Here is a 144,179-nt window from a genome sequence, read left to right on the forward strand (position 1 = left end):
AAATTAGAGCAAACTAAAGCCAAACTGAACAGGATAAAGGGAAGAACAAAGATTAGAGTGGAGATAAATGGAACAAAAAATAAAACAAAAAAAAATAGAATAAACACAACCAAAAGTTGTTTCTTGGCCAGGTTCAATAAAATTGACAAACTTTTAGCTCTATTAACAAACAAAAAAAGAGAAGACACAAATAACTAAAATCAGAAATGAAAAGGGACATTACTACAGACCCTGTGGAAATAAAAAGGAATATAAGAGGACACTATGAACAATTGTATGCCAATAAATTAGGTAACCTAGATGAAATGGACACATTTTTAGAAACACACAAACTACCTACACTGACTCAAGAAAAAATAGATCTCAAAAACCAATTACTAGTAAAGAGATTGAATCAGTAGTCAAATACCTACCAATAAAGAAAACCCAGGTCCAGATGGCTTCACAGCAGAGTTCTACTGAACATTCCCAAAAGACTTAACTCCAATTCTGCTCAAACTCTTCCTAAAAATTGAAGAGGAGGAAGCAATTCATGCTTCATTTTATGAGGCCAGCATCACTCTCATAACAAAGCCAGATAAAGATACCACAAGAAAAGAAAACTACACTAATATCTCTTATGAACATAGATGCAAACTCCTCAACAAAACAATAGCAAACAAAATCCAACAGCATATTAAAAGAATTATACAGCATGATAAGTGGGATTTATCCCTGTTATGCAAAGTTGATTTTGCATTAGAAGATCAATTAATGTAATACACCACATTAACTGAATGAAGGGGAAAAAAACCACATGATCATCTCAACTGATGCAGAAAAGGCATTGATAAAATACAACACTCTTTCTTGATAAAAAACATGTAGAACACTGAGAATGGAAGGAAACTTTCTCAACATGATAAAGCTCATATATGAAAAGCCCGCAGCTAACATCTGACTTAATGGTGAAGGACTGAAAGCTTCCCTCTGAGATCAGAATTAAGACCAGGTTGACCACTGTCACTCTGTTATTCAGCATGGAACTGGAACTTCTTGCCACAGCAATTAAGCAAGAAAAAGAAATAAAAGGCACCCAAACTGGAAAAGAAGAAGTAAAACTTTCCCTTTTTTGCATATACAGAAAATCCTGAAAAATATACAACAAAGCTCCTGGAGCTAATAAATGAATTCAACAAAGTGGTGGGATACAAGATCAACACCCAAAAACAATAATATTTCTATACACAAGAATTGAACAATTGGAAAAAGCAATTAAGAAAAACATTCTATTCATTATAGCAACTAAAAAATTCAATATCTAGGAATAAATCTAAAATGGATATAAGGGACTTGTACATGGAAAACTACAAAACACTTTTAAAGAAATTAAAAGTCCTAATAAATGGAAGGATATTCCAGTTTAATGAATTGGAAAATTAAATCTCTTTAAGATGTCAATCATCATCTAAGCAACTTATAAATTCAATGCAACCCCAAAAATTCCAAGAAACTTCTCTGCAGAAATAGAAAAGTTGATCATAAAATTTATATAGAAGGGTAAGGGGCCCAGCATATCTAAAGCCTTCTTGAAAAAGATTAAAGTTTGGATAACTCATGCTTCCCAATCTTAAAACTTATTACAAAGCCACAGTAATCAAATTAACATGCTACCAGCACAAACACAGACATAGAGACCAATGGAATTGAGAGAAATCAACCCTCACACTTATGGCCAACTGATTTTTGACAAGAAGGCAAAGACCACTCAATTGGAAAAGAAGAGCCTCTTCAAAAATTGTTACAGGGAAACCTGGACTTACATTTGCAGAAAAAAAAAGGGAAGACCCCCCTACCTCACATCATATATAAACTCAAAATGGATCAAAGATAAGAGCCAGAACTATCACACTCCTAGAAGAAAATGTAGGGATGCATCTTCAGAAACTTGTGTTAGGCAATGGTTCCTTAGGCTTTACACCCAATGCACAAGCAACAAAACAGAAAACAGATAAATGGGACTTCATCAAAATTGAAAACTTTTGTACATCAAAGGACTTTATCATAAGGAAAATGACAATCTATCTAATGGGAGAAAATATTTGGAAACTGCATAACTGATAAAGGTTTACTATCCAGCATGTATAAATAAATACTTCAACTTAACAATAAAAAGATAAACATCCCAATTTAAAAAATGGGCAAAAGACTTGAACAGACATCTCTCCAAAAAAGATACAAATGGCCAGAAAGCATATGAACAGATACCCAACATCATTAGCTATCAGGGAAATTCAGATCAAAACCAAAATGAGATTTCATTTCACATTCATTAGAACGGCTACTAATTAAAAAATAATAAAATAAAATAACAAGTGTTGGAGAGTATGTGAGGTTTCTCCCTTGGCTGGAAGGGCACACGGCAAACACAGCGTCATCTGCTAGCTTTCTTTCCTGGCTTCCTGTTTCATGAAGCTCCTGGGGAGGTGTTTACCTTCTCCATCTCCAAAGCGCTGGCTGATGGACTCTCTGCTTCATGGTGCTGCAGCATTCTCTGCTCTCTCTGAATCTCCTTCATTCTCCAAAATGTTTCTTCTTTTATAGGACTCCAGAAACTTCTCAAGACCCACCCACATGGGTGGAGACATGTCGTCACCTAATCCAGTTTAACAACCACTCTTGACTAAATCACATCATCCAGGGAGATGATCTGATTACAGTTTCAAACATACAGTACTGAATAGGGATTAGAAGAAATGGCTGCATTTACAAAATGGGATTAGGATTAAAACATGGCTTTTCTAGGGGACATACATCCTTTCAAACCAGCACAACAGACAACAGAATATTATTCAGCCATTAAAAGAAATGACATTCTGGGTCATGCAACATACAGATGAACCTTGAAGATATTATATTGAGTGAAAAAAATCAGACACAAAGGACAAATATTGTATGACCGCACCAATTTTAAACAATTATAAGCAAACTTAGAGAGTCAGAATCTAAAATATAGGTTACCAGGGGACAGTGTGGGGATAAGGAATGAGAAGTTAAGTCTAAAAATATACAAAGCTTCTACTTGAAATGATGGAAATGTTTTGGTAAAGGGTGGTGGTGATGGGAGCCCAACATTAAGAATGCAATCAACAACACTGAAATATACATCTGAATGTGATTACAAAAGGAAATGTTAGGTTGTATATAATGTAACAGAAAAACTTTTTTAAAAAAATTCATAGGCCCACCATCCACAGTGAACCCTAAGTTACACATGGACCTCAGTTGACAGTACAATTATACAAATGGGCTATCATCAGCAGTAACAAATGTTCCACACCAACGCAAGGTGATGGTGACGGGCAGTGTCTGGGAGTCCTGTATTTTATGCATGATTGTTCTGTAAACCCACAACTTCCCTAATAAAGGACATTTCTTTTTTTAAAAAAAGAAGGACTCATGCACTGGAGGGAAGGTTGAACTAGATCACCTTTAGGTCCTTCTACCCCTCAGATCCTTATAGAGGCATCACACTCCTTTTATTGTTTCCCTCTCCTGCTCCAAAGCTGAACATATCCTCTCTATCATCCCCTTGCCCACTAAATGAGAGTCTACCCCTTTTTGCCTGCGTGTACAACCCTCCAAACATAGTCTAACCCTCCTCTTCTGCCTCTTCTGCTCTCTTGACAAGAAACCCTGCCCACTTCTGAATCATGCCCATCTTCTGACATTCAGCTCAAAGTACCTCTTTATTGAATTTCTCTAGCCCATAATAAAATGTCAGTCATCTGAAGTCCCACAGAATGTCTGGTTTGTGGAGAATGTCATGTGACTCGCAACTTTCCATGCTGATATAGGGTTAGAAGGCCTAACTCAAAGGTCCCTTGGTCATTTAATGGTCTGTGGTCTTCCACAAGTGATTTACTAACAAAGCAGAAAGAAATGGGTATACCACTTGGTGAGACATGCCAGACATCTGGGATGGGAGATTGCTCTAATCATATCTTCAACAATTTTATGTTTGGGAACATAAATTATTTTTATAACAAAAGCTATAGAACATGATATTTGACCAAATCGTGGATGAGGATGCCTGCAGAAATTGACTCTGTGTTTTAAGTAATAATGATATTTAATTGGAGATGAGATGATTATCCCCACTAAGGGGAATGGGTCGATAAGAATTTCTGGGATATTGAGATTCCTGTGGTTATGAAATGTATGTTAAAGGATGAAGAAAACTGGCAACACCCTAAATCTGTGCATTATTTACATAATATGGAGAAAATATAAATTGACCATGGAATTCTTGTGAAAAATTAAATGAGACAATGTCTATGAAAGTGTTTGTAAACAGTAAAGTACTATTTAAATGAATCATGAGTATATATAAGGGGTTCCCATTTTCCGAAGTTAATTAGTACCAAAGAAAGACAGCTTAAATGAAATCCACTTAAAACAGGAACCAACATGGACATAGTAAATGGTCTGGAAATAAAAAGTTTGATTTGAGCTTGGCTTTGAAAATTAAAACTAAAAATTATGAAGATAATTTATCTACTTTATGTAAAATCCTTTAGATTATTATTGCAGCTATGTGTTAAATCTTAGGTCAATGAATTAATAAAATGTTGGGGAGTTTCAGTATAATTTTTGCAATAAAATTGTATGATAACACAAACTTCAGTGCATGTTTGGGTTTCTCAATATGCTTATAAAGAAGGTTATTTTTGCAAAAGAATTTTCCAAGGACCTGTCTCTTCTGAAGCTCCAACATGTCTTTGCATTTGTCAATTTTCTCTTCTTCAGTATAGACTGATAAAACTCTTCCAGACTTTCATTTGTCAAGAGCTATATGTCTGAATGAATTTATCTCCAATACCAATTTCTTTGACTTGATGAGATCTTGAATACCTCATAAACTTGTAATTTTACTTGTTTTCTTTTAATTTTTCCCATTGTATTTCCAGTTGTTTACCATGCTGGACAGTAAACAATAGCTATTAGACAAAGACATTGATATTATGAGTGGAGACAGATATTAGAGTTAAGTAAAGAGGAATGTAAGATCAGATCAATTCATTTCATAAATGGCCAACTTAGGGTTTTTGTGTTGTGCTGACTTGCTTGTGTCCGAGAGGCCTTTGATGATGTCTTCTCAAATCATCAGGACCCAAAATCCTAATTTGTATTTCTGATGAGGTCCATCATGATGCCTTTCTAAAATGGTGTTTAGTTATGTTTCACTGTTAAGTAAATGATCGAATGAGTGAGTGAATGAATGAAGGAACTGGAGAAAAAGGGGAACAGCCAACGGCTCTAGGCTCCCACTGTGGAACTCACATTTTAGTAAGAAAGCCACATGCAAGAATAGCTAATCTCAATGAAATAGGATAAGCATAATAGCAGAAATGTAAAGGGATTGAAACTTAGACCCATTTTTTCTATTTATAAAACAGAACCAATTTGCCCACGGATTCATGATGAAAATGTGCAGCTGCTTGCTAGGTCTTAAGTAGAGCTGTAAAGATGCAATGTTTATAAAAATAATATAATTGCAATAATAATGGCACCTATCCTCTACTGAGAAATTATTTTTTGCTGGAGCTGTGTACACATTATATCCACTCTTTTCAGACGAAGAAATCCCAAAGGAACGACAGAGCTGCAGGATAAAGAATGGTTAATAATCTTGGGGCAAAATTTTATTTAAAGGAGGGAAGAATTTTTATTCTTAAAAATCATGGTTAAGATTTTCAACAGTTTTTAGATTTTATATAATTTTTATCTTAAAAATCATATTTTTCAGTAGAACACAAACTAAACATACTTTTAGATAAAACTTGAGTTTTCTATGAAATTTTACTTTTGTAGTAGGTCTTAAGGCCACATTTGCTGGAAATAGCCTCCCCCAACCGCCATCCAACCTTTAGATCCCCAAGGGTACATGTCAATTCTTCTCAGCTGTTAGACGCACTTCAGTTCACTTCGTCTCAAGAAATCTATGACACGTATCATTGTCCTTGTTTTGCATATGAAGAAGCTGAAACTCAGAGAAGTTATGAACAAAAGCTTAAACACTGCTAAGTGACAGGATCCTGTTTTATTCTGAACAGTGTGACCTGTAGGTGAGATGATCCTTTCTATCCCTGTCACTTTCTCCTTTCTGTGCATGTCCATCCCTGTGATTGCACCTGCACTCCAGATACCCCATCTCTGCAATGTCTCATTACCTGGATTTCAAGAGGATATCAATCTAATTATTTGTCTTTCCACATCAGTATTCTATTCTAAAGGAATATGCAATTCAGAGTATTTCCCTTTGAAATGAGGGTTGCTGGGAAAGTGCAATGCTTACCCACAGAACTAAATTTCTCTTCATGGAATTTCAGATTTCAGTTTCAGACCAATTGGGGCAATCCGCTGGGTATTGGTGTGCTTTCTTTCTCTCCTCCAGTGATGCTGAATGAGCCATTTCAGACAGATCGGGTCAGTTCTTTTTCTTTGGAATGTCCAGCAAAGACATCCATGAGGTATTGTCAGGCTTCACCTTCCAAAATTTTTCAGGTGTGGTGGGGAGAGGCTGCCAGGGACCGCGGGGAAGTTTGCCTACTGCCTCGATCAATCAACAAATCTTGAGGCCCATTTGACATTAGGCTGTCTTCAACCTCCTAAGTAAAAAATGATAACTACTCAAAAGATTGAAGTAGATGAATGATATCCTTAAATAGCTCGGGAGAAGGTCTTTGCCCTGTGCAGGGATCTGAGATCATTTAACTTGTGGAAGTATGTCTTCACAGTGTCCTACAAAACTGAAAAATTCTGTCTGCCCCAACATCTCTGCTGCACAGAAAGTAGAGCCATTACCTTAGGAAGTTGACCTATCTGAAATTTGGCTCTTTTGTAACACAAGAATTTATGGGTGGAAAACAGCCTTAGAATCTCCAGGATTGGCTCTGCTCTCCAACTTTGTGGATAAACCACAACAGGACTTAATATTCTTTCCTGCTAAGCTACTATGTAATTCTGGTTTGAATATGTCCATACTGTGGTTTCTATTTCTGCCCTAGTTTTGCTTCTTCAAACTTCAGAAAGTCTGGCTCTCAATCCCTCTTTCAAATACACACACACACACACACACACACACACATTCACATGCAACTTCTATCTTTCATTAGGGTTTCTTTTCATGTGACAATTAGAGGATTGCACAAACTAGAGGCTAGGTACCTTATCTGACCAGTTAACCAGTACCTTAAAAATACGCTGTCTTGGAGTTAATCCTTAATGTAGTTAAACATGTGGCTATGAGATGAAGAACAACTCATAATCCTCAAAAAGAATTGTGAGGTTAGAGCAAAGATAAATAGGTGATAAATATATCACGTGCTTTTATATGCCAGGTACCTCGCATGTGTTTTAAATAATCTTCCCATCAAGATCATCATACATTAGGAAGTATTATTAACCCCATTTTAAAGATGAGAAATTTGAGGCACAGAGATGTTAAATAATTTGTTTGAGGCTGCACAGCTAATTGGTGGTAGAGTCAGAATTTGAACCCAGCATTATTACACGATGCTGCCAAGTTTATATGCTCAACTGTGCTACAGGGCTGTCTTTCTAGTAAATGCCAAGATTATAATTGCTTATCTGTTTCTGAGACCATCCACTAAAACAAAATTATTACTAAAAGTATTAAATATTCTGAATCCTCTCATCTCAGCCTTGTCTGGTATCTCACATGTATTCCTTCTAGATAACTGTTCATTTCCTCTCTTTCTCTCTCCTTTCTCTTCTCTTCTTACTGTTTCCTTCCTTCCCCCTTATTCTTTGCATCTTTTTTCTTTCTCTTTTTCTCTATCCCATTATTTGTCACAGCATGAAACTAGTGTCTTCGAGTAGAGAATTTACCTTTTCTTTTTACAATTGATGAAGTAATATTATTATAATTAGACTATTAACTTTAGTCTATAGTTTACATTAGGGTTCACGGCTTGAATTGTGAAAGCCTGTGTTTTTTAAAAATAATTTCATTTTAACAACACACATACAACTTAAAATTTCCCCTTTTAACCAAATTCAAACATTTAATTCAAATATTTAATTCAATTCGTACACAATATTGTAATACCATCACCACCATCCATTACCAAAACGGAATGATGCTAGATATTAATAAAAGAGGGGGAACTGAAAATTTCACCAATATATAGAAATTAAACCGTACACTTTTAAACAACCAGTGGGTCAAAGAAGAAATCACAAGGGAAATTAGAAAACATCTTGAGGCAAATTAAAATGAAAACACAACATGCAAAACTTATGGGATGCAGCAAAGACAGTTCTGAGAGGGAATTTTATACCTCTGTTTACATTAAAACAGGAGAAAGATCTCAAATCAGAGACCTAGCCTCACAGCTAGAAAATCTCGAAAAAAATGAGCAAACTAAACCCAAATTGAGCAGAAGGAAGGAAGTAGAAACTTAATAGGTAGATACTTACATATTTTTAAACTTATTGAGACTTATTTTGTGGCCTAACGTAAAATTTATCCTTGTAAGTGATCCATGAATGCTAGAAGAGAACCTGTATTCGGCTGCTGTTGGGTGAACAGTTGGCTATGTGTCTGTTGATTCTAGTTGGTTTATGGTAAGTCTGAGTCCTCTATTTTCTTATTGATATGCCCTAGATTTTCTCCCCAATATTAAAAAAAGTGGTATACTAAAGTCTCCTACAATTGATGTAGAAATATTTATTTCTCCCTTCATATCTGTCAATATTTGTCAGATTTTTTGGGACTCTACTGTTAGCTGAATATGTATTTAAAATTGTTATGTTCTCTTGTTGAATTGACTCCTCTCTGTTCCTCATAATAGTGTTAGACTTACAGTCTATCGTATCTGATATTAGTATGACAACCCTAGCTCTCTTTTTGTTGCTGTTTGCATGGTATATATTTTTCCATTCTTTCACTTTAAAACTACTTATTTCTTTTAATTTAAAGTAAGTCTCTTGTTAACAGCATATAATTGGGCCATGCTTTTTTATCCATTCTGTCAATCTCTGCCTTCTGACTGGAGAGTTTAATCCATTTACATTTAAAGTAACTACTGATAATGCAGGACTTACTTCTGGCATTTGCTATTTCATCATTGTAAGTCTCATACCTGTTTTGACCCTCAATTCTTCTGTTAATGCCTACTTTCATATTTATTTGAGGTTTTTCTTTTTTTTTTTTTTTTTTGAGCTGTATTACTTTGGGTCCCCTCTCATTCCTTCCCTGTATGTATTTTCCATATATTTTCTTTGTGGTTATCACTGGATTAAATTTAATATCCTAAATCTATAATACCAACTTAACATCAATAGCATACATGTATATTGTTTCTGTATCCCTCTGTCCCCTCATCTTTTTGTTATACTTGTTACACACTATATCTTTATACATTTATGTCCAAAACCATGGTTTTATCATTAGTTTTTAGGCACTTGAAGTTTAGAACTTGTAAGGAGCTAAAAATGGAGCCACACAGCAATAATACAATAATACTGGCCTTTGCAATTACCCATATGGTTACTTTTACCAGAGTTCTTTACTTCTTTATGCCACTTCCATTCACTGTCTAGTGTCCTTTCCTTTTATTCTGAAGCAATTCTTTCAGCGTTGCTTGAAAGACAAATGATGAACTCCGTCAATTTTGTTTACCTGGGAATGTGTTCATCTCTCCCTCGTTTTTGAAAGACAGTCTTGTCAAATATAAAATTCTCTGTTAATGATTATCTTCTCCTAGCACTTTAAATATCTCATCCCACTACCTGATTGTCTCCATGGTTTTTGATGAGAAATCAGTACTGAATTTTATTGGAGCTCTCTTGTACATAAGACATTGTTTTTCTCGTGTACTCTTCAAAATGCTCTCTTTGTTCTTTGCATTTGACGGTTGGACTAATATGTGTCTAAAAGCAGCTTCCTTCCAGCTTATCCTGCTGGGGTCTGGTGGGCTTCTTTGTGCATATCCCAGTCTTTGATTAAATTTGGGAACTTTTTTGCTATTATTACTTTAAATATTCCTTCTGCCTCTTTCTCTCTTACTTCTCCTTCAGGGACTCCCATAATGCGTATGTTGGTACGCTTGCTTGTGTCATACAGATCTTTTAAGTACTGTTCACTTTTCTTCATTTCTTTTTCTTTCTTCTCCTGACCCTGAATCATTTCAATTGCCTTCTCTTTGAGTTCACTAATTCTTTTTTTCTGCCACCTCCAATTTACTGTTTAAACCATCCAAGGGTTGTTTCATTTCAATTATTGTAGTATTCAACTCCAATATTTCTCTTTGATTCCATTTAAGATTTCTATCTCTTTATTGAGATGCTCATACTGTTCATTCATTGGTTTCCAGAATGTTATTTTGCTATTTCTATGTGTTTTCCTTTATCTCCATGAGCATATTGAGGACCTCTTTTTTTTAACGTCTTTTTCCTGTATGTACAAAGTCTGGTTTTCTCCACTAATTGCTCCTGATTTTTAATCTTGTTCCTTTGAATGGTCAACATTTCACTTTTATATATCTTGTGATTTTCTGTTGCACACTTTACATTTTAATATTTTGAAGTATTAAATATGGAATTTAGTCACTGAACTGCTCCTTAAGATTGAATTCAGCTAGTGATATGATAGAGATTTCTGTGAGTTTCAGAAGTTTATCAAAATAAATCAAGGTGAAAAATACCTTTCACAGTCTTTGCAAATTGACTGGTACTGTCCCTCAGAGTTTAACCCTGCTATATAAAGATCAACCCAAGGGAAATGTGAAGTGCAGTGTCCTGTCTGTCTGTTCCAAGCCTGTGTCTTGTCCCTGGCTTATCTTTATGAGTGGCTTTAGGAACTCCCCCTTTTACAGGAATTTGAATGCCCCCTCCATTCCCTATGAAATAGACTTTCTTTCCCTTCCAGTGCCTTACTGTATGACTTAAAGCAGGTAATTATTTGCTCTAGACCACATTGACTTAATTTCTTCTTAGACTGTATTTGCTATTCACAAGCTTTTTCTGCCTTCAGGGCTAGTTCTAGGAGGGTGAGCTAGAGATGAGTTTACTGATGCAGTGTTTTTAGGCTGCCGCCTTTTAGACTGGCACCAAATACAGTTACTGTAGTATGCGCATAGCAGTTACTCTGCTCCCTCTGGAACAGGGCCAGGATGGAGCACAGGCTGCTCCACACCACGTCAGGAGGGGGTGGGAAGAGGCCATCAAGGATACCATGAGCTTTTCCTACCATTTTTGGAAGTGCATTTTCTTGATTCATCACTCACCTAGTAACTGTAACTGTTTAACTGTTTTTCTGGAATTTGGAGGAAGATGGCTTTGCCGATTGTGTTGTTCAAAGATTCTGTGGGGTAAAGGCAACCATGGATCATTTTATACCACCATCTTGGTAGACTGAAATCTCGATCAAACTAGTCCTCTTTAGAAGTATCGGTTGTTAATATAGCATTGTAAATTTGTCCTCATTCATTCAGAAAATAGAAGACACTTCCTTTGGAGAACTCTTGAAGATAGAAATAGAATTTTCTTACTTAAAACACATACAGCAAATAAACACTGCCTTTTATTCATGTTTGTAAGATACGTTTTTATTCTGAGGGTTAGAAGAAGCCTCCCTACTTTGCTCTCTCTCTCTCTCTCTCTCTCTCTCTGGTTTACAGCAATGCCTGTGAGAGTTTGTTTTTATCAGTCTCCTTAAATATTTGAAGGGCTTGGGTTCCATCCACGTATGTTGATATTGGGCTGGGCTCAATTTAACAGAAATTCTTAACTCATATACCATTCACTGAGTTAGAGCCACTGCTTGTTCTTTAGTTTATCCAATGTACTATAGTCATTTCCTTGGTAATTTGCTTATTACCTGTGGAATGGACTTCTGAAATTCTGTCTTTGAGACTGCCATAAGACCAGAAACAGATTCATCTTTTTCACTCTGCTTTTTTCTGTTCTTTGAAGGTGGAGGTCAGCCATGGAGCAGGGCTAGTTTCCACCCCACACTAGGCTGTCAGCTCTTGATGGCTGTGAACCCATATGGGCATCTTTGTCTCCTGATACTTAACAATACCTGACAGGTATAGGAGCTCAGTTATTTGTTGGCTAAATGAATGAAGCAATGAATGTATGAATGTTTCCCCTATTTTGGCCATTTTCCTATCTAAAGCCATCTCCTTCTCCAATGTACTCATGAATACCTTTCCCAGTTTATGATTCCATTTTTCCATTAGTAGAACTCTGGACCAAGAATGGATAGATGATAAAAGCCACACAATGTCCTTATACTTTAGGATATCCTTTACCAAATCATTCAATCATAACCTGTCCCAAAATTTGCTAATTGCTGAAGTTTAATAATGGATGCATATAGGCTTATACAATCTTCTCTACTTTTGGGTCTGTTGAAAATTTTCATAATAACTTTTTTAACCTGGCTGCATGGATTATTATAGTCGGATTAGGATAACAGTGACTTTAAAGGAAGTGGTGAGTACTAATCTTCTGGGTATAATTGCAAAAGAAGCTATTTATATCACTTCCATCCATATCAGGGTACCAACTTACAAGCAATTTAGTTAAAAAGAGCTTATGAGAGCATTTTGATTAAAAACTGGATAGTTTCTTTGGAAATAATATTTGTTCCTTATCTTTTTCATGAAATGTGGTGTCTGGGAAACTCATACCACAAAGTGACCTATCAGTTCGAATATACTGAAGGAACCTAAATTGTAATGCTGACATTTTCTGAGACCTTAAATATAAAATGGTACCAATGAAACTTTAAACATATATGATGATTCTGCATGTCAGTGCATGTTTGTGGATACATATGTTAGGCAAATATTTATAGCAAGAGATATGTCCACTTAAGGAAACTGGAAAAATGTTGGCTGTAGTGATTAAAATCCCAAATACTGATCACTCAGATGTTGAAACAGTAGGTTCTGGCTCCAACCTTGAAAATGGACTTTTCTAGTATAAAATTATATTAATTGAATAAAGACATTAGGATACACTTATCTAAAGTAAAATATCTTCTCTGAACAAATAGGACAATGATTTTTACTGTCTATCCATTCTCAGTTTATTGGAATTTAATAAATTTTAAATAATTTACATAAGGAAAGGAAGTAAATTTGAACTAGAATTAGTTGATATTTGTGGTTTTTAGAGGAAAGTGGAATCCATGTTCGAACACACTATGATTAGGACACTTTTCACTATGACCGGTAAGTTTAATGTGCAGACCCTATTCAATTTCAAATTAAAATCCAGCAATTCTAAATTGATTCCATCAATTTAGAATTGCAAAGATTATTCATAACACTTCCATTTGGGATTTGCTTTAAATATGGTATATCTGAAGAAATTGATCCAAATTCCTTGCGCAAAACCACAACAACGATCTCCACTTATTCCTACTTGAAATTAAGTTTCTTCTTATTTTTTCATAAAGGCTAGACTATATCTGACAGCTTTCTTTTATCATATGTGTTTGTTTAGTATTGTGAAGGCTTGAGAAACTTCTGAAATTCAGTATTAGCCAGAGTACATGTAAATCTATAGAGACAGTGGTATTAAAGGAGCTGTGAATATGTCTGTACATTAAATGGCAGAATCTCAATAAGGTAATTGCTATCAACTGGTAATCATGCTGGTGAGATAGACTGACACTGCATCTAGGGTCCAGAGCCCTAATGAAGCGCGCGCGTACGTCAGCCACAGTCAGCTTTGAAGGGCAAAGAATTTCAATTCTCTCCAGAATCAGAGATTGGCAGAATTTTGAACCAGGCATCTAGCAAAATAAATAGTTCATTTTCAGACACTGCACACATCTTGTCTGGTTTGAATGGACTCAGTATGGTTTCTCCAGAAGAGTTTAAAAAACAGAATAAATATTAAGCTTGAACTTGCTGAGTGAGCCAACTCCAACTAATTTTCATCAGTATAATGCTAACAAATTAAGATGCTGTAAATTCTGAGTTCTGCTGACCCACTGCAAATGAAAGTCTATGCAGGCGAAGCCAATGCATGACTAGCTAGCCATCATCAGAATTATTTGTTTTGACAGTACTTTAGTGCATGTCTCCATGCAAAGTGTATGCCCAACTGCCTTTGGTCAGCCAGTTTGAGGCTGTGATGCACTAGAGTATGTCATCCAACCATTAGTCCTCGGGGAAGTTCAACCTTTGATCACAAATTCTTTTGACCATCCACTGTGTTACTAGATCAAAAATAGGGGTATTTATTTCATTTCACATGGATTGTACAATTAAATCAACACATCACCAAACATAAGCTCTATAAGATGTGGCTCAGACAAGATCTCAGTGCAGTCCCAAAGAAACAATGTTTATGGCATATAAAATTTTTATTACGCATAAACTCTAAATTTATTTTTAATTTTTTTCAAGACTGTCAGTGGGAGAATTTCTGGCTTATAGCAAATTGTAAAAATCTTTCCACAATGAGGCAACATCGTTTTCTTCAGTGGCTTTGGTTTGGGTTCTCACAGCAACAAACCACACTGGGTTTTGGTTCAGGTTCTCACAGCAATAAACCACACATGGCCAGGTACTAAGGTTAGACAAATACAGCGGGAGAAGGATAGCCAAAATGATAATTGTGTCACCACGTCCTTTCCCATCTCCCTCCCTGACACCAAACCGTTTGCTTCCTTGCCACTGGGCCAGTACACAGCCTTTCCTCCTGCCCCACTTTCCTGCACAATGGCCAGCATTCTACATTGCTTTTGGCCCACAGTTTGGCCTGTGCTTCCAGGGCTTTGGAATTCATTTGCTGGTGAGCCACTCATAACCCAAACTTCCTGTGCAGACTTCAAACACACACACAAACACCAGGACCAGCTCTCATGGAGTGAAAAAACAACACAAAATACACAAACCTCTTCCTCAATCCTGCCAGCAACATCCTAATAAATTCTCCCTTGTTGTCCTGGGTGGAAGAAACACTTCTGGGGTCAGTTTTCCTCTCTTTGAGAGATGAAGCACCCTCCAAACCCTAAAAATGTAGCCTAGATTCTTTGCAGGCCATCTCTTTCCTGAGCTCCAGATAGTTTCTGAAATAAAAGATTGTTTTCTGAAGTGATGAGTGAAATTCTCTCTCTTTTTCTAAGCATTCACTTTCAGTTTTCCCCGAACCCATTTGCCCTCTGTAGAAACTAATGATCTGATAAAGGAAAGATGCACAAATAATCAAAATATAAGCTTCTAAATATAAGAAAATTAAACCTTCAATTTCTGTTCAAAGGTTGGAAACACATCCTCACAGAAGTGAGCTTTGACTTCAATCCTAAAAGAACAAATTCAGCCATGATGGCCCCAGGAAAATCTCCTTCCTTCCCCTATCAAGCCTTATGAAGAGTAAGTATGAACTTCACAGAAGTTTTAGGGATCTGTAACTGAACATCAGCCATTTGGAGGAGGAGAAACTGTGATCCAATTAGTCCACACTGTGGAAAACCGGCTCTTGAATGGTCAAAGCTTGACTATGCCAACTGCCCTCTCTTTTTACACATTTAAATACATATTTTATTATGGTAAAAAATATATATCCATGCAATTTTCCATTATAACCATTTTTAAGGGTATAATTGGGTGGCAATAATAGCTGCTGTGCTACTGTTACTACCGTTCATCACCAAAACTTTTCCATCACTTCAAATAGAAACTCTGCACCTCTTAGCAATAACTGCCCATCTTCTCCACCCTCTAGCCTCTGGAAATCACTGATCATTCAGTCTTTATGAATTTTCTTATCCTAGATATTTCATATAAGTGGAACTATGCAATATTTATCCTTTTGTTTCTGGCTTATTGCACTTAGCACGTTTTCAAGATCCACTCATATTTTAATATGCATCAGAACTTCATTCCTTTTGATGGTGAATAATATTCCATTGCATGTCCATCCCACATTTTGTTTATCCATTCATCTCTTGATGGACCCTTGGGCTTTTCACCTGTTAGGAATAATGCTGCTATGAACACTGGCATATAAGCATCTGACTGAGTCCCGGTTTTTAGTTCTTTAGGACACATACCTAGGAGTGAATTTGCTGGATCATATGGTAATTCTATGTTTAACTTTTTGAAGAACCATGAAACTGTTTGCCACAGCAGTTGCACCATTTTACATTTCCATCACAATAAATGAGGGTTGCAGTTTCTCCACATCGTCACCAACAGCTGTTATTTTCCTTTTAAAAAAATAAAATAAAATAAGTCATCACAGTGGATGTGAAGTGCTATCTTACCCCCATATTTTTTAGCCACAGCTCTGAGCTCCTTGGACATTCTGTTGAGTAGATCTAGTCCAGGCTTTAGGCAAAAGAGGCTTAAGTAGCAGTCTTCATTTTAATTTGTCTTTTTTCATGGCTCAAGGTCGGTCAAGGTGACCTGAATGGAAAGTGAATGGCAACGTTATGACTTCTTTTGCTCCCCCCCCCCCCCCCCCAGGGCAAAGGCTCTTTAGGACTCCTTCCTTTCATTCTGAAGGGAAGCACTATTCAAGGCCACTTAAGGATTCTTCCAATTCTGGACCTATCTGGCCATCACAGAATTCTTCCTCTTTCTGTAGAATTGAAAATCATCATGATAATAATAAAAGATATATATATATCTGGCAAAAGTAAAACACTTTATTGATGGCCCTAGAGCAGCAGAAGCTATTAGAAGTCAAGCACTCCTAGGACAATGAAGGCCCTCAGGCAGCAGGGCCTCAAAACAGCGCAGCATGCAGCAATCCACCGTGACTCACGCTTTTCGTCGGTAAAAAGTTCCTAAAACTCATGTGTAAGATAACTGGACAAAGATCACACAGCTCCAGACAATTAGAGGAGCGTTGGCTCCCAGACACTAAGGATAACTGTAATAAAATGAATACGTTCAAGCAAGTTTCTTAGACATGTTCTGAACCAAGCTCAGTTTGCAACTGGGTGGTGCCTTTAGGGCAAAGTAGAGCAAAAGGTAGTGTGCCTTGCTCGGGCTGGAGACCCATCTCATGAGTCTTCTTAGGTAGACTCTTGATTGACAAGTCCTGACAAAAAGTGTTTTGGGGCACCTACGAGGCTAGATGAAAATCCATGCCATCAAAGATTTATTATCTGGAGTTAGAATTTTGACTCTCTAGTCTTCTTTTGTAAAATGCAAACAGTCTGGGAAGCAGCACTACATGAACACATTAGCAACCGGTTGAGATTGCAAATGACTAACTTCTCTAGACTATGAGAATGAGGACAGGAAACACGTAGATTTTGATGAAAAGATTATTATGTCTGTGTCAGTAAGGGGCTTGGCCAAGTTGAAATTCAGAGTATGTAGCATCATCAGTTTAAGAGGAATCCTGGATAACCAAAATTTAAATGCAAAGTAATACATCTCTAATAGTATGATTTTATCTATCCCTCAAGTTAAACTGCTTAAGACTCTTGCCTCTTCCAGAAAAAAAACTTTATACAATTGCAGTTAGATTACACACGTAAATACACAAGCATATATACATAATATGCATTTATACAGACTATAAATCATTTTCATTTCCCCTTTAATAAGGCTGCTCCTGACCTGCCTCCCACTCCCAACCAGAAGATGAGAAAAACAGGCTAGAGGAACCTGAGGCTTTCCATGCCTGTCCTAGCAATTGCCCAAATCTCCTTCACCCCAAGCCTTGCTCCTGCTTCTTGTCTGTGCAATCTTCCAGTTCTCTTCAGCCCCTACCCTCTTGCTGTGTGTCTGTCCTGGGTTGCTGGATTTTGCAAATAACTTTTAATTTTCTGGTTACGTTTTCCTAAATTTTTTTAGAAGTCAGCTTAAGCTCACCATCTGACAATTGTGCTTCCTGAGCACCGGTTGAAATCCCCTCCGTGGTGGTTCCAGGCTGTATCTGCCCCAGAAAAACATGTTCTTAACTCTCATCCATTCCTGCGGGTAGAACCCACTGTAAGTAGGGCCTTTGGATGAGGCGACTTCAGTTCAGGTGTAACCCACCTCAATAGGATGGGTCTTAATATGATTACCGGATCATGCACCACCACCACCATCCCAAAATACTGTCGCTGGAATCCTTTATAAGCAGGATGAAATTCAGACAGAGAGAAAACCTCAAGGAGCAAGAAGGTGCATCAACGGGACCTGAAAGAGAAGGGAGGGAGACCAGGAGACCACTGCACTACCATGGGACGGAGGCACCAAGGAGCTCTGGAATCCAACCCCGGCACATCAGTCTTGAGGGAGAAAGCACCGCCTCGATGAGGTCTTGAGTTAGCCTTAGAACCTTAACCTAATAGATCCCTATTGTTTAAGCTCAGCACCCCTGGAAACTAAAACACCCCCTAAACACAGTTGGCACCAATGGTGCCCCAAGGGTGTGGGAGCCGGGGTGTGCAGGGTCCTGGAGACATGCCTCTGCTGCGTGGTAACTAAGTGCCTCACATCATGCGTTTAGTCGGTGTCTCCAGGCAGACAACAAATGACGGAAGTGTTGGCTCCCAGCTAACGTGAGGGTAGGAAGCTCAGAGAACTTTGTATCAAAAAAGACTACTGTAACAGTTATTGACATTTATTGTGCTTTTCTTTACCATGATGACAAAAGTAATTCATTTATAATTTGGAAAATAAAACACGTAAACACAATAATTCAAACTCATCCATAATCCTATAACCCAGCAATCTCTGTTGCTATCTACATTTATTTTCTTCCAATATTATTTCTTCTAAATAGCAACATGTTGTTTTATAGCATAAGTACAATTGCCTGAGTCATGCTATTTTGTTACTTCTTTTTCACTTAATGTATATCTTGGGTATCTCCTATGTTCTTAACTGGCTACATTAAATTTGACAATTCTTTTTATTAAAGACATAACTCCATGAATTCAACATAATGGGAAGCTATGAGTGGGTATGACAGACAAAATTAAATAAGTAGATCTACCGGAGATATTTATAAAGCATGATCTCAACATTATTTAGTGATCTAGGGTGGGTTTTTGTTTTTGTTTTTGTTTTTGTTTTTAAGGCAGCATCACTCAGGGATAATGATCCTCAATGGGCAATTAATGACCACAAAACAAAGATGAACTTCACTCAGGAGCACTGGACTTGCAGTCACAGACACTGGTTTAAGTTGAAACCAGTGGTTCATTCTTCACCAAATCCCTTGACCTTTTCTAGACAGTTTCCCAATCTATAAAGTGCAACACATAATCATTATTACCTAGGGTTGTTATAAGAATAAATGAGATGACGGCAGGGCTTTGTGAACAGGGAAACATTTAGCAAATGCAAGGATTCATGATTTCTGAAGTGTAAGGTTGGTTAAGAGCCTGCAATTTAGATTCCATTAAGTTTGCTCACTGCCTTAAAGGGACAGATAAAGTCTCCAAAAAAGTCTCCAGGGTTTTGAATTTTTTCCCTCCTACCATCAGCAGGCTGGACATCTCCTAGCCTTGCTTTCCTTCTTCAGAGGTTATTAATCTAAACAAAAGGAAAAACAAAGACCCCACTAATTGAAAGATCATATAGGTGTCCACTGACTTAAATCAGGGCATTGAATATACAACTCTACCTGAAAGATTAAATACATTTTATTGCCAGGCAGATTTTCAAAAAGGAGATAAAGTCAGTATTCCCTCTCCAATAACATCAACTACTCCTCTCTTGTTTTCCAGTTTATGTGTGAGGTAACATTGAAAACCTTAGAATATGCAAAACTGAGAGTTCTGTAACACTCCATTCTACTTAAAAGACTACAAAACTGATCGAAAGTGGGATTTAGTACTGTATCTCACCAATTAAATTAATTGGTTTGTAGGGACCAACCCCTGTGGTCTTGCTGCTGTCTGTTCCATGGGTTTTAATTTTGGTCCTGATTCGCAACTAGATGATGAATTCCATTAGGGTAGGGTCCACTTAGTACAGTCTGGGGCCCAGGAGCTTTGTCACAGGGGAAGTCCCAGAGAAGGGCTCCTGAGGACGCAGTCATTGGTTGGTTTCCTTCATCAGTGAGAAACAGAGCACCTTTGAGGCTCTAACCACTCTCTCCTGAGAGGAAATGCTACTGACAATTCTTTAATAAATATTCAAATGGTGAGAAATCTTCCCACTAAAGACCACATGCAGAAACAACACAGAATATGGATTTATGGGGCTGTCTACCCATTGAACCTTTCTTCTTCAAAACGTTGATCTCTTCTAAGACAAAATCTGCTGGAAATTTCACAGGCTATGGAAGCAAAACGGCTACTCCTCAAAATCCCATGAGGGAAGTGACCCTGTGGCTCTCAGCATGAACACAGATAGAGACAGGCAGATTAAATGGATCACTTGCTCTTCTCCTGGGAGTCCTGAGTTGCACAGACTCAGGAGTAACTTTCCAGCCAGCTAAAAAAGCCTCTCTACTAAGCCAAAGATATTTTCATGTATTTGCCTTATTAATCTTTGACATTAAATGGGTTGCGCATTAAGTGGACCTGAGATGTGGGAGTCAAGGAGAGAATATTCTGGGCTTTTCAGCCCCACCCCCCACCCCCCCCCCCAAATTAAATGAGGTAGAGGGAGAGAGAAAGAAAGAGAATATCTTTATCAAAATCTTAAAGCATCTGTTTGAATACCCACTGTGACTTCAACTCTGAGTTTATGTGTAGAAGGATAAAGTCAAATGTATATTTGGGGACAAGATAGCTTCTTGGGGAGAACTAATCACAATCCCTTTGTTTTCGCACTCACTCTATTTCTGTTCCTTTCCCCACCCCTTTACCCCAAGCTTATATTTCCACCAGCTTTTCGAGAGCAGCAAGGGCCAGGGAAGTACAGGCAGGAGCACTTCGTGCTCATCTTGAATCAGATGTTCAAGATGGAACATTCAGCCCTGCATTGAGCATTTCCCTTGGATGCAAGACATAAAAAATAAAAATTACATAATTTCCATGACTGACTCATTTGGCAATGATTCCCAGAGAGAGTTCAGATAGACTATTCATTCCCTTAATGTCCTTGCACTTAGCATTATGTCCTCTTGACTTCTTTTCATTTTAAATATTCGGTAATCTTTTTTCATGTCCATTCTGTTCCATTACATAAAAGATCATAAGCACTTTGTCAGTTGGTACTCTCTGTATTTTCCTTTCCCTCCCTTTACCAGAATTAATTCACAACTCAGCCAATCTAGATTTGTGTTGACACTGACCCAGAGTACTGGGTCAATTCAAAAGAATAAGCTCTCATGGGGTATTGGAGAGGCTGGAGGGAAGTGCCTGAAACTGTAGAGCTGTGTTCCAGTAGCCATATTTCTTGAAGATGACAGTATAATGATACAGCTTTCACAGTGTGACTGTGTGATTGTGAAAACCTGTGTCTGATGCTCCTTTTATCTACAGTATGAACAGAGAATAAAAAATACGAATAAAAAAATGAACAAATAATAGCGGGAACAAAGGTTAAAATAAATTGAGTAGATTGAAATACTAGTGGTCAATGAGAGGGAGGGGTAAGTGGTATGGCATGTATGAGTTTTTTCTTTTTATTTCTTTTGCTGGAGAGTGGCAAATTTTTAAAAAAATGATCATGGTGATGAATACACAGCTATGTGATGATATTGTTAGCCATTGATTATTTATCATGTATAGAATGTTTGTATATCAAGAATGCTTGTTTGTTTGTTTGTTGTTTACAATAAAAATAATTTAAAAAAAAAAGAAAGAAAAATAACAGCTCTCTTCTGGGCTAGAGTTGGCTAGTTCCAAAGACTTTTGAACTCACAAAGAACCTTGGGTTTCTACTATTTAACTTTGCTTACTTTATGCTAGGCACTATGCTAAATACTTTATGTGGATTATCACTTAATCCTTCAACAACTCTATGAGATAGGCATATAATTAGCTCCATTTATGGAGAAGGAAATTAAGCTTAGAGTGGTAAAAACTGCCAAGGCCAAAAAACTAATAAATAGGGGGGTTGGGGGAGGCAACCAAAGGTTGAATATATCTTGACAGTCAACAGGATTCACAATCTTAAACCACCATGCCAGAGTAATTTTTTTTTTCTAAAATAAAAGTCTGATTGATCTTGTTACGCTCTTGCTCTAAACCCTTCAATGTCTTTTCTTGTCTATAAGACTTGACTCAAACCCTACTTTCTATAGGACGGCGTTTAAAAGCCCCTGCTCCACTCTCTGTCCTACCTTGTGGTTCTCTGCCCATTCTCCTACTGGCTTGCTCTCCACACTCCCAGCTGCTTGCGTCCCAGTATGATGGGGTGTTTCCCTTCTCCTGCTCTGCTCACACGGCTCTCTCTTCTTAGACAGCCCCTCCTCCCAGTTAGCCCGGGAAAGTCCTACATATTAGCCTTGGGTTCATGGTCATTTCCTCTCGAAGACTTTGATGTACTTTCCCCCAATTCCCTTCTTTCAGCCTGCGGTCTACCCTGTGCAGACTTCTGCAATGGGCAGGAGACATCATTATTATTATTGGTCTACAAATCTTTCCAAATGCCTCCGAAAGCCAGCCTCCATGCTCTACTTATCTTTAGTGCCCATTGCGAGCACATGGTAAGTGCTTAATATTAGCAACAGTCATCATTTATTGAGCATCTATTATTTGCCAGGTTTGCATATGTTCTTTAACCATACAATAAATATGATTTCTCCCCTGTTGGTAGGGAAACTACTGTAATTTGGTTATAAATTGGAAAGATTATGTAAGTTGTCTACAGGCAAAAAGCAAGAAAGTGACAGAGTTAGAGCTTGAACCCAGATTTGATTGACTTTAAAGTGGAAAGAAGGGAAGGAAGAAAAGGGGGAGGAAAAGGTATATAATTTCAAATGGATGAGATGAGCCAAAGGAAAAATTCTATATTAGAGTGGCTAAATTGTCCCCCTCAAAAGATGAACAGGTATTTCACAAATGAGCATAGCAGGATTGGGGAATCTTTCGTGAAGGCTCAAACAGTGACTTTTTTGAGAGAAAATTCAACATAAACATAGCTGCTACCCCAGAACAATCTGCACAGTGCACTGCCAGAAGTAAAGAGAAAGGAGAAGAGAGGAAACCTTTGAAATCATAGTCCTTGCTCTGGAACTGTCACCCATTCTAAACAAAAGGGGATGTGGTCAGCCCCAGGTCCCACTTGGCATTTGGCTTTGCCCTCAAAATCAATTTTGGCCTGAAGCCTTATGGATCTGTTTCTGTACACCACAGGCCTCTGAGTGTACTGCCCCCCCCCCTTTTTTCCTTTTCTTAGGCTTTTCTAAAACTGATACGCCTGGAGATAATAAATAATAAAAAAAAGCATACCCATGTGCCTCACCAATAGGCAGACACTTGAATATATACTTCGTAAAGAAAGAGAACAGAAATGGCCAAAAACTACATGAAAAAGAACTAAGCATCTTTAGTTACATGGGAAATGCAAACTAAAACCACAGTGAGACATACCATTATGCACCCACCAGAATTATAAAGAAGACTGAAAATGGAAAATATTGGTGAGAGAGGGAGCACAAGTACTCTCAAACATTATTGAGAGTTGTATGCATAACTGAGAAAATGTCTTGTGGTTTCATATAAAATTAAACATACATCTACTGTAAGACCCAGCAATCCCACTCCTAGCATTTTCCTAAGAGAAATGTATCCATATATATGTTCAAAAAAAGAGTTTAAACATGAATGTTCATATCAGCTTTATATATCATAGCCCAGAAGGTGGAAGCAACCCGGATGCCCATTATATTTGTTTTCTATTGCTGCTATACAAGTAAAAATCAAACAGCAGTTTAAAATAGCACACATTTTTTATCTTGCAGTTTGCTAGAAGTCCAACATAAGTCTCACTAGGATTAAATCAAGATGTTGGCAGGTCTCTGTTCCTTTCTGGAGCTCTAGGGGAAGCCCCATCTCCTTGCCTTTTCCAGCTTCCAGAGGCTGTTGTCATTCTGTAGCTTGAGTTCCCCATCCTCCATCTTGAAAGCCAAAAAGCACTATCTCTCTGCCCATTCGTCAGTAGTTATATCTTCCTCGGACCATCCGTCTGCATCTCTCTTCCACTTTTAAGAACGCTCATGATTACATTGAGCCCACCTGGAAAATTCACAGTCACATCCCTTCTTAAGGTCAGCTGATTGCCAGCCTAATTCCACCTGCAACCTTAATCCCCCCATGCCATGGAATGCACCTATGCACAGGTTTGGAGGATGAGGGCACGAGCGTCTCTGTGAAAGCATCATTCTGCCTGCTGTACCTATCAACAGGAAGGCAGGCAAACCATTGTGTGTTCATACAAGGAAAAGGAAAGAACTATTGATATATGAAACAACATGAATGATTCTTAACAGCATTATTCTGAGGAAAGAAGCCAGACACAAAAGACTACATACTATGTGATTCCATTGACATTAATTCAAGAATAGGCTAAATTAAGCTGTGGTGATAGAAATCAAAACAGTGCTTACTTTTGGGGGTAAAGGTGGGGACCAAGTGCAAAGTGGAATGAAGAAACTTTCTGAGTTGATTAAAATTCCATATATCATGACAGGGATATGGGCTACACAGTAGAATCTATTTCTCAAAACTCAGAAACCATATACTTAATATCTCGGCATTTCACTATATAAAAAATATATACCTTGATAAAAGAATAATTTGATCCACTAATTCTACTTTTAATAATGATTATACAGATTAATATATAAAATAAATCTAGAAGGAAGTCTGAGAAATCACATTTATAAGAGTGTTGTAGCTCCTTAACATGATGAAAAACCCACAGCTAACATCTTACTCAATGTGTAGGACTGAGAGCTTTTTCTTTCTAAGATCTGGAACAAGACAGGGATGCCCAACGTCACTGTAGTTATTCAACATTATGCTGGAAGTTCTAGCCAGAGAAGTTGGGCATGAAAAAAGAAATAAAGGGCATACAAATTGGAAAGAATAAAGAAAAACATTCTCTATCCGCAGATGACATGATCCTATATACAGAAAGTCCTGAAAAATTTATAACAAAACTACTTTAACTAATAAACGAAGGCAGCAAAATGGAAGGATTCAAGATCAACAGGAAAACCCCAGCAGTGTTTCTACACACTAGTAATGAGCAATGTGTGGCGGAGATCCAGAAAAAACAATTCTATTTACAAAAGCAACTAAGAGAATCAAACATCTAGGAATAAATTTAACCAAGGATGTAAAGGACATAGGAAACTACAAAACATTGCTAAAAGAAATCAAAGGTCTAAATAAATGGAAGGAATTTCTATGTTCATGAATTGGAAGACTACATACTGTTAAAACATCAATTCTACCCAAATTAATTTACAGATTCAACACAATCCCAATCAGCATTCCAGCAGCCTACTTTGAAGAAATAGAAAAGTCAATTATCAAATTTATTTGGAAGGATAAGGAACCCCAGATAGCCAAAAACATCTTGAAAAAGGACAAAGCTGGAGGACTCACACGTCCTGATTTTAAAGCATGTTTCAAAGCTAGAGTGGTCAAAACAGCATGGTACTGGCAAAAAGATAGATGTACTGATCAATGGAATCAAATTGAGAGTTCAGAAATAGACTCTTTCTTCTATGGACAATTGATATTTAACTAGGCTGCCAAGTCCACTCAACTGGGAAAGAGTAATCTCTTCAACAACTGTTGCTGGGTAACCTTCATATCCATATGCAAAAGAATGAAATAGTCCCCCTATCTCATACCATCAGGAAAATTAAATCTAAATGATCAAGGACATAAATAAAGAACAAGGATCACAGAACTCCTACAAGAAAATGTAGGGAAGCATCTTCAAAATTTTGTGGTAGGCAATGGTTTCTTAGACGTTACACCCAAAGCACAAGCAATGAGAGAATAAAGAGATAAATGGGACTTCAACAAAATTAAAAATTTTTTGCTTCAAAGGACTTGGTCAAGAAAGTGAAAAAGCAACCTACTAAATTGGAGAAAATATTTGGAAACCATATATCCAATAAGGGTTTAATATCCAGAATATATAAAGCAATCCTACAACTCAACAATAAAAAAATAAATTGCCCCCTGTATTTAGTTAGGGTACTCTAGAAAAACAGAATCAACAGGGAACATTCACAAATATAAAATTTATAAAAGTGTCTCACATGACCATGGGACCGCAGAATCCAAAATCCTCACGGCAGGCTGTGAAGCTGACAATTCCGATGGAGGGTCTGGATGAACTCCACAGGAGAGGCTTGCCAGCCATAGCAGGAAGAGAAACTGTCTCTTCTGAATCCTCCTTAGAAGGCTTCCAGTGATTAGACTGAGCATCACTCATTGCAGAAGACACTCCCCTTGGCTGACTACAAATGGAATCATCTGTGGATGCAGCTGACATAATCATGATTTAATTCTATGAAATGTTCTCATTGCAACACACAGGCCAGCACTTGCCCAACCAGACAAACAAGTACCACCACTTAGCCAAGTTGACACATGAACCTGACCATGACACCACCTCCCAAAAAAATAAATCACCCAATTTGAAAATGGGGAAAAGACTTGGCTAGATATTTCCTCAAAGAAGAACTACAAATGAAAAGATGCTTAACATCACTAATGATTAGGGAAATGCTAATCAAAACCACAATGAAATAGATATCATTTCACACCTACTAGAATGGCCACTGTTATAAAAACAATAGAAGTAGAAGTGTCAGAGAGGATGTGGAAAGATAGGAACACTTATTCACTGCTGGTGGGAATGTAAAATGGTTCAGCCACGGTGGGAAAGAGCCTGGTGATTCCTCAGGTGGCTAAGTATAGAATTGTCATATGATTCAGCAATCTCAGTGTGAGGTATATATACAAAAGAACTAAAAACCAGGACTCAAACAGGTATCTGCACACCAGTGTTCATAGCAGCATTATTCACAATTGCCAAAAGATGGAAACAACCCATCCACTGATGGTGGATAAACAAAATGTGGAATATACATACGATGGAATATCATTCAGCTGAAATGAAGTCCAGATGCAAGCAGCAACACAGATGAACCCAGAAGACATTATGTTGAATGAAATAAACCAGACACCAAAGGACAAATATTGCATAATCTCACTGATAGAAATTATAATACGCAAACTCATAGAATCAGAGTGTAGAATATGGGTTACCAGGGGATTGAATGGGGACAGGTAGTGGTGCTGATGCTTGATTTGTGTAGAATTTCTATTTAGGTTGATGGTGAATGTTTGGAAATGATAGTGCTGATAACAGCACATCACTGTGAGTGTAATTAACAGTGCTGAATTATGTTGGTGAATGTGGGTGAAAGGGGAAGCCCCGGGGTCAAGCATATGACTGGAATGAAGGGTAGAAAATAAAGCGTGGGACTGTGTAACACCGTGAGCCCCGCGTGCACGGTGAACTGGAGCTAATAGTACAAATATAAGAATGTTCTTTCATGAATTATAACAAACATATGACACTATTTACAATATGTTAATATGAGGGTGGAATATGGGGAAAATATATTGAATGTAAATATGGAATATAGTTTAAGAATAATATTTTAATACTATTCATCAATTATAACAAAGGTGTGACAGTAATGCAAAATAGCAACAATACGGCTGTAGAGGAACATTGAATTTTTACATGACTTTCTGTTAACCCTACAACCTCTTTAATTAAAAAAATAAATAAATAATAATTTTAAAAAATTATTCTAAGTGAAAGAAACCAGATACAAAGTACAACATATTGTATGATTCCGTTTATATAAAATACAAATATAAATCAATTTATAAAGATAGAGTTAGATTACTGGTTATATAGGGTAGGGAAGGATAGAAGGGTTACGAGGTGGCTGTTAAGAGGTATGGGATTATTTTTTTGTAGTACTTAAAGTGTTCTAAAATTGATTGTAGCGATGAATACACCATTGTGTGATTATATTAAAAGCCATAGATTGTACACTTCAGATTGATTGCCTGGATTGTGAAAACACATCTCAATAAAATTGATGAAAAAAGAGTATTGTAGCACTTTTAGAATAGCAAAAGCCTGCAAATGATCTCAATATCCATTAATAAAGGATTAAGTAAATAAATGGTTATTACACACAGTGGCATTCTTTACAGCTATTAAGAATAGGGGAAAAAAAAAGAATAGGGAAATTCTACATGACTTGATATGTCGTCATGATGTTTTGTTAAGTGAAATAAGCCAATTACTGAACATTGTGCACACTTCCATCTGTGTGCGAAACAGAGAGTAGATACCTTAATGTCCATATTACACGGAATGTCTCTGGAAGGATGCAGAGGAGACCCATTACAGGAAGGCTGAATGGCTAGGGAAAAGAAAGGAGAGTTTACTTTTCGTATTTTTTTAATCTTGCACATATACATGTATTCCTTATTCATAAATAAATAAAAAAATTATTCCAAAAAAGAAACCAGTGAAGGTAGTGACCTCTGTAGATGTGCATGGAGATTCCCGAGGTGCGGCCACCAAAGTGGTCACAGGCAAGGCCCCTTCTCCCTTGTCTACTCCCCCAGGGAATCTTCCCAACTTCTCTCCTCCTGTCTTGCCACTTCGAAAGAAAACTAACTTGACCTCATTCTCTCATAATTTCCTTATTCTGTCTGATAAAAAAAAAAATTTTGATGATTTTACTTTTTGAAAATAATACTATTTTCAAAAATCTGGACAATACAGAACAGAGGAGATAAAAATAAGAGCCCCTGAAATCCATCACCCAAAAGAGAAACTATTAACATTTAGTATTTGTTCCAATATGTCTTTTTGTATATCTCTCTTGAGTTGATGCTTACACAGTTTAATAGTATTTTTGTAATTATTAAATGTATCATGCATTCAAAAGACTATATATAACAACTATCTTAGAGTTAAATAGTAATAACATGAGGGAGGCCCGGGTTCGATTCCTGGACCATGCACCCCCCCAAAAAAATAGTAATAACAGCAATAATAATAAAGTGAAGACGTTGGTATCTGCTACCAGGCTTCAAAAACAAAACATTATTAGTAGCTTTGAAGTTCTATGTTCATCTTACTTATTTTCACTTAATATTATGTTGTTAGCATTTTTTCATATTTTAATATATGAAATATATTTATTACATTTAATAAAATTATTATATATTATATATGTTATAATAATAATTTATTATATAATTAAATATAATTAATATATTTAATACTCTTTGAACTTGCAACTTTAGTAATGTATTTATGACTCAGTTTACTTTTTTTATTACAAATTATACCTTGAGGAAATCCTTGGATAAAAATTTCATTGCATATTGCAGTTACGAGTATGGGCTTTGGCTGGGAATGAGGGGTGCGAGGGTAGTTCAGTGGTAAAATTCTCACCTGCCATGTGAGAGACCCGGGTTTGATTCCCAGCCCCTGCACTTCTCAAACAAACAAGCAAACCAATGAAAAACAAAACAAAGGCAAAAATTCAACAAATGGTGCTGCAATAAAGGGATACTCACATGGCAAAAGAATGAATTGTGAGCCCCGCCTTACAGCATACGAAGAAAAAAAAAGGAGTATGGGCTTTGGAATCATACATATTTGTGCCCAGTTCTGCCACTGACTAGCTGTGTGACCTTAGGTAAGTTACTTAACCTCTCTATGCCTCAACATCATCTTCTGTAAAAGATGTGAATATGTGAATGGGGTAATAATACCTATTTTATAGTTTAGTTGTGAGTCTTAAACAAGATAATGAATGAAAAGTGCTGTACCACAGTGTCTGGTACACAGGAAAAATCAACTTATATCACTGTTACTTTTCCTTAGAATGAATTTTACCTTTCCTTCTTATCTACCTAATTTTCATTGCAGAACTTTGGGTGGAAAAATTACATAATCATCTTAAGGGCAAATAAGAGAAATACTGTCCGTGACTTGTTTAATGAGTCACACAAATAGAATACATCTAAATTATCAATAATGAAAGCTGTATAAAATGTTTTCAATGTCTGAATGCACTTCAGTAAGAAAATAATATAAACCCAAAAAGAAGAAGTAGAATTCAAGAAAAAACAGTGACCCAGGAAATAGGTAGACATGCTGGCGGGTCTAAATAATAATAGTAAAAATAATTTGTATGAATTGAAACTAAAAACAAGGTGGGATGGTTACATTAGATGACAGTGATATGAACAATAGGAGCTCTGGAGACATCAATAAACTTTAGTATTTGCTAATATGCATGTTAATAAATATAAGGGTGGTCTGACTCTTGCTTTTGGCCAAGATGGAGTAAGAAGAAACAAGTTTGCTTTCCCATATGAACATCCAGACAAAATGCATGAAACAACAGCTTTCAATCATTGCAATCAGGAGATGATGATAGTGATTCCTGAGAGATGGGAAACAAACCAGGTAAGCCCTTCTCTTTTCCCAGACACAAAGACAAACCAGCTAAAGAATACAGGGGTCTGGAGAGCTGCAGAGGCTTCCCCTCAGTATTAAGTGATGTGTGGATCAGGACACAAACATAAGGAAACCACCCAAGAGCTAACAAAAGAATTATAGGGAACAGTGACCAGAGTTTATAGAGGAATGGAAATAGGGGCTATTCCCAATCGCCAGGCTTAGCAACCTCACAGCTCCTATCAGTTAGGCACATAACATCAGTTGGAGTACTCAGAGTGTTTTCTAAATAGTGGGGAAACATTAACCAAGACTAAACACGGTTCTGGACCCTCCGAGCAAAGCCTCAAAGTAAAACCCAAAAGGATCAAATTATTTCTAAGTAACTAAACCATAGCTCAGAACAAAGCCCAAGAATATTTTTAGGCATTCAAAAATATCCAGCACTCAACAAGGTAGGAACATGTAATTTCCAGGAGAAGAAACCTAAACTAATTTTTAAAAATGTGAATATGTAAATACACATCAAAACCACAATGGGATACTATTTCATCCCACGCAAATTGGGAGTAATTTCAAAATGTGATAGTACCCAGTTCAACAGGATTTGGAAAGATGAGAATTCAGCTCTCTTGTTGGTACTCTTTGGTGCATCTGCTTTGAAGAACAATTTAACAACACATTGTAAAGTGGAAGATGTTCCTCTACTATATTCTAGAAATTCCACCTCTAGTTATGCACTTTAGAAAAATTCTTGCATGGGCGCACAGGGAGACGTGCACAAAAGTGTTCATAGCAGCATCATTTGTTATACTCAAAAAATGAAAATAAACTAAATGTCCACCAAGCAGATGAACGACAGTATAAATAGTCCTATAAACACGTTATAGGATATTTTATATGACAATTAAACTACTAAATTAGCAGTACAACATGGACTTTGTGGTATCAACTGGAATAAACCTCAGAATTATAAATTAAAGTGGAAAAAGGAAATTACAGAATGAAATAATAGTAAATTTTTAAACCATAGGAAGCCGCACTTGGCTAGTGGATACATTTACAGCTAGTTAGCACATTACATAACGTGGACAAAGTTGATACTCATTGACTAATAATTACCTCTGGATGGACCATCCAAGGGTAAGAAGGGGTCTTCAATGAAAATCATTGATTTTGATTTCTTGTTCTCTCTGGATTTTCTTTTCCATTCTTTCTTCTGTCTTCTTTTTTCTGATATCAAGTTGTGACTAAATTTGGGCTTTTGATATTTTTCCAAGAGTAATTCAGGATTACTTTCCTCCTTTTTTTCTACATTTCATCATAACTACTATCATACTCCTACACGGTGGCATCTTTTACCAGGGCCTTCTGGATTTCCAGTTTGGACTGTTTCATCACTCGTTTCTTAGCAGCTTCCCTCTGTAGGCTTTCACACGCGAAAGTGAAGAAGAATCAGATTGGTTTCACCTGTTTCCAGTTGGCAACACTCATCACCACTATCATAATCATTCCCAAACACTGATGGTTTTTGCAAAACAGGGGGCAACTGCTATGTTTCCTTTGGCAAAATAAGCCCATAGTGTCTGCCCAGAATTTCCAACTTGCAGCCATCTCCATTGAATGTGGCCGACTCTGGCCTGGACACTCTGCAGTCTTATCTCACCTTTTGTACCATACGATATGGGTATAAAAGGACAAAATGGGTAAGGTCTAAAAAGGAACCCCTAACCCTAGATCTCTATAAACCTGGAAAAACTCTCCCTTCTTGCCAGGACTAAGCTCCTGTCTTCATCAGTGAAGGGGAATTAAAGACATCCCCAGATCTGAACCACCAAGACGTGAAATGGATTGTGATTAAACTAGAACAGAGTTCTTGATCTGCATTCTCAGTATCTAGACAGAAAATCCAGATTTCTAAGATTAGCAACAACTTCCTTTTCCCTAGAGACTCTTCTTCCCTCTACCGCTCCTGGTTTATTGCTCTCCCTTAGCCACATGGAGCTTGGAATAATACATCAGTCCCAATCCTTCATTTTACCTTTACTTTTGTCTTTCCAGGAAGTAGACTTCTCCATCAGAACCCATTCCTGCATTCATGTGATGAATATTTATTGAATACTTTGAGTGATTATTGCATGCCAGGCACTATAGTAAGCTCTGAGGATAATACAATACTTAAAAGAGACAAAATCTCTGCTCCTACAGAGTTTATCATCTCAGTATGAATTCCTATTTCTGCTGTATGACTTCTCCCATCTCTGAACTCATAGCAAAATCACCCATATCTCTCTTTTTTTTTTTTGCCATTAATGCTCTGCTGTACTTTCTTTATTTTTCTATTGTATTATTATTTAACATTTTACAGGTATATCTATGGTCTCATTAAATAAACTCAATAAGGTCACAAGGGCAAAGATCTTGCTTTAATTTTCTTTGTGTTTTAAGCATATTTTGAGGAACATGGTGAAAATGAAAATATGTAGCAAGATAACAAAGAAAAATGGAGATCGTATTCCTCCTTATTTTACTATCCGAGCCTAACCTGAGGCTTCTCAACCTCAGCACTACTGGTGCTTCGGGCTTGGTGGTTCTTTCTGTGGAGGGCTGGCCCATGCGTTCTCGGATGCCAGCAGCATCCTGGTCTCTACTACTAGACTCCAGTAGCACCACTACCCCACCTATAACAGCCCAAAGTGTCTCCAGATATTGCCAGACAACCCCTGGAGCATGCTGGAGGGGACAGAATTATCTCTGGTTGAGAACCACTGGATAACCAAGTCTCTGAAATGTCTTGGGCTTGCTTTCTTGCTTCTCTATCATTAAATTTATTATTATCTACAATTAAACAACTACAGATTTAATTTTATAGGTACTTATTTTCTCAAGTCATTGAAAAGCAATTAAGAAGCTCACTGCACTAAAAGCTAGTCCACAGGGCCTAAGAGTGAGGAAGGCAAACCCCAAAGGGCAGAATTTACTCCCAAAGCCCATTTTGTAACTTTAGAGAGTTTCTCCAATATTCCAACAGCTATGTAGAGGCTAATTTCCTGTGCCAACCTGGCTGAGTAAGCTGTTTCTTTAAGCAACCACTGGTCTCATGCTACTGTGAGAGTATCTCAAAAATGGGTATGCATCTATAATCATTAGGTTGCATCTACAACCAACAAAGGAGATTGCCCTCAGCTATCTTCTCATCCAGTCTTTTTTTCAAAACTATTTTTATTAAGATCTCTTCACACACATACATTCCATCCAAAGTACACAATCACTGGCTCACAATATCATCACATAGTTTGTATTCATCACCATGATAATTTTTAGAATATTTGCATCACTCCAGAAAAAATAATAAAAAGAAAAACTCATACACCCCCTATCTCTCACCCTTCCCTCTCATTGACCACTAGTATTTCAATCTGCCCAATTTTTCTACCCCTTATCCTCCCCTATTATTTATTTATCTTTTGACTTTATTTTTTTGTTCATCTGTCCGTACCCTTGCTAAAGGGAGCATCAGACACAAAGTTTTCAAAGTCACATGGTCTCATTCTAAAACCTATATAGCTATGCAATCATCTTCAAGAATCAGGACTACTGGAATACAGTTCAACAGTTTCAGGTACTTCCCTCCAGCCACTCCAATATACGACAAACTGAAAAGGGATATCTATATAATGCATAACAATAAACCTCCAAGATAACCTCTAAACTGTGTTTGAAATCTCTCAGCCACTGAAACTTTATTTTGTTTCATTTCTCTCTTCCCCCTTTTGGTCAAGAAGGCTTTCTCAATCCCATGAGGCCAGGTCCAGCTCAACCCAGGAGCTCTGTCTGACATCGTCAGGGAGATTTGCACTCCTGGGAGTCATGTCCCATGTAGGGGAGAGGGCAGTGAGTTCACCAGTTGGTTTAGAGAGAGAGAGGCCACATCTGAGCAACAAAAGAGCTTCTCTGGGGGTGACTCTTAGGCATAGTTATACGTAGGCTTACCTTTTCCTTTGCTAGAATAAGTTTCATAGGCGTGAACCCCAAGATTGAAGGCTCAGCTTGTTCAATTGGTTGTCCCCACTGTTTTCCAGAATATCAGGAATTCCCCAGGGGAAGGTTGAATATTTCCTCCTTTCTCCTCAGTCCCCCAAGGGGACTTTGCAAGTACTTTTTTATTCTCTGTGCATATTACTCTTGAACCAACAAGACCTCATGCTGTATTCAAGATTTTATGTAATTATGGTGTACGAATAAATTGACCATACAAGTTAAATTTTGTTTATGTGTTTGATTATGTGTTACCCAAAATGTAAATTTTGCACCAAATAGGCATCTCTTCCTTTGATCTCAGGCAGAAGTTGAAGTTTTAGAATATGGACCATATCATCCTTTACCCTGTATTCTCATCTTCCTTATTCCTGTCCAGATCAGCTTCATTCATATCTCTACTTAAAGTCTGATCACTTTTTTTACTTAACAGTTGCTGTTCCTCTGGAACCTCCACACTGCCCTCCCAGGGCTGCACCTCTCAGCTTCCCTACCAACAGTGAATAGGAACATCTCTTTCTCCACATTTTCTGCAGCGCTTGTTTCTCTCTGTTCATTTTTAAATAGTTGGATTTGTACATCATACAATCCAATTTAAGTAAAAAAAAAAAAATCAGTGGTTCCTGGTATAATCACATAGCCACAACTTCACCACTGCACTGTATATGTAGAGATTTCCTTTTCTTTCACAAAGAATTCCATCCCCCTCCCCACATGCCCCACTTGATATTTAAGCTTTGGCATAATGCCTGTTATAGTCAGTGGAATCATATTACAGTGTTACTATTGACTATAAACCCTAGCTTGTATTAATTGTATTTTTTCCTGTATACCATCCCATTTTCAACACTTTGAAATATTGGCATTCATTTGTTCTCCCTCATGCAAAAACATTCTTATATTTGTACATTTAATCACCATCATTGTCCACTCTAGGCATTCCTAAGTATGCCAGCTCAGTCTTTATTCTCTGGCTTTCCTTCTGGTGTCATACGTGCCTCCAGCCCTTCTCCCTCAGTCATACTCACACTAGCTTCTTTCAAGGTACTTATATTACTGTGCTATCATCAGATAGTATTGTGCTATCCATTTGTGAATTTTTACAATCAGTCCTGTTGCACATTCTGTACTCCTTCAACACTAAATGCCCAATCTCTACCCTCTTTCTATCTCTTTTGTACCCTTAGGCCCCCTCCATCCACTGGGAATCATGAACCTGGGTCCTTAACTTTTACTCTCAAAGTTCACTCATTAATGTTAGTTCATGTTAGTGGAACCATACAATATCTGTTCTTTTGTTTCTGGCTAATTTCACTCAGTGCGATATCCTCCAATCAGTCTTAAAAAATCAGAACTGAGGATTTCAGGAATCAGAAAGAAGAATTTCTGCCTCAACTGCAGTTAGCCAACTTCCCCCGGAAAGCACAGACTTCTCAGATTTCAGAGTCACTTTATTAGAGCTTCCAGCTTGCAGCCCGTCCTATGGAATAAGGACTTGCCAGGCCCCATGCTCTTGTAAGCCAATTCCTCATAATAAATCTCTTGATGTGAAACATAAATCTCTCTATATATACATGCATGCACACAGTTATGTATCTTGCTAGTTTTTCACCAGAAAATCCTAGTGCAGGCTGTAAACCCTCTAGAAAATCTCCTGGGCTGGTCGATGTCTGCTTATCTAACTGGGTGTAGTGGAATCCATGACCAGTTTCCTATCACCCGCCTTCTCCATGCAGCTCAGCCCCATACCTTGTGAGCAGAGCGCTGAAACCTCCTCCTCACATGGCATCTGAGACTAGAACCAAGACGTTGAAAGGAATTTCACTCTCTCTTCCGTGGGCCTGGCAGACAGGCAAAGCTCAGGGTCATGCTGAAGCTGAAAAAATGGGCCTCCAAATGCCGGCACATGGAATGCGCCTTAAGAATCAATTCAAAATAAATCTAAAATTATGAATACATCTATCACTGGCATATCCCATTTAATAAAATCCTGGCTTCCTTCAGCGTTTTACAGAATTAGAGTGGGAGTAACAACTAACTGAATCTAGGCACAGGAAAGACCACTTATAGTTTACTTGGAAACAACCAGTTTTCATGAGGACACAGGAGTACAGAGCCCTGTGCCTGCAATACCCTTTTAACTGTAAGTCCCTGAAGGCAAGGAAAGACAAAACCCTATTCCTCTTGGGATTGTTAGCACTCATTGCAGTGGTTAATGTAGACCTAAGTGCTCATTAAATGTCTGTTAACTAAATAACTTCAATAAATCATTTTTCCTTCATTTTTTGGTTCTATCTTGAAGTGTGATCCAATACAAGGGGAAAAGAGCATGTGCATTACTATGGGCCAAGCACTCTGCTGAATTCTTCCACATATTTTATTTCATTTGTTTAGATTTCTGTATGTAATTGTCTTAGTTCATCAGGACTGCTATGACAAATACCACAAAATGGGCTGACAATGCCAGGAATCTTATTGACTCCCATTCTGGAAGACTAGAAATCCAAAATCACAGTATTGACAAGACTATGTTTTCCTCCTGAAGCCTGTAGCATTCTGGTGCTGCCCTGCTGGAATCCTTGAGGTTCCTTGCTTGCATCTCTGCCTCCCATGACGGGATGATCTCTCGCTTCTTGATTGCACTTCTGCTTTCAGCTGGCTTCTGGCATCTCCCTATGGCTTGTTCTGACTTCGTGTAACATGATCTGCAGCCCTCATTCAGTTGGTCACACCTAAATAGGATCTTAGAAGATACTATTCACAAATAAGTCCAGAACTTAATTGATAATATATCTTCAAAGGATCCTATTTACAAATGGGTTCACAATCTTAGGAACATGGATTAAGATTAAAAGCATGCAACACTATTTGATTTAACCTGTCTAATCAGTTTAGCAAACAACCTAATTACACGGAAGCTAGAATAGGGAATGAGATCTTGTTATTTTGTACAGGTTAAGATGACATTCTAGAGTATTTGGGGGCAGAAAATAAAGTATTTGTAAAGCCCCTTTGAGGGGCTGAGGAAAAATGTGGAACTATTAACCTTCCCCCTCTGAGGAATTCCTGATTGTTCTAGTTTGCTAGCTGCTGGAATGCAAAAACCAGAAATGGAATGGCTTTTAAAAAGGGAATTTAATAAGTTTCTAGTTTACAGTTCTAAGACCAAGAAAATGTCCCTATTAAAACAAGTTTATAGAAATGTCCAATCAAAGGCATACAAGGAGAGATACCTTGTTCAAGAAGGCTGATGAAGTTCAGGGTTTCTTTCTCAGCTGGAAAGGTACATGGCAGACATGGCATCATCTCCTAGCTTCTTCTCTCCTGGCTTCTGGTTTCATGAAGCTCCCCGGGAAGCGTTTTCCTTCTTCATCTCCAAAGGTCGCTGGCTCGTGGACTCTGCTTCTCGTGGCTGTGTTGTTCTGTTCTACTCTCTCCGAATCTCCTCATTCTCCAAAATGTTTCCTCTTTTATAAGACTTCAGAAACTAATCAAGACCCACCCAAATGGGTGGAGACATACCTCTACCTAATCCAGCTTAACAAGCACTCTTAATTAAATCACATTTCCAGGGAAATGATCTAATTACAGTTTCAAGCATACAGTGTTGAATAGGGATTAGAAGAAATGGTTGCCTTAACAAAATGGGATTAGGATTAAAACGTGGCTTTTCTAGAGGACATACATCTTTTCAAACCAGCACATTCTACCCTCTGGACCCTAAAAAAGACATGTTTTTCCCATATACAAAATATATTAATTTCATAACAATATCAGAAATCCTTTAACCACTTCAGAAGCAGTACAAATGAAATGAAAAGTTAGAAGCCGTACAAACTTCTATCAAAGTTAGTTATGGGCATGGTCTTTCTAAATCAAAATTATCTTCTGGTTCTGGACCTGTAAAAACTCATAACAAGTTACTTACTGCCAACATACAAAGGAGGGACAATCATGGAATACATATACACATTTCCATAGGGAAGAAAGAACACAGGGGTCACTGAACCCATACAGTTTCAAAAACCTGCAGGGCAAACTGTTAGATTTCAAAGTTTGAAAGCCATTTATTTTGGGGGCTTTAGAAAGATGCAGTCCCTCCCTTTCCAAGGGCCTATGCAGAGGTCTGCCTCTTTCCTAACGCAACCTTGGTGGACATTGGGGAGATCACCTTTTCTTCGGCTCCACCCTCTCTAAGCATCAGGGCTGCACCCAGGCTCTCTGCCATCTCTGGGGCACATGCTCAACACCTCCAGGCTCTCCCCAAACCCAAAGGAATGTGCTTCACCCTCTCCTAGGCCTGAAGTGGCATGACTCTCCCACTGCAACGAGGTGGAAGGCCCATCCTCTGCCTTTGGGGCAAACTCACTCTCTCCACTGGCTTGCGTGGATATACTCTCCTGGCCTGAGGTTTCTTGACTTCAGACTTCAGCCTCCATGGTTTTGCCTCTGAAGTTACTTTTCCTCCAGTGTCCCTTCTCTGAACCCCCCATTCCAGACCAGCAGCAACTCTATTTATACAGGTCCCACAACACTTTTATTGACTTTCTATGCAGTAACGTTGGATCATGCCCAACAGACATAAGGAGTTTCCACAAATCCTTCCTGGATAACTCCATGCCTGATCCTGGCTTTCTCTGAAATGGCTGACTGGTTTCACATTTGGCCAAGATCTCATGTGGGACACTATTCTCTGGGGTCTCCATTCCTGGAAGCCCAGAATTTTCTAGAATATCAATTTCTAATTTCTTTATACCTGTGAGTTCAGTTCTCAGCTTATCTCTTTCCTGTTGCATTTCACTACAAGCTGTAAGGAGAAACCAGGCTGCACTTTCAACATTTAATTTGGAGATCTCTTCTGCTAAATATCCAAGTTCATGGCTTTTAAAATCAGCCTTCCAACCAAAGCCACTCATCAATTTTGCCAGATTATCTGCCATTTTGAAACAAAGCTCATCTTCCTTCCAGTCTATAATAACACATATGCCATTTCTGTCTAAGGCTGTATCAGAAGTGTCTTTAGAATACAAATTTCTATCAACAATCTCTTCAAAGCATTCTAGACCTTCTTTATCAAGCTTCTCACAACTCTTCCAGAATCTTCCCCTTATCCATTCAAAAAGCCATTCCAACATGTTTGTATTTGCAAACCGCAGCAGCACCCCATTCCTGGTACCAAAATCTGTTCTAGTTTGCTAGCTGCTGGAATTTAATATACCAGAAAAAGAATGGCTTTTAAAAAGGGGAATTTAATAAGTTGCTAGTTTACAGTTCTAAGACCAAGAAAATGTCCCAATTAAAACAAGTTTATAGAAATGTCCAATCAAAGGCATCCAGGGAGAGATACCTTGGTTCAAGAAGGCCGATGAAGTTCAGGGTTTCTCTTTCATCTGGAAGGGCACATGGTGAACACAACATCATCTGCTAGCTTTCTCACTTGGCTTTCTCTTTCCTGAAACTCCCTGGGAGGGATTTTTCTTCTTCATCTCCAAAGGTCACCAGCTGATGGACTCTGCTTCTTGTGGCTGCGTCATTCTTCTCTTCTCTCTCTGAATCTCCCTCATTCTACAAAATTTTTCCTCTTTTATAGGACTTCAGAAACTAAACTAGACCCACCCAAATGGGTGGAGACACACCTTTACCTAATCCAGCTTAACAACCACTCTTGATTAAATCACATCTCCAGGGAGATGATCTAATTACAGTTTCAAACATACAATACTGAATAGGGATTAGAAGAAATGGCTGTCTTTACAAAATTGGATTAGGATTAAAACATGGTTTTTCTAGGAGACATACATTTTTTTCAAACTAGCACACTGATATTCTCTCAAGCATTAGAGACTTCCAACTTAATAAGGGGCAAATCCTCATCTTAAGGCTTTCCCTGTTGAAATTGCCCTTATTTCTGCAATGATGAAGCAAGACTAGCTGTAACTATGCCTAAGAGTCACCCCCAGAAACCCTCTTTTGTTGCTCATATGTGGCTTCTCCCTCTCTAAGCCAATTCTGCAAATAAAATCACTACCCTCCTCCCTACATAGGGCATGATTCCCAGGGGTGTAAGTCTCCCTGGCATAGTGGGACATGACTCCAGGGATGAGACTGGCCCTGGCATTGTGGTACTGACAATGCCTTCTCGATCAAAAGGGGGAAAGTAAATGGAACAAAATAAAGTTTCAGTGGCTAAGATATTTCAAATAGGGTCAATGACCTCTTACAGAAGAATAACCTCCATATCCAAGCTTCAGCCAGTGATTGCAAATTGCCACAGTATACCAAGTCCCAACCAACAGTGTTCTTGAAAATCCTAAAGAATACCTTGGACTCTAAGACTTTAAGTGTTCTACCCAGGGAGTTAATTTTTTTCAATAACTTAAGTCCTCCAGATTGTTTTTATGCCAGAAAAACCCTGAAACTAAGAAGTACATTCTCTCCAAGAACATCAACCAGTTTCATATCACTGCCCCACGAGGTCAACACTGCTTTCCTTATGAAGAAGTTAAAATCATCATTGCCAAGATATCTTTGAAGATTGAGAGAATGGTTAAATGAGAGGGAGGATGTGTAATGAAGAAATTCAGATTGCATAAACAAATCATTATAATTACTGACTCATATAAATATTTCTTTTTAGTTTCTAGTATATAAGAAGAGCTAGAAGGGGCGGGCCGCGGTGGCTCAGCGGGCAAGAGTGCTTGCCTGCCATGCCGGAGGACCCCGGTTCGATTCCCGGCCCCAGCCCATGTAAAAAACAAACAAACAAACAAAATATAATAATAAAACAAGAAAATGTTTAAAGATGTTTCCCTTTCTTCCTTCCTTCCTTCCTTCTCTCTGTCTTTCCTTCCCTTCCTCCCTCTCTCTTTAAAAAAAAAAAAAAAAAGAAGAGCTAGAAGGGGAGGGGGCCAAGATGGCAGCTTAGTAAGGTGCATGCATCTTAGTTCCTCCTCCAGAACAACTACTAAATAACCAGAAACAGTACAGAACAGCTCCCGGAGCCATGAAAGAAACCGGACACACAGCGTACCCCAGTCTGGACTGACTGGACTGACTGCGAGACTCCATTGCGGTGAGATCCCCGAGTGGCACGCGCTTCCCCGGGCTGCGGCGGCTGAGAGTCTCGGAGACACAAGTTCCCCAAGCCATGGAGGCTGGCACCCCTCCCTCATGGGCGGCTTCCCGGACCGGCTACGAGTCTCGGATCAGCGAGATCCCCAAGCCGCGGCGGCCGGCAACCAGCACCCCTCCCCCACAGGTGGCTTCCCGGTCCAGCAGCGAGCCTCGGATCAGCAAGATCCCCAAGCCACGGCAGCCGGTGGCCAGCGCCCCTCCCCCATAGGCAGCTACCCGGAGGGAAAGGAAAGAGTCTCCAACAGTAGCAGGGACTGAGTCCAACCAAACACCAATAGTGGCATTAATAAACAAATTTTGACTACTAAAAATAGGCTCCCAGCTCAGGCAAAACTGATCAAGGTGGAAGTTGCCTATTGGGCTAACTGAAAAAGAGGAAAGGGGGTGAAATAGAGCCTTCTGCGACTGTTTCTACGGAGGCTTGGTGCCTCTGGGCTCAGCGGCGGGATTACACAGGTTGCAACTGCCCCAAATGCAGAAACAGGCTGCATTCAAGGCTCTCTACCACCTGAACCTTCCCCATGGGGGGTGTGAAACGCATCTCAGGTGGAATCCCTCACTCAAGGAATTCAAATCCGAGGACTTCGCAATTTGAAGCCATTAAAAACAGCCTACAACCTCTCCTCTGTCTCCACCATGCACACAGCAGGGAGAGCCTTCCAAAGTTAAAGGAGCCACAACATCCTTTGCTGGTGGGACCTGCAGACAGACAAGCACCACGTACTGGGCAGGATAAGAAAAACAGAGCCCAGAGACTTCACAGGAAAGTCTTTCAACCTGCTGGGTCTCACACTCAGGGAAATCTGATTAAATGTCCAGATACCAGCAAAAAATAACAAATCACACCAGGAAAATTGAAGATATGACCCAGTCAAAGGAACAAACCAATAGTTCAAATGAGATACAGGAGCTGAGACAACTAATTCTGAATATACGAACAGAAATGGAAAACCTCTTCAAAAACCAAATCAATAAATTGAGGGAGGACATGAAAAAGGCATGGGATCAACAAAAAGAAGAAATGGAAAGTCTGAAAAAACAAATCACAGAACTTATGGGAATGAAAGATACAGTAGAAGAGATGAAAAAAACAATGGAAACCTACAATGTTAGATTTCAAGAGAAAGAGGTTAGAATTAGTGAACTGTAGGATGGAACATCTGAAATCCAAAAAGACACAGAAACTATAGGGAAAAGAATGGAAAAATTTGAGCAGGGGCTCAGGGATTAAATGATAGCATGAAGCACACAAATATACGTGTTGTGGATGTCCCAGAAGGAGAAGAGAAGGGAAAAGGAGGAGAAAAACTAATGGAAGAAATTACCACTGAAAATTTCCCAACTCTTATGAAAGACCTAAAATTACAGATCCAAGAAGTGCAGCGAACCCCAAAGAGAATAGATCCAAATAGGCATTCTCCAAGACACTTACTAGTTAGAATGTCAGAGGTCAAAGAGAAAGAGAGGATCTTGAAAGCAGCAAGAGAAAAACAATCCATCACATACAAGGGAAACCCAATAAGACTATGTGTAGATTTCTCAGCAGAAACCATGGAGGCAAGAAGACAGTGGGATGATATATTTAAATTACTAAAAGAGAAAAACTGCCAACCAAGAATTCTATATCCAACAAAATTGTCCTTCAAAAATGAGGGAGAAATTAAAACATTTTCAGACAAAAAGTCACTGAGAGAATTTGTGACCAAGAGACCAGCTCTGCAAGAAATACTAAAGGGATCACTAGAGTCAGATACGAAAAGACAGAAGAGAGAGGCGTGAAGAAGAGTGTAGAAAGAAGGAAAATTAGATATGATATATATAATAGAAAAGGCAAAATGGTAGAGGAAAGTATTACCCAAACAGTAATAACACTAAATGTTAATGGACTGAATTCCCCAATCAAAAGACAAAGACTGGCAGAATGGATTAAAAAACAGGATCCTTCTATATGCTGTCTACAGGAAACACATCTTAGACCCAAAGATAAACATAGGTTGAAAGTGAAAGGTTGGGAAAAGATATTTCATGCAAATAACAACCAGAAAAGAGCAGGAGTAGCTATACTAATATCCAACAAATTAGACTTCAAATGTAAAACAGTTAAAAGAGACAAAGAAGGATACTATATACTAATAAAAGGAACAATTAAACAAGAAGACATAACAATCATAAATATTTACGCAACGAATCAGAATGCCCCAAAATACATGAGGAATACACTGCAAATACTGAAAAGGGAAATAGACACATATACCATAATAGTTGGAGACTTCAATTCCCCACTCTCATCAATGGACAGAACATCTAGACAGAGGATCAATAAAGAAACAGAGAATTTGAATATTACAATAAATGAGCTAGACTTAACAGACATTTATAGGACATTACACCCCACAACAGCAGGATACACCTTTTTCTTAAGTGCTCATGGATCATTCTCAAAAATAGACCATATGCTGGGTTACAAAGCAAGACTCAACAAATTTAAAAAGATTGAAATCATACACAACACTTTCTCAGATCATAAAGGAATGAAGTTGGAAATCAATAATAGGCAGACTGCCAGAAAATTCACAAATACGTGGAGGCTCAACAACACACTCTTAAACAATGAGTGGGTCAAGGAAGAAATTGCAAGAGAAATTAGTAAATATCTCAAGGTGAATGAAAATGAAAACACAACATATCAAAACCTATGGGATGCAGCAAAGGCAGTGCTAAGAGGGAAATTTATTGCCCTAAATGCCTATATCTAAAAAGAAGAAAGGGCAAAAATTCAGGAATTAACTGTCCACTTGGAAAAACTGGAGAAAGAACAGCAAACTAACCCCAAAGCAAGCAAAAGGAAAGAAATAACAAAGATTAGAGCAGAAATAAATGAAATTGAGAACATGAAAACAATAGAGAAAATCAATAAGACCAGAAGTTGGTTCTATGAGAAAATCAATAAGATTGATGGGCCCTTAGCAAGATTGACAAAAAGAAGAAGAGAGAGGATGCAAATAAATAAGTTCAGAAATGGAAGAGGAGACATAACCACTGACCTCACAGAAATAAAGGAGGTAATAACAGGATACTATGAACAACTTTACGCTAATAAATACAACAATGTAGATAAAATGGACAAATTCCTAGAAAGGCATGAACAACCAACTTTGACTCAAGAAGAAATAGATGACCTCAACAAACCAATCACAAGTAAAGAAATTGAATCAGTCATTCAAAAGCTTCCCAAAAAGAAAAGTCCAGGACCAGACGGCTTCACATGTGAATTCTACCAAACATTCCAGAAAGAATTAGTACCAACCCTGCTCAAACTCTTCAAAAAATTGAACTGGAGGGAAAGCTACCTAATTCATTCTATGAAGCCAACATCACCCTCATACCAAAACCAGGCAAAGATATTACAAAAAAAGAAAACTACAGACCAATCTCTCTAATGAATATAGATGTAAAAATCCTCAACAAAATTCTAGCAAATCGAATCCAGCAACACATTAAAAGAATTATACATCATGACCAAGTAGGATTCATCCCAGGTATGCAAGGATGGTTCAACATAAGAAAATCAATTAATGTAATACACCATATCAACAAATCAAAGCAGAAAAATCACACGATCATCTCAATTGATGCAGAGATGGCATTTGACAAGATTCAACATCCTTTCCTGTTGAAAACACTTCAAAGGATAGGAATACAAGGGAACCTCCTTAAAATGATAGAGGGAATATATGAAAAACCCACAGCTAATATCAACCTCAATGAGGAAAAATTGAAAACTTTCCCTCAAAGATCAGGAACAAGACAAGGACGTCCATTATCACCACTGTTATTCAACATCGTGTTGGAGGTTCTAGCCAGAGCAATTAGACAAGAAAAAGAAATACAAGGAAAGGAAGAAGTAAAACTATCACTGTTTACAGATGATATGATACTATAAGTCGAAAACCCTGAAAAATCCACAGCAAAACTACTAGAGCTAATAAATGAGTACAGCAAAGTAGCAGGTTACAAGATCAACATTCAAAAATCTGTAGTGTGTCTATACACTAGCAATGAGCAAGCTGAGGGGTAATCAAGAAACGAATTCCATTTACAATTGCAACTAAAAGAATAAAATACTTAGGAATAAATTTAACTAAAGAGACAAAAGACCTATACAAAGAAAACTACAAAAAACTGTTAAAAGAAATCACAGAAGACCTAAATAGATGGAAGGGCATACCGTGTTCATGGATTGGAAGACTAAATATAGTTAAGATGTCAATTCTACCTAAATTGATTTACAGATTCAACTCAATACCAATCAAAATCCCAACAACTTATTTTTCAGAAATAAAAAAAGCAATAAGCAAATTTATCTGGAAGGGTGGCTGCCCCGAATTGCTAAAAGTATCTTGAGGAAAAAAAACGAAGCTGGAGATCTCACGCTGCCGGACTTTAAGGCATATTATGAAGCCACAGTGGTCAAAACAGCATGGTATTGGCATAAAGATAGATATATTGACCAATGGAATCGAATAGAGTGCTCAGATATAGACCCTCTCATCTATGGACATTTGATCTTTGATAAGGCAGTCAAGCCAACTCACCTGGGACAGAACAGTCTCTTCAATAAATGGTGCCTAGAGAACTGGATATCCATATGTAAAAGAATGAAAGAGGACCCGTATCTCACACCCTATACAAAAGTTAACTCAAAATGGATCAAAGATCTAAACATTAGGTCTAAGACCATAAAACAGTTAGAGGAAAATATAGGGAGATATCTTATGAATCTTACAATTGGAGGCGGTTTTATGGACCTTAAACCTAAAGCAAGAGCACTGAAGAAAGAAAGAAAGAAATGGGAGTTCCTCAAAATTAAACACTTTTGTGCATCAAAGAACTTCATCAAGAAAGTAGAAAGACAGCCTACACAATGGGAGACAATATTTGGAAACGACATATCAGATAAAGGTCTAGTATCCAGAATTTATAAAGAGATTGTTCAACTCAACAACAAAAAGATAGCCAACCCAATTACAAAATGGGAAAAAGACTTGAACAGACACCTACCAGAAGAGGAAATACAAATGGTTAAAAGGCACATGAAGAGATGCTCAATGTCCCTGGCCATTAGAGAAATGCAAATCAAAACCACAATGAGATATCATCTCACACCCACCAGAATGGCTATTATCAACAAAACAGAAAATGACAGGTGCTGGAGAGGATGTGGAGAAAGAGGCACACTTATCCACTGTTGGTGGGAATGTCAAATGGTGCAACCACTGTGGAAGGCAGTTTGGCGGTTCCTCAAAAAGCTGAATATAGAATTGCCATACGACCCAGCAATACCATTGCTGGGTATCTACTCAAAGGACTTAAGGGCAAAGACACAAACGGACATTTGCACACCAATGTTTATAGCAGCATTATTTATGATTGGAAAGAGATGGAAACAGCCAAAATGTCCATCAACAGAAGAATGGCTAAACAAACTGTGGTATATACATACGATGGAATATTATGCAGCTTTAAGACAGAATAAACTTATGAAGCATGTAATAACATGGATGGACCTAGAGAACATTATGCTGAGTGAGACTAGCCAAAAACTAAAGGACAAATACTGTATGGTCCCACTGATGTGAACCGACATTAGAGAATAAACTTGGAATATGTCATTGGTAACAGAGACCATCAGGAGATAGAAATAGGGTAAGATAATGGGTAATTGGAGCTGAAGGGATACAGACAGTGCAACAGGACTGGATACAAAAACTCAAAAATGGACAGCACAAGACTACCTAATTGTAATGTAATTATGTTAAAACACTGAATGAAGCTGCATCTGAGGTATAGTTTTTTATTTTATTTTATTTTTTAATTTTTAATTTATTTTTTTCTCTATTATCATTTTATTTCTTTTTCTGGTGTCTTTCTATTTCTTTTTCTGAATCGATGCAAATGTACTAAGAAATGATGAATATGCATCTATGTGATGATATTAAGAATTACCGATAGTCTATGTAGAATGGAATGATTTCTAAATGTTGTGTTAGTTAATTTTTTTAATTAATAAAAAAAAAGAAGAGCTAGAAGGAAGATCAGAAATTGGTATACTATAATCCAGTAGCCCTTATCTTTGATTAATGATTGTATAACTATACAGCAAAAAAAAAACAAAAGTCCATGTTTATATGGATCTACTTTTGGATGTTTTATTCTTTTCCACCAATCTACATATTTCTGGCAATACTACACTGTCTCTCAGTTAACTTATTCTTATTGTATGTCTTTAATTGGATAGAATGCAATTCTAGGAGTTAATGTGGGGAGGTTAAGGGGTATGGCATGTTTAGGTTTCCTTTTTTTCTTTTCTTTCCATTTCTTTTTCTGGGGAGCAATTAAAATGTTCTACGATTGCTCATGGTGATGAATGCACAACCATGTGATGCTGCTGTGAACCACTGATTGTACAATTTGGATGGATTGTATGGTGTATAAATATATCTTAATAAAAATACATTTGAACATAAAAGATTAAAAGTATGCAGACTGTGAGCCACTGGCTGCATAGTTATGATGGATTGTAATAGTATGTGAATATATTTCAATAATATTGTATTAAAATTTTTTAAACAAAATTAATTAAATTTAAAATAAAAATACAGAAATCTTCTGGTGAAGATTGTGGAGTACAGAGTTCCAGGACTTACTCCTTCCACCAAACCAGCTATTGAACAGGCAAAACCTTCTGAAACAATAGTTTTGGGGCTCAGGACTGCAGAAGAACACTGCACAGCATCTAGGGAAGGGCAGGTGGTGCAATGGTGGCTCAGTGGCAGAATTCTCTCCTGCTATGCCAGAGACCCAGGTTCAATTCCCAGTGCCTGGTCATGCAAAAAAAAAATAAAGATGTCCTTATAACAATAGTGGGGGACTTCAATATACTGCTCTCATAAATAGATAAAACATCTGGACAGAGGATCAATAAGGATCAAAGATCTTGAATAATATGGTAAATGAACTAGACCTAGCAAATATATACAAAACATTGCACCCCAAAACAGCAGGACATACATTATTCTCAAGTGTACTTGGATCATTCCCCAGGTTAGACCACAGATTGGGGCCCAAAACAAGTCTCAAAAAATTTTAAAAGATCAAAATCATACAAAGAATTTTCTCTGACTATAATGGAATAAAGCTGGAAACAAATAATGGGCTGAGAACTGGAAAATTCACAGGCATATGGAAGTTAAACAACACACTATAAAACAATTAATGGGTCAGGGAAAAAATTGCAAGGAAATCAGTAAATATCTAGAGGTGAATGAAAATGATAATACTACACATCAAAACTTATGGGATACAGTGAAGGAAGTGCTGAAAGGGAAATTAATAGCTCTAAACACTTTTGTTAAAAAAGAAAAAAGAGCTAAAATCAAAGACTGAACCACACACCTGGAGTAACTATAAAAAGAACAGGAAACTAATCACAAAACAGGCAGAAGGTAAGAAATAAGAAAGAGCAGAAATAAATGAAATTGAAAATAAAAAAGAATAAAGAGAATAATAAAACAAAAAATTGTTTCTTTAAGAAGTTCAAATAATAATGATGAACCCTTAACTCAACTGATAAAGAAAAAAAAGAGAGAAGATGCAAATAAATAAAATCAGGAATGGGGGGGGTACATTACTAATGACCCCACAAAACTGAAAAGAATCGTAAGAGGATATTATGAACAGCTGTATGCCAACAAATTAGACAACCTAGACAAAATGGATAAATTCTGATACACAAAAGAATAAACTACACAGACTCTGTGACAAGTAGAGACTCAACAGACCATTACAAGTAAAGAGACTGACGTCATCAATCAAAACCTCCAAAGAAAGTAAAGCCCCAGACCAGAAGGTTTAACAATCACATTTCACAATCATTCCAAGAAAAAGTAACACCAACTCTGCTCAAGCTCTAACAAAAAATTGAAGAGGGAACACAACCTAACACATTGTAGGTGGCCAACATCACCCTAATACTAAAGCCAGGAAAGATACTACAAGAAAAGAAAATTACAGACCAAATTCTCTTATCAATATAGATGCAAAAATCCTCAGCAAAATACTTGCAAATTGAATCCAAGAGTGTATTAAAAGAATTATACACCAGGATCAAATGGGTGTTATCCCAGGTATGCAAGGGTGGTTCAACATAAGAAAATCAATTAATGTAACACACCCACCAACAAAAGGAAGGAGTAAAACACAGGATGGTCTTAATGGATACATGTATTAGTTAGGGTTCTCTAGAGAAACAGAAACTACAGGAAACACTCGCAAATATAAGATTTATAAAAGTGTCTCATGTAACCATGCAAATGCAAAGTCCAAAATCCACAAGGCAGGCTGTGAAACTGACGATTCCAATGGAGGGTCTGGATGAACTCTACTGGAGAGTTTTGCCGGCCGAAGCAGGGAGAAGAAACTGTCTCTTCTGACTCCTCCTTAAAAGGCTTCCAGTGATTAGATTTCAGCTGTGGATGTAGCTGACATGATCATGATTTAATTCTATGAAATGTCCTCATCACAACAGACAGGCCAGCACTTGGCCAACCAGACAACCAGGCACCACCACTTGGCCAAGTTGACACATGAACCTGACCCTGACAGAAAAGGCATTTGACAAATTCCAGCAACTTTTCCTGATTAAAAATCCTTCAAAAAATAGGAATAGAAGGAAACTTCCTCAAGATGATGAGGTCACATATGAAAAATGCACAACTAGCATCTTACTCAATTATAAGAGATTGAACAATTTCCATCTAGAGAATGGAACAAAACAAGGATTTCCATACTTTGGTGGCATTGTGCTGGAAGTCCTAGCCAGAGTTAGGCAAGAAAATAAATAAAAGATATCTGTATTGGAAAGGAAGAATTAAAACTTTGACTATTTGCAGATAACATGATCCTATATTTAAATAATCCCCCCCAAAAACTACAACAAAGCTATTGAGCTAATAAGTGAGTTCAGCAAAATGGCGGGATAGAAGATCAAAATACAAAAATCAGTGGTGTTTCTATACACTAGTAATGAGCTATTTGAGGAAAAAAAATTTTAAAGTTCCATTTACAATAGCAGCTAGTAGAATCAAATACCTAGGAATCAACTTAACCTAGGACATTAAAGACTCAAACACAGAAAACTATAAAACATTGCTAAAAGAAATCAAAGACTTAAATAATGAGATATAATTTCACACCCACTTGAATGGCTACTATTTAAAAAATCCATCTACAAGTGTTGGAGAGGATGCAGAGATACAGTGACATTCATTTATTGCTGGTGAGAGTGTAAAATGGTGTAGCCCCTGTGGAAAAGAGTTTGGCAGTTCTTCAGGAAACTAAGTATAGAATTACTTTATGACCCAGCAATCCCACCACTAGATACATACATAGAAGAGTTGAAAGCTAGGTATCAAAAAGATATTTGCACACCGATACTGATATTCATATCAGCTTTATTCACAGTTTCCAAAAGATGGAAGAAACCCGAGTGTCCATTAAACCAATAAATGGATAAACTAAATGTGGTGTATACATGCAATGGAATATTATTCAGCTGTAAAAAAGGAATGAAACCCAGGTTTGCTGCCTGAAGCCTGCCAATGCCAAAAAAAACAGGAATGAAGTTCTGATACCTGCAACATGGATGTACATACAAGGTACATGGATGTACCTTGAAAACATCATGTTGAGTGGAATAAACCACTCACAAGAAGACAAATATTATTTGATCCCATTAATTTGAAACTATTTGAATAACCAAACTCATAGAGTCAGAATCTAGAATATAGGTTACCAGGGAATAGATTGAGGGTAAAGAATGGAGAGCCATTAGAGATGATTAATTTGTACAGAATCTCTATTTAAGTTGATTGTAAAGGTTTGGAAATGGATGGTGGTGATGGCAGCATATTACTGTGAGTGTAACTAGCTGAACTATATTGGTGAATGTGGTTGAAAGGGGGAGTTTTAGGTTGTGTATGTTACTCAAATGAAAGTTAGAAGATAAAGCCTGGGACTGTATAACACAGTGAACCCTGTGTAGATGAGGGACTGGGGTTAATAGAACAAATATAAAAATGTTCTTTCATGAATTATAGTTATTGTGTGACTGTGCTAATAATAGGACAGTACATGGGGAAAATACACCTAATATAAACTATTGACTATAGTTAACAGTAATTTCATCAATTATAACAAAGGCAGCACACTAATGCAAAGTGTCAGCAATAGGGGGGGTATATAGGGATGTTATATTTTTTTACATGACTCTTGTGTAAACCTACAATTTCTCTAACTAAAATAATAATAATACTTTTTTAAAGACTGGTTAGAGTATATAATTCAATGTACCAAAATATTCCCTCTTAAATCCTGAAGGTGCATAAGAATAGCTACCCTTTATCCGAAATGTCAGAAAACTCATGATTACTAATTACTGTTAGTAATTAACTGAGCACCTCTTTCATTTATTTTATTTTTTCATTCATTTGACAATCAAATGTTTATCAAAATCCTTCTCTACTAGCCCCTTATTAAGATCTGGGGATATAAGAAAGAATAAGATACAGTCTAATGTAAAAGGCAGATAATTACAATACAATTTGCTAAGCAATAATATCTGTGCAAGATATTATTGGTGCCCTGGGGAAGGGCACCTAAATTAGAGCTGGGAAGCGGAGAGAAGAGTGTCAGAACAGGTTTGCATGTGGAAGAGGCAACCGAGTTGTGTCATTAAGGTACAATGGAAATTACCAAAGTAAAGGTAGTGGGAGTAAGGGAGAGGTACAGATTTCAGGCTGAGGGGACTACTAAAAGTACAGGCAGGGACTCAAAAAATATGTTCTGGAAAGTGCAAAAAGTCTGAAACTTCTGAGACATTGAATTTATGGCAGGACATGACAAAAGGTGAGTATGTGCAAGTACAGATGAGGTGCATATGGGTTTTATCCTGTGAGGAGAAGAGAACCATGGAAAGAAAGGAAGCCAAGGGATAGCATGCTGCCATTTGTGCTTTCGCTCATCCACCTTGGCTTCAGTGTGCAGTGGAGGGTCGAAACCTAGAGACAGAAGATCAGTGAGGAGGCTGTGGTAAGAGTCAAGTTATGAGGTCAGGAAGGTCATGGCTGGGGCAGCTTTGGTAGGGATGGAGAGGAGGGGGGAGAGTAAGGGACATGTCTAACATGAGGGTCATTCATCTACTCCACAAAGACCAATGAAGTTGCCTCTGGGCATCTATGAATCCCCCCGACATTGCAAGCATCTGTGCGTTTTTCTGTGAAAGAAGACCATTTTAAGAGCTTCTCAAGATTTGCGATTTACAAGAAGATTCTGGAACATGATTTTAGCTCATAAACAAAGCTCCTGATTATAGGCATAATGGGATCATCATTCTGACTAGCCGCAGGTGTCTCCTTGGGGCTAATGGTTAAGATTTAGGTAATTGCAGAAATTTGATTTTAATTTTCCCAAGAAAAATAATCCTTGCCATAGCACAGCAGAGCCTAATAACTGGAGTCAAGATTTGTGAACTGTTTATCATTTCTCTCAGGCTCGCTTCTTCCTTCTTTAAAATGGGATGCACAGTTTTTATAAATGAAAATAGTCTGGTAATATCTGCTATTAAACACATACTGCCCTGTGAGACCCAAATAAAAAACATTACTCCCTCTTTGCTTTCATTGCCAGCCAAACAGACACTGCATTTCCAGTGGGAAATCATCATCTGTTTAATTTTGGTACTGAATTATTGTGGTGAGTTCTGGTCAGCTGACAGAGTTAGTTATGTGACCCAGAAGTGGCCTCCAATAAACAAGAAAAAGAAATATCTTCCAGCCCATTAACTCTGTCTTTTGTGATCCTTATCATGGTGGATAATGAGGTACAGACAAAGCAGGGAGGTATTTGAAAAGGAGCTTTTGGGGAGAAATAGTAGGAGGCAAGTTGCACATCTGTTTTCCCTGAAAGCATTCTATACCCAGATACACTAATGAATGCTACACTTGAGATAATCCACCCAGATCAATAAAGAGACATCCATGGAAAATCAGGTCATTCTAATGGAGAGAGCCCACCCACTTTTGAGAAAGCACTCTGCTAATTGAGTATGCACCACAGAGCTTTCTTTGCAGTTTCTGTTCTGGGAAAATCAAAAGACAACATCAATCCAGCCAAAGATGCTCATGAACAAGATGATAAGTTAGTATGTCCCTTAGAGCTGTTTTTAGTGAGAAACATATCTATTCTAGGGAACTGTAGTCATAAAAAATCAAGAGCTAGAAAACAGAAATAAACTAGGTTTTTACCAACCATTCCATATGAAATCTCCTGTAGACCGTTGTACGTCACAGGAAGGAAATATGAGCCAGCACCAAGAGCCAAGGCATACAGTTTGCATTGCAGGCCACACCGTGCTGCACAGCCTCTGGCAGGAGGTATGATGAGGATGGAAATACTTGTTTAGAAAGTAACTTTATGGTCATACCTTCTTTATATCCAGTATCTGCAGTATACTCTTCTCAGTTTTACCATCAATTTGTTCAGGTTATTCCTTATTTGGCTTTTCCTGTTGACATCAACTGCAAAGATAATGGGAAATGCATTGATCAGTATGAGTTTTGATACAGATAAGAAGGGACATCCATGATAAAATAATAATAATGGGAAAATTCTATGTCCAAACCTTGGGTTTTCTGCACAAGAACACAAATCCTGAGTGGTAGAAAACAATTTTGTAGGAAATTTTAAACTTATTGGAGTCAATCTCCCTGATTTCCCACATTTGTAATAATGCCACCTCCAATTTAGAAGTGTCATAAAAATATTTATTCAAATAGCTATTGTGTGTTGTTGTCATTATAAAGTAGGCCACTTTCATAATATTGAATGTGTGCAAGTGTGTGTGTGTGCATTGTGTGCACATGCAGCATAAATTCCTCTCTTTAAATTGCATAAGGAACAGAATTAAGCATTTACTAAAACTTTTAAACAAAAGTTGGAAGTGAGACGATGCCTGAAGGACACACACATTTGTGTGTGCACACTTGTATGTATACATAATTTCATATATGCTACATGTTAGAGAGAATTCTCCATTGCACACACACACTATCCCTTTTAGAAGTTGTACTACTGCTTTTCACCAAAGTGCTTCAGTGACTCCATTTCAGAGCTGACCCAAGGAAGACGTCTTTGATTCTCTTCTCCCTATACTTAAGGATATCTTTGAAAGCAAATTGCTTTTCCAAGAGTGATGGTCTAAAGAGTCAGCATGCATTCCCAAGCATCATACTTGCCTTCTGCATTGTGTGTGTGCAAGATGGAAAACCAAATAAATGCATGTTCACAATTGTCCTCAAAGATAAAACAAAATCTTATCTTTCAGAATTTGTGATCAATGGGCTGAACTACAGTTTATCTAGCAAAACAAAGACATGTTTAACTAATTAAGAAAATAAATTAAGGTCTAGCAGTGCTGTGATAGAGACAGGATTTATAATCACCAGATATATGGTTTGAGTCCCAGCTTCACTTCAGGTTGTGGACCTTCTAACTCAAGTCCCAAGATGGTTTTGGGAGTGAGATGAGATGATAAAGAAATGCCTCCTAAACTCCAAAACTCCATAAAAATAGGATCATTTATATCCTACCCCTGAGAACATATTATTGCTGAGTACTTTTTCCTATATAAATATATATGTCTAAACTTCAAATTATAAGTAATTCATGTCTCTTCATTTTAAAAAGTAGATGTAATCAGTCTCTCTGGCTTAAAATACTATTAGCCATTACTTTATTTTCTTTAAACTTCAAAATATATTTAATTTAATTTAGACTTTGAAGTGATTAAGTACAGCAGTTCCTCTAATTTGTCTAAATTAATTTTGTTTTGTGTCATATATTGAAGACAATGGGAATTGTGAACTCATAAGAATGCCATATAAATGCCCACAGTCGTGGTCTGTATAAGCTCTTGAGTTTCATTTATTTGTTTGTTTGTTTATTTGCTTTGATGAATTATTCTCTTTGTGTTTGAAGTCCTTTGTTCCTTAAATTTAACACACAAAGTCAATTGCACTGTATGTTAATTTTTTTAATTGTAAGTGCACACAATATTTACCATATATAACATAAATAATAAATTAAAAGAGAAAAAATTATATACAAGTCACTAATGTTTGGGGGTAATCAAACAAACTACACATATTTTGATCAGAAAAAGAATATATAAAATACATTTTGGAAAGATAGAAGAGGGGATCATCAATCTCAAAAATAGAAGGTTGCAGTTAACAAGGGGAGAAGTTAAAAATCAGAATGGATCCAAAGGGGCTATGCTTAGGCATAGAGAGAGACAAAAGATGCAGATGAGGTTGGGCTGAATAATAACTTCTTGTACCTAGAGACACCCTCAAGAAGTTATATCTTAGACTGTGGATCAATGAGAGGAAGGGGTAAGGTATGGGATGTATGAGGTTTTTTTCCTTTTTATTTCTTTTTCTGAGTGATGCACATGTTCTAAAAATGATCTTGGTGAACAATACACAACTATGTGATGGCATTATGAGCCACTGATTATATAATATGGTTAGACAATACGTGTGTGGATATTTAAAAAAAAAAAAAAAAAGAATGCAAAAGCAAAAAAAAAAAGTTATGTCTCAGTATTTAACTTCAGAATGAGTGTTTATATAACCAAGCAGAGATGGTTTTTAATTATCGTTTCAATATTTCCAAGGGTGGAAGCTCTACAACCACGTTTGATAGCCCTTCTAAAGTCAGGGACTTCCTAATGTTTGTCTTAGTTTGGTAGGGGTATGTAAAAAATCACTACAAACTGGGTGGCTTAAAACAAGAGAAATTCATTATCCTACAGTTCTGAAGGCTAGGATTCCAAAATATAGGTATTGGCAGGGTCACAATTCCTTTGAAGTCCGTAGGGAAGAACCTGTTCCATGCTTCCTCTAGCTTCTGGTGTTTGTCAGCAATTCACAGCTTTCTCTGCCTCAGTCATTATGTGGAGTTCTCCCCTCTGTCTCTCCGTGTCCACATCTCCTCTTCTTACAAGGACACCAGTCATATCAGATTCAGGTCTCACCATACCTCCAACTCCATCTGTAATGACCCTATTTCCAAGGAAGGTCACATTCTGAGGTACTGGGGATTCCAACATCAACATAGCTTTTTAGGGGACATAACTCAATCCATAACAATGCAGATCAAAGTCTTTTCTCTTTTTATCCTCCACAGTCAGGAAGACTGAGTTGTACATTACACATTCAATGGGAATTCATATCATTTGGCTCTACACAATGGAGGACAATGAAGAAGGGAGAAGTATGTTTTCTACACTAAAGATACAAAGGCAGCACTTGAGGGCATAGGAATAATCACATGAATTGATTCATTCCAGAGATGTCAATTGTCACATCACTTCTTTTGCCTTAGTGAAAATTGCATTTAGACTGGAAGTCGGGAGACTCAAGCTCTGGTCCCAGCTTGAACAACACTTAGCGATGTAGACTGATGAACTTGACCTTCCTGCATCTCTGTTTTCTTATATGTAAAAGGATGTTGGTACTCGAACTTCCATATCTCTAAATACCCTTCAGCCCTTCCTTTCCAATATTCTCCAATTTTCTAATTTCACATCAAAAAAAAAATTCCCTGACCTAGTCATTTAAGTTCAATTGTCCATTACTTCAATTATTTGGGGCGTTCGTTCTACAATAAAGAAGGCAATGACCAAAACTAGAAACTATATTTTAATAAAGCTTTAACTAATATAGACTACAACAAAAAATTATTCCTGGCCCTTGAATATCATTCTTCTTTTTTGACTTCTCAATATCATATCTTTTTTTACCCACAATGGAAATTTGGCTGAAAATTTTGTAACCCAAAATAAGATGAATATGATATGTTACAAAAGAATGAAGAAACTGATGGAGGACTCAACAGCATTTGCATCCAACCCAGGAATAAAAATATTTATGTTTACATGGTGCAACTTAACTAAAAAACAAACAACATCCCGTCCCTTGTTTTCTTCTGAGACAGTATTTCATCTAGAAGGAATTAGATACTTTTCTGCATTTGGGAGGAAACAGAGACATGGCGTAAATTATGATGCATGAAAATGATCCTAATCTTTTCTTCTATTGACTCTGGACTGAGTGTCAGACCTGGGTCACATGGGGAGGCCTGCCATTTAGAGTGCAGCCTGTCAGAGTGACGTGCATTCCTGCATGTCTGAGGTTAAACCTGTTTGACATGGTACCTGGACATACAGTGGCTTGAAATTTGATTCTAAAAGTTTTCATACTAAGTGATATTTTTTTAAAGTTAGAAATTGTCTTTGTTTAAACATTGCAGTTCTGGGCTGGCCACAGAGGCTCAGCATGCAGAATTTTCGCCTGCCATGCGGGGACCCGGGTTTGATTCCCGGTGCCTGCTCATGCAAAAGATATATATATATATCTTATATATATACAATTATATATATATATATTGCAGTTCCCTATTGAAAGATCTTCAGATGATGTAATTGCCATATATTGCACTGCAATTTGAGAAGATCAGGTTCAAGTCTCAAATACTCAGACAGTGGGTAAGGAGAGGCTATTCCTGTTACAGCAAAGACAAGCTTGGTGTCCTGGAATGAGATCTGCCCACGGTACTTTACAGCAGCTTTTCTGGATGGGTTTTATCCCCTTGATATGAGAATCAGAAAAGCTAACTACCTCCCAATGGCTAAGCATGGCAAATGAAAAGGAAATCCAAAGTATTCAAAAATGTCAATTAGTTGGTACATTAATACTACTGAGAACTGGTTTTGAGGAGTAAATGTACATTCATTCTCTTTACATAGGATACATATGGAAATTCAGAGGTTGATAATTCAAAGTGTTGGTGATATGAATATTAGTCTTATGTGCAGAATTTCAGAAAACAAATTAGTAGGGAAATAAAGTGTGACAAAGAGGGTAAGGGATTCCAGAATGACACTTTGGAAAGCTTAACAGGACACGCTACCAATTTCTTATTTTTATCCTCATGAAGCAGAATTCCTCACAGGGCCTCCACATTCCTCAGGCTCAGACATGATTAAACACCACACCTTTTAAAACATTTTACTATTCCAAGATGAGGAATATATAAATAACCTCTTTCCAACTACCACTCCTCAGCCTGGAATTTAAACCAAGCGCCTTCTGGGCTTCAGTCTGCCGTTGACCAGACTCCACGTAAGAAGCCGCCTCGCTGGGCAGCCTGGGAACCTGCTATGTAAGAGATGTGAAGTGAATGCAGAATGGCATAGAATGGGGAGGGGGGGGGGGGGGAGCCATCGGCAAAGCGGAGCCCATGACTTTTCTTGCCTTGGCATGTTTTAAGAAGCAACGATAAAGTTGCAACTAAGGGAAGAAGTTAGAAACAATCCAGACCTTTAATGAAAGTTCTGCAGTTTCTCCAAATGGCTGATATAAATGAGAACACAGGGTTTTCCTGAGCAAGCAGATAGGAAGTCTTGAGTGTTTGCCTGAGTTGGAGTGATTCCTAATTAATATCTAAAGTAATAATATAGCACCCCAGTTGGGGTCTTAATCAAGTAGAAAGAAGTTTATATGCCAAGGTACCTGACTGGGGAGGCAGGGCATGACCTGCCTCTCTAACCTGGCCTCCTTCTCCCACCCTTGTATACCAGTCAAACTGATTATTCACCCAAAAACTGTCAACTAAATTCCTACTTTTATGCATTTCTAACACTGTAAAGGTCCTGTTCCTGCCCGACCTCCTCTCATCTGAGCATTGCTCTCCCTCAGGTCCCAAGTTTAAGCATCCTTCCCTTCCAAAACAAACTCCCTGAAAATAACAGAGCAATAATTTTAAAGCTGTGGCCCTCAGGCCACCTGCTTCAGAACGGAATGCCAGTTCCGGGACCCCCACTCAGACTCATGCAGTCAGAATCTAGGGTGGTGAGTGCCTGGAACTTTAAGTTTCACAAGCTTTCCAGGCGACTCCAATGCTCATTAAAGCTTGAGTATCTCTTCTACAGCCTGGGTGCTCACTCTTCCCTCTGAACCCTGTCGTTGATATTGCCAGTCAATATCCCTACATTATCTTAGAACAATGTTTCCTTCTCTGTGGTTCTCAAGTTTTAGTGTGATTTAGAATCTCATGGAGAAATAACAGAAAACACAGAGGCCAAGACTTGATGACTTGGAATTTATATTTTTACCAAATTTCCTTGGTGATTATGATTCACACTAAAATGCAAGAATCACTGCATTCCATTGTTTGTTATTTTCTGACTGTGGCCTGGGTTTCAAATTGAGTTATAAGTCTTTCCAGGACAAAAGACACCACTTACACCCTTTGGGATGTTCAGTGTACAACTATCTGAATATAGTAGGCCAACAAATAGCAGGAATGGTCTTGATAATAAAGTCACGGAAGATGATGGAGATGATAATGTGACACATTTAGTTTGATTTACATTATTATGTTCCTGGGATGTAATTTGATCTCTGACAAATTTTTATCCCCAAAAGATATTCTATGATCCTTTGATTCAGAAATTGTTTATAAATACCTCCTCTATCCATATACTGTGTTTCAAGAATGTGAAATAACTAGAAGCGTGGATATATTCTTGGAGAATGTTGTAGGTTGAATTATGTGCTCCAAAAAATATACATTGAAGTTGTAATCCCATATACTTGTGAATGTGAACTTATTTGAAAATAGAGTCTTTGTGGATATATTTCACTTATAATGAGGTCATCTTGGGTTAGAGTGGGTTAAAAATCCAGTAGGAGTGGTATCCTTATTAGAAGAGGAGAAGACACAGAGTCACAGCACAGGGGAAAGATAGCCGTGTGAAGATGGAGGCAGAGATTGAAGTTATGATGCCACAAATCAAAGATTGCAGGGGAGCATCAGAAGCCAAAAGACCCGAGGAAGGAAGGATCCTTCCCTAGAAACTTCGGAGACTATGACAGATGGCATGTTGATTTTGGACTTCTGGCCTCCAGAACCATGAGAGAATAAATTTTTGTTGTTTTAAGCCAAATGGTTAGTGGTAATTCATTGCAACAGCCCTAGGAAACTGAGACAAGAAAGTGTACACTCTGTTGTACATTTATAACCACTGCTTCTCTGTCTTGTCACGATCTGCTCTTTCTTCTCCAAACACCTTTGGCCAGAAAAACTTTTCTAATATCATTCCTATATTTTGATAATCTCCTTCATCCCATATTCCTCCAGATCTCCTTCCTGATAAAACAACATGAAAGGTAAAACAATAAAACTTTTGGTGGAAAATATAAGAGAATATCTTGTGGCCTTGTAGTAGACAAAGCTTTCCTAAACAAGTCAGAATAGTTGATAGTTATAAAAGAAGAAAAAAGTAATCAAAGGACACCAAAAAGAGAGTGAAAAAGAAACTCACATAGGAGAAGATTTTCACAACCCACAGATCTGACAAAGGACTAAAACCCAGATATATGAAGAAGTTCTATTAACCGATAAGAAATGGGAAAAAGACTTGAACAGATACTTTAAAAAGAAGATAGCTATGTTTGGTAGATTGATTCATGTACCCCCCCAAAAAAAGGCAAATTCTCAGTTTTAATCCATGTTCCCTATGGGTTTGAACCCATTTTTTAAATAAGACCTTTTGAAGAGGGATTATTAGTAAAGATGTAGCCAACTGAATGAAGGTCTATTACTTGAGGTCTTATAAAAAGGAGACATAAACTGGAAGTCAGCAGAAACCAGAAGAGCAGAGACAGAGATTGTCATGTGGCAGGAGGCAGAGATGCATGCCAGCTGCAGGCTTTGGAAAGAAAACACAGCCTTGTCGATGCTTGGTATTGGAAGTCTATCCTTCCATACAAGGAACCAATAAATTCCTGGGGTTAAGCCTTTGTTTGGTATTTGTCGTAGCAGCCTGGCAAACCAAGACAATATCTGAATGGAAAATAAAAAGGAAAAGTTCCACTTCATTGTCAACATGAAACACAATTTAAACCATAATTAGATAATTACCCATAGCATGGCTAAAAATTAACAAGGTAGAAAATGTCATGTATCTCTGAGGATATGGAAAAAACCAGAACTTTTTATATATTCCTCATTAAAATGTAAAGTGGTACAATCACTTTGGGAACTATTTAGATTTGGCAGTATCTACTAAAACTGAGCGTATGTGTTACCTGTAACCTAGCAATTTTAATCTTAAGACCCAACAAAAGCATATACATGTTTCCATCAAGAAACATACGCTAGACTGCTCACGTAGTTCTGCTCATCATCATTCCTAACCAGAAATTATACAAATGCCCGTCAATACTAGAATGGGTGAATAAATTCAGGTATAGCCATGCAGTGGGATGCTAATGAGAATGAATGACCTACAACCAAGCTGCACAAAATGGATGATTCCCACAAACAGGAGAGAAGTCAGACATCAAAGAGCATATATTGTGTGGTTCCATTGATACAAAGGGAAAAAGAAAAGCAAAACCCATCTATGTGATCAGAAGACTGGACAGTGGCTCCCCTGGAAGGGTAGAGTAGTGACTGGAAGGGAGCTTGAGGGAGCACAAGGAAAGCTTCTGAGGGGATTGTTCCTTTATCTGAATACTGATTACAAAGGTATGCTCAGTTTGTGAAAATTCAAGCTGTACATTTATACTATGTGCACTTTTCTGTATATACAATTTTTTAAATTAATACTTTTCAAAGACCCAAAGATCTATAAAAAGGCACAGCAGGTGTATATAAGATAAGAATGTATGTTTCCAGAAACCTACAGTCTCCAGATGGCCACTGGACCAGATGGGTCCTGAAATGCAGAGGGCCCAGCCTCTTCAGAACATCAGCTAGTTCCATCCCCCTATCCCATATTATCGACAGCTCCTTAAAACATGAGAAAGCTAGAATGGGCATAGCCCAAATACCCCTAAAGAATGGGAGAAAGATCAAAGGTGATGGTGGAGTTTGGCAGAGAAGGTGGAGTTTAACAAATGAGTATGATTGCTGAATCATTATATTGATATTTCTTTTAGTCTCCAGTATCTTAGAGTAGCTAGAAGTAAAAACTTAAAATTGTGGAATTGCAACCCATACCAAACTCTGAAATCTGTTCTACAACTGATTGCTGTGGTGTGCTTTGAAATTTATTTTTTTTTGAATATACATTATTTTTTACAGAAAAGAAAAAAAAATGTCAACTGTGATGATAAAATAGATACACAAAAGAAAAAAAAACATTGCTTAAAGGGCTTAAAGTTCTTCAAAAGGAAGGAAAAATTAATATTATAGACTTATATATGCTTATAATATTAAAAATGCTGTACCCTTACTAGATCATTGCATGGTGCTACAGGATGGACTGATATGCCTGAAGTCAACAGTGATTGAATACTTTATAATTGTGAAACAAGAAGTGATAAGCAAAGTCAAGAAAAACAATTTCAGAAAGTCTTGATATCTTTATGGTGATGAAGGAGAGACCCAAAATATCATCAGATCTCAAACAAAATTCTGGACCATAAGTTATTTTGACTTTGGCTTCTTAGATGATTGCAATTGAACAATTAATGGCAAGAAGGGATCTACAAAATACCAGCTTTAATAATACTGTCAATAAACCAACAAAGAATCTGTGTTTTGGTATTTGAGCTTGAATACCAAGTGAAATATAAGAACCACATACACATACAAAAAAGGATAATATTAGCTAAGAACACATACAAACAAGATGAAATGTGAGATAAAGTACTATGATGGCACATTAAAAGTTAAGATTGGAAAGAAAAAATAATGTATGTATATGTTCCTATATGCTACACATACACAGAGCTCTGCTCCTATGGAGAACATAATAAGCTTAGCAAAAGCATTTTAAAGTTGAGCACTGAAATTCCTTATGTCCCCTGTGCTGACTTGCCCATTCTCATAATTTTATTTGAAGTCACACAAAGTTTGGTATTTAGGTGTTTCAGCACATTTCTATTCTCCCGGTGGAGAACAACAACAACAAAAAGGAACATGTCACATGAAGACTTATATGCCTTAGATGTAATTCTGCAGACAGTTCTTAATCACCCCCAGTTTTCTTCTCTAATTCAGTCTTCTTGATTTAGAGGTCTTAGTTTTACATAGCTGTGAGCTGGTAGTTTAGAATCCAGCCACGCCACCCACCTCTTCCTCCTCTGCCAGGCCATGTTCAGTTAGGAAGTTACATTTTTAACTGTCCCAGAAGAGTTACAGTGATGTTGAGAATGAACTGATATAGAAAGTACAACCACAGAATTGGACAAAAGCCGACGTTTGCAATGGAAAAATTTTAAAACTAAAATAATGACCATTTAGTTAAAAACTGGGCCTTCAAGAATTAGACCTGAGCTACAAAACTTTCAGCTCCAGACAATGGGCTCAAGACCACAATTCTAAAACATAAGACATATTAACCCAAATTAAATATCAGTTTAAAAAAATGATACACCCACCATCAGCTGTAAATCAGTGGCTCTAAAAGTTTCCCAGATAAGCAGCATGGGCATCACCTGCCATGGTGGTTTGAAGCTGTTATATACCCAAGAAAAGCCATATATTTTTTTAATCCATTCCTGTGGGACCTTTTGATTAGGTTATCTCAATTGAGGAATTGCCTCAAAGTGGTCTTAATTCTTTTATGGGAGTCCTTTATAAGAGATGAAATTAAGAGAAGTTCATAGAGAAAAGCCATGGAGAAGCTAGGAGAGGACCCATAGATGCTCAGAGACGAAGCCACTGGAAGCAGAAGCTGAAATCAATGAAGCCCAGCAGTGAAGGACCTGCAGGCACTGGCTGTGCGCCTTGCCATGTGACAGAGATGCTCCGGATGCCATCAGCCCATCTTCAGAGTCCAGATATCATCCTGTTCATGCCTTGAGTTGGACATTTTCACAGCATAAGAAATGTAAATTGTAAGTTAATAAATCCCGATTGTAAAAGCCAACCCATTTCTGGTATATTACATTCCAGCAGCTTTAGCAAACCGAAATGTTGGGGAACTTGCTAGAAATGCCCATTCTCAGGACTACACTAGATCTGGATATGGGGCACAGCAATCTGTGTTTTAAAAAATCCTTCAGGTGATTAGGCTGCTACCTAAAATTTTAGAACCCCTACTATAAATGAGTGTTCTGTAAAGAGCTTCAGTTAAAACATGACTATTGCTCAACATCAGGCAAATACATTTTTCACATATTGGAATGAGCACAGTGTAAAATTCACTAGATTTTGGATTTAACCTGATAGATCAGCAATAGGAAAGGAATACTTAGTTACAAAAACGACCTTTTGCACAGAGGCACTTATGTGAGTTGGGGTGGATGCGTTTGCAAGCAGAACCCAGACCTCTATGCAGCCACAGGTGCCACAGCAACCTGATTTTGTACATTCATTCTGTTGTTGATTTGCAACCTATAATTATTTCATTTGCTTGGATTTGAAAAATTCTTTAAATTTCAGAACTCTACCTACCAACTGGAGACTTCTGGAAACACCAAAATAGAGGCCTACAAGTCCACAAAAACAGAGAAATTTAAGGCAGCAATAAAAGATTAAATTTTCTTTTGGGGAAATTGTAAATACCTAAAAAATCTCCCAAATACGATTTTAAAGATAAATTGGCATAATGCCATCAAAGGAAAACAATTTAGGCTGAGAGGAGATCTTCAGAATCATAATTTCCTATGGGAAACACCATCCTTTAAGTTTGGATTTAAACGTTTATTGGGCATCCATAACGTAAAAGGTCCTGCAATAGTACTCTATGTAACAAGATGATCAGAGACCTCTGATGGGGTGCAATATTCCCATCTCCCTTTAAAATAAAATCCTCTTTAACACAGGGTGATTATGGCAAGAGAATTAGCTTACAAAATTAAAAAAAAAAGAAAAAAAAGGAAGGAGAGAGAGGCAGGGGATTTTATGGGTTCACCCAACCAAACTTTGGTAAGTGCAATGACTTCTGCGTAACAAAAGTCTAGAACCAGTGATTCAATCGCCATCTGGATGCTCTCTTTCCATCTCTTGTTCTACTTCTGTTTTTGTTAGCAGCACGCCCTTTTTAAAACAGCTTTATTGAGATGTAATTTATATGCCATATGTTTCAGTTTGCTAAAGCTGCCAGAATGCAATATCCCAGAAACGGACTGGCTTTTATGAAGGGGATTTATTAAGTTATGTTACAATTCTAAGGCCATGAAAATGTTCAAATTAAGGCATCAACAAGAGGATACCTTCACTCAGTAAAGACAATCACATCCAGGGTTCCTCATGGTAATGTCTCCTGTCCTTCTCTCCCAAGTTCTGCTGTTAGATGGCTCTCTCAGCTTCGGATATCTCCTGAGGAATTTTCTTCTGCATCTCCAAATGTCTGTGGCATGGTTTCATCTCTGCTCTCTGTGTCGGCTCTAAATTCTCTTTTTCTCTATGTCAGCTCTGAGTTCTCTCTCGTAAACTCCAGGAAAGGATTAATAACTCACCTGGAATGGGCAGGCTCACATCTCCATGGAAACAGCCTAAGCAAAAGGTCCCACCCATCAATAGGTCTGCCCCCACAAGATTGGATTAAAAGAACATGGCTTTTCTGGGGATACATAATAGCGTCAGACCAGCACACCATACGATCCAACAATTTAAAGCACAAAATTAAGTGGCTTTTAGTATATTCACAGAGTTTTGCGTCTATCACCACAATCAATTCGAGAACATTTTCATCACCCCAAAAAGAAACTCTGTGCCCTTTAGCCATCACTTCCTAATCCTTCCATATCCTAGCCCTAGGAAACCCTAATCTACTTTTTGTCTCTATAGATTTACTTATTCTGGAAATTCCATGACTGGCTTCTTTTACTTAGCATAATGTTCTCAAGGTCTGTGCTGGTTTGAAAGGATGTATGTCCCCTAGAAAAGCCATATTTTAATCTAAATCCCATTTCATAAAGGCAGACTAATCCCTATTCAATCCTGTATGTGTGAAACTGTAATCAGATCATCTCCCTGGAGATGTGACTTAACCAAGAGTGGTTGTTAAACTGGATTAGGTGACAACATGTCTCCACCCATTTGGGTGGGTCTTAATTAGTTTCTGAAGTCCTATGAAAGAGGAAACATTTTGGAGAATGAAAAAGATTCAGAGAGAGCAGAGAAGAATGACATAGCCATGAGAAGCAGAGCCCACTACCCAGCGACCTTTGGAGATGAAGAAGGAAGATGCCTCCCAGAGAGCTTCATGAAACAGGAAGCCAGGAGAGAAAGCTAGCAGATGATGCCATGTTCACCATGTGCCCTTTAAGCCAAGAGAGAAGTTGTGACTATGTTTGCCATATGCCTTCTCATTTGAGAGAGAAACCCTGAACTTCATCCGCCTTCTTGAACCAAGGTATCTTTCCCTGGATGCCTGTGATTGGACATTTCTATAGACTTGTTTTAACTGGCACATTTTCTCTGCCTTAGAACTGAAAACTAGAAACTTAGTGAATTACCCTTTTTAAAAGCCATTCCATTTCTGGTATGTTGCATTCTGACAGCTAGCAAACTAGAACAAGGTCTAACCTCTTTGTAACACATATCAGAACTTTGTTATTTTTCACTGCCAAATAGTATTCCACTGGCTGAATGTCACACACATTTTATTTATCTAGTCATCAGTTGATGGAAATCTGGGTTATTTCCCATTTTAGACTAGCAGCATCCTCTTAAACTCATTTCTCCAAGGGGTAGGAACCTAGCAATCCCCACCTCTGTGTTCACTCCTTATCCATAATCTCTCCACAATCACACAAGGAAAGACTCTTCCCTTGAGGCTTCAGAAAACTGACTAGTGAAACTCACCCAAAGGGCCAGGGAGATGCAGAAGCTAACAAGGTGTCTCTCCTGTCCAGATCCCCTGTCTACAGCAGGTGAATTAAGTGTTTCCTGAAAGGCGTGGGTACTATAGGAACTTTTAGTTGGGCAGCCTCCCACATTTTTGTCTATGTTAGCTCTTTTCTTTTCAACATTTTCACTGAACCTCAGGCATACAAAGTCAGGAAGCTTGACATCTTCCCATCTGAAACCATCAAGCTTAAAAAGAAAGCTACAACAATATACATCAATTATATTGAATGCAGAAACAGATAGGAGAACCCAGCTGTCCTATATTAAGCCAGAAATAAAAGAGACTGCTAAAAAATGTTGGGAAAAAAGGTCCTAGAACTCCTCAAGAACAAAGGAACATACTAAGTGGGTCCAGACTCAAAAGCAAGGGGATTAGGTAATGTGAAGGAAATTGATTTGGTTAGTCACCTATAAGATATTTAAGTATCTACTCTGAGATGGACATCCTGATAGATAGAAAAGCTAATAAGACCCACAAAACGATTTGGTGACTGCATTGATCTTTCTGAGCCCTTCTTTTCTTTTTTGGCTCTTGTTTCTGTTTTTTTTTTTAACTCACGGTAGTCTGTGAGTGGATAGGCTAGGCATAGTGTGCCCCAGAGATTCAAAGTCGTAGATTTCTTCCACCGATTCAATCACCCAGCTTTGCTCTGTTCCATGGCACCAACGTGCAGCAAGTTCTTCAAAACTAGGCTTTGGACTAAGGTCAGAAGAAAGAACAAATTCATGCTGATAAACTACATGAAGGTTACCAGGCACTAGTAACCTTTTTTGTTTTGTTTTTAGCCAAGGTAAGGATTGATCATATTAAGGAAGAATTCCAGATGGACAAGACCTTTACATTATATGGTCCTTACTCCCTAACTCCAACCTGTTACATTTCACCTTTCTTTGGGGGCTCCATCTCCACCCCTGTCACCACTACCATTGTCCTGAGAATGTCTAGTTAGCTAAGACAGAGACTCTAACATAGCTAAGACAGGCTGGAGTTGGCAAACACTATTGGAGGACAATGTGAAAATGAGGAAATGCAGCAAGAAACAGCATTGGCTCTGGAGTCCATCAAAACTCCTCTACTTCTTCCTACCTGTGGGGCCCTGGAAAAGCAGTTTACACTCTTCTAGCTCTTTTTTGTCTTCTGGAAAATGAGGTTAAAAAACTTATTTTATAGCTTATAATGAGGGTTAAATAAGGTTTATTCATTCGATAGACTTATACTGAGTCAGATGTTGTTTTAGATACAATGAACAAAAACAATCCCTGTCCTCATGGAGCTTACAATCTAGTAGAAGATAGATGATTAGAAATAAAGAAAATATACTTCCTATATATTTTTTACATAATGAGATAATATATATGTATTCATGTCCAAATGAAAATAAATAACTTGTCATTTGAAAAACACCTGCAGTTTGTACCTGTTGCTCAAGAATATAGTTCTGGAGGAATTTGTCTCAGATGAGCATTTCAAGGGGGAATTTCATTATCCAAAGGAAAAACCCAAATGCCTCTTCACCAATATTCTGGAGAAGAAGGAGCTAGGCTTCTATGGATAATAATGTAAAAGGCTGGTCTGGGACGGTAAGACAGGTGGAGAGAAACTTGGCCTATGCCCAGAGTGTACAAAGTTGAGAGAGGCACAGGCTGGCCAAGGTGGCGGTCTGGGGCCTCAGAAGGAAGCAGCCAACAGCTGATCCCCTCTGGTGGAGCTTGGTTCATGGTCTCCAGGAGTAGGGAGATATGATGCATGTTCTTAAGTTTCCACCTTGGCATTTTAATTCACTTATATTATCCTCAAGTCATCGGTAAAGTTGTTTGCTTCTTTTTTTAACTTTTTTATTGTATAGTATAACATATATACAAAGCAAAGAAATAAAAAAAGCAATAGTTTTCAAAGCGCTCTTCTACAAGTAGTTACAGGACAGATCCCAGAGTATGTCATGGGCTACCATATGATCCTCTCAGATTTTTCCTTCTAGCTGCTCCAGAATATAGGAGGCTAGAAGGCTTAAATATTTACCATCGCAATCAACTTTTTTCCCCTTCTTTTTTGTGAAAAATAACATATATACAAAAAAACAATACATTTCAAAGCACAGCACCACAATTAATCGTAGAACATATTTCAGAGTTTGACATGGTTTACAATTCCACAATTTTAGATTTTTGCTTCTAGCTGCTCGAATTGATAAAACATTGGTAAAGTTTTATCACTCCCTAAAACCTGGTAGCTAAAAAAGGAGAAACTCATGAAGATGAGACATTGTAGAAATGAGCCTCAGGTGACATCCACTGAACATTTGGAGAGGAAACCCCAACTGTGGAAGAATTTGGGAATGTTATGGGCACATATGCCAAGTTCTGAACACATAGTAGACATGCAACGTTCATTTCCTGCCTCATTCTCCTTTGTTTCCAATGTGGGGGGGGGGGAGGGTGAGGATCAAAGAGGTGAGAAGTGGTTCATCCAATAAGGAATATTTTCTGGAACTACTACAGTTATTTGGACTAAAAGGTAATCTTGATTCAAAATGCTAGTATAAGTTTTCAAGGCTCCTCACTTCCCAGTCCTTGGACTTTTAACCACATGACAGATTTCATCTTTCTTTCTGCTACATAAGAGTGGAGCCCAGAAGATATTGTTTTTGTCCCTGTCACAGCTTAAGATAATTCTCATTGGGCAACCACTTAAAGACTTCAGCTCTGTTCTGTTTGCTGGTTGTGTATTTCTTCTCCACATAATTGAAAGAAGCTTTCTATTTGGCATGCATGGTGCCATCTCTAAGACTTGTCTTGCTCCCTACCCATAGCACAACCTGACCATGCGATTGCCATTCAAAGACTAACACAGTAGACACAATTCACATAACCAATATACCAAGGACACTATTGGCAGGATGATGGTTCAGACACACTACAGTGATAATTGTCCTTCTCTTTATTCTGTATTCTTCATTTAAGTGCCTTTCATCAAACTACCATGTAGTTTGTTTTTCTCTCCTTTCCAGTATTTCTTTTTCAGATCCCTTGGGTTGAAAATTGCATCCCCTAGATAAGCTTGGGGATGGAGTTTGGCTGTAACGACACAATTTCGTCTGTTTAACTTCATAATGAAGCATGCTGGAAGATTTTGGAGCTGGTGAACATTTTGTAGGCTAGTAAATATCTTGTGGGCACTTTAATGCACTTTTTTTTTTTTTTTTTTTTTGCTTTTTTCCAAGGCTGCTGCAAGTCTACAAGGGAAGAATGGGCTCTTCCTTTAATTTTCAGAAGTAGGCCATTCTCAAGTAGAAGGAATGCATATTTAACTTCATGATAGCTGAACTTGGCTGCAATGGCTGCATTCTTGATCTACTTTGAGCTTGGCAGGCCATCCTAATACTTGTGTTTGGTCTGTAAATGAGAGAACTCTTATTTTCCTTGGTTGGGATCTTAAAAATTTCAAGCATATATTTTTCTTTTGATAGTTTATTAAATAATACAAAGATTATATGAACAGCTGAGCTTTGCCCATCCTGGCAAACCAGTAAAGAGAATATTTTTACAAGATGTTTATGTTTCTTTGCCTTGATTCTGTGTTGACTAGCCAACCAAGCAGTTTCTTCATACAGAGGTTAATTTACAGTCAAATCCTGATAACAAAGTGTTTTATCCTGAACTACCTGCTCAATCAATTCAACATGGAGGTCTGGTTTTAACATGAATACTATTTTTTAAAACATACAGTCACACAGTTTAAATGCTCTAATTTAAAATCCAGAGATACCACTTTTATTTGGTTCAAATCTGTGTCCTGAATGCTGGGACAGGACATTGGCTGACCACAATCTTTACTTCTGTTCACCTTCACACATCCAACCAGATTCACAAGCTCACAAGTATGTTGTCACAACATGCCAGAAGGAAGTTTTATTATAAGAAATGCATAAGCCTTCAGTGTTTTGGAACATCTCAAGAGAGCACTTTTTTCAGACATTAATTCATTTAACAAGTAATTACTGTATACCTGTTTCATGCCAGATTCTAGGGAACTGACACTAAATCAAAGAGATAAATTTGCTGTAGTCATAGGCATGCATTCTGACATGTGTGTGTGTTTGCAGGGGAAGATGGACACAGAGGAAATGATGGGATGACGACCTAATATGAAGTTACCCGTGATGAGTGTGAAGAAGGAATAGTTACCTATGATGAGTGTGAAGAAGGAATAGTTACCTATGATGAGTGTGAAGAAGGAATAGTTACCTATGATGAGTGTCTGTAGGAGTCAAGTAGGATGGTCATTCATATTTTACTGCAACTTCTGTGTGAGACTACAGCAAGAAATGTTTATTTGGTACAAAATTTATATTTTGACTAGTGTATTACCTAATTTAACTTATGTGGACAGTTCAATTGAACATAGGGCATGAGACTTTTTAGGTTTGTCCAGATTAATGTGATGCCCCAATAACCCCCAGAGTGATCTGAACAGTGAATAAAGAAGTATTTGCAGCTCTTCCTCTTTCTCCGCCAGCGGCGCTCCCGCCGCCATCCAGCCCTCCTCTTCCCCCTTCTCCGCCGGCGCTCCTGCCGCCATCTTGCCCTTCTCTTTCCCCTTCTGCTCCGGTGGCGCGCCATCCGCCATCTTATCCTTTCCTTTCTCCTCCTACTCCAGCAGCTCTCCAACCACCACCGTGCCCTCTTCCGCCTTCACCGGCTCCTCCGCCACCGTTCTCGACAGCCTTGCCATCCTCACCTTTCCTCCTCCAGAATAGCTACTAGGGGAATAGAAACGATACAAAACAGCTCCCAGAGCCACGACAGAGATCAAAAAGACAGCGTACCCCATCCTGGAACGGCTGACTGTCTGGGAGAACCAGGTCCGGTGAGATTGCCGAGGGGCGCGGGCTTTCCCAGGCGGGAGGGCAAGCGGCCAGAGTCCCTCCCTTCCTCCTTCCCAGGCCAGCTGGCAGAATTGGGCAGGCAGTCCCCTCAAGCCGCGGCGGCTGGTGCCCCCACCATGCGAGGCCCCCCGGACCAACTGAGAGAGTTGGGTCGGAAATCCCCAGACCGCGGAGAACGGTGACCAGGGGGTCCCTTCCAAACACATGACTCTACGGTCCGGCTGGGAATGGTGCACTCTCCCGGGCGGGCTGCTGTGACTGGTGCCCTCCCGCCACGCTTGGCGCCCCAGGCCGACTAGGAAATTCAGACGGGCACTCTCACAGGCTGCGGCGGCCGGCGACCCTCCCCGCGTTCAGACCCCCGGGCCAGCTGGCACTCTTCCAAGCCGCTCCCCCACGGCGAGAGTTTTCCAAGGTTAAAGGACCCACAGCACCTTTTACTGGTGGGACCCGCAGACAAACGTGTGCCAAGAGCGCCACCTACTGGGCAGGATAAGAAAAACAGAACCCAGAGATTTCACAGAAAAATCTTTCAACCTGTTGGGTCCAACACCCAGGGAAATCTGACTAAATGCCCAGACGCCAGCAGAAGATAACGGATCACGCTCAGAAAATTGAAAATATGGCCCAGTCAAAGGAACAAACCAATAGTTCAAATGAGATACAGGAGCTGAGACAACAAATGCTGAATATACGAACAGAAATGGAAAACCTCTTCAAAAACGAAATCGATAAATTGAGGGAGGACATGAAGAAGACATGGGCTAAACATAAAGAAAAAATAGAAAAACTGAGAAAAACAAATCACAGAGCTTATGGAGGTGAAGGATAAAGTAGAAAAGATGGAAAAAACAATGGATACCTACAATGATAGATTTAAAGAGACAGAAGATAGAATTAGTGATTTGGAGGATAGAATATCTGAATTCCAAAAAGAAACAGAAACTATCGGGAAAAGAATGGAAAAATTTGAACAGGGTATCAGGGAACTCAAGGACAATACAAACCGCACAAATATACGTGTTGTGGGTGTCCCAGAAGGAGAAGAGAAGGGAGAAGGAGGAGAAAAACTAATGGAAGAAATTATCACTGAAAATTTCCCAACTCTTATGAAAGACCTAAAATTACAGATCCAAGAAGTGCAGCGAACCCCAAAGAGAATAGATCCAAATAGGCATTCTCCAAGACACTTGCTAGTTAGAATGTCAGAGGTCAAAGAGAAAGAGAGGATCTTGAAAGCAGCAAGAGAAAAACAATCCATCACATACAAGGGAAACCCAATAAGACTATGTGTAGATTTCTCAGCAGAAACCATGGAAGCTAGAAGACAGTGGGATGATATATTTAAATTACTAAAAGAGAAAAACTGACAACCAAGACTCCTATATCCAGCAAAATTGTCCTTCAAAAATGAGGGAGAAACTAAAACATTCTCAGACAAAAAGTCACTGAGAGAATTTGTGACCAAGAGACCAGCTCTGCAAGAAATACTAAAGGGATCACTAGAGACAGATACGAAAAGACAGAAGAGAGAGGTATGGAGAAGAGTGTAGAAAGAAGGAAAGTCAGATATGATATATATAATACAAAAGGCAAAATGGTAGAGGAAAATATTATCCAAACAGTAATAACACTAAATGTTAATGGACTGAATTCCCCAATCAAAAGACATAGACTGGCAGAATGGATTAAAAAACAGGATCCTTCTATATGCTGTCTACAGGAAACACATCTTAGACCCAAAGATAAATATAGGTTGAAAGTGAAAGGTTGGGAAAAGATATTTCATGCAAATAACAACCAGAAAAGAGCAGGAGTAGCTATACTAATATCCAACAATTTAGACTTCAAATGTAAAACAGTTAAAAGAGACAAAGAAGGACACTATATACTAATAAAAGGAACAATTCAACAAGAAGACATAACAATCATAAATATTTACGCACTGAACCAGAATGCCCCAAAATACGTGAGGAATACACTGCAAACACTGAAAAGGGAAATAGACACATATACCATAATAGTTGGAGACTTCAATTCACCACTCTCATCAATGGACAGAACATCTAGACAGAGGATCAATAAAGAAATAGAGAATCTGAATATTACTATAAAAGAGCTAGACTTAACAGACATTTATAGGACATTACATCCCACAACAGCAGGATACACCTTTTCCTCAAGTGCTCATGGATCATTCTCAAAGATAGACCATATGCTGGGTCACAAAGAAAGTCTTAACAAATTTAAAAAGATTGAAATCATACACAACACTTTCTCGGATCATAAAGGAATGAAGTTGGAAATCAATAATAGGTGGAGTGCCAGAAAATTCACAAATACATGGAGGCTCAACAACACACTCTTAAACAACAAGTGGGCCAAAGAAGAAATTGCAAGAGAAATTAGTAAATACCTCGAGGTGAATGAAAATGAAAACACAACATATCAAAACTTATGGGACGCAGCAAAGGCAGTGCTAAGAGGGAAATTTATTGCCCTAAATGCCTATATCAAAAAAGAAGAAAAGGTAAAAATGTAGGAATTAACTGTCCACTTGGAAAAACTGGAGAAAGAACAGCAAACTAATCCCAAAGCAAGCAAAAGGAAAGAAATAACAAAGATTAGAGCAGAAATAAATGAAATTGAGAACATGAAAACAATAGAGAAAATCAATAAGACCAGAAGTTGGTTCTATGAGAAAATCAGCAAGATTGATGGGACCTTAGCAAGACTGACAAAAAGAAGAAGAGAGAGGATGCAAATAAATAAGATCAGAAATGGAAGAGGAGACATAACTACTGACCTCACAGAAATAAAGGAGGTAATAACAGGATACTATGAACAACTTTACGCTAATAAATACAACAATTTAGATGAAATGGACGGGTTCCTGGAAAGACATGAACAACCAACTTTGACTCAAGAAGAAATAGATGACCTCAACAAACCAATCACAAGTAAAGAAATTGAATTAGTCATTCAAAAGCTTCCTAAAAAGAAAAGTCCAGGACCAGACGGCTTCACATGTGAATTCTATCAAACATTCCAGAAAGAATTAGTACCAACTCTCCTCAAACTCTTCAAAAAAATCGAAGTGGAGGGAAAACTACCTAATTCATTCTATGAAGCCAACATCACCCTCATACCAAAACCAGGCAAAGATATTACAAAAAAAGAAAACTACAGACCAATCTCTCTAATGAATATAGATGCAAAAATCCTCAACAAAATTCTAGCAAATCAAATTCAACAACACATTAAAAGAATTATACATCATGACCAAGTAGGATTCATCCCAGGTATGCAAGGATGGTTCAACATAAGAAAATCAATTAATGTAATACACCATATCAACAAATCAAAGCATAAAAATCACATGATCATCTCAATTGATGCAGAGAAGGCATTCGACAAGATTCAACATCCTTTCCTGTTGAAAACACTTCAAAAGATAGGAATACAAGGGAACTTCCTTAAAATGATAGAGGGAATATATGAAAAACCCACAGCTAATATCATCCTCAATGGGGGAAAATTGAAAACTTTCCCCCTAAGATCAGGAACAACACAAGGATGTCCATTATCACCACTATTATTCAACATTGTGTTGGAGGTTCTAGCCAGAGCAATTAGACAAGAAAAAGAAATACAAGGCATCAAAATTGGAAAGGAAGAAGTAAAACTATCACTACTTGCAGACGATATGATACTATACGTCGAAAACCCAGAAAAATCCACAACAAAACTACTAGAGCTAATAAATGAGTACAGCAAAGTAGCAGGTTACAAGATCAACATTCAAAAATCTGTAGCATTTCTATACACTAGTAATGAACAAGCTGAGGGGGAAATTAAGAAACGAATTCCATTTACAATTGCAACTAAAAGAATAAAATACCTAGGAATAAATTTAACTAAAGAGACAAAAGACCTATATAAAGAAAACTACAAAAAACTGTTAAAAGAAATCACAGAAGACCTAAATAGATGGAAGGGCATACCGTGTTCATGGATTGGAAGACTAAATATAGTTAAGATGTCTATCCTACCTAAATTGATTTACAGATTCAATGCAATACCAATCAAAATCCCAACAACTTATTTTTCAGAAATAGAAATACCAATAAGCAAATTTATCTGGAAGGGCAGGGTGCCCCGAATTGCTAAAAACATCTTGAGGAAAAAAAACGAAGCTGGAGGTCTCGCGCTGCCTGACTTTAAGGCATATTATGAAGCCACAGTGGTCAAAACAGCATGGTATTGGCATAAAGATAGATATATCGACCAATGGAATCGAATAGAGTGCTCAGATATAGACCCTCTCATCTATGGACATTTGATCTTTGATAAGGCAGTCAAGCCAACTCACCTGGGACAGAGCAGTCTCTTCAATAAATGGTGCCTAGAGAACTGGATATCCATATGCAAAAGAATGAAAGAAGACCCATATCTCACACCCTATACAAAAGTTAACTCAAAGTGGATCAAAGATCTAAACATTAGGTCTAAGACCATAAAACAGTTAGAGGAAAATGTAGGGAGATATCTTATGAAACTTACAATTGGAGGCGGTTTTATGGACCTTAAACCTAAAGCAAGAGCACTGAAGAAGGAAATAAATAAATGGGAGCTCCTCAAAAGTAAAAACTTTTGTGCATCAAAGAACTTCATCAAGAAGGTAGAAAGACAGCCTACACGATGGGAGACAATATTTGGAAATGACATATCAGATAAAGGTCTAGTATCCAGAATTTATAAAGAGATTGTTCAACTCAACAACAAAAAGACAGCCAACCCAATTACAAAATGGGAAAAAGACTTGAACAGACACCTACCAGAAGAGGAAATACAAATGGCTAAAAGGCACATGAAGAGATGCTCAATGTCCCTGGCCATTAGAGAAATGCAAATCAAAACCACAATGAGATATCATCTCACACCCACCAGAATGGCCATTATCAACAAAACAGAAAATGACAAGTGCTGGAGAGGATGCGGAGAAAGAGGCACACTTATCCACTGTTGGTGGGAATGTCAAATGGTGCAAACACTGTGGAAGGCAGTTTGGCGGTTCCTCAAAAAGCTGAATATAGAATTGCCATACAACCCAGCAATACCATTGCTAGGTATCTACTCAAAGGACTTAAGGGCAAAGACACTAACGGGCATTTGCACACCAATGTTTATGGCAGCATTATTTACAATTGCAAAGAGATGGAAACAGCCAAAATGTCCATCAACAGAAGAATGGCTAAACAAACTGTGATATATACATATGATGGAATATTATGCAGCTTTAAGACAGGATAAACTTATGAAGCATGTAATAACATGGATGGACCTAGAGAACATTATGTTGAGTGAGTCCAGCCAAAAACTAAAGGACAAATACTGTATGGTCCCACTGATGTGAACGGACATTCGAGAATAAACTTGCAATATGTCATTGGTAACAGAGTCCAGCAGGAGTTAGAAACAGGGTAAGATAATGGGTAATTGGAGCTGAAGGGATACAGACTGTGCAACAGGACTAGATACAAAAACTCAAAAATGGATAGCACAATAATACCTAATTGTAAAGTAATCATGTTAAAACACTGAATTAAGCTGCATCTGAGCTATAGGTTTTTTTTTTTTACTATTATTACTTTTATTTCTTTTCTCTATATTAACATTCTATATCTTTTTCTGTTGTGTTGCTAGTTCTTCTAAACCAATGCAAATGTACTAAGAAACGATGATCATGCATCTATGTGATGATGTTAAGAATTACTGATTGCATATGTAGAATGGTATGATTTCTAAATGTTGGGTTAATTTCTTTTTTTCCATTAATTAATAAATATATATATATAAAAAGAAGTATTTGCAGGGCAGGCAATTGTGGCGCAGTGCAGAGCTCTTGCCTACCATACTGGAGACCTGAGTTTTGTTCCCGGTGCCTATCCATGCAGAAAAAAAAAAAAGAAGAAGAAGTATTTGCAAAGTCCCCTTGGGGGAATAGGGAGAAAGGAGGAAATATTCAACTTCCCCAAGGGAAAAAAAAAAAAAGTATTCTAAAGTCCCCTTGGGGGAATAGGGAAAAAGGAGGAAATTTTCAACTTCCCCGTTTGGAGAATTCCTGATATTCTAGCAAGCAGTGGGGGCAATCAAAAATAGGCTGAGCCCTCAGTCTTGAAGTTTGTTCATATGGAAACTTATCCTCTCAAAGGATAGGCTAAGCCTATTTAAAATTAGGCCTAAGAGTTACCCCCAGAGAACTTCTTTTGTTGCTCAGATGTGGCCTCTCTCTCTCTCTCTCTCTCAGCCAACATGGCAAGTGAACTCATTGCCCTCCCCCTCTCTGTGTGGACATGACTCCCAGGAGTGTAAACCTCCCTGGCAACATGGGACAGAAGTCCTAGAATGAGCTGGGACTCAGCATCAAGGGATTAAGAAAATCTTCTTGACCAAAAGTGGGAAGAGAGAAATGAGACAAAATAAAGTGTCAGTAGCTAAGAGATTTCAAAAAGACCTGAGAGATTATCTTGGAGGTTATTCTTATGCATTATTATAGACATCCACTGTTTATTTCATGGCGTATTAGAGTGGCTAGAGGGAAGTGCTTGAAAATATAGAGCTGTGTTCCAGTACCCATGTTTCTTGATGATTGTATAATGATATAGCTTTCACAATGTGACTGTGTGATTGCGAAAACCTTGTACTGATGCTCCTTTTATCTATGGTATGGACAGATGAGTAAAAAATATGGATAAGAAATAAACAAATACTAAGGGGAGCAAATTTAAAATAAATTGGGTAAATTGAAATACCAGTGGTCAATGAAAGGGTAAAAGGGGTACGGCATGTATGAGTTTTTTTCTTTTTTCTTTCTTTTGCAGGAGAGATGCAAATATTCAAAAAATGATCATGGTGATGAATACACAACTATGTGATGATGTTGTGAGCCACTGACTGTAGCCATGGCAAGAATGTTTATACGTTTTGTGTTGTTCATAATAAAAATATTAAAGAAAAAAAAAGAATCAAGTGTGGTGTACGTTAGAAATGCAAACTCCTGGGTCCATCCACACAAAATTAGAGTATTCTGAGGCCTCCCATTGTACCTTGAAGAAGGCTCTCCAATGTCACTTCCAGTCTCTCTGGGGAAAATCTGAATCAGCTGGAGTTCCACCTTGCTGCTCTCCACCCTGATTAGGGGAAAGTGAGGTTCACTGCATTGCAGGCTGCTCTCTGCATGGCCATCGATGCCCAATGCAGAGGGACACTTGTCTGGCAAACTTTCTACCAACGAGGTGCAGCTTCAGTTGTGGTAGCAAACGCCTCTGAAGTTTGCTGTGCTATGAGCCCCCTAACAGGGTTGCTATAGGCAGGAGTCACATTAAAGAAAGGCAGGAGATGTTAGAGAGAATCATTTATTATCGAAGGCTGTTCAGTTAGATTTCCTTCTGAATAATACTGGGTCCAGACATCAGACCTTTCCTACTCAAATAACAGTGTTTTCTACATATGTTTTCTCATTATGTGAGCTTCAAATGCTGTGTGTGTGAGAGAGAGAGGGATAAAAAGACAGACACAGAGAGAGAGACACACACACGCACATACAGAGAGGGAGACTGAAACTATAAAGCTTTTTAAAAGAGGGCAGCTTATTTCCCTAGAAGGCCCCCTTGGGTCAGGGAGAATGGTTAGTAGTCTAAATTGAATGCATGCTTTTATTATTTACATTTGAACAAATGTAAATGATATCTGTAAATCCATAGATAATTAGACTTGGAGAGGATCTTAACCAACATCTACTCAGTTAACAGGTGAGGAAAGTGGGGACCAGTGAGACAAGTGATGCTCCAGCATTTCATAGCAATGTGGAAGTGCCAGGTTAGAGTGTGACCTCCCGATGCTTGTCCAGTGTTACATCCTGAAGGATGCTTCAAAAGTTTTGCTATATCACTTGCCCAGACTTCCTCAATACAGCCCCTTTCTGTAAGTCCCAAAGGACTCTATTAATCTTTTTATCAGAAAAGAAACTACCAACTGTTAACTAAATGGATGCCTAGTGTTCTAGTTTGCTAGCTGCCGGAATGCAACACACCAGAGACGGATTGGCTTTTAATAAAAGGGGAATTTATTTTTGTTGGTTCTTCAGAGGAAAGGCAGCTAACTTTCCACTGAGGTTCTTTCTTACGTGGAAGGCACAAGATGGTCTCTGCTGGTCTTCTCTCCAGGCCCCTGGGTTCCAACAACTTTCCCCGGGGTAACTTCTTTCTGCATCTCCAAAGGCCTGGGCTGAGCTGCTAGTGCTGAGATGAGGAATGCCGAGCTGCTTAGGCTGTGCTACATTGCGTGCTCTCATTTAAGCACCAGCTAATTAAGTCAAACGTCACTCATTCCAGCAGGCACGCCTCCTAGTTGACTGCAGATGTAATTAGCAACAGATGAGGTTCATGTACCGTTGGCTTATGTCCGCAGCAACAAGACTAGGTAAGCTCACCTGGCCAAGTTGACAACTGAATCTAACTAACACACCTAGAAAGGCCCCCAACTAAAGCTAATTCAAGTCATCTAGAGAGTAAGTGAGAGGTTCTTGTGGACACGGGTTGAAATTCTGGGTACTTTGCCTCTACTTGTCTCCATTTGATGTGAGAACCCCATGGAGAAATGGGAGTGAAGGGTGAAATTTTGAAGGTCGTATGCTGTGTTGGCGCAATGAGAAGGACAGAAAAGTTTGTGTGGTGCTCCAAGATTCACTCTCTAAAGACAACTCAGGGAACGGCCCAGGACCTGCACCTAAGGCTCTAGATGGGGCTCAGCCACCTGGAGTACAGAGACCCTCCTGGGGAGACTCACACTGAGAGAGAAAGTCCCTTTGGGTGGCAGCTTTGGTTAAAAGAAAGGAAATGTGGCTGAAAAAAGATTCTCACCTCAGAAAATGAATAAATGTCTCAAACAAGGCCACCATAGCCCCTCCTCATAAATGCTGAGCCCAACTTCGCCTATGTCCTGGGGGCCAGACTAAGGCAATGCACGCAAACGAATTAGATCAACCAGGGTTGACCATAGTGCTGAGGATCTGGAATCTACAGGCAGGACTTAGAATCGTCAAGCCCGGTGAAATCTGGGTTTAGGTGAATGGGGTGAAGAACGGCCCTTTCAGATCTCATTCTCAGAATACTTCTCCCTGCCCTCACCCCCATCAAGGTCCTAATGGCCCCCAAATCCTGTCTCTTCCATGAAGACAAACCCCATCCTCCCAGAGGACTGCCTGCCCTGACTCCTCTATTGGATCCCTAACTCAGCAGCCTCAGAATGCTCTGCTCTGGTTTCTCGTCTACCAGTTCCCTCCTCTCAGGCACCTTCACACCCTGCCTGTGAGCAGTGCAAGTTTGGTTTGCCCTTGGCAGCAATCCCAATGGAAGTACACATAAAGGTTTAAAATGTCAAGGCTAGGAATTCCTGCGGCCACTAGCTGGAATGACAAGGAAGTATTTCTAAGTGGAAAATCTGCTCTCTTGAGAACTGAGTGCTAGAACACCTTTCTTTTTTTACAAGAACCTGTTCAATCCCACGTCCTCCACGAAGACATTACACATTACTTTCATGCAAGTAGCCACTATTACTCCTTTTGTCCAGATCCTCCTCGCTCTGATAGCTCTTCCACTTTCGTATTTGACAGCTGCTCAAACTCTCATGTGTTTTAATTATTAAATAGCATCTAGATTAAGAACACAGATTTTGATGTCAAAGAGATCTCAGTTCAAATCCTCAGGTGCCACCTATCAACCAATGTGCCCCTTATTTAATAGCTTCTCTAAGTCTCAATTTTCATAATCGTAAAATGGGAAAATAGAAATGCCCACCAATTAGGATTGTTGTTACGATTAAGTGAGTCAAATGTCAATTTGTCTAGCATTAACCCTTACATATAGAAGGCCAGTAATAAATATTGGTGGTTATTTTACTACCAATAAATAACAAATAGCCCTTTGTTAAAGAAAGGGAGAAGCTCTCTGCTCCAAACTATGGTGACAGCAACATTAATTAAGACTGGGCTTCGCTGTCTTTTCCGATAGAGAAAAGTGACCATTAGTAATGTGGCTGCAGACTTCACCCACGTAGAGTGGCCCCGTGGACACATCCGAGACCAGGCTGTTCAGAAATGTCATGCTGGAGGGAAACGATCACCTGGTGTCCAAACAGTATCAGCTCTGGGTATCAGCTGTGAATTCCCAGTTGGAACAAGGAGGAGGACTGTGGAAAGAAGGGTTGGGATTTCTCTAAGACCAGAGGTCAGGCAGGAAAAGTGACATTTAAAAAACAAGAAAATATTCCATGCAAGGACAGATTCCACATCCTTCAATGCAGAGATTTCACACTCAAGAGGATCCCTTTGCATGTGCTGATTTGGTAGAAGATAAGACTCACCGCTCCCATTGACGCAGTATGTGTTAATTTACATGGGAAAGAAACCCTGTTTCAGCAAACAATTTTGAAAAGTCCTTGGTGACCGGTAAAACGCATACAAGAAATAAATAATACAAATGTAAAAAAAAAATTTTAAAGAATACATGTTAAGATCCTATACTGTTTTTTTAAGAAATGGATCCCTCTGAGAATATGGTTAATAATCCCTTAGAAGATACACATACACAGAATTTTTGCAGATAATTTCAGGGGACTCATTGAATCCTTGCAGCCATCAGTTAACCTCAGTTTAAGACGCCCTAGAGGAAAGCATACTTCAGCTTCCAAGATATATGATTTTTGAGGGTTGAAATCATGCTTTCCACCTCTTACTCCCTCATAGTACCTATAACAATGCCTTGTCCTTGGAAAGCACTCAATAAATATTTTAAGATTTGATGATGCAAAAGTTTAGTTCTCTATTAATATTAGGCTTTAAAATTTTTGGACTTAATTCTCTTTATCAATGGAGTTAAAATTTTGTTTTGCCTTCCTACCCTTTATGTTAATACTACCTTTGCTTAGAGTATAACTTATCAATTCCAATTGGGACTCTCAGTCTCAAAAATTCTGTGGCCAGTTTTAAGGAAGGGCAAGCCAGGCTTTCCAAACAAATCATGGCAGGGGAGAAGAGAGCACATTCTCAGTGAGTGCCTGACAAACAGAGTCACCTACTGTAGTCATTCATGTTAGATCAAACTCATACTAAATTTAACTTGCTACGTGGGCTAGAAGTTGGGCAAAAAAATTTCATAAGAACTCTGACAATAATTCCGTCACATGACTGAACACCTTTGTTAAGGCAGACACACTGTAAACATGTTCCTTTATCCAAAAGAATTGATGAAAGGGACGTTTGTCGAGGTGTAAATAGAGTGATATGGCATGAGCTACATGTTGCATCCTTCCCTCCTTCCCTTCCTTTCAGGATTTGTTTGTTTTCCCTCCTCTCTGCTCACCTCCTGTTAATAGCTGTAGCACACTTGAGAGAAGCAGATACTGACTGGAAATAACATATGTTACTTTGTTCTGTCGGTGTCTACCTTTCCTGAAGTAACCTATCAATTAATTGTGAACACTGACACTTAATAACAACATGCATTGAAAATGCAAATTTAAGAATGAAAAAAAGAAAAGAAAAATTAAGGTCTCCTTTTATAAATCCTGTTGAACTTTGGACTTCAGCATTTCTGTCCCCTTTCCTTTTTCCAACACATGCATGACAGATTCTAAGCAGTTTCTTTTTCACTGAGGCCTCGCGTGCTTTGAACAAAAAGACTGGCACCCTGCTCGTAGGAATGCCAAGCAGGCTGATGAGCAAGCTCTGACTTGTTTAAAATACTGCTGAGAGCATTAGGAAGGAATATGCAGGAGTTATGAACAGATTTTGCTGATTCTGGCATTCCGTTTTGCAGTATCTTCATGCTTCCTTAAAGTCATGTTTACGGATTTGCTTTGCAAGGGGGTAAATAACCAACTGATAGATTTGCAGTACAGATTTCTTTTACTGGCCTTAATAAACGCAGTGTATAGGAAGACCTATTTGTGAAACAACGAAAAGAGTCTTGAGCCCCAAAGTTTGGTCTCTCCACATCCAAGAACAAGCCAATTTCCTCCAGTTCTCTCCTAACTCTCTGGCACTCTTGTCTGTGAGTGGAAATCGGAGGAGCTTCTCAGGAGGCACTTTCCTATGAGAACAGCAGAAATTTTCAGGCCCGGTCTAGTCGACCTGTGTCTTTCTTCCCGGCTTCCTTTTGCACACTTTCTCCTCAAGTACCAGCAAGCAAACCAGGACACTCAGTACCTCCTTCTCCTCCTGACTCTTAATGACCCTGGACATCTGGGCCAGTCATGAGTGAGTTAAACTTTCTGTCTTCCAGCCTCACCCCACCTTTTAATAATCTTGCTAATGAATAACCTTGGAGACAGAGATAAGAAGATCCAACCATAACAGCTGGGTTTAGAACAAAGCTTCTGTTTAATAACCAGGATCGGGAGTAAATTCAATGAAATGGTAAATTTGTCCTACGGCCAAAGTCCAGAACCCCTGTGGGGCAAAGCGGGTGAGCCTACGTGGTGGATCCAGAGTATCTGAGAGAAGAAAATCAGCCCAGCTTCTGACTGCCGTTAGCAAAGTTGGACTCTCCACTTTGCATTCTCCGCACTATTCTAACAGACAACCTTAAGCTCGGCCAGACTCCAACAAGACTCAGGGCACCTAGCAAACAAGATATCATTTTTTCCTGATTCACATTATCTCCAAGTTCCTAAACATGAACTTTTCCTCTTCCAGGCCAAAAGAAAGGCATTCTCCAAACACAGAATGTTTACAGAAAGCAGGATCGGCAAAGCACAGCCTGCAGCCTGGTTCTGGCACACGTCGGTGCTGGGTCCCTTCCCACCGTTTTGCTGCCCTTGTCCAGCATGATGACACGTGCAGGGGACAACCTGTGGTGGACTTAGCTGCAGCAGCGTGGAGAGGCAGGACCCTCCTGGATCTCTGCTGCCTGCTTGGGGGGCTCAAATAACAAAGGATAACAGGAGAATAACTCTTCTCTGCTCTTTTCAAGACCCTAAAAGTCAGTAACAGCTTGACTCCCACAGGGAAAGCATTTTCACTTTGGAAAACAGAATATTAACTTTGCTAATAACCCATATTCAAAAAGCCCAACCACAAAAGCAAATATATGATGTCAATGGAACTTATGAAGTTTGCAATCTTCAGATTTTGCACACCCAAAAGGTATTGTCTCCTTTGACACTGACCTTTTCACTGCTGCTATCGCTGTTTATGTGTTTAGGGTTTCTAAATGTCACATAAAGATTCCCAAGGCTCATTTAAACAGAAGCCTACCTAGTAAGGTACTAGAAGTGTGCCTCTCGGCCCCTTCTATTCTTCTCCTTTCATCCCTCCTCAAATTATCACTCTTTGCTTTGGCCATGGTGAAGATGGGGAAACAATGTTCAAGCTTGCCTTCAGTTATAACAGATATTGCTGCCAAGGTAACAGCAGACCAGTTCTAAGTGAGTGATGTACAAATGAGTTCTGCCACTAGTGATAGGGGGCTGTAGGGCAGCACCTGCTTCTCCCCCGACCCAAATACTTAAATGAAAAATCCCTTCCTTCCCCACTGTAAGCAAACCCTTATCACCTTCACTTCTCACAACCGAACTTCTCATAGTCAACTTCCTCTGAAACTCAATCGGAGAAAATAGATCATTCTAACTGCTCAATAGAAACTCTTCACACATTTAGTCTTCTTTCCCTTGTCTCTTGATTTGTTGTGACCTACATGGCACTCCCTGATGGCCAGAGAGATGGAAGACGGAAAGGAAATTAGAGACAAAAAAGGAAAGTGAAGATGAGAAAGAAATGAAAATGCAGTTGAATAGGCATGAGCCATCCACCTGCCCTGCCTCTGGGGTACCATGATTTCTTATGAGTAGAGTCACTTTTTTTCCAGATAATAAAGGGTAGACAGGTGCTCTATTTGCTTGTCCCTTCATCTGATATTACGCATTGTATCATTTGGTCCAGTGAGTGAAACTACTTACAAATATGGTCACAATATATCTCCATTTCTACTTTTTCAAGAAGGACCTCTACAGAACTTGCAGAGACCTAATTTTAAGTGTCTCTGCTTTTTTTCCAAGTGGGAAAAATAAAGACTATTTTAAAATCTGGAATCATTGTTCTATTGACTCAACAAAACACTGCTTTTAAAAAAGCAGACAAGTTCCCATGGTAACTCCCCTGGCCAGGGGCTGATTATAATTTTTTATCTCAGGTGTTAAGTTTATATTAGTAGTATTCTGATAACTTGTGACCTCTGGGCTCAAGGTTTTATGGGAATAAATTAGGTTTTATGTTCTTTATTGTGGTAGTTAAATAGTTATAGAGTAAAAAAAAAATCTTTAAAATGTGAATTTTCATGTGCCTAATTTTGGAATGATTACTTGTCCAATATTCTCTTTTTTTGGTGCCACCAGCTTGACCTGCCTTTCACCCATAGCCTTCCCTTAGCATACTAATGTTAGGGGATTGAAAGGCATTTGCTAAATTACCATGCAGCTGAAAGAATGCTGAATGGGCACCTAGAAGAGCCAATGAGCTGTTCTCCCAGGATTGTGGAAGGCAATCCTTTAGAAGTCAAAAATCCTGAAGGCAACCCTGAGGCAAAGGGATTTCCTTCTTCTTGGAGAAACATCATCATTTCCAGGGGAATTAGGAAGGTGAGGTATACCTTCGTCTCTCACAATGGCAATGGGTGAATTCTAAGCAGGAAAGAAGCTTCTCTGATTACTCGTTTTCTTTATTTTTTATTTCTTTTTTTGAATTAGTAATCTCACATTGAGAATAAGGAATCTCTAAAGATTTGTCTTCGATTTGTGAACCTGAGAAGATGGACTTTGGGTACTCACCACGTATGTTGGCATCTCTCAGGGATGTGCAGTAGCATTTTAGACATTAGCCTCAGGCCCACGGTGGTATGTAATGGTAAAGATCCTCCAACCTGTGACTTTCCTGTTTCTAATAACTTCTGCTGCACTCTCCATCTGGTTTTCTGTTGGCAGCACAGGCTAGATTATATTCCTATATCCCCTGCTGTGGGTACCCAGAGGGTACTTACAAGTGAGGGTCTTACATTGGAATTCTAGCTCTTTCCCCCACTCAAGAAAGCGTAATGTCAGTGAGCAAGGATGATATTATAAGGCTGACCTTGAATCTACTATCATTTATATTAAAAAAACAACACCACAACGTTCATGCATGCCAGTATTACCGGATACTACTAGTAGCCAATGCCTACCTCAGCACACATCCTACAACAGATAATACAACGTAGTATAACAGTGACATTAGGGGTGCAGGAGCTCAACCCCTTACTGTGTAACATGGTCAGACTGCTTAACCTTTCTGAACATGGTACCCTTTGCAGAGTGGGGATGATAAGAACTGATAGTTCATGAGGTTGCACATTCTCTAGTGCATGTCAAGCTTTTACATTAATGTTAAATATTAGGAAAACAATAGAATGAATACTTCAATTATAGCAAACGTAGTGAAAGTGTTCCATGCATGACCGAGTGTTATAGAATGTTGTCCTAAAGGAAAAAAAAATGAGTAAAGATGAAACAAGAGGAATAGTCTCTATCAACATTCTCAGTTATTTTTCCAAGAAATACATTCAGGAGCCCTGGTTTCCAATTTAAAACTACCTTACAGCACTTCTGGGAGGATGGCAGGATAGGATAGGTGGAGGTCACACCTGCTTTAAGGAACAGCTAAAGTGACAGAAAAATGACCGGGGGAGTGATTCCAGGGTGTAGGTGACCTGGGACAGTCTTCTACAGCACATAGGGAGGCCCTGGTTGCAAAAGTGGCAGAATTGAGATGCAGAGATGCAGAGACCATCCAGCTGGTACAAACAACCTAACACGCCTTTCTCTGAAGTGCACGGAAAGGGGGACGCAACAAGGAAGTAAGCCAAGCCACCTTCCTCCAATGAACTGCACCCACACATGCCACCCCCACTCCACGAGCCATGACTGCCCCCACACCCCACCATCTGAACTCGGTCCCCCGTGCCCCCACCACGCTCCAAGCTCCCCACTCTCCTCCTCCCTCCTCCTCGTGCATTCCTGCGCCACACCCGCCACTGTGCATGTGTGCACATCTCTCCTAGCCCGACCCAACCCTCCCAGGCAAGTGCACCATCTATGCCACCCCTCCCGAGACCTGTGCAACCACATCCAGCCCCTCGGCCCCCATCTCCCCCCTCTGCCCCCTGCAAGTGGTCACCTGGGCGTATATGCACACCCACCCCCAGCCCACACAGTCATGCAGCCCTGCTGCACCCTTCCTGAGTTCCGCACACGTGCACACCGGTGTCCCATCCCCCAGATTTGCACATGCACACACCCTTTTCCTGCCAGCTCAGAGATCCACTTGTATCCATGCCTGGCCTGCTCAACCTCTGCACCCTATCCCCTGACCCCAGGCACACATACATTCTGCCCTGCCCCCCTCAGCTCTGCATAAGAGCTCACCTGCCCCCAGCCCATGCATCCACCCTGCCCTGCCCCACATGAACTCTGTCACATGCACACAATAAGCCTTGTCCCCCAGATCCACGCACACTCATATCTGAGTCTTGCTTGACTCAGGATCCCAGGACCGATGCACCCACTCCCTGACCCCTCAACCCTACACCCCACCCCCTCTGCCCTGTGCACACTTGCGCCCCTGACCTGGTCTTACGCTGCCCCATGCACACGCGCACCCTTGCCCTGCTCTGTGGCACAAGCACCAGGCTCCCACACCCAGCAGGCACTCATGTGTGCATCCATGACACACTGCCCCCCTGCACACGCATACCCCATCACCACCTGACACCAATACACCCATGATAGAGCCCCACACACCTCAGCACATGTGCACACACCCCTGTTCCACGACTTGCACCTCGACCTTGTACACGTAAGCATCTGCATCCTTGTCCCCCTGTGGCCCCTCCTCCCTTGCAAGGATGCACCCACACCCCACCCTCCCTGCACACTAACCTCTGTGCCCCAAACCCTACACCCTGATACCCATGGCCCCACACCCAGCACACCCACCTACATCCTGCCCATGCACCCGCCCCTGTGCACGCACAAGCCCAATCCCGGTACGCCTTCTGCTGCGCTCTCTCTCTGTGTCCCCCACGCTGTGCTCTGCTCCTGCACTCCAAGGCCTGCCTGAGCTGCACCCCACCCCCACGGCCCCCACACTGCACCTCCACAGCGCCATGCGCCACATTCCACGCTCCTAGGCACCCGCGTAGTGCCCCGATGCATGTATAAATCTCCACCACAGCCCATCACCGCACCCCCGCTTCCTGCTCCACACTGGTTCTGCAAATACTACTGACGGAAGTCAGCTTCCAGAGGGACCCCATCGAGATCAGTGCATGTTCGAAGATGACAGAGAATCACGAACATATGAAGGTGCAGACAGATAAAGCCTGGACTAATGAACAAATTAAAACACTGAAGGAGACACAGACTTTGGAACAACTAATCATATAACTCTCCTAAATAGTCCTTCTCCTTCAGGATCTTGAATATATCATATCTCTGCCTTCTCACCTTCATAGTGCTGTTGAGTAGTCCAGATTCTGTCGTATGTGGCTTCCCTTGTAGGGAGCAGATTGTGTTTCATTTGCTGTTTTCAGGATTTTCTGCTTCTCTTTAACATTTAACAGACTGGTTAGTGTGTTTCTAGGAGGCCTATTTGGATCTATTCTATTTGCGGTTCGTTGGGATTCTTTGATTTGCATATTTATGTCTTTTATAAGGTTTGGGAAGTTTTCTTCCATTATCTCCTCAACTCCTCTTCCTAGCCTTTTCCTCTTCTTTTTTCCTTCTGGGACACTAATGATTCTTACATTTGTGTGCTTCATTTTGTCCATTATTTCCCTGAGATCCAATTTAAATTTTTCCACCTTTTTTGCCATTTGCTCTTTTGTGGATTCAAAATCAGTTGTCCTTCCCGGTGCCTGCCCATGGAAGAAAAAAGAAGAAAATCAGTTGTCCTCTTCCCTAGTTCACGTTCTCTTTCTTTTGCTTCTTCAAATCTGCTGTTTTGTGTCTGTAGTATATTTTTGAGTTGGTCTATAGAATTTTCAATCTCTGTGATATTTTTCTAGTTATCTATTTATTTTTTCAAATTATTCTGTGTTCTCTTCTAGTGTCTTTGTGATCTCCTTAATGTCATTAGTCAACCTATTGATTTTATTTAACTAATATGATGAAGGGCATATGTGAAAAACCCATAGCCAGCATTGTACTAAATGGTAAGAGACTGAAAGCCTCCCCCTGAGATCAGAAAGAAGACAAGGATGATTTCTTTCACCAAGAAGTTCTAGTTAGAGCAGTCAGGCAGGAAAAAGAAATAAAAGGCATCCAGATTGGAAAGGAAGAAGCAAAACTTTCATTATTTGCAGATGACATGATATTATACTTGGAAAATCCTGAGAAATCTGCAACAAAAAATTACTTGAGCAAGTTCAGCAAGGTGGTAGGATATAAAATTAATGTGCAAAAATCAGTAATGTTTCTATATGAAAGAAATGATCTAACTGAGAAGTCAACTAAGGAAAAAAAATCCATTCAAAGTAGCAACTAAAAGAATCTAGTATTTAGGAATGAACTTAACTAGGGATGTAAATGACATGTACATGAAAAATTATATAAATTTGCTACAAGAAATAAAAGAAGATCTAAATAGGTGGAAAGACATTACCTGTTCATGGATAGGAAGGTTAAATGTAGTTAAGATGTCAATTCTGCACAAATTGATAGACAGATTCAATGCAGTGCCAATCAAAAGTCCAAAAACTTACTTTGAGGACTTGAAAAATCTAGTTACCAAATTCATCTGGCAGGAAAAGAAACCCCAAATAGCTAAAAAATATCTTAAATAAAGAAGAAAAAAGTGGGAGGATTAAAACTTCCTGATTTCAAAGCTTATTATAAATCCACAGTGGTCAAAACAGCATGGTACTGGCACAAAGACAGAAGCATTGACCAATGCTTTGAAGTAGTTCTTGCATGAACTACTTCAAAGGTATGAATTTTGTACAAAGAGTGTATAACTTGGGGGTATGGGGAGAAACCATGAGGCATGCTATGGGCTATGTTTAACAGAAAAACATCAACAGTACCTCGGCAATACCAGAGGTAAATAATGGATTGGAGGGGTGGACAAGAGTGAAGGGAAGGTTTGAGTATTTGATGAGTGTGCCGGTCTGAATCTGTGGTGGGCCCCAGAAAAGCCACGCCCTTTAATCCTCATTCAATAAGGTAATGAGAGAGTTCATAGTCACGAGGCTACTGCGAAGGCTACTCTTAAGCTTCAGCTAGACATTGCTACCTATCATGGTTGCCAAACTCCAATCAAAACATTTCCTTCCAACCCTAAAGAACATCTAATACTTTATACGAGATTTTACAAAGATTCTATGCACTAAGACTACTTTCCAGAAACCTACAATCTCCAGATGGGTCCCAGACCAGATAAGTCCTGAAATGCAGAGGGACCAACCTCTCCAGAACATCAACTAGCTCCATCCCCTATCCCATTATATTGATAGCCCCTTTCAACATGAAAAAAATTAGAATGGGCATAGCCCAAATACCCCCAAAGAGTGGGAGATAGATCAAAGGAGGTGGTGGAGTAATACAGAGAAGGTAGGGTTTAACAAACAAGTAGGGTTGCTGAATCATTATACTGATATTTCTTTTAGTCTCCAGTGTACTGGAGCAAATAGTTAGTAAAAACCTAAAATTATGGCATTGTAACCTATACCAAACTCTGAAGTCTGTTCTATAACTAATTGTTGCGGTGTGCTTTGAAATTTACTATTTTTTTGTATATATGCTATTTTTCACATGCACAAAAAAACAATTGTGTTGAGAAATGCACAACTATATGAAGATACTGTGAATCGTTGATCATACACTTTGGATGATCCCATGGTATGGGAATATACAACATATATCAATAAAGGTGCATTCAAATAAAAAATTTACTTTACAAAGTATAGTTCAGGTTATTAAATGGAAATGTCGATTCCCAAACCCCACTCAATTATCTATTTGATAAGCTTTGTAACTTAAGATCAAAAATATTTGTCTACCCAGGAGCAACAAACTATAGCCCCCTGGCCAAATCCAGCCCACCTACTTTTATAATTAAACGCTTTACCTTCTGCATTTTCTATAGCTGCTCTGGAGCTAAGACAGGAGAGCTGAGTATGGCAATAGAGATTATATGGCCCGCAAAACTTAGAATATTTTTTCCCTCTGATCCTTTACAGAAAGCTTCTGGCAACCACTGGTTCAGCCTTCTATGAGACACTAATTCTATCCCAGCACAGCTTCTATCGATACAGCATATGTGCAGGACCAGGGCCCAGTGCAAAATGAAACCGCAGAGCTCCTTGTTAAAACACTACTAAAAACTTCAGGAAAGTATCAACAGAACATTAAACCACACATGGAGCCGTTCCGAGTTTGGGCCCTGTGTGTCTGCACAGGCTCAGGTCCATGAAGCCAGTCCTGTCTCAGTGATGTCTGCAGATCATTCCCTAATATAAAGTCCAATTACATTCATGCACAAGGTATATCTGAAGCAAAACCCAGAATAAAAAAAGGGAAACATTAACAAAGTTATGCCACCAAATGATTCCAGGTACTTGGGAGTGGGGTTATCTACTGAAGGGATAATTGTTCATATAAAACAACCTTCCTTCAGATGGCACAATGTCCTGTCTGTTCTTTGTATTAAACTTTTGTCCTGGGTTAGCTCTAATTTCTTAGTGTTATTTGACCAACCGTAATACCGTCTCTGTCAATACTGGTTAGCTGACCCCAAGAGAGCCATATTTGGTGTTTGGAGTCTGACAACTATTAATGCATTTTCCCTTGAACAAAAAGTAAGGTGTTTTGTGTTTTTCGTCTTGTGAAACTAGAAACTGTGTCCTGAGCTCCATAAAAGCAATTCTGAACTTGTTAGAAGTACAATTCTAAGACAGAGTAAAGATACTCAAGCTATCTTTTTCTCATCTTTTCCATAAGATATCACCTCCCATTCAGGTTCTTACTTTCCAGCTTTGGTTTTTTTTTAATAAAAAATAATATAAAATTGTAGATCTTTAAAATTTATATACTTTTAAGGTATTTAAATACTGCTTTTCCATCTAAGTCAGGATTTTAGAAGGCTAGGAGTAACGTTTGCTTCCTTTCTTTGTTGGTCATACTAACAGTTAAGGAACAAATGAAACAATCTCCCTCCTACTTGCGTTATTTGTGTGACAATAGCATGAGACAAAGCACAGGAGAATGTACAAGAAAATAAGGCTGAGGGAACACTCATTAAGTCATTATCCTTTCCAGCCTCATGTATTGTCCCTGAGAAAAGTAAGGATGACAAAGTCAGTGGTGGAGCAAAGAGCGGATTTCTCTTTTTAGGCAACCGTTCCTAACCCTTCCCCACAAGCTTTCCAAGGCCAAGAACGGGAAGACAGATCTGTTTATTGACTGGGAGATAAGACCCGTCCTCTTAGCACCCTCTCCATTCCACACTTGTCTGGGCCTCTCTCTCAGACTTCAGTTTGTTTTCAGCCCCTTGAAGTCAGGGAAATTTATGTGAGTGATTTTATTGAAATTCACTCTTTTGTATTCTTGTCTCCCCAACCCCACATCACCCTCCAGCTTCCAGTGCAATGACTTTGCCAGTCATTCATTTACCTGCCATTCATTCACCCATCATTCACTCATTCAGAGGAGCAGTTGGGTGTTGAGTTAGTGTCACATTACCGGGGTTGGAGTCACTGCTCCATCACTTGCTAGACTAAATTTGGACAACTTTCTGGACCTTAAGTTCATCTTCTCTAAACTGGGGATGAAATAATCATATCTACCTGTGCTGGCTTGAAGCAGAAAAGCCGTGTTCTTCTCATCTTTTTGTGTGGGTACAGACTTACTGTGGATGGAACCCTTGATTAAGTTGTTTCCATGGTGATGTCTCCCACCCGATTCCAGGGGGATCTTAATCCTCTTTACTGGAGTCCTCTGTGAGAGGATAAAAGGACATTAAAAGCCCAGAGAGCCCAGAGACATTTAGAGAGAGAAGAGACACGCCCAGAGACATCTTTGGAGAGAGGTGATACAAAGCCCAGAAAGAGAGGAGAGAAACTCCACAGAGACACTAAGAGTGGACCCACAGGACACAGAGAGCTCAGAGAAGTGCTCACAGAAGAGCGAGCAACGGCCCACAGATGTCCAGAGAGAAAGCCGCCGGAAGGTGAAAGGAACACAACCCGGGAGCACAAGAGCAGCAGATGCCGGCCACGTGCCCTCCCATGTGACAGAGGAACACCAGCTGCCATCAGCCATCCTTCAGATAAGGTATCCTCTTGTTGATGCCTTAATTTGGACATATCCATTGTAACTTAACAAATACCCATTGTTAAAAGCCAACCCATTTCTGGCATTTTGCATTCTGGCAGCAGAACGAAACACTCTTCATAGGTCTTTTGTGGCAATAATATATGCTAATACATGCAAAAATGCACATGGGGTGTTTAGAATAATGCCTGTTTATAGCAAACATTTGACTAATGCTATATATTATTTATTTGCTTAGTAATTATTTATTGAGTGCCAAGTATGAACCAAATCTTGTGCTCTGTCCTGGGGACCCTAGATGACATTACATAGGAGCTGCCCTTACAAAGCTCAAAGTCTGAAAGGCAAAGTTTTAAGGACTGTGAAAGGCTAACCAGCAGAGGTAATCCTTGGGAAGGATCTTGAAGGAAAAGCAGGAGCTTTCCACAAAAGAAAAAAAATGGGGGGTGGGGCAGAGGAGACCAGAACAATGTACCCACAGGGAATGAAGTCCCAGGGGCTCAGAAGGGAAAGATATTTTCTACAGACAGTTTGTATGTGAAGCCATGGCAGGAGTTGAGCTTGGAGAGATAAGGGCCAAGATATAATAAGGGCATATCAAAAGATCTGAACTCTATTATGATGGCTATCACTGAATGAAAGCAAGCGAGCGAGTTGCATTTTAGAAAAATTATTCTCTCTGGTCTGAGAGTTGCTTCCCATCTATGTATCTAATCCCCCCATGAGATGTGTTGAGAGCAGGGATTTTTTTCTTTTCATCATTGATATCATAGGGCCTAACTGCCTGCCAAAAATAAGAACAAGTGTTAAATAAAATACATGTTAAACAAATGATTGCTAAGTGGGAAAAGACTGCAGACAGGGAAAGTATGAGGCTAGATAATTAATCCAGTCAAAAAGGAGAGAAAATGAATGAAGGCTCTTACATTGGGAATGGAGAAAAAGGAGAGAATTCAAGAGATAGATCGATAGATACATCGATAGACAGATAGATAGATAGATATAGTTGTAGGTAGAGATGCACCACGTGCATCTGGTGAGAGAGAGGGTGGTATCTAGAATGATTCCCTGTGTTTCTGGCTTGGAGTAGTGAGTTTGAACCTCACTGATCTCAGAGCTTTTGAGATATAAAGAATGAGTTATCCACAAAGAGTGGGAAGTGCAGATCTGCCCCACACTTCCACTGGGGAGTAGAGACTGATATTTGGAAGTCTGAATTATACAGGGGAGGCTGAAAACATGCTCATAGAATAATCCACCCAGGGAAAATGTATAAAGTGAGAAGATATGAGGGTTAATGATAGGGTCCTAGTGAAAATTAACATTTAAGTGTCAGATGGATCACAAGAAGTACAAGAAGAGATTGAGAAGGAGTTCCCAGAAAGGAAGGAGAAAAAAAAAATGAGATGATCCTAAGAGAGTATCAAGAATTAAATTAGGAAGTAAAGTGGGTTAAATATTACAGAGAGGCAAAGAAAACATGCAGCAGTTTTCTAGAAATTTAACAGTTTGGAACTGACAGGGCCACAATAAGAACATTTCAGAGGTGTAAAAGGTTGAGGAGTAAATGTGTCATGAAGACATGGAGGCAGGACACAGGTCACTGTGCTGAATATTTGCTACTTTTTGAGGGGAGGGAACCCCTTTCCATATTCTCCCGTCACCAGACACAAACAAATGGCCTCATCTCAGCCAATCAGATCTGTCCAGCTTCTGAGGACAGACAGACTAGGAGGCAGGAAGGGCAGCAGGCTGGAGAGCCAGCAGGGCCATGGCCGCCCCCGGCCTGAGTGGCAATCCAGCCACGTGCTACCTGAGCACGGCCCGTGCATAGCTCTGCTTCTGGTGCCCTGGAGTCCGATTCCCCTGCGGGACCTGGTTCTCTAGCCTGCCCATCTCCTTCCCAACAATTTCTTCTTTCTTTAATTCACCAGAATTGACTTCCATGGTTGGTAACCAAGAGCCCTGGCTGATACAGCTGCTCTTTTAAGAAGCTGTAGAAGAAGAAAGGAGATAGCCCAGTAGCTCAGAGAGGGGTGAGATCCTCCAGGGGGGTTGAGGGCAGCTGTGTTGGGTTGGCATCCTATAAAAAGTTCCTGCACCTCCCACCAGGGGACTGTCCTTGGCTCAGTGTGCTGTAGGCTGCGGCCCAATCCCACCCCACTGCCCCACCCACCCCCACCTCTCAGGGCTCTTCCTCAAGCCCTGTGCTCAGACTCACTCGGCTAAACTGAGATCAGACAGAGCGAGGCCTTCTTTAGGGTGGAAGAGGCTTGTCCCACCACTCCCATACTGAACCCTCACACATCTTTCCTTCTCCTCCCCACAACGGTCACTACCACAGACAAGAGGGATGTAGAGACAGAAGTAAAATGTCAGCAGTGAAAAAGAAATCTGCTTAGTTCATTTTCACCTTTCTTCCTTCTGAGTGGGAGCATAGAGCAGTTTACAAGCAAGGGTTTTGTTGCTAGATAGCCTGGGTTCAAATCCCAGCTTCACTATTCACTAGTCCTGCAATGATGGTTAAGCTTTCTGTGCCTCAGTTTCCTCACCAGTAAGATGAAGATAAAAAGGGTATCTACCTCATAAGTGTTGTGAGAATTTAACGAGCTACCTGTAAAGCATTCAGAACAGTACTTCGTACATACTAAATGCTCATTAACTGTCAGCTGATGCTGTAATGATGTCAGCCCACATGCTCCTTCGTGCACAGTGGTTTCCCTGTTGAGATGGGGTATTTGAGGGGAAAGTGTGGCAGGGGATTCCTTTAACATGCACAAGAAATGTATGTTTCTAATGTCACAATGGGATTTCACTTTACCCAGAAGCCCCAAGCAGAACCGTTTCAGGAAGTGGTGTGGGTAATTATAACTCAGTCTCATTGGAAACATTTTCATTGGCTCACTTGGCACTCCTCATTGCTGCCTGTTACCTCTTTGTTCCAAGAGTTTAAGTGGCCATTTTGGAACTGAGTAGAGATCACTGACAAATTCAAATAGACATGCCCTCTTTGTTTTAAGTGGATGTCAAGGCGTTCTGGTAGAAGCAAGAGAGATTTAAAGATATGTGATTTCTGAGAGCAAAGTCGACAATTTGTAGAATGGCAGCCTGGAGGCTGGAACCTGCTGAATAACCACATGACTTCAGCCTGACCACAGGGCGCACAACCTCAGATGTGACCACTGCAAGAAGTGACTTGGAAATCACATTTTATCCAAGAAAGAAGTGTGAACTGCCTGCTTCTTTTTTGCAATCTGAACAACCCTAAGACAAATCAGTGCCCTCCCCTCCACCTCCCATTCCGGGAATGAGATTTTTCCCCTTTCAGAAATACGAACCTGAGGTCACAAGCCCTGTGGTCAGGGAGGCATGTGGCCTGTGTCTGCCACGGGAAATATACACGGGTTCTCTGGAAGATTTCCCCTGTGAACAAAAGCAGAAATCCGCCGAGAGGACAAGGAAGTTAGATTTACGACTGGCAAAGAGGAAGCCCGTGCCTGAGATGCGTTTGTGGAGGGTAACAGCAGACAAGCAGAAAGGACAGTCTGATGCTGCAGCCCAAGGTCAAGAGGCAGGACGGTGTCCTGGGGTTAGACTGCCAGACTTGGACTCCTGGCTTCAATATTTACAGGCCAGCTGACTTCAAGCAAGTTAGTTGAATTATCTGTTCCTTATTTTCCTCATTTGTAAAATGACAGTGAAAATATTATTTATTTCATCGGGCTATTGTGTGGATTAAATTAGTTAATACACGTAAAGTGCTTAGCACAACTGCTGGCAAGTAGCAACACCGGGTAACTGTTAGCTGTGACGTCAGTCGTCACTATCATGAACCTGTTCAAGAACACTGCAATGCGAAAAGCAAGGTGCAAATGCAAGGGGCTGCGCTGGATGGACCTGTTATCAATTTGGTTAAGCTAGAACTGTGTTTCACTTATCTAATGGTTGCTGGTTAGAGTTAGCCAAAAGAGGTATTTATGCAGGATTTGGGAGACTGAAGAAAAGAGATAGCTAGCTATTGTTTTCTGGAGTGATGGTGGCCAATAGTAGGGACAGACAGGTGCAGAGATCTAGCTCATCCTGGTTCTCTGCCCTCCGATACATCTCCATGACCACTGACCCTGTTGATCACACTCATCACCAGGATTGAGAACCCATTGACTTTTTCCATCCCCCTCATTATCCCACTTGAGTGGCTGAATGCACTTATCTTTGCAGATTGCCTGGTGAATCCCCTGATGTCCCAACTCCCCTTTTCAGACCTTCACTTCCCCATTGCCTCCCACAACTGTGCAACATCTAGTCACGGAGTCAATCTTTCATCTCATAACACTCACAATGACTTTGCTCAGGTGATTGAACTCTGACCAATACCAGAATAAAACAATAACAATAATTTCTTCTGGACATACCCTCATGGAACCAGAAAGGGGAGTCTAGGCCTCACTTATAGTGCACATTTTGAAGTCCTTCTAATTATCTTGCTCCTCAGCTAATTCAAAAGTCCTCTGAATTAGTCTTCCTGCTTCCATCTCTCCTGGCTCCATTATGTCCCACAAAGGGCTGCCAGATAAAATTTCTGGAATCATACTTATGTCATTAAGTGACAGTCAAGGGACATCCCCAGATGACAGCTGAGTAGCAAGCCTAAAAAGCAGCGGGTTCAAATGAGAGCAACAGGATGGAGGGCTCCCAGAGGGAGGTCTCCAGGGGTTAAAAAAATGGAAAGACACACAAAGTATGGGAACTATTAAGAGGGTAGTTTACAGAGTCATTGGATCACTGGGGGAAAAACAAAGTAATGGGGCATAGAAAATTAAGCATTTTTTAAGTAATTATTAATTCCAAAGCATACAAACTAGAAAAAAATCAAATTATACTACTTTACCAATAAGTAAGAACTATTTAGGCATAACAGTTTAATATAAATTCACGCTATCATGACTATTTTATTTATTTACTTATTTATTTTTTTGCATGGGCAGGCACTGGGAATCAAACCCAGGTCTCCGGCATAGCAGATAAGAACTCTGCTTGTGAGCCACCGTGGCCCATCCTATCATGACTCTTTATACAACACTAGATTGTGAAGTAACCACATGGGTAAAATGAGGAGAGGCGATAACATGGCAGGACAGAGGTCACATTGGGTGTGGTTGAAGAGTATTCAGAGATGCACTAGGTAGACAGACAATTCTTTAAAGAGCTCAGGTTGTAAACAGGTACCTGAGAAATGGGGCAGTAGCCAGCAGTCAATGTGGGATAAGGGAAGATTTCAGGAAGATAGTTGAGTCTGTTTGTGTACAACTTTGGATGCAGGAAGGAGAGAGCTGATGGAAGAAGAGGAGATAACAGAGCAGAGTTTTTGAGAGGGGACTCACAGCAAGACCCCACATGGAGAATGTGGGCTCCTAGAGGGAATGGGGACATGTCTTCTGCTTGTACGTCTGGGGTGAGAAGATGAGGACGTCTTCCTTCCTTCTCCCTCGTTTCCACTTCCCCTTCCTTAAGTGTGGGGTATCAGAGTCTTTTCCAAGAGCTGCCTCCTCTTCCTACTTATTAGGATAGTCAAGAGGGTCAGAGAGGAGGAGATAGTTAACCAAGACATAGATTAATGAACTTGTTGGAGTCACATAGCTAATTAGAGACAAAGCCAGGGCTAGAATCAAACTGGCTCCTTGCCTAGGACTCTTTCACTACTAAATTACCATGTCATATTGAACAGATGGGAACAATTAAGGTTTAGAGCCATTATAAAGACTAACACAACCCAAGTTGCATGAATAAGGAACCAAGTAGAAACATAGCTAGAGATCTAAACTTCTCTTCTCAGGAAGAGGTAATTTTACCCACTGTGGACCCATGATTAGATCAGGGTGGATTGAACTAAATTGCAAACTTTTTAAAAAGGCACAGCCTTCACTGTTCCCAAACTGCAGACCTGGGAGAAGCCCTGGCTGCATTATCTCCCCTAAAGGCTTGTTAGGTGGCACTCAAGGGAGAGGGCTGAGAAAAATGTCAACCAATAGTATTTACCATTTTGAACACAAATTAACTCTTTAAATCACACATATCCCCTGACAGTCTTTTTTCCTACTCCACTCAGAAGCACTTATTAGATACCCTGAAAAGTAGGAAATACTTAAAAGTAACAGGTACTGCTCCACCTCTACACATATGGCCCTGGCATTTGTAGCTTCAATTAGAAGACGCTGTTCCTCAAAATCTTCTTTCCTTAGACTTTTTCTTAGTGCCGATCAATGTGGCTCTTTGTTCTCATTTGAGTGAAAGTCTTTTGCTGTTCTGTATTTGAAATTTCTAACATATCTTGAATTCTGGCATTTATTTTGATTGACATATGGTTATCTTTCATGCAAGTATTATTTTTTCCTCCACATCATTTAGTGTAATGAACATTGCACTGTAAATGCTGGCATTGGTCAGGCAGGTTGGTCTTTCTATCACATAATTTATTTCCTAAGGGGAAAAAATGTGTTAATTTCCACACTGCGAAGTCATCATCAGGATATGCTAATTCACAGTCTCCTTGGCAATTAGTATCCTTCTGATCAGAAACACAAAGTTTATAATTAATAGTGACAGTCAACCAAAGTTTACTTTTTCCCCCAACAGTTGAACTGAAATGCTGACCCCCCACTAGGGCTCCTGTATTCCTCAAGGAATAAATGGTTAATTGCATAGGTTGCCAGATTGCCCCAGACATCAGAGGGAACATTCTCCAACTGCCAATATCCATTTCTATTATGCTACTGCTCTTTCTAAATTCTCATACTCTTACCTCATGTTAATAAATACAGTTATACACCCAGTTCTCACTCTCACTTTAAAGAGATGCTCTGGTAGGCATTCTGAGGCAAATAATATAATGGTAACCATTTAAAGTTCCATCCCTATGCCCACTCACTTCACCAGAATAGTGGGGTATCTTTAGGTGGGAGGAGTGAAAGGATTATAAATTCAGAAGAATCCCCTAACCACTCTATCTAAAGAAAATATCTTCCTTTCCTTTCCCTGTTATTCTGCATCAGAATATCCTAGGAGAGGCGATATTCTTGGAGTTATTACAAACCATATGTAATTTTTGTTTGAGTTTTACTTGCTTTTTATCAGTCTACTATAATGTAAGATACTTAAGGGCAGTAGCCATGTCCAACCTGTTTTCCTTTGAATCCCTAAGTGCTGGAAACAATGCCTGACATGAAAGTGCTAGATAAATAATAAGTGAATGAATGAATAGATGGATGGGTGAATACAAGCAACATTCTCTCTTCTCCCACAAGATGAATAGATGAGGACCCATGGACCACCTGTTTAAGATCACTGCAGCTCTAGATAATTAAATGGGTTTCAGGCAAGATGTACCAGGGAGGATGGTAGAGAGGCGTAAACTTTAAAGAAAAGTAATAAAAGCCAATAGTAGACTGCTGGGGCAAAACCAACACCAGCAAGAATAAAGAGAATTTTGTAGCTAGAAAATCACCTTTTGTCATGTATCATGGACACCTGAGCATGACAAAGAGGTGGATTGAACAGAAGGGGAAATCAGACTAAGATTAGGAGAATGATAGTAAAGGCATTTTGATTGACTGGCAGGCTGGCTGAAGAAAAAAGGAAAAAAGAAAGGTGGAAATACAAGTTAAATTTAAGACATGTTATGTGGAAATTCACATGACTTCTGACCTCGTGAGGAAGAGCTAGGCGTTGATATGAAGCAGGGGAAAGTCGTCTTTAGGGTCTAACTCCCCACCCCACACGCATACTCAATCCTCCGCCACAACAATGGGCTCACTCAACATCCAGTTAAACAGGTACTGAAGGACTGCTTTCTCCATCATGATCTGCCTGCTTGGTACAACAACCCAAGAATGATACTTTCCTTCTTCCATCAAAAGCATTTGTGTTGAGTCTTTTCCATTCAAGGTCCAGATGATAAAGAGTTAATCTGACAATCCCTCATGACTGGGCCATTTCCATCAGGGGGAAAATATCGTAATTTTTCTCATGTTGAAAATAATAATCCACTGACTTCATCTTGCCCTCAAGCTACAGTTCCATCTGCTCCCCATCTCTAAGCTCTTTTTTACAGCAAAAGTTAACAGTCTTGTCTCTACTTGCCATTTCCAATTTTTCTCTCCCATTCTCTCTTGCACCTGCTCTTGTTTGAAGCATTTCACTCTTACTAAGGTCACCAATAACCTCCAAGTTGCTAAACCCAGTAGCTATTTCCAGTTCTCAATTTACTTAACCTATGGGTAGCGTTTGACATCAGGGATTGCTCCATCATCCTTGATACCATTTCTCCACTGGGCTTTCAGAACATCACACAAGGCTTCCTTCCTACTCACCAGTCCTCATCAGGTCTCTCCTTTGCTGATTTCTCCAACAACCCTACCTCTCAATGTTGTAGTGCCCTAGACTAAGACTCGGTCCTTTGTCCTCTTCTCATCTTATCTACACTCACAGCCTTGGTGATCTCATCCAGCCTCAGGGTTTTAATGGCCATTTATATGCTGAGGAATTTATATCACTTGCTTTTATTCTTGTACTCCAGACTCACAAATTCAACCACCTAATTGAAACCTCCACTCATTTGTTTAAGAGGCATCTAAAACTTAATGCATCCAAGACCAGACTCCAGATTTTCCCTCCCACACTGGTCTTTCTGCTCCATGTCAGTAATGGCAACTCCACCCTTCTAGATGTTCAAACTCAGAAACTTCTATGTCATCTTTGAATATTGTCTTTCTCTCATATCCAAAGCCAATATCACCAGAGTCTTTATACTCTTACTTTCAAAATCCATCCATATTTTGACTATTTCCCTTCACCTCCTTTATCATCACCTTATTCAATCAACAATATCTCACCCACATTAAAGTAAGAATCTTCTAAAGAATTCCTCTCGTTTTTGTCCTTGTCCACCCTACAGTCTGTTCTTTATGTAGCAACCAAAGGGATCCTTTTCAAAAGAAAGTCAGATCATGTCACCTTTCTGCTCAAAACCTTTTATGGCTTCATATCTACCAGTCTGAAAACATTTTGTACCCCATGTTTTAATCCTGAGCCAATCTTGTGGGGGTAGTCATTTCTTTGAATCCTGATTCAAAATTGTAGGGTGGAGACTTTTGATTAGATTCTCTCCACAGAGGTGTGACATGCCCAATTGTAGGTTTGGCCTTTTGATTAGATGGAGATGTGACTCCACCTAATCAAGGTGGGCCTTGATTAGCTTATTAGAGTCCTTTGAAAGGGGAAACATTTTGGAGAAACTTCAGAGCTGATGCAGACATGTGGGGTGTCCGTGTCTCCTCGCTCAACGTCGGGCCCCCGGCCGGCGGAGGGTACGACAAGAAAAGGGGGAGAGAGAAAGAGACGCAGACAAACCGGTCCTGGCGGTAGAAAACGAGTCCAGAATACGCAGCAGTTGTAAGCACAAATCTTTACTGGGTCTAAGCTTGCACTATCTATAACTTTCCCCGACCGGGTGAATACATCCCGCGGGGGAGCGACCTCTGTGCGACCGTCAGGCACGGCTCCTTGTGGGTCGTCCTCCCCACCTCATCCGGGTAACATCTTATATACATAATCGGGGTCCAATGGGCTGACGCCACGTATACAGTGGTGATAGGTGGGCACGGTTGGCGGATATGTACGTCATACACGGAAGCAGGATGTGAGCGCCATCTTGGCTCACTCGATGGGCGGGGGGAACTCTGGAGCAGGCTGCAGCGTGTCCACTAGGCCTGACCCGGGTGGCAGCTCTCCACATCTCCCCCTTTTTTACTTATTTTGACCCGGTGTCTCCATTGATGAGTGAGCTCCCGTGGGCCGGAACGGCCCACTACATGTTTTGGTGCTTTGGGGAGTCTGGACTAGGCTTGCTAGGCACCAACCAGAATGCCTCCTCATATAGAGACCGGAGGGCCCGTGAACCGGAAACCACGTGACCCTCCCTGCAGTGCTTCGCCTCGCAACCGGGTTATGAGGGGGGCAGGAGAGCGGCAACCAGAGTCGAGAGTGTCGTAGGTGTCTCTGTGCAATGGCTTAAGTCTAGTCTGGCCAGGACCGCGACTTTGCCTAGAGACCCTCTTTCGACCAAAATTATGACTTCTGGTGCCGCCACTTATACCTGGGATACAGCCATGGGCTTTGCGGCAGACCTTACTTTCGAGCGTCCCGCCTTGAGTGGCTGTGACGGGCCACGCAGTGGGGGGGAGGACAGGGCTACGGTGCGGGTGTCGCCAGGGGCATCAGGGGCAAGTGACATAGCCAACATAGTGGTGACGCGTAGCTGTTGCTGCGTCTGGAACAAGCGTTCTAACAAACATTTAACAATGAGCAGAGTTACTAAGAGTCCCACTGCTAAAAGAATCCAAGTGGTCAACCTGGGCCAAGAGAACCATGAGGTGACTTGGTCCCACAGTAGCTCGTAGTGGGAAAAGTGGGGTTAAAGCTAGTTTCTCTTCTACTCGGTCGGAGGGTCACTTGCACTGTTGTTGTCATCTTTTCGGTCGTCGCCATCATCAGTAGGGCTGGAGACCGGGCCTGATGGTTCAGGTCGAAAGCTTGCTGACTTGTCGGGCAACAGTTTCTCGGCGCCCCCGGGCGGTGTCACGGTTCTCACCAGTCTCTCCGGAATCCACACCGGCTGGCGTCCTGGTTCCCTCTCACGTTGATCAGGCGCGGAGGGTCCGCCGCGAACCCGAGAAGCACGTCCTCACCAGCTCGGGGAGAGGCAGCAGAAGGAGGTTCCCCGTACGGGCCACCACTTGTCGGTAGCCGTCTCGCTCGGTGTCAGGTCCCCGGCCGGCGAGGGAGACAGGGGGAGAGAGACGGGCACAAACAAAACGACTCGGGCGGTAAAAACGGGTTCGAGACACACGGCGGTCGTAAGCACAGGCTTTTACTGGAGTCAAGCTTGCATACTCTCAGGCAGATTCCACGCGGGCGAAATATCCCGCGGGGGAGCGACCTCTGTGCGGCCGTCAGGCACGGCTCCTTGTGGGTCGTCCTCCCCACCTCATCCGGGTAACATCTTATATACATAATCGGGGTCCAATGGGCTGACGCCACGTATACAGTGGTGATAGGTGGGCACGGTTGGCGGATATGTACGTCATACACGGAAGCAGGATGTGAGCGCCATCTTGGCTCACTCGATGGGCGGGGGGAACTCTGGAGCAGGCTGCAGCGCGTCCACTAGGCCTGACCCGGGTGGCGGCTCTCCACAGTGGGGAACAGTTGCTTCAGAGCTGACAGAGACACAGATGTTTGGAGATGCTTGGAGTGCCAACAGAGAGAGCAGATGCCTAGACATGGGCAGAGCTCAGCCAACATCACCATGTGCCTTCCCATGAGATGCTAAGCAAGCCAGAATCCAAAGTTGTGTCCTAGAGGAACTAAGTGAAAGCTTACAGACACTGAGAGAGAAAACCACAGGAAACAGAGGCTGAAAGCAATGGAGCAAGGAGCAAGGGATCAGCAGATGCCAGCCACATGCATTTCCAACTGATACAGGTGCTCCAGACAGCCTCAGCCTTTCTTGAGTTAAGGTAACCTGTTGTTGGTGCCTTAATTTGGACATTTTCAGGCTCTTAGAACTGTAAACTTGTAACTTAGTAAATTCCCTTTATAAAAGCTGTTCCATTTCTGGTATATTGCATTCTGGCCATTTAGCAAATTAATACAATCTCTAACTCAGAATAAAAGACAGAGCATTTACAAAAGTCTGCACAGCATATACAATCTGGTCCCCATTGCCTCTCTGAACTCATCTCTTACCATTTTCTCATCGTTTATTCTCAAGCCTCTCTGGTCCTCAACCAAACCAGGCATGCTCCCACAGCCTCAGCACCTGCTCTTTTCCTATACTTTACCCCAGACCTCCAGATGGCTTCCTCTGCCACCTCCTTCAATGCTTTACTCAAATTTAATCTTCTAGCGAGGCCTTCTCAGACCCTCTTATTTTAAATTGCTTCTTTTTCTTGTCATTCACCATCCTTCCCTTATACTCTACTTTTCTCCACAGAACTTACCAGCTATTCTATTTTATTATCCTGGCTGTCTTCCCACGTCATAGTGTAAGTTCCATTATGACAGGAAGTTTTATCTCTTTCTTCTATTGCCTTATCCTCAATGCCTAAAACAGTGCCTAGTACATGGTAGATAATCAATAAATATCCGTGGAATCAGTGAAAAAAACCTTTTTGCCCCATTGTGTTAGTGATTTCTAGTATTCTAAGAGGATCAGCCTAGACTCAACTCCTTCCCACATCTACCATGGTCTGACCCAAAGAAGGAGCTCTAGTGGAGGGATGTCAGGCCATGTAGATTGAGACTGGAGCACAAGCCAGTCTAGTGGACAGGTATTTTGGAGGTGGCTGGGGCCTCATGGTACCTCTCCAATTACACTGCATTGTCAACTGCTGTGTAAAAATGATTTAGGGATTGTAATAGACCAAATGTTCAGATTGTGTCAGGACAGTAGTATGGTTGCCAAAAAAATGAACTTGATTGCTGACCACATTGATGACCATGCATTTCAATGGACACCACAGACCCGCTGTTTTCTGGTCTGGTCAGACCACAGGAAGAGCATTGTTTCCATTCCTGGGAGTTATTTTTCAAGAGGGATATTATTCTGAAAAAATCAACCCAGATAATGCAGGGCCTTATCCATGCTATATGAAGAACAACTCAATGAATGTTCCCAGGGTGCTCAGTGCCATCACTCTCTCCTCCTCTGGCCCTGGTGAGCATTATTAATCAATTGTGATTCTCTTTCCTACAGCATTTGCCAAGGTCATAGCCCTCCAGGAAGCTGCTATCTAATCTACTGGAGTTGGCTACTGAGATGAAACTTACTAGTTATACTTTCTTTAAGGGAGATATGATTTTTTTTCTGGAAATATCTGAAGACTTCTGACATGTAAAAAACAAACAAGCAAACAAAAAACAGACTAAACTTGTTCCAATTAGTTTTAAAGAATAAAACTTGAACCTATGAGTAGTAGAAATTCAGGATAAAGAAGCACATTCAAACGGTAATAACAGTCAAAACTAAGTTCTTGGAAAGTAGGGAGTCTTGAGGACCACCTGCCCAACAATTAGTAGAAGATACCTTGTGATGTAGGAAGTTGGACCAGATAACCTCTAAACTTAATCCGCAGTTAAATTTCTATGGATTGTTTCCTACTTGGCTCTGCTAGGCAAAGCGGGGAAGAGGAGCAGGTAAAAAAAAAAAAGTCTGGAAAGTAAAACCATTCACCATTTAAACTGAAGTTGAGAAAGAGAACAGAAAAGCAGGACATAGAGACAAAGAATTAAGCAAAAAGAGATAAAGTGATTATTCCTAAGTTTAATTGCAATAGCCATAAAAGACTTCTTTTTAACTTTTGGACACCATGTGTCTTCAGTTTATCTTAGTTCTTTCTTATTCCTACATATTTCAACCCCATGCCCAAGTCATTTTGGTTAGAAGCCAATTAAGTCCGTTAAAAACAGCTAAAGACAGCTGAAGCCAGAAGCTTCTCTCACTGTATTGCAAACTTGGTAATTCCTTCCCTAATGACATAGTAGTAACTCTGTCGCCACAGTTAAGAGCAGGCTAGAGACAATTACTATATTTAAGTTGTGCTATGCAGGTTATCATACCCACATCTGCAAGCTATTCCCGTTGTAAAGCATGTGGAGCTATTTGCCACAGAAAACCATTGGAAAGTGCCAGCAACTGCATAAGGACCAATGGCAGAGACTTATTCCATGTGGTTAGCAGAAGACAGGCACATAACTTTCTTTTCAGCAACTCCACTCCCACCCCTAATTCTTGGAGCCAGACTTTTCTTATCGAGACAGGAAATCTATACTTGGGGTCGAATGAAGGGGTAGCAGTGAACAAATCCTCCAACAGCCACCCACCTTCTGGCCAGTGAGAGGAGAAGCCAATGCAGGGAGCTGGTCAGCTGTCATGTTCCCTTCTGAATAATCTCCTGGGTGTGTTTAAAGGGGAGAAAATGAAAGGACAGGGCTGCTGCACAAAGAAGGCATCTTCTAGAGAAAATTAATTAGAGAACATGCGGGGTCTCATTGAATAAAGGGGTGCTGGCACTCATGATCTAGAAACAGTAGTGACCACTCTGGGTCTCTGCCCTCAAATGGGACTAGCAATGCTTAGCCGTACAGCCCTCAGGGTAACTGGAATGATTAAAGGAAATAATAGACGTGAACACACTTTGAAAAGTGTTCTAAGCATCATTCAGATGTCAGGATTATTATTATGAACATTCTCTTGAGTCTGGGATGAAAATTACGCATGAAATTGCATGTGTTGATGAGTATCCTGAAACCAGGATGAAGTGGAGTCTACCGTGCCTCTAACGCTCTTGCACCGGACCTCGGACTGACAGCATCCTTGGAGTTCCAGATTTGCTGCCCTTCAGTCGCTTTCTTCTTTCTTTGGACTCCGTCTATTCAACTCTCACCTGAAAACTGAGGGTCGGTTATTGTCTGAAGGACTAAAGGTGTCCGTCGCGGGGGATATGTCTTTACTCATGGGCCTTTTAACAGGTCATACTTCTCTCTGCTGATCTGTAGGCCTCCCACGTCGAATTGCACCCCACCTACCACTTAAGCCCCGCCCCACCCTCCCTACCTCCCTAGGTGGACTTAACTGGATCTACCCAAGTTTTGTCACTGCTCTCAATCAGATGCTTTTAATGTAAGATATAGACATCTCCGTTTTTTCATCATCTGATTATTCTGTGGAATTTTTTTCTCCTTTTACTCTAAGTCCTTCACATCTCCATTTACTTCCAGCTGCCTGATTTTTAATTTTATCCCAGAGGTTGATGGAATGAGAAAGAGAAGAAATAGTTGTTTAAAAAAAAAACAAAAATCTTACTTAACAAGCACTTAATTAAAAAAAGCAAAACTGAGGAAATGGTACAGAGAGAAGGGGAACAGGAAGAGAAAGCAGGGTCAAACCGCTGGTGAAAACAAAGTTTGTGACTATCCATTAATGCATCACTGGTGTCTCCAGTTACCACGCCTGTGCTGCCCAAATTTTGTGGCAAGGCAACTGTTCTCAGAGATTTTCCAAAACTCCCCAACGAGATAAACGCACTATTCTACAGCACGAACGGCTTTGTGCGCTTGAAGGTCAGGTCCGCACATTTGTTAAACATCAGGCTCTTTAAATTTTATTTTCACTTCACTCACACAGTTCCAAAACCAAACCACCTTAAACTAAACAGCAACACATTTCCTAAACTAATTTAACAACTAACAAATGACAAAATGCAGCATTATCTTTTCAATCACTTAAGCTAACTCTACCTCACCACTCTACAGGGCCTAATATAATATATAATTCTAATTTGTGCTGCCCTGGATGTATCATAAGAACACATATTTGCTAATGGATTGTATTACCATAAATTGGAAGAGAAAAAATTGAATCAGACCCAGGCAGCAGATAAATAAATTCACCACATCTAATCTATGCGTCACTTTAAAACTACGTGTTTTACTTTATATTGTAAGCATGGTTTGTACATAATTTAATATGACAATGTAAGGTTATGACAAATGTTTCTTTGTGCTTTCATATTGATTAAGTAGCAATTAAATCACACAGGTTAAATAGAAGGTAGAAATCTTAGGCGCAAGGGAATGAGATACATGTATATTAAAGGACTTTGACGCCAGGAATTACTCAGTAAATAGTCATGGTCTTTTTGATGTTTACCTACCTCTTCCAATCCCTCATCCATCTCTGCTCAGGATCTTAAAACTTATGGGAACCCTATAAATAGCTAGTCCCCATGTCCCTAGAGGTCCATAAAGGCAGAAAATGTTAAACTATTTTCAACATTTCAAAAATGTTAATAGATGCCATCTATATGCTCTGATACAGCAGCAAGAGATAACTTTTTTTCTTTTAATTTATGATAAGCTAAATTTAGTCTTTGCAGATTACATCTGGGTAACAGTTGTACATGTCTTTTGTGAATTAAAAATGTGAGACAAATAAACCGTTTTTTTCTCAGTAAATGCGGTTAGATAAATACTGGAAAAGACAGGGTCTGTGCATACCAAAAATGCAATAACAAAGGGAAATACTCATGAAGTGGTTCTAGATCAATGTGAAAATTTCCAAACTCCTCAAGTAGCAACTTCTCAGAGTAAGTTAGGAGGCCGATAAGGAACAAGATTTATTTCAGGTTTTTATGACCTTTTGATATGAGGAATTTCTATTTTCCTGATAGAGCTATTAATATATTTCCTGAATTTTTTTTTAATTTTCATCCAGGAGCAAACTCACTGGAAGTAACTATATAAATAAAATGATAATATGCACACAGATGCACACACACAGAAAATTTTCAGAAGAGTAAAGAATGTAGAAGGGAAAACGACCATATCTTGTCTGATATGAAACATGAGCCTTTGGCGTGAGGTACATAGAAGAGGCTGGAAATCATAGAAATGAACTATTACTGAAGCGATGGTTCCATAAGAGTAGTTCCTTTAAGAAACTCTCTTAAAAGTTATGTACCCCCTATCACGGGAGCACAGGCCAAGGCGGCTAAGGGGGAAATAAGAGCCAGGCCCTATCAGTAAACCAAAGAAGGCAACAGTTCAGACTTCTTATGAGGGCTCAGACAAGCTGCTCTTCGAACAATGATATCCATTTTTGTCATTAGTAGTTTATCCTTATTTTAATCATTCATTCACTTACTCTTTTATTTATGTACTTATTTTTGTTTCTTTATATAATCAACAAAATTTTTCGAGCACCAACCAAATTCTATTACCAGTCGTGGAACCGTGAAGATGCATGTGTTACGCTCTATACCCTCAGAGAGCTTACAGCAGTAGAGGATGCAGTGAAATAAATATATTTGGACAAAAAATATCTGTTGAGCACTTTATCATTCAACAGACACTATTCTCGGTTCTGGGAGCACAGCAAGTCAAAGCAGACACAAACCCCAGCTCCTGTGCAATTTATCTTCTAGTATGAAGATTGCTGTGATAAAGATGTGTGGAAAATGCTATGGAGTAAGAGGTTGATGTAACCAAATCCAGACTGAGAGTCTAGGGATGGAGTAGATTGAATTTTGTGATATTTATTGTTCCTAAAGCACAACAGCCACCCTAATATCAGGCCTCATATGTTGAGACATCATCAGAGACTTCACAAAGTAAGTCTTAACTTTTTTCCAAGTTATTTGTTGGGAATTTTATAACATTCTTGGAAGTAATTAGTAAAGTTAGGAGTGATCGACTACAGTTGTTATTTCAACATACACTATTTAATCCCAATCAACTGTGATCTATTCCCAAGTCTTTAGAAAACCAGGACATGAAATTTCATTAGTTCTCACCAGTCTCATATTTCTGGGGAGGATAATACTGACCTTGGATATATCATTAAACATGAATTTCCTAGAAAAAAAACAAGAGGTTTGAAAGATGTTGGCTGCCATTCTTTCAAGATCAGGGACCTTTCAAGGATAGTGTATAATTAAACATGATTCTGTTTATGTGTCCAAAAATTTATATGTGTATTTATATACACATACACATGTAAATTAGTTAAATGTGGTTTAAGAGATACACCTAAAATACCATTCATACAGTTTGCTCTGTGGTATAAAAATAAGATTGGGAGATGAAGGTTAAGTAATTCTAAAATTTCAGAAATTTGAAATGATCACATAGTTACATGTTATGTATATAATTTTTGAAAACATGTATAAAATACACAATGAAGGCAAGTGCCTCCGTAAAAAGAATACTACCTAGTGGCTAACTCATCTGTCTAAATGTCTAAATTTTGTTTTAATCATCTAATTTTCATTTTCAGTTGAGTAAAATGTACTCATCTTTTATCATTTATGCAGAGCTTTTCCAAACGAGGAACTGCAGAAGCATTTTCAAGAACTTTGGGGACTATGATTTTTCTTAGGGATAGTGAAGGTGGAGGTAGCAGGTGAGGAGTAGGGGTTAATGACAAGATCTCTTTTTTACCACTCAGGATTATTATGCATTCTCTCAATAAATTTTGGAGCTGGATGAAATAGGTCATTCTTATGTCTATGCATATGAGGCCTAAAGAGGTTAAGTGACTTACCCCAAGTAAGATATTGAATGGCGCTGAAACCCTAGTCTTCTTGTGTTATGCTCTTCTACACTTTTAATCACTCCATCTTTTAGTATTGAAGAGTCCAGGAGATGTGATTTCAACAGCTTTAAAATGTGAAGTTAATCAGGAATAATTGCAGTTTCTTAGAATTTGGACCCAAATCAAGAGTTGCCCTGTCCCATCATCACTCACAAGCCACCCCAGGTTCACCAAAAACAGCTCCTTTGAAACTGCTCCAGAGGAGCAGGCTACACAAGTTCAAGCATTCTCTCAACTGTTGGTGTTTCTGCTGGCAGACTTCATGGAGAGCCTATTTCGGTTAGGACAGTTGCCTTTCAACCCCTACCCAACCATAGAACATCAAGGTCTGTATCTGCCTTGGCTTTGGCTTAGACAGTTCAACACCATCTCTTCTCTTCCTTCAACTTTCTCTCCAAAACTCTGGAGGTGCAAACGCAAAACTCTGATACTCTGTTGAGCTATTTAAGGGTTAAATTATACAAATGTGCTCCAAATGTGCGATCTAGAGGCAAAAACCTACTGTAAATTAAATTCAGGCATGACAGCAGAAAGGGGACCAAATATTTTTAGTGAAAAGTTTTGTCAGTTTTGGGTCATTGTAAAAGAAACTGTAATTGCTCAGGACCCCTTCCAGCAAGCCCACTTTGGCACACATAAATCTAACAAAGAATTTGGTGTTGCCAGGAACAGTAAAGATGCTGCATGCTGCTTTCATCAAGCACTCCAGCTCAAGCACAAGTTGCATTTTCTATTGTCATTCATCAGAGCGCTTGAAGCTGATGCTGTTAACAGCAGAAGGGCCCAAGAGTCACCAGCCCAGGCCTGTCACAGACTGCCAGGTACAAGCGACGTTGACATAATTGGACTGGATTTCAGAAGCTGCACATTGACCTCTGAAGAAAGGACACTGGAATTGACCCTCAGTTAACAGAGATATGCACACATGCATATCTCTGCGTGCACTCAAACAATGTTATTTTTAAAGATGGTTGCGAACAACGCTCACTGAGCAGGCCTTGCCATCAGACGGGCTACCAGAAGGGGTATTCTCCGAAGCTCCCTTTTGTGTCGCTCACTCTTTCTCTTCAGTCAACCAAACACCATTTTCCTGAGCCCCATGGGATCTTTGGGTTGATACCTAATAGTTTGCCATATTTGTATCCTGCAGATGGTTGCAAAATGAAGGATGAGAACACATTTATTCCCAAAATATAATTTCTTTTAACACTGGTGAAAGTATTTTAAAACTAAAGGAAGCTGCAAAAACTGGCATGTCTGGTTATACCAAGCTTCAAGAGGCATTTTATATTGTTTCTAAAGCACTCAAAATGAGATAAGTGCTATTCTCAGTAAAAAAGCTAAAACTTGTCACAAACCTAAGGTTCCATCTACTTAACAAGGAACTGAGCCTACGTATAAGGCATTCATTTACAGTATAATTATCACAATCATACGCTTACTTTTCTACTTGACTTTGTCTTCCACTTTCTCTCCTTAGGAATTTTATAAACATACATAAATGGTGAGATGTGCAAAATCCAGGATACGATCTGTTTATGTATAAAATACCTGTTCTTCCAAATAGTGTCATGTTCACTGTAAATGCTGTAAAAAATAGCTTACATTATTTCTAGTTGCATGACATTTGTTTAGGGGCTGAAAACTAATATAGGAACAAAATAAGCTTTGACCTGAAAATGATGTTACTTTTATTAATCCTGGGCTTTAGTAGGACCAGCTAATTTGGGTGCCAGATCCAGTAACTCTTTCGTTCAAGAAATATTTGGGTCCATGAGGTTGGCGTTTATAGGTCCTGGTTATTATTCTTTAATAGGCAAATTGGGAACCTGGTCCATTCCAATTCCCAGAATTCAGAAAACACTTTAACGTATTAAAATCTTGTTGTATGCATAATCATCCAGAGATGAAACTTTCTTCCAATAGGATTTAATTTAACATGGCTTCTTTTATACCCAGTAGGATGTAGAAATTAATAACATAGGGAACAGTCAACAGAGCTTTTCTATTCTCCCCAGTAGAACCACCGTTCTCTTGCAGGTTCTCATTCGGCCCAGTCTCCACACTCCAGTTTTTATTTTCATTTGCATTTTGCATTTTAACTCTTCACAGGCACTAATCATTTTCTATTTAAGTTCACAATAAAAATGTACGTAAAGTTCATTTTTCTCTTTCTTTTCTTTTTAAAAAAAAATTTATAAGAAGCGCATCAAAATTGAAATATTTTGAAGTTCTGAAAGTCTGGTTTTATCCAGTGGTGCATCAGGCACATGATTTTGAAAAACTAACATGGCACTGACAAATCCCCCTTGCAGCTTTCTGAGGTACATGTCTCTTCGTGTGGCTTTACTAGATGAAATTGTCGGCATTATGATGCTAATATAAAATTTCCTTTCTCTGCACAATAGCAGTAAAAACAACATTTTGTGAGTGAATGTTTGTTTATCCATGCATACTTTCTCTCTGGAGATATTCCTTCAAAAATGGTTGAACCAAGAAGTTTCCAGAAATGATTTAATGGAACCAAATATTTGGCTGTTTTTTGAAAAATGAACACTAAAATTCTGATTCAATGTAATACCGAAAGCCAAGATGACAGAAGGTGACCTGTACGACTACAACTCATGATACGGACAAATGAATGAAATTTCTGTTCATAAAAGAACATTCAAAATGCAGTCCACATGTCTATTACTTAGAACCATTCTCACTAATTAAGGAATAAAACTATATTTTTTAATGTAGCTGCAGATTCATGAAGTTTTTCAATCTCCAAAAATTTTAGTTAACTACACAGATGGATTTATAACAACTTCTAATGGGTGTAACTTAAGATGGAACTGATGGCTCTACCGGCAGATTAATCAACATCTTCCAAAGTGCAAATTAAAGAAGAAACAAATCAAACACTGCATTTTCCTTGCAGATGTTAGGCAAAACATATTCAGTCCTACTCCTATAATTACAGCATTAGGAAAGATTGCCAACAATAAAGTAAATAAAAACATACCAAATGAATGCTGATGAAAAACTAACAAGAGACTGAATAATAGATTTTTTTTTAATCTCACAACCATAGAATCTTACTGATTTGAATTATATATTCATTTGCTTTCAAATGAAGAGACCTGAAGTTAGAAAGAAAATGCAACTCTTGTGGGAACCTCAGCTATGTTCCAACCACACAGAATTCAACTAAATTCATCTCTGACATTTACAGTTGCTTTAAAAAAAATCAATTATTATTATTATTTTTTTGTGGCCAACCTTCATTTGAGCTTTTTTTTCCCCGCACTGGAAGAAATACCAATTTATAAAGTTTTCTAAGCAAACTTTATAAATTTGTCTTCACCCTAAGTGGTGTATTAAGTAGTGATACATAGCAATTTTCACAAGTGATTACCTATCAATGATACCTCCTCCAGGACTTCTGAGAAACTAATGAGGATAATCTGTAATCCCCTTACAGATTTATTAGCAAATGTCCTGTTCCTTTGTCTCCCAATGCCCACGGGATTTCACTGCACTCTCATGATAGTGTTGCCTACAAACTAACTGAGCTTAGAAATTCTTTGTGCTGCTTCCACCTGTAAACAGCAGCCAGTCAACATGCTCTGAAGATGTCATTGCACAAACTTCGCCGTCAGACGGAATGATAGAGCAGCGGTAAATCAAAGCTCTATCTACTTCAGCTCCCGCCAGTCTGTCTCCACCCAAAGTGTTCATTTAGCCAGGAAGCACAGCAAAATTTACAGTCTGGACTTTTACTGTGTTGTGCTCTAACACGGTGAGGAACCCTATACTCGTGCCTCAAAGCCTTCTTGGAAAGGCAGACCTTCAATTTGTTTTAACCTATAGGCGAGTTTTTGTAGCTAAGGCCACAGTAAGCCAGAAATTAATCTGTTTGGCATTCACAAATCTCTGAAATTATTCAGTTTACACCTTAGCATCTGAAGATGCTACACATTGGAGAAAAAAAAATGGTTTGCAGCATGCAATTGCATTTTGTCTTCACCTCCTTTCTGAAGAGCCTATTTGTCCAGAATTCTTGAGACAGACGGTGAATGCTGCGTGGGATGCACTTGTTGAATGCCAACATTTAACGTTTCCCTGTTACTTCTTTATTTTTAAATTTTTCTGGGTGTTCTATTGAGAAGGCTGAGGAAGAAACCCATAAAGAAACTCTAATGAATGTGTTTTTTTAATTATAGAGATACAATTCATATAACATAAAATTCACCACTTTAAAGTGTGCAATTCAATGTTTTTCATATATTTACTATGCTGTGCAACCACCCCACTATCTAATTCCAGAACATCTCCAGCATCCTACAAAGACAACTTATACTTATTAGCAGCCAATGCCCATTCCCCTCCCCACTCCCCGGCAACCGCTAATCCACTTTCTGTCTGTACATCTGCCTGTTCTGGCTATTTCAGATAAGTGGACTCATGTAAAATGTGGCCTTTTTGTGACTGGCTTCTTACACTTAGTGTAATGTTTCTAAGGTTCGTCCATGTTGTAACACATGTTGGTATTTTCATTCCTTCTCATGGCCGAATAATATTTCAGCACATGAATGTACCACATTTTGTTTTTCCATTCATCAGTTGAACTTTGGGGTTGTTTCTACTTTTTGGCTATTATAAATAATAGTCCTATGCACATCTATGCACAAATTTTTGTGTGAACACTTGTTTTCAATTATTAGCACCTTGGGGTGGAATTGCTAAGTCCTATGGCAATTTCATTTGAGCTTCTTGAGGAATTGTCAAACCATATTCCACAAATTTTTGACATTTCCACCAGTAGCATATGGGGGCTCCAATTTCTCCACATCCTGGTCAACACTTGTTATTTTCTAGTTCTTATTATTTTCGCTGTTACTGTCCTAATGGTGTGAAAACACAGCTCATTGTGGTTTCGATTTACAGTGCCCCAGTTACAAATGACATTGAGCATCTTTTCCTGTGCTTATTGTCTGTTTTTGTGCTTATTATATGTTCTTTGGAGAAATATCTATTCAAATCCTTTGCTCATCTTTTTTAATTGGATGACTTGCCTTTTTACTGTTAAGTGGTAAAAATTCTTTTACATTTGCCAGATATGTGATCCCAGTATTTTCTCCCATTCTGTGGGTTGCTAGTGCACTGGCAGCCAACTTAGAGTGAAAGCCAAAGTACTTACCCAACCTTCAGGCCTTGCGCCGACTTCTCTGGCTTCTCTGTTGTTCTTCCTCCATACGCATCGCTTCATCCCTCTTCCTTTGGGAATAGGGCACCTCCTGCTTCAGGCCTTTGGGCAGGCTATTACCCCTGCTCTCCCACCAGATACCCATGTCACTTACTCCCTCACTTCCTGCAGGCCCTTATTCAAAGATTTCAAGAGTCCTGCCCTGGTGCACTCTACGAAATTTCAGTGTGCTCGCCAACCTCCAAACACACATTGACATCATATCCCAAGCCTCTGCTTTAATGTTTCTCCTAGCAGCTACCACAAACACTCTATAAGCATTTTCACTTATGTACTTGCTTACTGTCTGTCCTGCTCAATGGAAGGCAAGATGCATGAAGGTAGGGATTTCTTTTTTCCGTTTCGTTTACTGTTGTATCCTCAGCACTTGTGCAAGGCCTAGCACATAGCAGAGACTCAAAAAATGGTCATTGGGTGAATATATTGCCATCGTCATAATCTATTGACATGGGCAATGGCTACTCTATTTCACCTCTTTCTCTTATGAGTTTTATCTGTGACTCCAAGGGCCCTCTCCTAAAATATCATAGCCAGCCTCAATTTCTACCCATCACCCCATCTCTACCCCGCTCCATCAGTATTCACCCAATCCTGGGAGCTTATCTGATCAAATAAACCAGCAGAATAGTAATAGCTGACTGTGTTCCCCATTCACATATAATACATAATCACTTCGTGATTTAAAGGCTTAGCCTCCAGCAATCACTATTATGGCCAAAATATCCACAAGTGCCCTACTCCTCCCTACCCCTACTTCCTTCTTTACCATTAAAACAATATGGGGGATTGTGCCAGTCTGAATCTGTGGTGGACCCCAGAAAAGCCACGCCCTTTAATCCTCATTCAGTATCGCTGGGTGGGAGCATTTTGATTATTTCCATGAAGATGTGACCCACCCAATTATGGGTGGTAACTTTTGATTAGATGATTTCTCATGGAGGTGTCTCCACCCACTGAAGGTGGAGTTGTTTACTGGAATCCTTTAAAAGAGGGAACATTTTGGAGAGAGTCCCTTTTTTGGTAGAGCCACGTGAAAGCCAGCAGATGCCGCCACGTTCACCATGTGCCCTCCCAGCTGAGAGAGAAACGTTGAACGTCATTGGCCTTCTTGAACCAAAGTATTGTTCCCCAGATGCCTTAAATTGGACATGTCTATGGACTAGTTTTAACTGGGACATTTTCTTGGCCTTGGAACTGTAAACTAGCAACTCATTACATTCCCCCTTTTAAAAGTCATTCCGTTTCTGGTATATTGCATTCCGGTAGTTAGCAAACTAGAAGAGGGTCAGTCAGACTAGAAGGGGCTTTCTGCAAAGATGGCCAAGCCAGGAATAGAGCCAGTTACTTGTAGGGAAGACTCAAGCCCAGTGGTCAGCAAACTTTTTCTATAATGGGTCAGAAAATAACTATTTTAGGCTTTGAGTACCATACTTAACTCTGCCATTATAGTGCAAAAGTATCCATAGACAATGCAGAAATGAAAGTTTTTTTTTACTGTGCTCCCTAGCATTTAATTTACAAAAGAAGGCTCTGGGCCAGATTTGGTCCATTACTATAGCTTGCTGACCCCTCCACTAGACCCAGGGGACATGTAAATTAATTAGTCCTAACCCCTATTCTCCAGGCCCTCGAAATCGAATTTGGTTCTGTTGTTTCATTAAGGCATTTCAATGCATTCAACAATCCCACACATTCCTATACCGAGTGGGCACCTTTAATAAAAGGTAAAGAATTATGATGCTCATTTCCTGAAAACTAGTAAGTTGTCTCTCTCAGCCCCCCCACCCCCCAGCCACCTCATCCCACCATCCTGGCAGACGTGGAGATCCTCTGCACCGCTCTCTTTAAGAATTTGCCATTCTACTTTAAGGAATGCCATTAGGTCACAGCCTCGAGGGAGAGTGACAGCGCCTTCATGAGCTGTCGCAGTGAACCCTGAAAACATGCTCTTTCGAGCAGTCGCAGCCACTGACTGAGCCCAGAAGAGCCCTAGTGCCTGGCCATTTCTGTCCAGTGGATGACTCCTCTAACAGGCAACCTTTGCTCTAGAAAGCCCCATTGGGTTGGCCAAACTTCATCAGGGTCTTGAGTGTTGACTAACATTTGGAGACTTCCCAAAGGTTTTTCAGATTATCGACAGGAAGAGTGATTGCAGCACCTGTTCTGTCATCCAGAGTGCACAGGGGATCACGGTCCATTTTGAGAAGCAGCACCCCTAAACACAGGACACACCTATACAGCAGTAGGGACCCCGAACCTCAGTGCTAGGCCACAACCCACACAACGAGCATCTCCCAGAGACTGGGAGAAGCAGGACTGACTGGCCTCAATGGAGAGATGCCAGCTACAGGGAAATCCTGCCATGACTCCTCTGGAGACACCTATAAGCACAGGTGTCAGAAGTGCCAATGGCCACGGATTCCTGAGGAGGGGAAGCCACTGGGGAAACCTGGGGTCATTCAGTCCCCCAGAGGTAACCAAGGCACCTTTTCTGCATCCTGTAGCCAAAGTGTCTTTGAATGAATGTCCCTTACATTAGAGAGATGAACCTGAGGCTTACTTTTAGAGATTCTGCTCAGCCCCAAGAAGGGCTACAAAAAATAAGAGCCAACAGTGCTTGCAGTGATATGCAGTCCCAGGGGAGACTTTTTTAGTATATGTGTCATTGTGATTTATAACCTGCCTTCTTTCAGAATAACTGACAATATGAAACCATCAAAGATGATAGGACTAGGGAAAGAAGAAGAATGCAAAAGAGAATGAACATGCAAGATGTTTCAGAAAATCAAACAAAGAGCATTTAGTTTCATCAATTGGTTCCATGCATCAACTTGGTTAGGGTGTAGAGTCTAGTTGTTTGGTTAAGCAAACACTAGCCTGATTGTTACTGTGAGAGTATTTCATAGGTAGATTCACATCTATAATCAGTTGATTGCATCTACAATTAGCAAAGGAGATTGTCCTGAAAAATGTGGACAATCATCCAATCAGTTGGATGTCTTAAAAGCTAGAAGTAAAGAGCTCAGAAGTCAGAAACAAGAATTTCTGCCTGTACTTCAGCCAGCCAGCTTTCCCCTGGAAACTCGCCCTCACCTTGTTGGAGTTTCCAGCTTGCAGCCTGCCCTATGGAATTCAGACTGGTCTGCTCCCATAGTCTTGTGAGTCAATTCCTTCCTCATAATAAATTGCATATATGTCCCCTGCTGTCAGTTCTGCTTCTTTGGAGAATACTTGCAAATACATCCAGATTTCCAGATTGGGGATGAAGAGGTAGGATGGTGGAAAGCAGCAAAGTCTTGACAGAGAAGATAATCTCTGAGTTGTATCTTAAGCAGAATTCTTCAGACAGAAAGGTTGGGGAAGGAAATGACTAGCAAGGAAGAGTATGTGCCATGACTTGGAGACATGAGAGAGCATGGCACATCTGAAGAACAAGCACTTCCCTTCTGCGGAGAATAGGTGGAGAATAGAAAGGGTTTGAGAGGTAGGACTGGACAGTAACTAAATCACAGAAATAATGTATACCAAGAAGTTTGAAGTTTAGTCTGAAGGTACAATTGGATTTCTGCTTTGGAAGCACCAGTCTGATGACAGTGAGAAGGCCATATTGATTGGAGGTAGGGAGAACAGTCCAGCGGGGGGCAAACAGCAGGAGAATGGTGTAGGCCACACTAAGGCAGGGATTCTTAGAAGGAAGACACGAGCAGAGGACAGAGCCAACAGAGATCTAGAAGGAAGAAGTGGCCAGATTTTATGATAAACCGAAAGAGAGAGAGAAGAGAAAATAAAAGGAAGGAAGGGCGGTTGGAGAGAAGGGATGAAGAGGTGAAGACAGAGGGAAGGGAGGCAGGAAGAAGGATAAGGGATCGCTCCAGGGGCTCTGTTCCTGGATGGCCAGGAGGAAGTGGTTCCCTTCACTGTGACAGAACATACAGGAAGAAGAGCACCTTGTGGGGGGAAGATGGCCAGGTCGGTGCTGGGTAGGGTGGGTCTGGGGTGCACGCAGGATGTCTGGGTGGAGATGTCAATGAGACTCATAGATGGGCTCTTTTTACAAACAAGGAAAGGGATCCCCAGGGAGGTTAAGGGACCCATCAAGGTCAGGCAGGTGAGTGAGAGGCAGACGAAGTCAAGGCCCACGTGTGCTAATTCCTAGCCCAGTGCTCTTTCCACAACACCTTTAAGTCTTCACACTTTGCAGCAACAACACAAGGTAAGGTCTATACCCGTCACCCAGCAGTAAATTACTCATAGTAATTTGTGGTTATTCATTTAAAATATAGTTATTCATTAAAACCCCGGGAAATCTCATCAAAAAAGTTCAAAATCATTGTAGATTGTAGACAAAAACTGAATGTTAATTGATTTAGATTATCATTCAATAATTTGATAGATTTATTATATTTTGAATTCAAAGTATGCAGCCCCAACCTAGAAACTGCTTGTTTATGAGTTCTCAAAATTGCATGTATTGAAAAGCTCTTCAATGGGATTCAAAATATTTCAAGACGTGGCAATAAAAATGTTACCATAGCGTTTCCTGAATATCATGCCCTCTTCCCCTCCCTGGTTCAGTCCCAGGTGTAAAGCACAGGCGAATGTAGAGGTGATCCCGCAGGGAGGTCGATGTCGGCCCCTGACAGGAAAGCCGATACGTGGGGTGGCATCAAGTTGCACTTTATTGGAATTCATTGATCCTCACATTTTCCTCATGGTCAAGTCAGAGACAACAAATGTCATAAGGAAAGTCACATTTTCCAGTGTTTTCCCAATATGTCTCACACAGTAATCATCCCCATAAAAGGATTTCTCCCTGAACTCCTCTGAGAGTTGTGCCCGGTATATGAACTTTTAGAAGAACTGCCTAAGTAAAAGCATTGCCAAAATGTGATTTACTTTTCCAGCCCAGGTTTTTCAGGTCTGGCTGTGAGATCACCACTCATTAAATAGTTAAATAACTGCTGAAACTGTAAGAGTTACACCTGCAAACTACCTTGCAAAAAAGCCAAATTTTTAGCACATTTTGCCTCATCCATCTCCCATGCCCTCTCCTTCCACCCCTCAGCCCCACCTTCTGGGAACCTCTCTGGTAGAACAGAAGCATTTTCACCTTCAACAAGGATTAAAACTACTAAAAATAAATAAATAACTCTCCCAGCCCTTTGCTGAGAAAAGCCTGAAGAAGCTGCTGGAAGGTTCAATACTCACAGTTGAAAGTATTAGCAAATACCGAAATAATTTGCTTTATGTGAACCTTAATCTAAAAGACAGCCTAATAGTTACATAGCTCCTTCCACTCAGGGAACTCCAAACATGACCTCCCTTTTTCAGCAGGCGACCTTGGATTCACTGACTCATCCCTTTCCTACCAGGAGGGAAGTCCTCGCCAAGTCACACTCTGTCTGCTTCCTCCATAACATCCCCCAAGGTTGTCCTATGTGTTTCCATTCCTGGTACTCTCACAGGGATTCCTTCCTTTATCATCTCCCCACTTCTCCTTCTTTCTCCTAAAAGTGCACAAAAATTGGCAGCAGTTGAGGTTTTACCACAATACAGAATTGGACAAAATTGTACCTCAATAAACTGATATAAAAGCTCTCCTAGCGAAAAATTATTACCCTCCCCCCTACTTGGGACATGATATTCAGGGGTGAAATTCTCCCTGACAACAGGGGACATGACTCCCAGGGTTGAGACTGGCCCTGACACTCTGGCATTGACAATGACTTCTAGGTTAACAAGGGGAGAAGAAATAAACAAAGTATGGTATCAGTGGCTAAGAGAGTTCAAATGGAGTCCACAGACTATGCTGGTGGTTCCTCTTAGCCAAACTTCAGCTAGATATTGCTAACTGCCATGGTTTGCAATACTCCAACTAACATAATTGCTGTTAAGCCTAAGGAACCTAAGGAACATCTAGGGCTCTGTTCTAGTTTGCTAGCTGCCAGAATGCAACACACTAGAGATAGATTGGCTCTTAATAAAAGGGGATTTATTTCGTTAGTTCTTCAGGGGAAAGGCACCTAACTTTCAACTGAGGTTCTTTCTTACGTGGGAAGGCACAGAATGATCTCTGCTGGCCTTCTCTCCAGGCCTCTGAGTTCCAACAACTTTCCCCGGGGTGATTTCTTTCTGCATCTCCAAAGGCCTGGGCTGAGCTGCAAGTGCCAAGATGAGGTATGCTGAGCTGCTTGGGCTGTGCTACATTGAGGTCTCTCATTTAAGCATCCAGCCAATTAAATCAAACATCATTCATTGCAGCAGGCATGCCTCCTAGCCAACTACAGATGTAATGAGCAACAGATGAGGTTCACGTACCATTGGCTCATGTCCACAGCAATAGATCTAGGCACCTTCACCTGGCCAAGTTGACAACTGAACTTAACTACCATAGGCTCTAACTGAGACTTGATAAAAGTTTCATGTATGAAGTTTACCTTCCTGAACCTATAACCTCCAGAGGGTTCCTAAGCCAGATAACTCCTGAAACCCAAAGGGGCCAGCCTCTCCAAGAATGTTCCCTTATTCTATATTGTTTATATTGTTTATATCCCCTTTCAACATGAAAAAGTTGGAATGGGCAGAGCTCCAAAACCCTTATAGATTGGGAGTAGATCAAAGGAGGAGAAGTTATAACAAAGAAGATAGGATTTAATAAAGGAATATGACTGCTGAATCACTATAATGGTATTTCTTTCAGCTTCCACTGTTTTGAAGCAACTAAAAGGAAAAACCTGAAAATGCAGAATGGTAACCTTTCAAGGTAAACCTTGAAATGTGTTCTGTAACTACTTGTTAGAATGTATTTTGAAACTGTTGGGTCTTTTTTTTGTATATATGTTATACTTTACAATTTTTTTAAAATGTGTGTTTTTTTCTCCTAAGGAAAAGCTCAACACTTTCTATTGATAACCTGATGAGGTCTCCATAATTTTCCTTTAAGGTTGTTACCAATCTAAACCCTTGGACTTTAAACTGCATCCTCTGTTGTTTTTTCCCTGAGATGGACATCTCCTTGTTGACCAATACTGTACAATCTCCCTTCACTTCACATACTTGTCTTAATAGAAACAAATCCTTAGCTTTTATTTTACCTCTTGTTGGGGATTGAATTACATATCCCACAAAAGAAAAGTTCAAATCTTTCCTGTGGTTGTGAACTCATTTTCTCTTTGTCATCAGGATCCCTTAGATGCCAGTGTTGCCTGTTTCCCACACCTTCCTTAGATATTCAGGGACATATTGAGGGTTGTATAATCAAGACCACATTCTTTGGACATCTTTAAGAGGAAAAAAATAATAATGAGGCAAATGTGTTAGCCTAAATCGCTTTATTGAAATATTTTGAATATTGCTCTAGTTAGTAAGCTGCCAGAATGCAATACAGCAGAAATGAAGTGGCTTTTTTTTGGGGGGGGGGGGCTTTTTAAAAAGGGGAATTTATTAACTTGCAAGTTTACACTTCTAAACCTGTGAATATGTCCAAATTAAGGCACTGACAAGAGGTTACCTTCACTCAAGGAAGGCTGATGCCTACTGGAACACTTCTGTCAGCTGGAAAGGTACATGGTGGCATCTGCTACCTTTCTCTCTTGGCTTCTTATTTCATGAGGCTTCCCCCAGGGTGTTTTCCTTCTTCATATCCAAAGGTGTCTGGCTGTAAGGGCTCTCCAGCTTTTCCCAAAATGGTTCCCTCTTAAAGACTCCAGTAAGCAACTCCACCTTAATGGGTGTATACACTTCTCCATGGAAACAACCAAAAAGATACCACCCAGCAATATTGATTCAGGATTTAAAAACATGGCTTTTCTGGGGTATACAACAATTTCAAACCAGCACATTCTACCTGCTAGACCCCGAAAAGACACATCCTTTCCATATACAAAACACACTCACTCCATTACAATATCAGAAAGCCTTAAGCCATTTCAGTAACAATACAAATAAAATAGAAAGTCAAAACTAGTACAAAATCTCATCAATGAAACTACAGACATGGTCTGCCCTAAGGCAAAATTCTCCTCTGGCTCTGGATCTGTAAAACTCAGAACAAGTTATCTGCTGCCAACTTACAAGGAGAACAGTCATAGGATAGATGTTCCCATTTCAATGGGGAAAAATTCGGAGGAACACAGGAGTCGCCAAACCCAAACAGTTTGGGAAAACTGCAGGGCAAGTTCCATTAGATGTCAAAGTCTGAGAGTCATTTATCCTCAGGGCTTTAGAAAACAGCAGTCTCATCCTTTCCAAGGGTCTATGCAGCAACCCAGTTCTCTCCAAAGGCAACATTGAGGGGCAGTGGGGAGACCACCTTTTTCTCTGCTCCATGCTCTCCAAATATTCAGACAGCATCCAAGCTTTCTGCCATCTCTAGGGTGCACGTTCAACTGTTTCAGAACAATCCAGTGGCTGCCAGGGTCTCCCCAGTCCCCAAGGAATGTGCTCCACCCTAACTAAGACCTGGGACACAGCATTTCTTGAGGATTGAGGTGGAAGGCCTGCCCTCTGCCTTAAGAGCAAACTTACCCTCTCCAAGTGCATGGGTAGGTCTGCTCTCCTGGCCCAAGGTTTCTTGGCTTCAGACCTTAGCTTCCATGCTTCTGCCATTGGAGTAATCTTTACTTCAATTTGCCCCTTTTTTGTCCCTTTTAGTCCACTGATTCTATTTACACAGCTCCCACAACACTCTTGTTGATTTTCTATGTAGTATGCAGGGATCATAACCATCAGATAATAGGACTTTCCACAGATCCTTTCTTGATAACTCCATTTCCAATGCTGGCTTTTTCTGAAATGGCTGGCTGATTCCATGTTTGGTTAAATCCTCATGTGAGGCACTATTCGCTGAAGTCTCCATTTCTGTAAGCCCAGAGTTTTCAGATGATCAATTTCTGGTTTCTTTGCACCCAAGTGTTCAGTTCTCAGCTTATGTCTTTCCTGTCACATTTCACTACAAACTGCAAGGAAAAGCCAGGCCACACTTTCTATGTTTAATTTGGAGATCTCTTCAACTATCCCAGCTCATGGCTTTTAATATCTGCCATTCATCCAAAACTAGGTCAAACTTGCCTGATTATCTGCCATTTTAAAACAAGGGTCATCTTCCTTCCAGTTTGCAATGATACATTCCTCATTTCTGTCTAAAGCCTTACCGTAGGTATATTTAGAGTCCACATTTCCACCAACAGCTTCTTCTCTATCAATTATATCACAATTCCCCAGAATCATCACCTTATTCATTTAAAAAGCCGTTCCATGGACAGTTGCAACACTGGTGTTTATGGTGGCAGTGTTCACGACTTGCAATGGATAGAGGGGGCCAAAGGGGACAATGACCAAGGAATGGAAGAGGGGACTGTGGTGTAGACATACAACAGACTACTAAGTGGCAACAAGAATGAATGAAATTGAGAGTCATGCAACTAGGTGGATGAACCTTGAGGACAGTATGTTGAATGAAATGTCAGAAACCAAAAGACAAATATTGTCATGCCTCACTCATGGACTAACTATAATATACAAACTTGGATAATTGAAGTTGAAAACATGGTTTATCAGATTGAGGCTTTTAAAAAGGGAATTTATTAAGTTGCAAATTTACAGGTCTAAGGCCATGAAATTGTCCAAATTAAGGCACCAACAAGAGGTTACCTTCACTCAAGAAAGTTTGATGGGTCCAGAACACCTCTGTTAGCTGGAAAGGCACATGGTGACATCTGCTAGCTTTCTCTCACTTCTTGTTTCATGAGGCTCCCCCAGGAATGTTTTCCTTCATCATCTCCAAAGGTCTCTGGCTATGTGGGCTCTCAAGTTTTTTCCAAAATGGTTCCCTCTTAAAGTTCTCCAGTAAGTGGCCCCTACCTTGAATGGGTTGATAAACATTTCCCCGGAAACAATAAAAAAGGCCCCACTCAGCAATATTGAATGAGGATTAAAGAACATAGCTTTTCTGGGACACATAACATTTTCAAATAAGCACATCCATAAATACAAAAACAACTGCAAGTATGGAAATCTGCAGGCAGAGGTTGGCCATTCAAATAATCAAGAATTTGCTCTTCTATTTTTTTTGTCATTGAAATAAAATTATGAAGTATAAACATTTTCACTGGGAACTCTCAAACCCATGAGAATATGCCCTTAGGCCCTGTAACAGAGAATTCTAGCTTGAGAAATAATCAAGATTATTGGAGTTGAAAGGAACCCTTGAAAATATCTGGGAAAAACTAGGTCATCTGACTCAACCTCCTCAACTTGAAATGAGAAACTAGAGACTGGAAGAGGTTAAATAGTCAGTTGCTGATCCAGGTTTTTGGATTCCAATTTCATGTCCATATCTACCATCTTAACATCTGCAAAGCTGTTTATGATGCCACCTCCTCCCATCAGTACTTTGCCCACAACTTGGTACTAGAGAGATAGCTCTAAAACAAAGACCCAATCACAACACTTTTTGACTGCCAGGTTTTTCCAAAATAAAATCCAATCATCCCATAGTCTGCTCAGTAGAGCCCTGCATTATATAGCTCCCACCTGCATCTCCAGCCTTATCAATCTCACCACCTCATCTTCTGACACCCAGATTCCAGCCTTATCATTCTCCAAACAGGAATTCTCTTTACATCACTTCTCTACTTGAAAAACGTCCATCTACCTTTCACAATCCTGGTTAAGAATGTCCTCTTATTCTTGGATGTATCTTACTTTTCCTAACCTGTCTCCCTCCTCTTTGTTCCAGGATCACCCCTTATTTGTTTATGCACTTACTAATTTTTACTGTATCACTCTTAGGTATTTCTGAATGGTGTTGCGAGTCCCCCTGAGACATAGGCTTTTGTTCAATTTATTTAATTAGCTATTTACTAAATAGGTATTGAGTAAAATATAATCCATAACTTCAAGGAGCTCCCAGGGAAACAACCAGCTATATATAATATAGTATGACGTGCTATAATGTAAAAGAGAGAGAAGAGAGATGAATGGTGACGAGGGGAAAGGAGGTCATTGGAGGATTCCTGAAAGTGAGGGCCGAGAAAGTCTTAGCCAAGAGATGTCCACTCCTTAGCATACTGACAATCAGAGTGGAATTGATCTCTAAAGATCAATTGGTCTTTGGCAGCCTGTTTCTCCCAATCCCAGACTCAGCTTCTTCTATATCCCCTAAGGTCCTGGCAAAGGCAAATTCCTCTTCTATGGTGACTCTGGATTTGACTTTTTCCTTCCTTCACTTTTTTTTTTTTGAACATTTTTTTTTTTATTAATTAAAAAAAGAATTAACAAAACAATTAGAAATCATTTCAATGTACATGTACAATCAGTAATTCTTAATAACATCACATAGTTGCATATTCATCATTTCTTAGTACATTTGCATCGATTTGGAAAAAGAAATAAAAAGACAACAGAATAAGAATTAAAACAATAATAGAAAGAAAAAAAAACAAAAAAAACAAAAACAAAAAACCTATACCTCACATGCAGCTTCATTCAGTGTTTTAACATAATTGCATTACAATTGGGTAGTATTGTGCTGTCCATTTCTGAGTTTTTATATCCAGTCCCGTTGTACAGTGTGTATCCCTTCATCTCCAATTATCCCTTCTCTTTTTTTTTTTTTTAATTAACAGAAAAAAAGAAATTAACCCAACATTTAGAGATCATACCATTCTACACATGCAATCATTAATTCTTAACATCATCACATAGCTGCATGATCATCATTTCTTAGTACATTTGCATTGGTTTAGAAGAACTAGCAACATAACCGAAAAAGATATAGAATGTTAATATAGAGAAAAAAATAAAAGTAACAATAGTAAAATCAAAACAAAACAACACAAAACAAAACAAAAACCTATAGCTCAGATGCAGCTTCATTCAGTGTTTTAACATGATTACTTTACAATTAGGTATTATTGTGCTGTCCATTTTTGAGTTTTTGTATCTAGTCCTGTTGCACAGTCTGTATCCCTTCAGCTTCAATTACCCATTGTCTTACCCTGTTTCTAACTTCTGCTGAACTCTGTTACCAATGACATATTTCAAGTTTATTCTCGAATGTTCGTTTCCTTCCTTCACTTTTTTAAAGCTAGTCATGTGTCATCAAGTTGCCTAAAAAGAAATGGTCACGATCATTTTGCAGAGCTTCTCTAAATTAAACACAAAAAAGAAAGAAAAGAAAAGGTTCTGCTTTCTTCTTTCAAAGTACTCCTTGCACAAAACTGTTTGCTGCTCAATCTAGCACGACTTCAACTTTATGTATTTTAATGGCTAAATAGGAAAATCACTGTTATCTGTTTAATTCAAAAGGATGATTTTTCTGTAAACTGTTCTAATCGTGGCTTTACCAGCAGATGGGTTTAAACCTAAAATTAAGACTTGCTTCCTGCCTATGTGTTTAGTGTTTAAATCCCTCTTCATTATGGAATGAAAGGCCAGGGGTTGAAGTTTTCACATTTTCTGTGAGTATTTCTTGTAGAGGTTTCAAGATTTGAAATATGGAGCTGCAAATATGCAACTGCAAGGGTTGCAACACTTGGTCCCATTGCTCTCAATATCTTACCAGCCCTTGACAATGTTTGCTTTGGATCTGGTAGTCCCTGGAACTCCATACCTATCTTAGCATACCCCGTCATAATGGCTCTAGGCAACATTTATTTTTTTCTTAAGGCAAGATTCATATTTTCTCCTTCAATAAAGCCTTGTCTCCTTCTAGACATCCATTTCTTTCAGATTGCGTATGCCTTTTCCTCTCTTCCACCCTCCCCAAGACAAATTATCAGCAGCAAGGCCACTCTTCTTACTACGAGATGCCCCTCTTACCAAATAGGGGTATTTGGAATGCTGGTATCACTTGGGTTGAGGAGGTAAGAGTCTAAGATTCATATCAGATAGAGTAGCAATCTAACATGAAGGTAAGTTAAATCAAATGCAGAGTTGTTGGTTTTTTCCCTATTGAGGATATGCAACTCTGGGATTGAAATGAAAATGTTTCATAGCAGAGAAGAGGTTAAGGCTGTCACCTTCTCAGCTCTTCCCCGAGGCAGCCCTTGGCCTTTCTTCCAAATAAATATTCATAAAATATGTTTAAAAAAAAAAAAAAAAACACTGTTTGAAGAGGTGCCAAACTCTTAGCCTATCCAGAGAACCCAGTGTCTTTGTTTCCTTGCTTGGTGGTAACAGATAGCTCAGAACTCATCACCTCTTAAAACTAGCTTGTGTTGCTTTTTCTCCAATGTGTTCCCTTATGGTTGCCAGCATGCAGACCCATCAGTTACTTCTCTGATGACATGTATCCTCCCAAAGTCTTCTGGAGCTTTCCCCCTTTTGGCGTGGCATTCTATTTCTGAGAAAGATTTCGTTGTAAAGTCTTACAAAACAAGCTAAATACAACTGAGCTGCCCAGCATTTTGGGGTCCCCCTCCTATCACCTTCCTATTTGGAGAAGGGCTCATTTTCTTTGGGTGGGAAGATTTTAAACATATGGAATTCGTTACTTAGAAGAGTTGGTTCAGGCTGTTTCCGATCCTTAAGCCAGTTCCCTAACCATGACAAAACATTCCCCACAATCTCATCATGACTCATATTTATTTTTAAATAACCTCTGCTATGGAACTTTGTCAAAGCCTTTTGAAAGGTTAAAGAAATTATGTCGGCATGCTTATTGACCCTCTCAGAGAATTCTAGTAGATTAAGCACATTGTCCCCTAACAGAAATTACTTGTTATCTTGGCTGACCACCCCATGAATGTCCTATAATTCATGTACGTGAATTTATTTCAGTCTTAATATATGCTCATCACTGCTCAGCTCTATGATGGGAAATAAAGAAAGACATGGTCTTTGGTATTAAACAGCTTAAAATCAAGTCAGGGAAGCTAAAAGAAGTCACCAAATCATTAGTGAACTAAAAGACACATAACTGTGTTGTGATTAAAATTCTAAAAGAAATTTAGAAAATTTTTTTTGAAATGTGTTTTGATGAAGATGGGAAAGTGTTCATAGAGGAGAAAGCTCTGAGTTAGCTCTTGAAAGTTGAGTAGGTTTTATAGGGACAGAGAGAAGGGAAGAAAAGGGCTGCAGGAGGCTTCTAGGCATTCCAGAAATAAAAAAAGTTTTTTAAAGGGGGAAATAGCATGAGCAAAGACTCATGGTAGGAAAATCCTGTTAGAGTGGAGGAAACACATGAAGGGGGTTGACGAGTTGAGAGAAACCAAATCAAGGGAGGCCTCGAATAACCAGCCAGAAGAATTAGGACTTGACATTATAGGTGATAAATAGTTATTAAGGGATTTTGAGCAGTATTTAAGAAAGTAATATTAAAAGAAATAAAGGTACTTAGCAGTGGGGAAGGGAAACAGTTTATCGAAGGGCTCCCATGACAAGGCAAATTTGAGAGCCTTTTACATTTTTATATGAAGATAAGTGAGCATAAGCGAAGATAGAAATGGGGAAATTGAAAATGCAAAGAATGGCAATAATGAAGGTGAAGTTCTAAAGGAATCGCTCCAGTTACCAAAAATCTGTATTAGTTTCCTAGGGCAAGGATAACAAAGTACCATGAACTGAGTGCTTACAAAAGTTCTCTCACAGTTCTGAAAACTCTAGGTCTGAAGTAAGGTGCCAGCGGAGCCACACTCCCTCCGAAAGCTCTCGGGAAGATTCCTTCCTTGCCTCTACGGTGATTGCTGACAATATTTTTCGTCCCTCAGATTATGGCAGTGTAACTCTAGTCTCTGCCTCCACCTTCATGTGGCCTTTCCCCTGTGTACTGGCCTCTGTACGTGCTCTCTTCTTATGATGACACCAGTCTTATGGGACCCGGGGCCACCCTAATCCAGTATGACCACATCCTAACTAATCACAATCACAAAGACCCGATTTCCAAATAAGGTCATATTCTGAGGTTCCAGGTGGAAATGAATTTTGGGGGTGGAGGGGGACACTACTCAAACCAGAAAATGATGAAATCCAGAAAATACATGGAGGGCCGAGCCTTACTTGATCTCAAGGAGAGGAACCTCTTCCCCTGGACCCTAGGGGAAAGTGAGGGGTATTCAGGGCCAGGGAGTGTGAGAGATGGAAGATAGTCTCTGACCATCCACAAAGCAGAGGGAAGGCCTCTGGTGAGAGGGGCTGTGGTTATGAGAGGTAGACCAGTAGACCGTGGTGAAAGAAGCCCTAGAGTCAACACTACGGAGTGTAAACCGGAGAGGAACAAAGAGTCAGCATGTGCCTGGAGAGTGAGAATGGGGTTGAAGGCTATGAACGTACAATGAACTAGGTCTTCACAGTGTTTTCACTTCTCTAAAAGTGTTTTTAAACTTTTTGGACCACCAGTTTTTCAGTTATAAAACTCAGTCTTCTTGTCTGTAACCCCCATGGCATTCTCTGGAATGCTTCCTATAAATGGTTGGAGGATAATAGTTCACATGCTTTGGCCAGTAGATGCACAAAATTACCCCTGATTTCCTTCAAAACTCTTGAGAAAAAGGTCAGTAATTGAAAGTGACCTTCTTTGAAGAAGTAGATTAGTATAGGAAAAAAATGATGTACATGGATTTTTTTTCCCTCAGATGGAGTCTCACACTAAACAAGTTGCCCCAGTTCATTTTATCTACTCTAGAGATTCAAAGAGTCATATCTGGAGAAGCATTTTATTTTTTTAAGAGAAAAGTATACATTCAGCCTAAGAACCCAATATTGTCCCACAGCATATACATACATGTCAGGTTATTCTGAAGGAAACATGAATTGGGCACCTAAAAATAAAATAGGACCTGAAAGCACTCAATTGAGTCATTTTATGAAATTTGGCAACACTGTCTTGAAAAAAGAAAAAGATTGGGGGTACTTTTAAAATTTTAAATAAATCTCTAACTTCTGATTCTAGGGTTTGAGTTTCATTCCGCTGTCCTAATGATTTACAAAAGGAAAACTACAGAGGCCAAAATACAGATTCACAATGAGATCTGTTCTACAGGAATTACCATCAGACATTGTGCTCATAGAAAGAGCCTGGGCTTAGAGGCCAGATAGACTGAGTTTGAACCTGCACTCTCATACCTACAGACTCCCATGAGCTTAGGCATGACACTTAAAATCTTTGAGCTTTGGGTTTCCTCATTTTAAAGATAAAATTGATAATTCCCTCCTCATATACCTGCTGTGAAGATTCAATAGGACTATACATAGATGACATACATTTGTAAGCTTCAACAAAAAATAGACAGTATTATAGTAACAATTACTATGTGACGCCTCAATTCTAAATCACATGTATTTTCATATTTGATGGTTTTATAAGGTAGGTTCTATTGATGTAAAGAGAAACTTGCCAGCTTCTGAGTCAAGGAAAGAGTTATAACCAATTGACAGTTGTTGATATCTACATATGTGCAAAACAGACCATACCTAAATGTTTTCATTTATTGAACGATACTTCAGCTAAATTAGTTGTATTTATGGCATCACATGTGATTAAAATTTAATCTAGATTCTAATTCCAAAGTATTGCTTAAAGGGCCTTCACACAGTTAAAACTATGATGCAAGATTGAAAGTCACTTGTGTTTTTAAAAATTATTGGGCTATAATTTCCTTGACAGTTCCATGGCAGCTTTCCCCAATAGTATAACATCTTACATAATCAAAGCACATTATCAAAACTGGGAAATTGAAATTGGTATAAAACTATAAACTATAAATCATACATGGATTTCATAGTTTTTACACTCCCTCATTTCTTTTTCTTTTGATATGAAATTTTACCATATTTATGTATTTGTATATTTTACCTCCATAATCAGGTTACAAAACTATTCCATCATCACAAAGAAACTCCCCCATGCTACTATTTTAAGGTCCAATTTTATTCCCAACCCTAACCCCTGGCAACTATTAACTTGTTATCCATTGCTATAATTTGGTCATTTCAAGAATGTCATGTAAATGGAATCATATAGTATGCAACATTTTGAGATTGGCTTTTTTTCACTCAGTATAATGTCCTTGACTCATCCAAGTTGTTGTTTATTAAGTCATTCCTTTTTATCACTGAGTAAGTACCCCAAGGTACAGATATACCAAAGTGTGTTTAACCATTCCCCCACTGAAGGGCACATGGGTTCTTTCAAGTTTGTCACTGTTACAAGTAAAGCTGCTACGAACATACAAGTTTTTGTGTAAACAAAAGTTTTTCAATGCTCTAGGATGAATATGCAGAAGTATAATTGTGGGTCATATGGTAAGTTTATATCTAATTTTACAAGAAACCACCAAAATGTTTTCCAGAGTGGCTCTACCATTTTATATTCCTACCAGCAATGTGTGAGATAGCCAATTGCTCCAAAAGTCACTTGCATTTTGAAGACTGCAGCTTACCTGTCACAATCAAGGCAAGGCATCCAAAGGCAGGAGAAATTCCCAGGTTTGTTCTAAATGTTCAGGCCGGGAGAGGTTGACAACACTGATCCAGGAAAGAGTACCTATCACTCAAGCCCCGTACAGCTCTGTGGTGACAACTTCGAGCTGGCTCCCAAGAAAAGTTATTTACTTTCTAGTGATTTGAAAACCAAATAAGGAAAGAAAATAAAACTACATATTTAACCGTATAGGAAATACAATATTGAGCAAACCAGAGACAGCATCTTTATATGTGGCTCGAAACAGTCATAGCAAAAGATGCTGCGGTGACAAGGTCACCAAACTCAGAGGGTTTCAAAAGCAAAGCCACAGCGAAGCTCTACATCGCTGCCGATGGCCAAAAGGGACGTACAACAGAGGCTTCCAAACTTGCTTTATTGCCACCCAGAGAAAAATATAGTTTAGCCAAGACCCAGTAAACACACACAACAAAATTTATATGGAACACTACCTTCCTACTAGTATGACAATTTGATATTTTCTATTCTTTTCTGCATCCCTTTCAAAGACGTGTTGAGGTTCACTAAAATGATCTCACAACCCACAACTTGAAAAACCCTAATTAGAAAAATCTTCGGATTGTGAAAGTAAAGAAGGCTCAGATTTAAACAAAAGAGCTACTCGGGTAACTGTAAGGATAGATGCATGTTGCTGTCACTTGGTGAAAAAACAACCAACCGGGAAAGCTTCTAATGCAGCCTTGCATGCCAACCCTCTCCCCGCTCCAAAACGCTGCCATGAAACTGATGCCTTACGTTTGATGATGCCTCAAAGCCCAGAAAATGGGAACATGTCCACAGGCCACTGAACGAGGGCGTGCGGGCTGTACCCGGGCATCTGGCTGAGGGGCAGCGGGACCCGCACCCACCCAGAGGCGCGGGTGCCTTTTCCAACCTTGTCCATACAGAGTCCAGGGCGGCCCTGTGGGTGACACAGGACTTGAAATCACCAGTGAGCCGTAATTTGTTTCCAGAGCTCAGAAATTACCTCCCAGCAGGAGGGCTGGCTGCGCCCCCCCCCGAAAGCCCTGCCCCCCGCCACTGTGCCGTGGGGAGAGAGAGGGCATAGCTTGACCCCTAAAGAGAGAGAGAATAAAATGGGGACCGTCGGCCCCTGCCACACCCCAGATCATGCTGAGGGGAGAAGTAAGCCCCTCACTGAGCTGGGAGGAGCGGTGCTGCAAGCGGGACCCGCCTTGGCCAGGGGTGGGCCTCACTTATCAAATGGGATTTTTACTCTTCAGACACTTGGGAAATTTTCCTAATTGACAAAGTCCTGTGGTGGTAATGAGCATCTCACACATTCAGGGTCCCCCATACGCATTTTCTTGGCGGGGCCACAGTAGAAAGGCTGCACTGAAGACTGCTTGCTCCCAGACAGGTGAGGGAGCTGGCCGGCCCGGGGCTGCAGGGTGCACGCAGCCTGTGAGGGGTTTCAGAGCCCAGGAGACCTTGTTCCCTGGCCTTCCTCAATGTGGGGCGGCTCCGAGGGCCACCCCAGCTCCCAAGGTCCCACGGGATCGGATGACGCCTTTATTTTGAGTGCATCAGAGAACAACCTCTCCCTCAGCCCGGTCCTGCCGCCCTCACCCCGGTCCTGCCGCCCTCACCCCTCAGACGAGTCTGTTGGTTTGTTTTCCTGAGCTACTCTGCACTTGCCAAACCCTGGGAGTGGGTGCCTTATATACCTGGCACCCTGTCCTCCTCATTCTCTTCACCCTAGACCCAGCCCTGTGTAGAAGGTGGGGGGCAAAAGCGATAGTGGACAAAGGGAGAGGTCAAGTTGCCCACACAGGCCCCAGGGACAGCCTTGGCCAGTCCTGCAGGGAGCACAGGAGCTAGAAGCAGCCTTCTGGATGGTGCCTGTAGGCCAAGGCAGCCAGGCCTGTATGTATGCTCCTGCTCCAGAAGTCGCCACTGTGCACTGGGGGAGGCAGTCCCTTACGACCGAGACCAGCCCTGAAGGGGCTGGCAGCTGAAGGTATCTGCTGACCGCTGTCCCAACACCACTGAGGGATGGCCTGGGCAGGGCATCCCAGCATCCTCCGTACTCTCTGACATATTACTTGTTTAACACTTTATTTGTTGGCTTGAATATTAGCTTCTTGAGGGCAGGGCTTTTTGTCTCTTTTGTTCGCCACTCTAGCCTCAGCAGCTAGAATACTTCCTGATATGTGGTGGATACAGGATAAATATTTGATGTATATCCCAAATTCTTGTATATACTGGCTAAGAGTGGAAAAAGAACTCAATTGCCCCAGCTGCTGGAAGATTGACCAAAATCTTAACTCAGAATGAGAACGGGCTATCTAGTGGCAAATTCTCAACTTTGAAAAACCATGTTTCCTGTTGAGATATAATTATCTCACACTCTTTCTGAACTTAATATTATACAAGCATATTTGCATTTTTTCAATATAGATTTTATTTTAATAGCGGATATGCTTTTTTGAAAATTATCCTCCCCTCTCCAAGAGATAATGATAACTTGGGTGAGAGGGGAGGGAAGCAAAGCCTCATGCCCCTCAACTTCTCCTTAAAGTCCCTGGTCCAGTCCAACCCCTTCGCTTTAGGAGTGAAGAAATGCAACAGGCAATTAAAGTGCTTGCCCCAGAATCCATCTCACAAAAGCAGACACGAGGCCAGAAGGCCATCCTCGTCCCCAGTGGTGACCTTTGCTCCGCCTGTGCAATAACCAGGACTGATCTGGCATTTCCACTCACACCCCAATACATCACACGCAGTCTTCTTTCCACACCTTCTTTCCACAATGTTTCAGGCACATCCAAGCAGCTGTCAGTGCTTGAAAGTGAGACACCAGGTTTCCTGGAGCTGTGTAAATTCACTAGGACGCTTTTGGCTCCACCAGGTTTTCCTCGTGATACTTTTGAATATAAACTGTTAGAACAGGTTGGTCCTGCTCTTGGTTCCTGTTAATGGGACACAAGTGTAAAGTTACACCAAATAACTAGGTCACTGCTGGAGCCACTCGGCCATCCGCTGTCTGTCAAACCCCTTTCCAGGATCTAAACGGAGAAATTCAAGCTCCCTTCAAGTCAGAATTAAATCTTTAAAAACCCCAGTGGACTGTGCTGTGCACTTTATTGCATGTATGTTATACCTCCATAAAAAGCTCTTTGAAAAAAAAATCAGTTGGATTAACTGCCTATGTTAAACACAGGCTCAAAGAACGAATGGAAATCCGTATGTCCTTTGAGTGGAGAACACAGATTTCTTCCACCAAATTGAAAGTAGACATTAGCTTTAAAAAAGGACAACACCGCTACTGCTTTTAGTCCTCAAGGGCTCACACTTGACTTTTCTGATGTCTCTAGGGTTTTATCCATGTAGTTATATTCTGGAATGGATTAGTAGACTTTGACCAAAATATTTAATTCTTCTTAATTCAGCTGACTCTTGACTCAAAGCAAAAAAGAACAACGTGCAGCCAATGTGTGGGTAAATCCTTAGGATACATTTGTGTGTGTGTGTGTGTGTGTGTGTTTGTGCAGAGTGACAGAGGCGCTTAAATAAAGGTACCCTGAAGATCATTGATACTGTTCTTGTTAGTTCTTAAAAACTTGCCTATTCAAATGTTTTTCCCTTTATTGGGCATAGACCTTGTGGTAGAGGTCAAGAGCACAAGCTTCTGTCGGACCGTCTGCATATGCCTTTACCAAGTCTCTGACCATGGGGCAAGTACATAAACCTTCTCCACCTCAGTTTCCTCATCTGGAGTCATGGCAATAACATGCAATTTATGGAATGTTAGGGACAATTAAATCAAATAATTTAGGCAAATCGTTCAGCACAGTTATGCTTAGTGCATCATAATCAAATACTTGCTCTTATTACCATTCTCATTATATTCATTATCATATTTTTGTTACTATTCCCTGAGCTTTTTCTCTTGCCTTTAATATATCTAAAAACTGTACTTATCCCCAAAATAGTTTTCATCACAATTCCAGCAGTAAGAAACAGGGTACAAGGGAAAAAACAAGGACTCCATATACTTTTTGTTTCATAAGTTGAATATTCCATAACACTCATTTATTCAATGTCTATTCATTGCATTTTTACTAAGTACAAGGCAATATATATATTTCCCCACACACAGTATACTTTTTCTTCATTTTTATTTCAACTTTTTTTAAAGGTATCATGTGTATAAGAAACTACTCCCAAAGGAACAGTGCAACAGCTGCTTGTTAATATATGACTGTCACAAGTATTTGGCCCTAGAGGTTTCTTTCTGGATAAAGTACAGTGTCAGAGTGTTCGAATGGGCATCAGCAGCCTAGGAATCAAATCTTTGTTATGTAATAACTTAGCTCTGTGATTTTAAACAAGTCATTTTATCTCTATCGGCATCAATTTTCTTGTTCGTGGAGAGATGATAATAGACTAGAGTGCTGAGGTTATTTTTTCACAGTTCTATGGGTTATGTTTTTAATTTTTTATTGTGGTAACATACATACGCATAATGTTTTAACCACTTTCAAGTATCTATTGAGTAGTGTTAATTCTCAGCGTTGTGCTGCCATCACCACCGTACATTACCGAGACTTTCCATCAGACAGGTGGTCTTCAGTCACTGGGGGCACTGCACCCACAAATGGATCCAACAGTATCGTTAGCCCGTCTCCAGGAACACGAAAAATCATATGCAAACTCACTGTCTACATTCAGGTTAGAAGGCTCTGGGCCCTTCTCGAAGCCCGTCTGTGAGTCCTGGAGGTCTGTGAACACACGCGAAGAGTCCTAGAGGGTGAGAATAAGGCTTGGAATTTTCCCACTCCGAAATCCTAAGCCCTGCCACCGTCTGCTATCCTAAAACGATAGGGCTGAAGTCCATTCCTAGATAACATGTCGCTCCACAGCCCCAGGATGATAACTCATCATGCTGTGAAGATTTCCTGACCTACAGAGCGATGAGCTCCTAAATGGGTATTGTTTCAGGCCATTGAATTTGGGACTGTTTGTTACACAGCAACAGAAAACTAATACAGGAAATAAAGAAGAAAGATAGGGATAGCTAGACTTTTAATCATCAGTCACATAGGAAAGAAGACTGTCATCTCTTCCTCACGTCTCAACACCAAATTCACATACCATCAGGCATACCTGACTGGTCTCAGCAGTCAAATAAAACTACCTTATGCTTTCAATGAATGTTTGTTGAACTTCAGGTGATATAATAGGAAATGTATGTACAGGTCTGAATGAAATTATAAGAACTTGATGTTTTACTCTTTTAGAACTTCTGGATGATTAAAGACTAGAAATGTAGCATTTTCAAGCGAGTTGGTCTAACATTGGCGGCATCATCATAGGGTACAACTGCTTATATTTTTAACATATGTATAATTTGCTTCTATAGGTAATATTTATAATTAATAGGCAAAGTGTGTGCATTTGATAACAGTATCGCACAAATGAAAGCATTATGATTTTAAAAGTGGGTCTCTACATCACTGATACAACAATACATTGAATTTTAAGGTTATGGGTTTAGAGTGATTATGATCATTCAATCACCAAATATTTACTGAGCACCTACTATATGTCAGACACTTTCTTAGGCCTTAAGTATATAAAGACTAAAAAGAAAAATTGATGTGACTTCAATGTCTCTAATGAAGAGACCGATCTCTTTTTTCCTTTCAGGACAAATTCATGTACCAACTTCCACAGCACTTTTGCTCACCCTGGACAATTAATGTAATGACAATGACAAATGACTTTAAAAATATATATTTTTATTAAAAACAATGAACAAGCATACAAACATTCTTGTCATGGTTATAATCAATGGCTCACAATATCATCACATCGTTGTGTATTCATCACCATGATCATTTTTTTGAACATTTGCATCTCTCCAGAAAAATAAAGAAAACAGAAAAACTCACACATGCCATATTCCTTACCACTTCCTCTCATTGACCACTAGTATTTCAATCTACTCAATTTATTTTAACCTTTGTTCCCCTATTATTTATTTATTATCCATATTTTATCTTTCCATACCAAAGATAAAAGAAGCATCAGACACAAGGTTTTCACAATCACACAGTCACATTGCAAAAGCTATATCATTATACAATCATCTCTTAGAATCATGGCTACTGGAAAACAGCTCTACAGTTTCAGGCACTTCCCTCTAGCCTCTCTAACATACCTTAAACTAAAAAGGGAATATCTATAAAATTCATAAGAATAACCTCCAGGATAACTTTTCGACTCTCTTTGGAATCTCTCAGCCATCAACACTTTATTTTCTCTCATTTCTCTCTTGCCCCTTTTGGTTGAGAAGGTTTTCTCAATCCCTTGATGCTGAGTCCCAGCTCATTCTAGGATTTCTGCCCACTGTAGAGAGGGGGAGGGCAGCGAGTTTGCTTGTTGTGTTGGCCGGAGAGAGCTGTCCACATCTGAGCAACAAAAGAAGTTCTCTGGGGGTTACTCTTAGCCCTGACAAATGGCATTTTAAAGGTAAATTACCAGCACTCAAGGCAACTAGAGTACCTGTTATTTAGGCCAACGCTCTAATCTCAATCCTGGGTCTGCTGATGGGGCACATGGGGTGGCAACAGCACTAGCCAATCCCAGCCAGCCTGCTCCTGGGTCCTGGCCGATAGCTGACTTCAACAACAGCTCCTTGCTGGCTGGCAATTGGAGGAACATTTGTATCACATGCTTGAAAACTAGAAATATTGGCCAAAGCAACTGGCAGGAATCCTAGGGTTTGGGAATATAGCTCAGGGGGTAGGTGCTGTGATAACAGAGCACCGACTCCTGAAGGCCCCTCTCTGGCCAGGCCCAGGCCACCAAGACTCTGCGGCTCGAGCAGAGGCTCTGGGAGACCTGGACAGCCTGCGGGGGGACACCACAAGCCGGGAACTTCCGCTGCTGGACCGGTATGTGGTTTCTTTTGTGCTGATATCTTTATAGTTGAGAAATAATTTTCTTGAGTTGGCCTCTGATGGTCAGGATGGGTTTATGTCCCCTAAGGTAGAAAAGTGAAGCGCTTGGCCCGGTAGGTACACCATGAGTGTAGAGGTGGCAGCAAAGAGAAACTCACGTGCAAAGGTCAGGAGATAGGCCAGGCAGCCCCGCTGGGTGGCATGACTGAAAAAAGTCCACGTGGCTGTAAAACAGGAAAGAGCAGCTTGTCAGACTGGACAAACCTCAGCTTTTGAATTATCAATCTACTGAATGACCACTTTGCCAAATTTTCAGTTCACCAAAAAATCATTTTAATCAACTTCCTCGAAATATTTTAGCAAATCATTTTCCACAAATGAATGCAACCGTCTTTAAGGATGTTTTTTCACCTTTTAGTTTAGTTTTTCAGTTAAGGCAATTTAAAGTTCACAAGAAATCTTTATTTCCCAAAATCATAAATCCAAAGTACCTAAAACATAGAGACTTTGGTCACTGAAAAAAATTAAATGACATTGGTGAGATTAAGTTTAATCAGGAACTAAAAGGGAAACTGTAATTCCATGTTTATATGTGGTTTTAGATTGGTCTACCTTTAGGTATCCAGAATTTTCTCCAAGCTGATACCAAATAGGCATAATTCTTTTTGTCAACCCGTGTCTGACCCCCCTTTCAATATGGGAGGTCCCCTAATAAGGCAGAGCCTGCCTCCACTTAGGAAAGCTACAACTACCTGATCCTCAAAGGTAGGTGAAGGGCAGCAGAATTTAGAGAAGAAAATCTTAGACTTCAAGTATTGAAGAGAACTTGAACTGTTCTCTCCCTAGACCTCCCCCTGGCTGACCCCCTCTCGTCGATGGGGCGGTGGAGATGTGTTCCCCGAAGCTCCTCCCCACCCCCACCGCCAATGAAAAATGGCCTCTGCTCACATCTGTAGCCTATTGTTAAATGAGTGAACTGATTGGTTTTCATTTCACTGTTTCTATACAGAGTTTTAAGGAACTGAGATTCTATTTCATAATTATGACTAATCAACTAAAACTGCAGAAATCATCAGCAGCTCTTAACTACACAGGTTAAAAGAGAAACATATTTCTTGAAAATTAGTATTTTTTGTATATTAAACAAGTTGGTCTTTGGAATAAATGATGTTCTGGTAAAACTTTTTTTTGGAAAATTGATTTTTGATAAGTTGACCTAAAGTGAGTGTAGCCACTTAACCTCAACATTAGTTATACATGGTGGGGAGGGGGGGGCAGGGAAGGAGTGGGAGAAGAGCTGTTAGGGAAATTCTAAATTCTTTTACCTTTCAGTTCGTTTGGCTGCCCAAGTTTTCTGACAGTGACCATGCAGTGATTGGAAGAAGGGAGCAGGAAAGAAAAGTGAAACAAAGTGTCTCAGTGTTTTCCCTGGGTTTCACATACATAGAAGTGGTGCTTGCTGGTTAGCAGTGTTACAC

At 39.7% G+C, this 144,179-nt stretch overlaps 1 long non-coding RNA gene across 1 annotated transcript; it reads right to left on the minus strand.

The window, feature by feature from the left end:
* Window positions 1–16,096: 16,096 nt before the first annotated feature.
* LOC143646293 (uncharacterized) lies at window positions 16,097–94,548 on the minus strand. The gene is made up of 4 exons (XR_013157449.1): window positions 94,405–94,548; window positions 54,133–54,226; window positions 28,289–28,359; window positions 16,097–16,240 (listed from the first exon to the last, which is right to left on the minus strand). It is a non-coding gene; the product is annotated as an uncharacterized LOC143646293 (long non-coding RNA).
* Between the last annotated feature and the right edge of the window lie 49,631 nt (window positions 94,549–144,179).

Source organism: Tamandua tetradactyla, chromosome 9 (genome assembly GCF_023851605.1).
Source record: "Tamandua tetradactyla isolate mTamTet1 chromosome 9, mTamTet1.pri, whole genome shotgun sequence".
Lineage (NCBI taxonomy): Eukaryota > Metazoa > Chordata > Mammalia > Pilosa > Myrmecophagidae > Tamandua > Tamandua tetradactyla.